The sequence below is a fragment of the Equus przewalskii genome, chromosome 20 (assembly GCF_037783145.1).
Source record: "Equus przewalskii isolate Varuska chromosome 20, EquPr2, whole genome shotgun sequence".
NCBI classification, from domain to species: Eukaryota; Metazoa; Chordata; class Mammalia; order Perissodactyla; family Equidae; genus Equus; species Equus przewalskii.
The window spans coordinates 5,581,341-5,725,519 of NC_091850.1; the positions used below are offsets into that span (position 1 = coordinate 5,581,341).

Below are 144,179 nucleotides of genomic sequence, written 5' to 3' on the forward strand. Positions count from 1 at the left end.
AGAAGCTGGACATCAGCTGCACAGCCAATTGGTGGATGTCAACACACAATTCATCTCCCAAAGTATCCTTAAATTTAAGATTTGGCCCCTTCCAACTGCCAGTGGTATGCTGAAGCCAACTCAAAAATCAACTTGCTCTATTTTCGGGTCTTTTGTGAGCTGGTTCTTAAACACAGCTATTATTAAAAATTAAGTGATACAAACAAAATCAAATAAATTATAATCACAGATATCAAAAATTAAATCATATAAACATAGGATCAAATAAATATTCAAAACATCACTCACTTCCTAATTGTTTTACTACATATTACTGAATGTGCTCTTGAGGGTATTTTTCACCTATTGTACCTGTATAGTGGCAACTGTATCTTCATCGGCTACTGTGCTCCTCTTCTCAACTCCATGTTCAGTGATAGGCTGAGAGCTGATGGTTGAAGATGTTCCCCCAGGCCCCTGCTGGCCCCCTTACCTCTAGCCTCAGTTATGTCGGAACTGGGGGAGGGAGGGTTTGCTGTGGAGTTCTGCTGAGGCTTATAGCCACTTACATCCCAAAGACACCTGCCCTTATAATGCCGTTAATCATAGGCTGGTCAGAACTTCCTTCCATCCTATCCTGTGCTCACAAATTTTTGCAGAAATTCCTCAAAAGTTCTATGTATTGATGACAACTCCTCCTCACGGGAAAAGGCCGGAAAAATTTGGACTTCCAAAGATTCATGGGTGTTATTTACATGAAACGTATCATTGAACTCTATCTTTGAGAGATGAAGTAAAAAAAAAAAGAACAGTAAAAACAAATTGGAACTAGTACATCCCGTGGGAGAATGATGAACAAAACATAGTGCCAGGTGAAATTGGGCTCCAGACCAGACCAAGCTGACATCAGCTGGAGAGAGCACAGTGTCTGGTTCCCCACAGCTTTGAGATTTGGCACTGCCAGAGATGTCACAAGGACATCTTGAAAAGTTGCATGAACTTTTATTTTGCATTAACTTTTATTATCCACGTGGCAAAACTAACGTTAAGTGGCAAGAGAGATTTACCATGGAGCTTCTGGCCTGGAACCGTCTAGCATATAAGCTGTGATCCACGATTTTGTTGGCCTTTCCTGCTGAAGAACTTGCAGATAAGTTTTACCAGACACGTTGAAGTGAGTGCAGTCCAAACAGTGCTAGGAAATCGACAAATCGCACCATGAACCAGGTTTTAGAACCAAGCCACAGAACCTTTTATCTAGAACAATATTCGACTTCTGCCACAGGTTGAATAAGAAAGCGCTATATGGGGAATATCTCTGAAACAGATTTTTAAAATCAGAAACGTTGTGAAAAAGGCACTGTCGTTTACAAAGACCCCTTTGACAAATTCCTCGCAAGTTTCAGGGTGCGGGAAATGTTTATCTCACAATGAACTAACATGTTCCTCCTATTGGAGGAATAGAACTATGAAACCATTGTGTGGTCCTTTTTTTGCCTGGTTGGTAGGAAGCTCCATTTCCTCCAATTATTGGAACTTTCCTTAGACACGATTTGTTTGTATTTTAAATAACTCCTCTCTTTCACGACTTGTTTTGTGTCTATTTTATGTTGGTCTTTTTTTTTTTTATCTTGTCATACTTGTGTTTCATAAAATGTTGTACAATATTTTTTTCAGAATAATGACATAAAAAGAACAGCCAATCATGCATGGATCAGTGATTTTAGTGTTGGGTTATGAGTAATCCACTGTTGTGTACCTAAGTTCCAACAAAGTAAAATAAAAAAAGTATTTTCTGGAAGTCAGTGAAGGTATAAAAAACTATTTTTAAAGTTAAGTGAATACATTTCGAGTGATCTACCATATGTCCAGCCCTATGGTAAGATCTACAGTAAATCAAAAGTTGTAAATAGTTTCTTGAGAACTTAATCTTATTGGCTAGGGAAGCCTTACCAGCAACTATAATTATTGGCTTCTGTCTATTAGATGCCGGCCATGTTCCACATGCATTCTATATCTTATTTAATCCTCACCCCTGAGACTTCAACTCAATAGATCAGGTCTCCTATTAAATTGCCACCCAAGTGATTCTCATGTGCAGGCAGGGTGGAAGATTTCTAATCCGGAATAAAAGGGATAGATGCAGCTGCATGCCGTTCACATCCGACACCACGGCAAAGCCAAGTGAAGCCCTGCATCTGTCCATGCACTGCAGGCGGGGGTGGGGGGTGGAGATGACGCATCGGAGGCCTGTCCATGCCTAGGGAGGACAGCAGCCTGCCTGGAGCAGAGAGTGTGATGTCAGGTGTTGGAACCATCTGCCACATAGGAACCACACATGAGGACATTCAATTCTGGAGGAGCATTTGTAACAGAGATAATGCTTATGACAGTACTTAAAAAAATAAAACAAAATGAACTTTACCTGAAAAATGATTGTTTTAAAGAGGTGCAGTGGCCTAGCTTCAACAGTACTAGCTCTCATGAAGGCAGGGGAGGAGTGTCGTGGGCTAAATGTTTGTTTCTGCCCAAATTCACAAGCCGGCTGAAGCCCTTACCCCCAACATGATGGTATCTGGAGATGGGGCCTTTGGGAGAGAACCAGGGTTGGATGAAGTAAGGAGCGTGGGGCTCCTGATGGGATTAGAGCCCTTATGAGAAGAGACGCCTGAGTGCTCCCCCACCCCACTCCTGCACCTAGGCATAGGAAGAGGGCACGTGAGCACACAGCAGACAGCAGCTGCCTACAAGCCGAGAGAAGAAGCCTCGGGATGAAGCTACCTTGCCAGCATCTTGATCTTGGACTTCCCAGCCTCCAGAATGGTGAGAAATATGTTTCTGTTCTTCTGTTGTTTGTAAGCTGCTTAGTCTGTGTATTTTGTGATGGCAGCTTGAGCTGACTACGCCAAGGGGCCATCAGCAGTAGATAGCCCCTTTTGTTGAACTAGATAATGTTTGAAGATGTCATCTCCTCTCTGAAGCTTTGCCTAACTCCTTCTCCTGCTGACCTCTTGAAGCTTCCTGTTCATTCCTCTTTACTATATCTCTTATCATGGAGAATGACAGTTGTTTAAGAGTTTGCTTTCACCAGCGGACTGAAGTCTTTGAAAGCTGCCACCTCTCATCTTTATCTCTGGACCTCCAGAGGGAGGCACAGTGTCCCACACTAACAGGTGCAGAATGAAGCCGTTGTCGGACATCTCACCCTCATGGGTCCAAGGAAACAAGTCATCATCGCTGTCCACAAAACCGTTTAAAGTCCCAAGCCACGTAGCACAAGGCCTTTCTTAAGATGACGATAAATATAAAATAAAGTGACCAGCACATTCTCTCCACTGTGATGAAGTTATCCATAGTTTTTGGTTTGCAGGGGCTTGTACTATAAATCACTGAGCTCTGAAATGAGAGCTCCATAAATAGATTGATTCCAGTAGGTTAGTCATAAAATGTAAGGTATATTTTCCAATCAAAACCTGAATTCTAAAGAGCAGTGTCGGTGATGGATGGAGCCATCCTGTAACTGCTTGTGGTGTGCCGAGTGGTGGTAGTGGAGCTTGGCTTTCCTGTTCTTGTATCATACGCCAGAGCTTTACATGTGTCAAGCCGGGTATAGCTCCAGAATTTTTTACTTAACAAGTTAAGCCCGAGGTCATTCTTCAGACAGTTGTGATTGAGTGCTGCAGAGAGCGGGGAATTTGTAAATTTCCTTCTGGAAAGCAAAATGCAGATAAGCATGTTGCTGGTTACTCATTTCTCCTTTTTCTTTTTTTCAACAGCATCTCAGTGGTTTTCTGTTGAGCTGATTTATGACATCCATTCCAAGCTGGAGATAACAAAGTGCTATCTTTTCAGAAGATTATCTGAAGTTTGGTGAACAATCATCTCTGTTTACACTTAGGCTATCACAACAGGATTCTTTGATTTTTTTCTCAGTTTTATTGAAATATAATTGACATGGCACTGTATGAGTTGAAAGTGTACAGCATAATGATTTGACTTGCATATATTGTGAAATAATTACCCAGGGAGTTTAGTTAACATACATCATCTCATATAGCTACCAAAAAAAAAGGTTTGCTCCTTATGACGAGAACTCTTAGGATTTACTCTTTTAACAACTTTCATATCTACTGTAACAGTGTTAACTATAGACACCATGTTGTAGATCACATTTCTACTACTTACTTATCTTATATCTGGAAGTTTGTACTTTTTAAACACCTTCCTCCAATCCCCACACCCACTGCTAGTAACCACAATTCTGATCTCTTTTTCTGAGTTTGGTGTTTTTTGTTTGTTTAGATCCCACATATAATTGAGATCATACAGGATTTGTCTTTCTGTGTCTGACTTATTTTACTTAGCATAATGCTCTCAAGGTTCAACCATATTGTCACAAATGGCAGGATTTCCTTCTTTGTTTATGGCTGAATAACATTCCATTGTTTCTATTTTCTTTATCCATTCATCTGTCAATGGACACAGGTTGTTTCCATGTCTTGGCTATTGTGGATAATGCTGCTGTGAACGTGAGGATGAGGATATCTCTTTGACATAGTGTTTTCATTTCCTTCTGATATATTCCCAGAAGTGGAATTGCTGGATCATATGGTAGTTCTATTTTTAATTTTTTGAGGAACCGCCATACTGTTTTCCATAGTGACTGCACTAATTCAAAAATCTCGCAAACAGTACACCAGGGTTCTCTTTTCTCTACATCCTCACCAGCATTGTTATCTCTTGTCTTTTTAATGATGGCCGTTTTAACAGTTGTGAGGTGACATCTCATTGTGGCTTTGATTTGCACATCCCTAATGACTAGCGATGTTAGACATCTTTTCATGTACCTGTTAGCCATTCATATAACTTTTTAGGAAAAATTTTCTTCAGGTCTTTTGCCCACTTTTAAATTGGATTATTTCTTTTTTTGCTATTGAGTTGTATAAGTTCTTTATATATTTTGACTATTAACCCATAATCAGATATGTGGTTAGCAGATACTTTGTTTTTCATTCTGTAGGTTGTCTCACTTTACCAATTGTTTCTTATGTTCCGCAGAAACTTTTTGTTCGATGTAGTCCCACTTGTTTATTTTTGATTTTGTTGCTTGTGCTTTAGGTGTCATATCCAAAAAAACATTGCCAAGACCCATGTCAAGGAGACTTTTTTTCTTATGTTTTCTTCTAGGAGTTTCATGGTTTCAGGTCATACATTTAAGTCTCTAATCCATTTTCAGCTGATTTTTCTGAGTGTGCACGACGGGTTTAGTTTCATTTTTTTTTTATACTTGTGAATATTCAGTATTCCCAGCACCATATATCAAAGAAATTGTCTTTTCTCCATTGAGTATTCTTGGCTCCCTTGTCAAATTTTAGTTAACCATACATGCATGGGTTTATTTCTGAGGTCTTGATTCTGTTACATTGATCTATTCGTCTGTTTTTACGCCAGTACCATACTGTTTTGATTAGTATAGCTTTATAGTACAGCTTGAAATCAGGAAGCATAATGCCTCCCACTTTGTTCTTCTTTCTCAGGATTGCTTTGGCTATTTGGGGTCTTTTGTGGTTCCATATAAATTTTAGGATTGTTTTTCGACTCCTAAAAAAATGTCCTTGGGATCTTGATGGGGATTGCATTGAATCTACAGATGGCTTTTGGTAGTATTGACATTTTAACAATGCTAATTCTTCCAATTCATGAACATGGGATACCTTTCCATTTATCTGTGTCTTCTTCAGCTTCTTTCATCAATGTCTTATAATTTTCAGCATAGAAATTTTTCACCTCCTTGGTTAAGTTTATTCCTAAGTATTTTATTCTTTTTGATGCTATTGTAAATGGGGTAGTTTTCTTTACCTTTCAGATGATTTGTCGTTAGTGTATAGAAAAGTTACTGAGTTTTGTATGTTAATTTTGTATCCTGCAACTTTACAGAATTCATCAATTAGATCTAAATTATTTTGGTGGAATCTTTAAGATTTTCTATATATAAAATCATGGCATCTGCAAGGAGAGACAATTTTGCTGCTTCTTTTCCAATTGATGCCTTTTGTTTCTTTTTCTTGCCTAATTGCTTTGTCAAGGACTTCCAGTACTATACTGAATATGAGTAGTAAGAGTGGGCACCCTTATCTTGTTCCTGATCTTAGGAGAAAAGCTTTCAACGTTTCATCATGGAGTATGATATAAGCTGTGGGCTTATCATATATGTCCTTTATTATGTTGAGATACATTTCTTCTAGAGCTAATTTGTTAAGAGTTTTTATCATGAAGGAATGCTGAGTTTTGTCAATACTTTTTCTGTGTCTATTTATATGATCATATGACTTTTTTCTTTCATTCTATTAACATGAGGTATCACATTGATTTGCATATGTTGAACCATCCTTGCATCCTAGGTATACATCCTGCTTGATTATGATGAATGATCCTTTTAATGTGCCGCTGAATTCTGTTTGTTAGTGTTTTATTGAGAATTTTGTATCTATATGCATCAAGGATATTGGTCTGTAGGTTTCTTTTCTCATAGTGTCCTTTTCTGGCTTTCGTATCAGAGTAATGCTGGCCTTATAAGCTTGGTAGTGTTCCCTCTTCTTTGGTTTTTTTGGAAGAGTTTGAGAAGGATTGGTGTTAATTCTTTAAATGTTTTGTAAAATTCAACAGTGAAGCCATCTGGTCCTAGGCTTCTCTTCATTGGAAGATTTTTCTTTTTTTCCTTTTTCTCCCCAAAGCCCCCCAGTACATAGTTGTATATTCTTCGTTGTGGGTCCTTCTAGTTGTGGCATGTGGGACGCTGCCTCAGCGTGGTTTGGTGAGCAGTGCCATGTCCGTGCCCAGGTTTCGAACCAACGAAACACTGGGCCGCCTGCAGTGGAGCGCGCAAACTTAACCACTCGGCCACGGGGCCAGCCCCTCATTGGAAGATTTTTGATTGCTGATTCAATCTCCTTACTAGTAATTGGTCTATTCAGGCTTTCTATTTCAGTCATGGTAGTTTATATGTTTATAAGAATTTTTCCATTTCTTCTAGATTGTCCAGTTTGTTGGCATGTAGTTGTTCATAGTAGCCTCTTATGACCCTTTGTATTTCTGTTATATCAGTAGTAATGTCTCCTTTTCATTTATAATTTTGTTGATTTAGGTCCTCTTTTTTCCTTGGTTAATCTAACTAGATGTTTGTTAATTTCGTTTATCTTTTCAAAGAACCAACTCTTAGTTTGGTTAATCTTTTCTATTGTTTTCCTGTTCTCTATTTCATTTATTTCCACTCTAATCTGTATTATTTCCTTCCTTCTGTTAACTTTGGGCTCACTTTGTTTTTCTTTTTCTAGTTCCTTATGGCACAGAGTTAGGTTTATTTGGCATATTTCTTGCATTTTCATTTGTCTCAAGATACTTTTTTCCCTCTTTAATTTCTCCTGTGATCCATTGATTGTTCAGGAGAGTTTTGTTTAATTTCAATGTATTTGTGAATTTTCCAGTTTTCTTTTATTGACTTCTAGTTTCACACCATTGTGGGCAGAGAAGATACTTGGTATTTCAATCTTCCTGAATTTGGTAAGACTTGTTTGGTGGCCTTACATGGTCTATCCTAGAAAATGTTCCGTGTGCAATTGAGAAAAATGTGTGTTCTGCTGTTGTCAGATAGAATGTTCTGTGTCTGTTGGTCCATTTCATCTATAGTGTTGTTCAAATTCACTATTTTCTTATTGATTCTCTGTGTGGATGGTCTATCCATTATTGAGAGTGGGCTATTAAAGTCCAAACTATTGTGGTCTTACTGTTGATTTCTCCTTTTAGCTCTATTAGTTTTTGCTTTGTGTATTTAGGTACTCTGATGTTGGGCGCATAAATACTCACAATTGTTATGCCTTCTTGATGTATTAACCCTTTATCATTTTATAATGACCTTCTTTGTTTTTAACATCTTCAGTTTAAAGTCTATTTTGTCTGATTGTCTGATGTAAGTATAGCTACACCTGCTTTTTTTTTTTGGTTACCATTTTCTTGAAATATCTTTTTCCATCTCTGACCCTCAGTCTATGTGTGTCTTTAAGGCTAAAGTGAGTCTTTTATAAGCAGCAGATTGTTGAATCTTCTTTTTTAATCTATTCAGCCATTTTGTATCTCTTGATTCAAGAATTTAATCCATTTACATTTAAAGTAATTATTGATAAATAAGGACTTACTAATGCCATTTTATTCATTGTTTTTTGGTTGTTTTGTAGAGCCATTGTTCCTTGTCTCTTATCTTGTTGTCTTTTTTGGTGTTTTGATGTCTTGTGGTAGCAGTGTGCTTTGACTTCTTTATGTTCTTTTTATGTAATTACTAGTTTTTTCCTTTGTGGTTAACCATGAGGCTTGCATAAAATATCTTAAAATTATAACACCCTATTTTAAACTAATAACTTAACTTCAATAGAATTTCTAAGTTTTATACTTCTACTTCTCCTCCCCCTCACATTTTAGGTTATTGATGTTACAATTCACATATTTTTTTATATTGTGTAGCTAATAGATTATTGTGGTTATGGTTATTTTTACTACATTTATCTTTTAACTTTTAAACTAGAGTTGTAAGTGAATTATTCACCACTATTTCCACATTACAGGATCCAACTTTGGCTATGTATTTACCACTACTAGTGAGTTTTACACTGCCTTCTTTTGTTTATATGATGTTAATAACATCCTTTTATTTCCACTCAAAGAACTCTCTTTAGCATTTCTTGTAAACAGGTCTAGTAGTGATGAATTCCCTCAGCTTTTGTTTGTTCAGAAAAGTCTTTATCCCTCCTTCATTTCTGAAAGATGGCTCCACTGGGTATAGCATTCTTGGTTGACAGTTTTTTTTCTTTCAATATTTTGAATATGTCGTCTCATTCTCTCCTGACCTGAAAATTTTCTGTTGAGAAATTTGCTTATAGTCTTATGGGAGTTTCCTTATATGTAACTTTTTTCTTTTCTCTTGCTGCTTTTAAAATTCTTTCTTTGTCTTTGACTTTTGACAATTTAATTATAGTGTGTCTTGGTGTAGCCTTGTTTGGTTTCAACCTATTTGGGATCCTTTGGGCCTCTTGGATCTGGGTGTCTATTTCTCTTCCCAGGTTTGGGAAATTACCAGCCATTATTGCTTTAAATATACTTTGTGTTCCTTTCTCTTTTTCTTCTTTTGGAACTCCCATAATGCAAATATTGTTTCTTTTCATTGTGTCCCTTAAGTCCCATAGGCTTTCTTCACTCTTTTCCATTCTTTTTTCTTTTTACTCCTCTGACTGGCTAATTTCAAATGTCTTATCTTCCAGGTTGCTGAGTCTTTCTTTTACATGATTGAGTCTGATTTTGAAGCACTGTATTGAATTCTTCAGTGATTGCATTTTTCAGCTCCTGGATTTCTGTTTGTTTGTTTTGATGGTTTCTATTTCTTTGTTGAAGTTCTCATTTTGTTCATGCATTGTTCTCCTAATTTCATTTAGTTGTCTGTGTATTCTTATAGCCACTAAACTTCTTTAAGAGGGTTATTCTGAATTTTTTGTCTGACAGTTCATAGATTTCCATTTCTTTAAGATCAGTTATCAGAGCTTTATTAGTTTCCTGTGGTGCTGTTACCTCACTTTTCAAGATCCTCGATTCCTTACATTAGTATCTGTGCATTTGAGTAAGTGATCTTCTCTTCCGGACTTTGCAGGTTTGCTTTGGCAGAGGCAGTTCTTCACCACTCAGCTCAGTTTAGATTTCTGGATACGTCTGCTAGTAATGTCCTTGGGCAGATGGGGCCTGCTATTAGGGTCTGTTTTTGGGTGAGGCAACTGTTTGATCTCTGAGGTCAGGGGTGAGGGCATGTGCCACTGGCTGAGAACAGCAGGATAGAACTGCTGGCTTGGTTCTCTGCCCAAGTGAGGCTGTAGGATGAGCTTTGCAGTTGCCTAGTGTCTCTTGTCAGGCTTACTAGATGGTCACTACTGGGTATTATAGTCAGCAGTAGGTGGGGCTATGAATTAGCTTCCCTGCCTTGGTGGGGCAGCAGGGCATGACCCAGGGCCTTCATGGCTCATTGTTTGGGGACCCAAATCAGGCAAGAGTGTACACTGAATATCCTGGTCAGGCGAAGCCACTGGTTTTGCTCTGCACATAGGGAAAGCCATGGGCTGTGCTCTCTGCTTAAGTGCCACTGTAAGCAGGGCTGTTGAATGGGATACACAGCTTCGTGTGTGCTCTGGTAGGATTCCCTGGTCAGGCAGGCTAAAGGTTGTATTCAGCAATAACAGGGGATATGAATTAGTCTTCCTGACTGGGTGCAATGGGAGAAGAGCTCCAAGGCCACTAAGGCTCTTTGTTTGTGGTCTTGACTCAAGCTGACCCTTGCCCCAAGGTCCCTGGCCAAACAGGGCCACTGGCTTTGCTCTGAGGATATCAGCCCTGCCTGCTCGCCTCTCAGCTTGAGCACTCCTGGATTATGCAGCTTTCAGGTGTTCTTGCCAGACTTTCTTGTCAGATGGGGCTGGGGGCCACATTTGCAGTGGCTGGGGATATGACTCAGCTCTTCTACCTGGGCTTGGGCAGACCAGGCTGCAGGGCCAGCGAAACTCCTCACTTGAGGACTAGAATTAGGCAGACCTGCACCCTGCTGAGATCCCTGGTCAGATTGCCCCCATCGACTTGATTCTGCAGATGAGCAAAGCCGCTGGTTAGGCCTTCTACTTGGGCTCTGCAGGTAAGAACTTGGTCTCCCAAGATTCCATTGCTGCTTGTTGGAAGCTCCTCCCTCTTCCCCATCACAATCACATTCCCAGTGGTTAAGCCCCACAGATTCCCCTGTGATCTTTGTGGGGTGAAACAAGACTAGGGGCTCCCAGTAAGGAGCCTACAATGCTGGGGGAGGGGGCCCTGGATGTCACCCTAGGGCTCTCTTTTCCCACTGGAGGAACCAAAGGCTCAGGAGAGACCCCTTGGCTTGGTGCTGCACCGGCCTGAGGGGAGGGGCAGTGCAGTCAGTGTATAGACGTTCCTCTTACTTTTCTAATGAGGTCTGTCGTGGTCTTTGTGGTACAGGGGGTGCTTCACTCTCACTCTGACATTCTAGGATTCTCTCAGCAGTGTCTTGTCCATGAATAGTTGTTAATCGTTCTTCTTGTGAGGGGACTTATAAAGCCATCTTGGTGATGTCACTCTCTGATAATAGCCATTCTAACAGGTATGAGGTGATATCTTATTGTGGGTTTGTTTTTGTTTTTTGCTGAAGAAGAGTCACCTTGAGCTAACACCTCTTGCCAATCTTCCTCTTTTTGTATGTGAGCTGCCATCATAGTATGGCCACAGACAAGTGGTGTAGGTCTGTGCCCAGGAACTGAACCTTGACCACCTAAGCAGAGTACACCAAACTTAACCACTGGGCCTCTGGGGCTGGCCCTCATTGCAGTTTAGATTTGCATTTCCCTGAGGATTAGTGATGTTGAGCACCTTCTCACGTACCTGTTGGCCATTCATTTCTCCTCTTTGGAGAAATGTCTATTCAGATCCTTTGCCCATTTTTAAATTGGATTATTTGTATTTCTGCCATTGAGTTATACGAGTTCTTTATATATTTTGGATATTAACCCCTTATCAGATAGATGTTTTGCAAATATTTTTTTCATTACGTGGGTTGTCTTTTCATTTTGTTGATTATTTCTTTTGCTATGCAGAAGTTTTTAGTTTGATGTAGTCCCACTTGTTTATTTTTAATTTTGTTGCTCGTGCTTTAGGTGTCATATTCAAAAAAAATCACTGCCAAGGCCCATGCCAAGGAGCATTTTTCTTATGTTTTCTTCTAGAAGTTTATGGTTTCCAGTCTTACCTTTAAATCTCTACAGGTTTCTTATTTTTAGACAGACTTTTTAAGGGACAAGTTCAGAAAAAAAGTTTTCAATGAGTTGACACAGTATCAGTTCTTAACACTTTGTAACTTACCCACTTCCTGTGATACTCCAGAAGACTTGGTAGGCCAAGTTCTCTGACTTAGTGCCTCATGCTTTCGATAGATGGTCAAAGTGTCACTTCCAAGCAGACTCCCCTCCACATTATCAAGAACGTGGCTGCCCATTTTGATTCAGCTGAAGCGTAGCTTTAAGATATCAGCAAGATAAGTGGACCCTAATATTGCTAATGCTTTCTTGGCCATGGTCAGTGACAACACAAAGGGCCAGCACTCAATCAACTACAGAGGTCTGCAGTCGCCAGCCATGCTGTGGGTTATAATTGTGGCCAAACTGTGAGTAGAGACCTGGGGAACTGAGTAGTCTCATTCAGTACACCAAATCACAGCATATGTTCTAGAAGGAGTCCAGGAGACCATCAATAGTCATAACCTTATTTGACAGATACTGAGTTGGAGCCCTAGACAGGTGAACCGAGTTGGTCAAGTTCTCACAGCTGGTTAAATACAGACCAGGCTGGACCTCCTAAGCCGTAAAACAGTCTATTATCTTTCCTGTATACAGCCTACACTATGAGGATAAATTATAAAGTGAAATATATTTATATCACTCATTACTGGTAGCAGCTTTTAATTAAAATACTTGGAAATACTCTTTCAACAATTGGGTGATCTTAAGTAGTGATTCCCAAACTTTAGCATGCCTTAAAATCACCTGGAGAGCCTGTTGAAACAGATTGCTGGGTCCTATTCTGAGGTAGGTGTGTGTGTGTTGGGGGAGGGATGGGGGCGGAAGGCTGGAAGTTGCAATTCTAACAGATTTCCAAGTGGTGCTGATGCTAATAGTGTCAGTCTGGGGACCACACTTCAGCAACCCCTCGTCCAAAGCAAACCCATGCCATTCCCTGCTGTTCAACATCGGCCACTTGTACACTGTCCCCCAATTGAGAGCCACCTGATTAGATCCCCAGCAGGGAAAGTGACTGGTGAACTTTTCTTTGAACTTCCAGTGCATTTTCCATTAGAAGGCTGTGAGGAGCTCTGGCTTGAGTCGGACCACCTAGGTGCTCTACTCTATGCTCTCAAGGCTGCATAATCTTAAATTATTTAACGTCCTGCATCAGTTTTCTCATCTGTAGAATGGGGATATTATCTTCTAACTCAATTGTAGAAAGATTAAATCAGATAACGTGTATGACGTGTTAATGGGTAAAAATCACTTGGTTTATCAACCGGAGACCAGTCAGGAGAAAAGAAAGGACTCTAGCTTTTATAAAGAGGGTTGACTAAATATAATTGGTTACTCAGGTGATGGAAGGGCTCAAAAACCAAACGGGGTGGCGAGAGAAACGAGAGGTTTAGCAATAGCAGACAGCTGCTATCTCCCTTAGGCTAGAGTACAAATGGGAGGAGGCAATGCTGCCGGAGCTCAGAAGCCAGAGGCTTCTTCTGACAGAGATGGCACAGTGGGGCTGCTCGACCCCCAGAAAGGGTCGGTCTGGCAGGAGCTGCAGCCACAGGAGAAACTCACTATCCAGAAGCCAGAGGGCAAAAGACCCCAAGAAAATGGTTCTCTGTGGTACAGAACGGAGCAGGGGAGAAGCAGGAAATGAATCTCAGAATTATTGCCAAACTCAACTCATTGTTGCCATGACTGTAATGATTTATGTGCCCCTCTCGCCTCCATGACCAGACCACGTCTTTGTGTCTTCATGTCCAGGACGCTCACCGTGCCTACACGTAAAGTAAGCGCCATATACATGTGAAGTGGCATTGTCGAAAATTCATTCAGCAATAAAAATAAAATGGGAAAGCTATTTCAGGTTAAGAATGGTTTTTATATATTGACTAGATGCTACAGGGTGAAACCTGAACCTGGAGTGTAGCTTAGCTCCCTGTCCACAACCCCATGTCACACTCTGCACACTGCACAATGCCTCATATTGTCCCAATTCCTTAACAAACCAGAGTTTGTGGAGAACAATTCTGCAGGTTCGGGGCTGGATGGTGGAGGAGCAGAGGGAATGAGGGGACAGTGGGCATTCTTATGCTTCCTTATAGCAAGAACATGCCTTGAAATGACATCTCCTAGAGGTATTCCTTTTCACTGAGATACAGTGAAATTATGTGAACACTGAACTATCAGTAATGTGATCGCTCTTAATGTCCTTCTCACTTTCTAAAAATGAAATAATGTGATAATAGAATGAACGGGGGTGGGTGCGAGACTCTAGAAACAGAAGCCACTTTTATTAACCAAAAGAGCAAGAGAACGGTTTTAGAAGGATTGCTTAGGCGATAATCGAAATTTCAAACCATACCTTAAGTTTCAAAACAACCTTTATTCTGTTTGAAGACCTAATACAATGCATTGAAGCAACTTAAAACAACAAGACATAGCTCCGCTCAATCTATAGCTTGAACAAAATGTCAAGGAGGTCCACCTTCCCCCCGCCCCCACCCCAGTTGCCTTGTAAAGGCAAAATTACAAGTGACCGTGACATCCTCCCTCTCGTCAAAAGACCAACGTTACTCTAACAATGTCATAGAAACAAGATTTGTAAAAACATTGAACAGATCCTAGCTTTAAAAAATACACACATATAAATGAGATTTTTTTTCTTTTTTCTTTTAATAGCAGCATCCCGGGCAGCTAATGCTATCTCATGGTGACAAGTTTAATGTTAAGTTGGATAGTGTTTCCAATGAACCCAATTCTCTTCCCTCCCTATTCATAAGACTAGTATTTTATATCACTAGATCTTTAAAAAATAAGAATTTGGCATTTTGGAACTTTGTCCCATGTGAGGCATTGTGTTTTAAACTGCCCCTTTCTTAAATGACCCTGAACTCAAACTTTAGGGTCTGCTTTCCAACTGACTTGGATACCATGCATAGCAAAAGCACAGTTGTTAAAACCAGCAGAATTTTTCTCCCAATAAGGAACATCAGTAGGACTTCCCAAACACGTAACTAGCTATAGGACAAAGCAATTGGTTCCCCACAGTGACAGCTCACATAAACACATTTTGACTCGACACACTGAAAACAAAGATTTCCAAGTTAAGCGAGTCATCCAGACCAGCTCCCCAAAAGGAGTAACTTTGAAAAACAGAAAAAAGCCAAAGAATTATGAACTTCTCACTTCACTTGCAAACAATTTTCACCTTTATAAGACAAAACAAAGCAACTTCAAAAGAAAAAAACAACCCCTAAACATATACAAGAATTCTACTAGACATTTGTATGATATGTACTTGAACTCAACAACTGTGGATCTGTTTTGGCTGAAAGGTATCCTGGAAACACAGTCCATGCACATATACATATATACATATATCAAGGGCTGTGAAGTTGTCAAATGTTGCAAACACATGCTTTTTGCCTTTTCACGTGGTTATGATTTTTCTCTCGTGTGTATTATCAGGTCCCAGTGCTCCCACTTCTACAGCCCTATCACAGCCTCTCTGCAGCTGAGCTTCTGGCTTTTATGTTCAGGATGCTACATTGTGGCGGGGGAATCAACGCATGGATAAAAGCACGTATCAGGAGTGCCTCTGCTGGATCCATTCACACTTGTGAGCCACTCAATGCAGTTAGGAGATGACTTGTCTGATTGAATCCAAAGAGCCCTGCTGGTCAAACATCTAGAAGGACAAATGTGGGCATGCTACGCACAATCAAAAAGGCATTCAGCAGAGGTGTAAAATCATGGGTAAGCTGTAATTCGCTGTGATGCGGAACGATGAATCCTGCCTTTGCTGTTGAAAGAAAAGTCTATTGCATTTATGCCTGTGAGATGCAAAAATGAGGCCAGTACCTAAACGCCATGGCATCTTGCAGAGAGCGTTGAAGCAAAAACATTAACAAAACTGTAGCTTTTAATGAAACATTCCACCTCAGATCTTATATTTTAGAAATAAAATGAAAATTATACTTAACAGCATACATGGATGTGCTACCAAAAAAAAGAACCACCTCTAATTTATAAAGTACTGTTAGCTAACTGTTAGACTTCTGTGTGACGTGGGAGGAGAATCTTAAAGCAGACACTCACGGACTAAAACCAGGGAGATCATCAATTGTCTGGAGATGAGAGGGAGATGGTCAGATCAGTAGAGTCAAGTTTGAGGGCCGACAGTCTGGTTGTAAGACTGACTATTGCTCTTGATATGAGTAGCTTCATGTAAAGGAAAAAAAAAATACATTCTACAGTTAACTCAGCTGCTAGATGGATTCTTTCCAAAGAATTTTTAAAGGAACAACATTAAAAAACAAAACAAAAACCCCTCACCCCACTAGTTGAAGGGAAGAGAAATAAAGCTGTGGAGGAACTTAATATAAAGGAAACTGCAATTGTAAGATTCCATTTTAATCTACCGGAGTAGTGACCATGATTTTCATCGTCCTTTATTCCTCCCAACATACATACGTTTCCACTGCACTGAAAGGCTTTTGCTTAAGTCAGTCAGGGAGAGAGACCTCTCCCTTTGGCCCTAAACTGGAAAGATTAACCACCCCTGCCTTTGACCACAGTGAAGTATAGCACATACAATTACGTGAACGAGAAGGACTGTTGTTACAATTCCTGCAATGGCCTTGACGTTAACGAGCTCCTCACAGCCCAGGGCAGTAACAGTTATGATCACGTATATTTGCTTTATGATCTTAATTGAAAGGAAAGGTAGGAAAATGACAAATATCCAGATGACATTTTTTTTTAGATCATGCTTTTTCTAAAATGAACGCTTGCTGTTTGTAATGGGTAGTCTAACGTGAAAGAGACACATTATCTAAATGCACAGATTATTCTTTGAAATCAGTGTTCCCAACAAAGGTGACCACTGTTCTGGAGCCTAACCTCCTCCCTAAGAACTGAAATATCTGGCCAGCTGCACTGCGTCAGAGTTCCAGGAAGTCCGTAATTGTCACTCATTGATAATAACTAGCAGATCAAAGTGGGAAAAGACTGAGCATAGCAACTTCACTCTGCAGTTATTCACTTCTTTATAATCATGAGAAAGAGAAAGTGCATCCACCGCGCTGCCCCTCCCTCCACCCACCTGTACATCTCTCGCCTACCTTCCCCCTCCGGAGATTCAAGAAGTTCACAATTCTTGACGAAACAAACATTGCCAGGTACCGTATGTTAAGAGTTTTGAAATAATATTGTTGAACTCAGCGATATTTCATCATATTCATATACCTTTCTCTCTTTTTTTATTGAATAAAGCAGCTTTGAAGCTTATCAGGCACTGCCCAACACAACATTTAGTCCAAAAAATCTGTTATGAACTTTTTAACCTTGGGCTAACAGCCAAGTGCTCTGTACAAGAAAAACTGTAAAATATTTCATAGTTTTAATTCTGAAGCCATTTTTTTTTTTACTGGCATCCTGTACATTTCTTTTTTTTTAAAAAAAGGAAAAGAATAACAAATGAATTTTAACACAAACAACAAGGACAACAATATTTTCAAGCAACAAAAATTGGGGTGAGGGAAGCTTATTCTGAAAGTACATTTAAAACTGAGATAACAACTTAATGGAAATTAAGAATTGCATAGCGCTGTGAATTTAGCCTTCAGCAAAACAAAACAGAAGCTATTTGGTATTGATACAAATCCATCTATTTGATAGTTAGTCATCAAATATTATGTACATATTTTATATACTGAATGTCATTTTAAGTCCTGTTTTCCAAGCTCCATTTTTCTGGTGGTGGGTGGTTTTTTTTTTCTGAAAAGTTCAAACAGAACACTTTCTGGCACTTTGCTACAACAGAATTTCCTCTGAACGTATGCGAGCTGACGTTCTCCCAAAGTGTCCCTTACGAGCGGAAGTGCCTTTCTGCTACATATCTTTCATTTGTTAGAAAATATAATCCACAGTGCGACGTGTCTGGGTCCACCGTGCACAGCAACACCCAGGCTAAACCAGGCTGGACCGAGCGTCCTCAGGCCAGGGCTCTCCAGCCCTGGCCACCCTCCGGTCTACAAGGTCCCAACTTTGAGCTGGTAAAGCTTCAGAAAGCATTAACAAGCACCATGGTTAAAGGCCTCTTTGTCCTTGCACGCAGAGATTTTTGCTTTTCTTTTTCTCTTTGTGTCGTGTGTTGTTGTGGCTTTAAGTGAAACCAAAAACAAAAGGAAAGAAAGGAAGGATAAGTACTCCAGGTTAGAATCGTACGGTCATCGCACAGCGCTAGGCTGCACGACTTCCCCTACTACTTTTTTGTCGAAAGCTCTGAGTCCCATCTGAAGACGGACGGCTTGGCTTCCACGGCTCAATTCACAGGGCAGGCTGGAGAGGAGCCCTGTGCTTTCCAGAGGCCTCAGGGTGGTTGAACTTCAGGAGAAGGATCAGAGGGCAAGCACTTCATCGCCTCTGCTGTGCATATACCGGGTAGGCTAGTGTGACGTTGAGGGAGTCGTTGTGCTGCACGAGGGACGTGTGTTGGTAATGTAGCACCAGTTCTTTCAGAGAGCTGTACAAGTTGTAGGGCTCCGCAAAGCCGTAGCCAGTCGCTGTTTTGTTTATGACACAATGCTTCACTTCGCCGTCCACCCTAGAGAAGAGAGAGAACAAATAAATGCCTTTCGAGCTTGTCCGGGACAATGCGTGACTCCACGAGGTGTTTTTATTAAAATCATCAGTGTGAAAAAGTACACTCTATGCAGGCCAGTCTCCGCAAGGGGAACAGTCCTGGGTTGGCTGTAGACTCGAGGCTCTGTCACTTGCTGGCTGAGTGGCTCGGGTAGGTAACCCAGCTTCACTGAGCTAGGTATTTTCATCTTTAAAATGGTTTAAAAGGAAGATGATAGCAATATATATGTAACAGAGTGGCTTTGAGATATGACCTAATGTATGTAACATGCTGGACAGAATGCCTAGAATGCAGTACGCATGCAATAGCCGTCGCCATCAAGGCCACTGTACGACCAAGTAGTACTATCATGACAATTCTTAACGGGTTCCTTAAGATGTCTACACACCTCTCTGTTTTTGCATTTACGCTATGTTCTCCTACTCTCTTGTCCTAACTCCAAGTTCTTCTCACTCCTTTTCTGTAGGAATAATTCTCTGCTTAGAAGGAGATCACGGAGTGTAAGGTACTTTTAGAAACTCTTCCTCCTAGAGGACACTCACTCCTCTGAAAGGTTAGTGATCCGGAACTCACTTTTCAAAATACTTCCCAAACTACTAAGAAATAAAAAGAAAATATGCCGTATGATGGAATTGTCTTCTCTTGTGTGTACATATCTCAAGGACAGTGACCAGGGTCCTTTCTCTTGTTATTTTGACCCGTTTCTGATGGGGACTTTTTACCTGTGGGTGGGGCTCTCATGTGAATTACCTCAGATTCTAACTATATTAGCCTTGGGAGGCAAAAAAACTAATAATAAACAAAAAAATCCCCAAGCATTGCTATTTCCACCTTAAAGATGAAAAAAAAAAAGACAAAGATGTCTCATGATTAAGTAGTTGCTGAATTGGGACCCAAACCCCAGTCTTCCAACTAAACAGCAGGTTTCTTCCTACTAGACTCTATTAGCAGACAAACTTTAAAATATCATGTCTATTTCCTCTTCTACATTATTATAACGTAAGATTCTCCAAAATTAGAACTTTTTCAAATCCTCGCCCCCAAGGTTGGCTGGCTGGCCGGCTGAAACACCCTCTCAAGAGAAGTTTAACAAGAAAGAGAGTTTGCTGGGGATACGTACACCACGGAGCAGGCGTAGCAGCCCTGTTTACTGCTTTCCCGGACAAGAAAAGTGCCATCTCGCTTCCCTCGCAAGAGGTTTTCAGCTTTGTTGCGGTTGCTGCTGCCGACATTCCACGTCTTCTCATCATGGTGGGGCAAATCCTCATCATCTTCCACCAGCGAATATTGGCTAAGTGGGCGGGAAAGAAGGTTTCTAAATGAAGGGCATGGGGGCCACCAGCCTGCGCCACTGTCCCTCTCATCACTTCTACCTCGTTCCTGCCCCTCCTACAAGCAAGTCAGGCCAGTGATCGTGGGTTGGACTCGACCAGCTTTCCTGGCCTGAGTTTTCCTCTCATCAAGTTTAGCCTTCAATGTAACCTTCCTGGACAAACAGTTAGCCACAAAAGTTATACCCTTCCTGTTTTCAAGTCAGCAACTAGGCTCAGGTACCTGGGCAGAGAGGAAGGTATTAAACAATCCTGTTTGTCCAGTTTAGATCAGGACATTGATTGACTAGGAGGATTGCCAGTTTGCAAATAATTCAAACAAAACATAAGCTTCAAAAATATACTAAATATAATTGTGTCCTTTTTTTTTCTCTGATTTTTCCAAAAATCGGTTGGGATCTTTCAGATGTTCAGGGACATCATCATGGACACAATGTCACTTTACAGCATTATAGGAAAAAATAAATCTGTATCCACCTTCGCTAAACCTTCCTTTATGAGACTGAGCGTATACATTTTCTCCGACAAGACGTTCCAAATTCAGTAACATTCCTCACTTGTTCTGCAAACAAAGCAAGTCATGCATTTTCCTCAAATGAGAAAAGTCTTTTGCTAACGCCCATCCGTCGTAAGGACTTACTCTTCAGTGTTTTCATTGCCCAACCACTCGTTCAACTTCTTTTGCCGAACACCTTTTTGAGTCAACCACCTGAAAGACAGTTTTAAAAAGAAAATGCATTAATAACTCATCCTTATTTTAGCAATTACCAGTCTTTCAACTATAGGGTTCCACTTCTAACACTTACATCAAGTACTGGTCTCTTGTCTTTCTCAGCTGAATGAGGTCTGGCTTAATGCTGTTCATGCGTTTGTCAATCTCGCGATACTCGGCTGCCTGCTTCTTCAAGTCCTCCTCCAGCCTTCTTCTGCTGTCAACAATCTCACTGATTCGAGACTTTAACTTTTCATAATTATGCATAATTCTGCAGACAAGAGAAAGGCCCTTGTAAATACCTGGGTGCATTATGAGGGTTCCCCAAAGTTTACGAAAAGTTTCAATATGGATGCCCAGCAGTTTCCTTCAGGTAAAGAATGCTTTCTCTTCTTGTCATTTTTTAATTATTCAAAGCACAGAGAGGAGGATCACCTATAAAGAGTTTTAGAGGATTTTGGTTACCACTAGCACAAGCACAATGGAAGCACTCATGGTTCACCAACCTTTGTATTTCTTTCTCGTTGCCTTCGCGTTTAAACTTTTCTATGTATTCTTTGCTGTACCGCTCCTGGGTTTGGCACTGTTCTTCGAATATTTTTATAGTTTCATTAAATGCTTCAATAGCTGTTCTTTTCATTTGGATTTCCTGCAACATAATTTTAATAAGACACTGTCATTCCTTTCATAGAATAGACAATTTCTTATTGCAAGACACTACCAGGACATTTGATGTGTATTACCACTTGGGGTGTAAATACTCTGTGAACAAGGCGGGACTCTAATTCACAAAACCCATTAAACTAAGACCACAGGAACGCATACTTCCTCTGGAGAATTCTCCCCAATCTAGGGAAGATGATTGCTAGACAATTTCCTATAGTTTTCATCTTTTTTAAAGCCATTCCACTTTATCAGCAATTTATGGCATCTTGTGTTGCCTCCTACTCCCTCTGGCGGTCCCAGATACATGACGGCCTAGAGAAGATTAAAGTCTCTAGGAAAACACTGCAGTAACTGAAGCTTCTACTTTTCACAGCAGGGTCTATGGTGGTGAAGTCTCCATTTCAGAGATTAGACAAGTTTGTGGAACTTCCAGTTCTTGTTAGCTTCCAATCCGAAAAGAATTCTTCAATTAGGAGTTGTTTCAAATCAACTTAAAACTCTGCATTTCTCCAGTCAACCTAATTTATGATTCTGCTACTTTTATAGGCTTCATTTAAAAAGTTTAGAGATACAGTGAATAACTATTAGAATAATCAACAGTGATTCACAAATGATCTCTCCCCCGACTTCATGTGCAAAAGCTCAACCTTTCTTCTCTTCTTTTTTTGAAGCTGAATATAACACATGTTAGGTTCTAATAACTAAGAATTCTAAAGCTCTAATTTTCACAGAAAACTCACCTGGGAAGTGCGAGTATAATCTTCATATAATCTATCATATTCTCGACTTTTTTCTTGAAATTGAGTGTTATATTCATGTAATTTTTTCCCTACAGCTTCAATATTATCTTCTTTGACAACCTGATCCTAGAAGGATGACGGATTGAAAGAAAAAGAAAAATTCAGTTGATAAAGTATTTAATCAAATAATTTGTTTAACAAAATAGCTGACGTGGAAAAATCCTTAAAGCAAAATTTCATTTAGCCACTCTAAAATTCTAATTTTGTGATCACGAGTGTAAAGTTTTTCAAACTTCATTACCAAGCACTGAAAGTATCTTATTTGTTTATTTATTTTTTTAATTTTTATTTATTTATTTTTTTTTTCTGCTTTATCTTCCCAAACCCCCCCCGTACATGGTTGTATATCTTAGTTGCAGGTCCTTCTAGTTGTGGGATGAAAGTATCTTATTTAAATACTATTAACAACATGAGTATTTGATTACCTGTTGGTATTTGGATACTGGATAAAGTAATTTCACATCCAGCTTGGGGTTATACTGAGCTAGAGATTCATTCCGGTAGTGGTTTATTAGTTCAACCACAGAGTTGAAGGTTAATGGGTCAGAGAAACCATATTTCCCATCTCGGTGAAATATTTTGATTAATTTGTTATTTCCTCCTTTCCTGTGAATACAGTATAAAGACAATGGCATTACAATTTTCTTTAAAGAAAGGTCTTTTCATGTCCACCTGAACACCCCAACTGGAGCTCCATTCTGACTCACCTTAGTGTCAGAGTGTAATCGCCATGCATTTTAGTAGATGCGTCTCGTACCAAAAAGGTCCCATCGGCTGTATCTCGGAGTTTTTCATTCACTTCTTCCCTGGAGTGAAGAGAACACAGGATAACACTCACGTCGAGGATTCAGTGACTCTAGGTTCACACTGTTTTTAACGGACTTTATTTTTTTAAGAGCAGTTTTAGGTTCACAGCAAAACTGAACAGAAAGTCCACAGGGCGCCCATGGACCCGCTGCCCCTCCAGATTTACGTTACTGATTACGTTGTCAGAGCTTAATAACTTATTCTTTATTTCCACAGAGATGTTATACATTTCATCGCATTACAAACAGGTGCATGGGAGTTAAAGAAAAAAACACCCGCTTTCACTACTGGTCCATCTGTGGTACAAAGTTTTAATTTATTTTTTAACCAAGCACTCCAATTACTCTAACAAATCAGCACAGACAGCTGTGATCTCAAGAAGGTTTTCCCCAACTCCTCACTCTGCTTTATTAAAGAAAGCTAAGAATAAAAATGCCATTTCACTTTATGATGTTTGAGCTGACCATCATATTAATTCTTAGAGCTTTGCTTAATCAAGAGTGACTTTACATTCTGCCCTTAGGCAGTGCCCCTTCACTCTGGCGCTGCCCTGACATCTCTGTCAATAATGAAACTTCTTGGGGCTTTAATTTCCTGTGGCATCCCGCACCCACAGTTCTCCAGTGCTCAGTGACTTCTCTGGTCTTCTTTGGAAGAAAACCAACTATGCTTCATGCTTATGTTGGATGGGAGCCCAAAAACAGAACTTAGCAAGCTGGTGCTTTTCTTTCTCTTAACCTAAAACTCTCTATCTCCAGTAGAAAGTCCGATTTCTGCAGCCTTACCTCGAGATATCTCCCCAGTACCATTCAGCATCTTGTAAGGACATATTGTTATTCATACCGTTGTTGGCTACAGTAGTGGGTTTTGGTGGTTTGGGAGGCAGTGCTGTAGATTAAGGAGGAAAAAAAAAAAGTTGTTTGCAATCCTGACGACAATCGAACATTTTAAATTAGACCTAAATTTCTTTAGCTAAATAACATTTCTATGTAGAAAAAATTAGAGCAACTGTGAGATATGGCAATAATTCCTGATTCATGAAACATGGAAGACAGTGTTCTTAGGAAAAAAAAAAAATCAGAAATCTTTCAGAGTATGGCTCAAAGAGAAAAGAAACAGCTTAGAGACTAACAAATAAATTGGGTTGGCCCTGTGAATGAATTTCAAAGGCAATCCAGAGTCACGACATTTTCTACTTCTAGGTTCTAGCTGTATTAAAGTTTCATGCCTGGTCAAATCCATCCAAAGGAAGAAACTACGAACAGATGAGCAGAAGGAATCACATGGCTTGGCTTCAATTTCCTCCTCTTATTTAATTATAAAAGACAAATTTAGTTTGTGTCCTCACAAATGCTGCTGCAGTAAGAAAACACATTGCTGCAGCTGAGTTTTAAAAGGAGGAATTGGGTTTCTCTAATCTTAGTGTTTCAGTCACTGCTCTGCCAAAAGCCACTTTAAGAAACTCATCTGTGACCTAAATCTCTTTAGTATTCATGTTAAGATTCCATTGGATAAATTGTGCTCTATATGCCAAGACTGATTAAAAACCATATCCCTCTTCTTCAAAGTCAAATCGGTATTCATATGCCCATTGGTGACAAATAAAAGACTGCAGTGTTTCTGAATTTCTTAATGGGGACGAAGGTTAACATTGGAATAAAATAATTTAGAAAGCAAAATCAGTCTAGGATCTTTAGCTAAATTCTAAGTTGTAAGATTTAAAGCATTGCTACTATTTTAATTTATGCAAAAAGTATTTCAGGAGTCTGTCAAGAATATTTTATAAAGACTTAGACTAAATAATGGACAGCCAACCTTTCTTCTCATTACAGTATCTTGATACAAGAGAGAGCAGGCAAAGTCTCAACATTTGATCTAGAAGTTTCAGGTCACCTAGAACTCAGTTGCAATCACTGCTCCATTTGACAAGCTTTCTGAAGTACCGAGTGTGACCACTGCAAAGGATCACACTGTGCCGCTCCGCTGTCAGCAGAGACAGGCAGCAGAAAGGATGCAGCTTTTTAATTAAAGGAACGATATACAGCAATGTAACTCCAAAAGCAAAGGACCTCGATCAACAAAAGACACCAGTGAAAGACTGGAATTGAATTCATATTCAGTCAAATTAGAATAAGCATTTACCACACACAGCCTGATCTGCCTGTCTGCACAGGCAGGCAAACAATTTGCTTCATTTTCAAGCTATGATTAAACGGATTCTTATTAAATTAAAACAAATTAATAAAAATAGAAATCTAAAGAGGATCTGTTACAGTAGTTGTCAAAAAGAATTAAATGCCACAAAATTAACTAGCTTTCTACAAGAATACTGCAGTATTACCTGGCGGATCCATTTCTATATAAAACATCAAGTCAGTGCCACAATTTATATCTGGCTTAGCATATTCTAAATCCAGGTCTTCCATATTCCAAACAGTGTTGTACATTTGTGCAAGAGTTCCCTTGGCTGAGCTCAGTAATAAGGAAAGAGTCCGGCTTTCTTTGTAATGGTGTCTTGGAATTCATTTTAAAACCTATAAGGGGCTGCGCTGTAACCTATTACATCACACAGCCCAGCCAATCAAGTCAGACGAATGTCACCAGACCACTCCTGCTTCATCACTTCTCCTCTATACCGGCCCTAACACGATCCCAGCCTCACTAAGAACCTACCTTTAATAGAACTGCAAAGGAGACATGCTCATTGTTTCAAAAAGGTGTTTAATCTGACTGTTCTTCTCCAGCAGTGAGTTTTCTAATTCCTTTTTTATTACTCCCTGCAGCATGGTACGCTCCGCTGTTGGCAGGTTGACAAAAGCTGATATGCTGCAGCACGGAGCTTTTTTTTTTTTTCCTCCCTTAGTGCATCTGGGTTTATAGATAGCCCGGTCATTCCTTGGTTTAAAAATCTTACAAAGGCATCAAAATGGTATATTTGAGATCTATTTTACATTCCTCCCATATGTATTAAATACCTCCCATATATATTAAAAGCAGAAAGGGTCAAGAACTCTGGATATTTAATTTCAGTCCTATATAATTCTGAAAACTCAGAACTGAAACTCTGTCACAAATGTACAACATTAGAAAGCACAATTAAAAAAAATGTATAGGCAATCTCCTTCTCTATCAAATGCTGCAAAGTTAAAGTTAGACTTTCTGGAATAACAATGAAAATTCTTAACAGAATGAAGATGCCCATTAAGCAGAAATAATAAACATAATTGTCAACATTACTATGGTCAAGGTAAGTTGCATCTTCCAAAAGGAAAGAGGCCATATATCAGAACGCAGAGCAGAGGTGAAGTTATCTCTGCAGAGTATTTCTCCCTGATGAACCCGTCCTAGGATTTATTGTGCTAATGCTGCCTGAGGGGGAAAGGCACCACTTTGGGGGGCTTTTTTTTTCCCCCTCTACCTGAAATGGCTTACTCTAGGGACAGAGATTATCATTCCTTCTTAGCAGTTTTTAATGCACAGAAATTAATTCCTCTATAAATTTACTTATTCATTTTAGTTCTTTAAAGCCATTCTGCATATAATCCTGCCACCCACGCTGGAGCCTAACGTACATTCCCAGAGTGAACCAGTCTCCCTACACTTTCCATAGGATGCTGAGAGGGGAGGAAGTAGGGAAAAGCTCCCCACCCTCATGGAAATGTAGCTGACTTACAAAACTATAGTGGGCTTTGTGGTCTACATACATATGTATGTCACATATTTGTGTGACAATTTAAAGATCACAGAAGCCCTTAAATTTTATTCTTAGACTTTCTATCAAATTTGGAATCATTAAATATATAAAATAGCAGAGCAAAGGCAAGACATCCTGAGCACTGTTCACTCGTGTCCCCTCTCCGGTGCAATTCATTTTTCCACTGAGGAGGAAGGCAGACTCCCCCTCCACCCTCCCACCCTCTCCCACTCACACTTTTCTATTTGCCTAAGAGCTTAAGTAAACCTAAACTCAAATTCAAATAAAAATGGCAAAAGTGGTGGTGGTGGGGGGAGGTATGCTTTCGGATACGATTCAGGAAAAAATTCTTTCTTAGTTTAATAAAAAGTTGACCCTCCCCCAAAAGGAAGGGCAGCAAGTCCTGCCAGCAGCTGTGTGGCCGGTCTCACAGCCAGAGGGCCGCCTCATGCTCTGCGAGCACTTGGTGCAAACCAGTCCTGCTGCTGGATCCCATGTGGCAATCTGACCCAAGGAGGAGGGGAGGAAGACAGGTGATTTTCCACGTCTCTCGGACGCCTGGCCGGCCACCAACTTCCAGCCAAGCTCTTTGTAGTTACCTCCTTCCTCATTTCCAGCCTAAACCCTATCTTTCCCTCACACTGTGCCCCTTGAGGAAAGGGGGGAGTGTCTCCCCTAATCTCTCATCTGCCCTCCCAGACAGCATTTAATCTCCCCCCCACCCCGCCCCCGACACACACACACACACACACACACACACACACACGAAGACAGACTACAGAAAGGACCCTTTCACAGTACAAAAAAACAGTGAAATAGCGAAGGGGCCGAGAAGTGCACAAATTAAAGGCAACTTACTTTGCAGGTTATGCATTTTAACGGTTTCCCTTTGAAATGCCTGTATCCGACAACGAGAAAAAAATCCCAGCAACTATTCTTCCAGCACGGGCTGGCAGCCCCCGCGGCTTGGGCTGCAGTGCTTGCGCCCCGGGCGCGCGGCCGAGGGGCCCGGCGGCGGCAGCGGGCTCAGCAGCGGGCTCAGCGCCGGCGCCGCCCGCACCCGGGGCCTGGAGGTCGGCGCTGCGCCGGCGAGGGAAAGAGCCCAGGCGCTCGCTCGGCGCTCGGAGATAAAGATCGCGGCTTCATGATTAACTCGGGCCGGTTCAAATATTTGCTGAGCTCGGGATTTGCGGTGGGGGAGGGGAGCCCAAGTCAAAGTCAAAGTTGTCATCGGCTAACAAGTGGCCAATGCCAGCCCAACTCGCTCATTTTCACCGAGGAAATGAGAAGGCCATTGTGAGGGGACCTAAAATAGTCTCGCTAACTGGCTGCGGCGGCGCGCTCGCTGGCTCGCGGGGCTCAAGTGGCCACAGAGAAGCGAGGCACTATGCGCTGCCAAACACAGGAAGTGGCTGAGCTAGTTCAGCAAAAAATAGAATCAAAGCCTTGCTTGTAAAGGCCTGAACCTCTCGAAAGGCCCAGAACACCGTGCCTAGCTCTGTCCACCTCCCACACAATAGCACAGACAGCCCCGCAGGTCTAACAGGAAAGCCCTACGGAGCAAGACGGCAGGAACAGGTTTAAAAAATGTTTAATAGTCTTAGGAGAGGAGCCTGGGTTAGATCATTGTAACTGTGCGTGGATACTATACTCCACGACCACGTGAAGATTAACAAAGAAAAAAATCCACTCTGCGGCTATTTTTATGAGGTCGATTTCAACTCACGTTCAAACAGCCGTATGACTTTCTAATAATTCAAAGGTGTGTCTGCATGAGGTTCATGTGACCATAACATAGAGCAAAGGAGAGGAGGGCAAGGAGAATGGCATACCTTTCTACAGGATTTTTGGTCCTTTATTTGAAGAAGCTGAAATGAACCAGTCTTAGGACTGTTGGCTATTATTTAAAGCATTAAAATTTGACCTAAGAAAATCTTCACTTGCATCAGCATACGTGGCTTTACTATTATCCCAAGGACCATAAACACAATGTAAAATCACAGAATTACTGGCTTTAAAACCAGAAAGTAATGTGGCGATCGCTTCAAGCAACTCCCTCACGCTACACACACACACACAATCCTGACCCAGAGGGGCGAGGTGGTTTGCACAAGATTCCAGCACTAGGACCAGAATCCAGCCTTTTCCTGAACTCCTTTTGCTCCACCCACTGGCCCTGCTCTTCACTTCCCTCTGCCAGAGAAAGTAAAAATTAACAAGTGAAACTAACATTAATTTCTTTTATGCCACATGCAAAAAACTTCACACCTACAACAAACTGTTTTCTATTTTTAGCTTATTTAAATTAAAAAAAAAAAAAGCCACCTTCTAATTCTCTTTGAAGAAACACAGGTTCTGTCTATAGAGCCCCTCAGACTCTGTATGGGAAAGTGACCCAGTGGTCACATGCAGTGATAAAGGAAGATCTAGGTGCTTATGTGAAGTCCACACAGGCAGGAACCAGCTTCAGGATTACTTGCAGTGTCTGGGAAGTGGTGCTCAACTGACAATGAAAGCGATTTTACAAACTTTCCTTTGGTGCAATGGGTATAATACAAAAACCCTACTTTTCCAATGGAAAAAAAAATAGTCTATATAAGTGAATCTTCTAGGTCCTGCCAGCTGATCACAGGGCCACATGGTTAGTTCAGAGAATACCGTTGCACCCTGAGCTGCATAATCTCGCCCTACTTTTAAAAATAGTTTCTCTGAAGCTAGAAACCTTGGAAACATCAGTCTCTTAAGCATACCTGTCTGGATCCACATGATGTTTCATGTCAAAACCTCCTAAGATTAAAACGCTCTCTAGTCCAACAAGGTATTTTCTGTTTCAGAAGAAAATTATCCACTGGAGAGCAGTACACCCTCTACTTACAGAAAAAAAGCTTAAAAGAGATTTGAAGAATTTGCTTCAAATTTCTCACAATATGTACAATCATCTACCATGGAGGTTCCATTATATTAGTGTGAGTGGAGTCTTTTCATTCAATTTTAGTCTTTGAAAAGAGATCTGCAAGACGCATGCTCTTCATTAGTTTAAAAAGGGAGCCCTCTGCTGGTAGAACGGAATCAGAACCTTCTAGGGAGAAAACAACGTTCTATCTCATTCATCCCACAGTGTCAAAAATGCCACACAAAATAAACATCACTTAATCTATACAATTCACTAACAAGTAACTCAACTAATAAATGCACAGATGTCATAACAACTTAGGAAATATTTTCCATGTGGTTGCGAAGCTCTTTTCAGAAAACGTATTTTAATTTCAGCGTTTATCTGAGGCCCAAAGACTCAGCCACACTGGAAAACTTACATAATCGAAACTAACTTTACCTTCTAGATTCTTCAAAACCATACATCTTATTACTTTCCCTTTCCTCAAAGTTTTGTAAAACTCATTTCAGAGGCAAAAATAGGCCAAATTTCACTTCTCAGCAGGTGTGACCTAGTCTATTCCCAGAATCACTGAAATATGTTTGAAAGTTACAGACTGAACACTGTGTCTCATAACGTGCAAGTCACCACCAAATAGCGAAGGGGCCACAACGGCTTTCATTCTGCACAACTGCTTAAATATTTTTGTGGGCCATCATTTATAAACAAAAGACCACTTAAAAAAAAAGGCGGTGAGAAAAAAAAATGAACCAAAATCTTCGTTTAAGGGTTAAATGAATGCCTCCCTTCATAATTTTAACTTAAGACAACTTGGGACAGAGGGGCCTTTCACGATGATGCACATTCTTTACCCCACATCCAGTGCTCTTCATGACCCGGCAGCTAAGGAAAATGTCCATTTGAGTTTATACGCAAACTCAGGTTTACACATGCACAAAACTGACACATTCTACCAAGTACCTAAAAAGGTGTGCCCATTGCGTAGTGGAATAAAGAACTCCTTCCCTGCCATTTCCCTCACAGATGCTGTCCCTTGAGGCTTGAAAGAGAAGGCGGCACCATGAAAACAAAAGTAAAACCGAGCCATACCCCACCAACACACGCGCCCTGAAATCTCTCTCTCTTTCAAAGCACAGATAAAACTTCCTAGTTTTCAATATAAGCTAGTATGGCTTGCCTCTGTTTATTTCTACCCATCTAAATACATGCATTTTTTTCAAGGTTTCATTTCTCACCTTTGAAATAAACCTCTAATGTCAGACCACATTTTAAACCCAATAAAAAATAAATCAGAGAAAAGTAAAACTCTTTGAAAGTCATTTCCCTCCATCTTAGTGCTGGCTTTAGTTTTGGTTGAAAACCAAGCCCAGAACATTTAAAACAAGATTTATGAATCAGGCTCTTCAGGATGAATGTTTTGCAATGTGCCAGTGGTTAAAAATTAACTCTGACAGGTGTAGAAGGGCAGAGAGGGAGAAAGAGTCATTTATTTTCCACTCTGAGCTTGAGGATGCAATGCTAGACGTCAGTTATGCTACATGAATATTTCTGAATATATCCATGAAATCTGAAATATGTAAATACATTTATAATGGGTTTCATTCAAAGGCACCCCGTTTTAAATGGTCCCATTTTTACCTGAGTTGCCCTATAGAAATCTACTTTAGCTACCTAAGTATTAATAGGGTCAACATAACACATAATGATTCCAGGGAACCTGCTGTTCGGCTTTAAATATTTTTAAGACTTTTAGTAACAAAGGGAACAGCAGACTATCAACAAAGTTCTGGGAACTTACTCTGTGCTTAACCTTTCAAACCTTAGTTTCTCTCCATCTAGGGAGAATCCGTGCTTCACAGGTTTGCTGGATGCACTAAATGAGTTGGTTTGCAAAAGTTCTTTGAAAGTTGGGGAGTTTATCAAAGAACTTTAAAAACTTTACATGGATGATTATTAAGCTGTGCCTAGTCTATGCTAGGAAGAGCTCAAAAGGAGAAGCAGCCTTTGTCCTTGAGAAATGTAGCTGAGCAGCTGAAACTAATAGGAAGAACCAGAGAACACTTAACTTTAACAGGACAAGGGGGTTAAGGGCATAAACACATCAAATGGGCCGATGACCTGCACATAAAGCAGGGAGAGGACCTACCTGGGTGCAGATGAAGTGGATGGCACTGTTGGGGGCTGCTGTGTACGGTTGTACACTTTGTGCACTGTGTAAAGGCACCTGGGCAAGGTGGCAGAGGGAGCTGGTACTGAAATCAGGGCCCCTCCACTCACTAAGCCACACACAGAAGAAGGGCATCATACTAAGGCACCTTCCTCTCTCCAGGCAATGCACCTACGGGGCAGCAACTGCCCAGTGAGCGTCCCTTTCAGATTTCCATTAAAACCCTTCACAGGCTCCCAGAGGCCTGGCTCTGCTGGCTGGGTCAGTCAGGAGAAGGGCCTGACAGGATTCAGACAGTACTAACTAGGAAGGATGGACTGGGGGGTTGGAGCTGTAGAATGAGGCCGGCTCTGGCGGGGCTGTGAAATCTAAGGTTGATGCAACAGACAGCAGAGACAGACTACAGGGCCATGGGCTTCAGTTCTCACTACCTCATTTAATTCTCACAACCACCCCAGGAGAGAGGCATTATTCCTGCTTCACAGACTGGACAGCAGTTTGGAGAGGCACAGTTACCTCGGCAAGTAAGTAGCAAGAGTTGAGATTCGAACCCAGATCTATTTGACTCACGCTGTTCTTTCCACTGCACGACGGATGGAGTGATTCTGAACCTTACCTACCCCAAAAGCTATAAAAATTGCCCTGAGGCTCTTTACTATATGTGACCCACAGGAGCAAACGTTACATTATTTTTAGTTTACTACTTGTGGAAACTTCAGAAGACTTTTTTTTTCTTTTTTTTTGAGAGAGATTAGCCCTGAGCTAACTGCTGCCGCCAATCCTCCTCTTTTTGCTGAGGAAGACTGGCCCTTAGCTAACATCCATGCCCATCTTCCTCTACTTTATACGTGGGACACCTACCACAGCATGGCTTGCCAAGCGGTGCCATGTCCACACCCGAGATCCAAACCGGCGAACCTCGGGCTGCTGAAGCAGAAGATGCGAACTTAACTGCTGCACCACCGGGCCGGCCCCCAGAAGACTTTTTGACTAGACACTAAAAGCAGCCTCATTGTTCAGGAAGATTCCAAAAACCCAGGCAGCAGGTGCAGCAGACAGAGCAGCAAGTTGGGGTCCAGGGTTCTCCCGCAGACCCAGGCTGGGTGGCTCCAGGAAACTCTCAGCCTCTGTGGGCTTCAGTTCCTTCATGTGCAAACAAAGAGCTGGACAACGCTTTCAGCTCTAAAGTGATGCTGTTCATGATACTGTCACTTCAAAAAAATGTTTACTGGTTTTTAAAATCTGGCAAAAGTATCAAGCCATTATTTTTGTGCTTTGCAACTTATTTTGAATACATCTTTGAGACTCCTTGACTCCAAATGCTATTTCTCCTTTCCCTATTCAAACTTACCTATTCTTCAAAGCCCATTTCAAATCCTATTTTTTTCTATGAGCTTCTTCTGTCTACTCACCCTAAAAAGTCACCAATCACATCTCTAAAATTCTTTTTATACTTATAGCTCATGCCCTCCCACCTAATATTTAATTAGATACTATGTGCTAATGGGTCTTATAGTCATGCGCCACACAACAATGTTTTGGTTAACGAAGGACCACATATACTTAAGATTAGTACCATATAGCCTAGGTGTGTAGTAGGCTGTGCCATCCAGGTTTGTGTAAGCACCCTCTATGATGTTCGCACAACAAAATCGCCTAACAATGCACTTCATAGAATGCATCCCCATCATTAAGTGACACATGATTCTATTTAAATTGACATATTCCCTCAAACATCATCAGTTTTGCTGATCATTTCAAGCTCTATCTAGTAAAAACTAGAAAAGATGTCTATCTATCCCATAATGGTCTTGTTCCCTTCCCCGTCAAATATCATTGAAGTATTCATTTCTTTTTTTTTTTTTTTGAGGAAGATTAGCTCTGAGCTAAGATCTGCAGCCAATCCTCCTCTTTTTTTGCTGAGGAAGACTGGCCCTGGGCTAACATCCATGCCCATCTTCCTCTGCTTTATACGTGGGATGCCTGGCACAACATGGCTTCACAAGCGGTCCATAGGTCTGCACCCGGGATCTCAACTGGCGAACCCCGGGCCACTGAAGTGGAACGTGTGAACTTAACTGCTGTGCCACCCAGCCGGCCCCTCAAGTACTCATTTCTATTCACAACAATAAAGTTACTGCAAATAAATGATTTATGACCGTTCACTGAAAATGTGCTGGTGTTGTGCCTCTGGTACTAGCACATGCTGGGGCAATGATGAAGGACTATGAAAATGTCGCATTCTGACCAGGACTAAGAAATCACTTCTCTAATGCAGGGTGCCCTGCCAATCATTTGCACTGGAGCCATTCCTGAACGCAAAGGTGTTGAGGATTTGGATGTTCTTCCTGGGGTTGGTGGTATATTTTCACAAGGGAGAGACACTGAAGCATCCATTTAATTCCAAAGGGCCTATATGAGTTCCAGAATGGCTAAAAGATATCACCCAAAGGGAAAAAGGGCTCAAACTAGGGTTTAAAAATTACTTGGATTCTTTTTGAAGAGGGTGCATGAATTCTGGGCTGGTCTAGCAAACGTTCAAGGCTTTATCCTTCTTCAACAAAGCTGATGGAACTAATCCGCCCTTAACACCGGCACACAATTTCTCAGAAGAATGTAGGTAGAGTCTATGACCACATCAAGCAGTTTCAAGTGTGCATTACGAAAATGGCTGCAGATCAATTTTTCCTTTGGTGGAATTAGGCTGAAACTGCTAGACATTTAACCAGTTTACACCAGACTAATTAAACTCCACCACCGACCCTACATCTACTGTACCCCATGTAGTAGAACTTCTCAAAAACTCCATCTGACAAATTCGTTCGTGGTATCTGTCAATCCCTGTCGGGATTTCTTCCAGAGGGGTAGCCACTGAGAAGACCAGGACTATCCCCTGGCCCTTCACTGCAAGCAGGGCCCAGCTCTCCCCCTAGTCTCTGAGAGATGCCTCCGTGCGAGTCAGGAGGAAGTGAAAGATAAAGATCATGGCTCAGCCCTTTGGCCCAGGGTCCTGCTTTGTTCTTGCTAGTCCACTTCCTCCCCACCCATGTGATTAGTCAATAAATAATTCAAGTGCCATTTTCTACCCCTGCCCCCACCCCCTCATCACAGGGTACTTCTAACCTACATTGCATTCTCTCCTACTGAGCCCACAGGGAGCCTCTGAACTCCAAGACAGAGCTCCAAATCCATTAACAAAGGACCCCAGCAGTCACATGAGAAGAAACCTTCTGGCCAACCCCTGGACTAGACGATACATGTTGACAGACCTCCCGATGCAGTTTATCTACAGTTTGGGGTATCCGTGTTGAACATGCCGCTTGCCGTGATTTGGAACATCTGGAACATGCCACGACTGCCATATGTACTATTTCTGCTGCCTCTCTCACCTTTGGATACCATATTTTGGGCCTGTCCACAGATGCCCTTCCCAACGCCTGCACTGTAAGTAGTTCCCTATCCCTACAGGTCTGGCCTAGGCCCTCGCCTCTCTCGGGCTGCCCCATCCAGATGCAGAAAAGCCCAAGCCTGGCTATGTAACACTAAAAAGAGTACAACTGAATTCTCCATTGCGTGACACTGATAACTGGCTCTCCATGCTTGCTCATACAGAGATAAATTTGGTCATTTGCATGAGTTACCTACAATAAACAATCAATTCATGATGTTTTACTTAAATTCTAGGCATAAATTAGGACTACAAGCAACACCTTCTACTGGTCCTGAAACTTCACTTCTAGGACCCAAATCATTATTCTAAATGGCCAGCCTCTATTAGCTAACTCTTAACCAGTATATGGCAAAGTAAGGTTGTTCAGACTTTCCACAGTAGAAGAAAAATACATCAATTTAAATTAAATCCACTTCTAACATGTCTACATTTCCTGCTTTGTTAAATGGCTAACTGAATGCCAGCCTGCTTTCAAAGAAGTGTCTGGCTTGCTCTAACATGCTACAGTGAACACCCTGGGTTCATACTGCTTGCATTATTGAACGTGTTTATTTTGACAGACATTTCTCAGCCTACCTGCCTCCAAAAACACATTCCAAAATAGTTTAAATTATATAGTAATTATAAATCCCCTACTTTGTAAGTAATAGAAAGAAAAACAAAACTGTCAACAATTAAAATGAACTCCATAATTTATGCAACAACTGGAAGCATAAAAGTTGAGGGGAACGGAGAGCTCTCCCAACAACGCTCATCCGAAACTAAAATCATTCAAAATCCACAAATATTGAAATCTGAATATACACTACCACTCAGCTGTTTTGTCTTTAAATCACAAGGGAACATGTTATTATGGATCTCAATTCTACAAGAAACGTATGTTCCTTAGGAGGATGCCCAAAGCCACCATTTTTCAGGCTCTAAAAAATGAGCAATGAGAGATTTTTAAATGTTCTAAAGGCATTACCTGGTGCAGGCTGTCGTTCATTCCATTCGGTGGAGATTAAAATTTCTATAACTTTTATGAGGTGTTCAGAATTCTCAGAGCTACGAAAAAGAGAGTTTTATTAGAAACCTTTTCCCTAAACAACCAACTCACTTGCATTTATGCACATTCAAGTGAATGTGTCTGGTGCAAATATGTACGTGCACCTGCGAACTGGTATCTTTAGACTAAGCTTAATGACCAATCAACTCGATTACCCACATCACCCGAAAATACAGATTTCTCTGCTTTCACTCACCTGGCTGCTGGGAATCTGAAAAGCAGAGGGCTGAAAAGTTCAGAGAGGACTCTTGCATTCAAAAGATTTTTGCTGGAGGTTTGAGTGAGTTTGAAGAAATGTTTTAGCAAATACTGAAGTGTAAGCCAATACTGATGAGGTATGTTAGGCGACCTAATGAGCTTCTTCAACAGCTGGATATATTCCTCGGAGCTTTGTACTTCTACGAGTTAAAAAAAAAAAAAGAAAGAAAGAAAAAAAAGAATAAGAGAGTTTCTAGGTACCACTGAATAAACACCTAGAAAATTTCTGTTCTTCTAGCTACAAAAGAAGGAGTCGTTTAAAATAAAGTCAACAGAAGAAGCAGACAGGACATGCGTTCTTCTCATTAGAAAAGGCATTATGAGAAAGTAGAAGTCTCAAGTCAAATGGAAATGCGAGAAACTCTGGGTGTAGAAAACCACAAGAGGTGCAGGGTGTACTGGCAGAGGTCTGCCCTCCATGGAGCAGCTTCAAGCGTGATTGGCTCATGTGGAGGAGCATCTGATAAGTATCACAGGTTTTAACTTTGAAGGTTACGAACCACAGTTTCCTGTCCCCAAAGCACTTCAACTGAGCATTAGCTCCGAAAACTAATTTAGGCCTCTTCCCTCAACACATTTTGTAATGGCCACTCAGAGAAGAGGGCAAGAACAGCTCCAGCCACTGGGTCCTCGTCCCGGTTCCCTGAATCCAGTGATGGCTCTGGGAACTCTGTGGCCTTCGCTGACACAGTGAACTTCGTGAAGTTGATAAAAGGTTGACAATTAGCCATTTCAACTTGCAGGCAGTCTTCTTAAGCAAATGAGGATCCGGGACTCCTACTGGATGCCATGGTGTGGGAATTTGTGCCGACGGAGGGTAGAGGAAGAGGAGGGCAGATCCCTACCAATATTTTCTAAAAGTTCTCTCTTTCTATGCAGCACTTAAGAAAGTTGACAAGCACACCCACATCTCAATACATGTTCAATGAGGTTCTCAGAAGAGAAAACAAACCTGGGGCTAAAGAAATCATTTCACTGTAAACGGCTACTGGAATGACGGGATTTGGTAAGTCGAGGAGATAGCGTTTGAAAGCATCTGCTAAAACTTGCACATCAATCATTTCCAAGTCCAGGGAGGCAGCATCTATGATAGAAACATTAAAAAAATACTTCAGACATTTTAGACATTTAGTTGGTTGGGGCAATTTGCTGAATGTTTGACTTAAACACGACACATGAAAGGAAGCAGTATGAGGACAAACGTAAGCTACTTTCGTATTTATTAACAGTGTTACTCACAGGGATTGCTGCTGGCATTTCAAAGAGAATCATTTTTCTTTGTGAAGGTCTGTCCCCCATGCTTAAAGCAGCTGGCGTGACAGCCCCTGCCTATGATGCTAGGAGCACATTTCCAGACTTTGGGGCAACACAAAATAATGCCCCTGCTATGGGCTGACTTGTGACGCCCCCCCCCCCCCCACCATTCATATGTTGACGTCCTAACACCCAGTGTCTCAGAACGTGAATGTATTTGGAGACAGGGCCTTTAACGAGGTGGTTAAGTTAAAATGAGGCCATTAGGGTGGCCCTGATCCAATGTGACTGGTGTCCTTATAGGAAGAGGAAGTTTGGACTTGGAGACACCTGTAGCGTACACACAGGGAAAAGACCACGTGAGGACACAGCGAGAGGACGGCCATCTGTCAGCCAAGGAGAGAGGCCTCAGGAGGAACCCAACCTACCCTGACCTGGGACTTCCAGCCTCAAAAACTGTGAGAAAACAGGTTTCTGCCTCTTAAGCCACCCAGTCTGTGGCATTTTATTATGGCAGCCCTAGCAAACTAACATAGCCCCTAAAACATTGCCAAAGACCTTCTGGAGGCTGCTTCTGCCCTGATTGAGGCAGGTTCTCCCTGGGGATGGTGAATCATATGGAAATGTTTCCTTAAACCTCAGCAGGAATCATTGAAACGTGAAATGCAAATCCATAGATTTCTTAAAATTTGAGTTGCTAAATAGTGCATCCCAGAATTAATATAAATTTAATCCAACAGAGTGACTGACTAAACAGTAAGATATTACAGGATTTTAGCAGTCAATGTCAGGAATAGCCATAAAAAATAATTTGAACATCTTTAGAACGTTTCACCCTAATTCTGACACGGTGTTACTAATCTACCCTGTGGACCCCGAACTATCTCAGAAGAAAGAAAAGATGGGTCTATCTGTCCAGTACATCTTCCAGCTAGAAAAGAAGGCAGGCAATTCAATAACGGGCTGATTCCAATCAAAACCCCCCTCTGAGTACTTGGGGTAGAAAAGGCACAGTGCCTGGCAGAAAGGAGGGATCCTGGGGGCAAGAATGACCACGGGCATCTAGAAACGAGGAAAGGCATTTGGTTGCTGCTCAAGGATGTGCACTGGTTACGGGAAGGATGACCTGGGGGGAAATTACCTGGAGACGTGTGTGCTCAACAGAGAAAAGGTGGGTTGATGAGCAAAATGCTACATTTTTAAACAGGTTTATTAATTGTGGTGTTAAAAATAAGTTGTAAAGGGGGCCGGCCTAGTGGCACAGGGGTTAAGTTCACGTATTCTGCCTCGGCAGCCCGGGGTTCACCGGTTCGGATCCTGGGTGCAGACATGGCACCGCTTGGCATGCCATACTGTGGCAGGCATCCCACATATAAAGTAGAGGAAGATGGGCACGGATGTTAGCTCAGGGCCAATCTTCCTCAGCAAAAAGAGGAAGATGGGTGGCAGATGTTAGCTCAGGGCTAATCTTCCTCAAAAGAAAAGAAAGTTGGAAAGCGGTCTGCTGGAAGTGAAGATACTACTTTTGGTAGTCTGAATTTTAATGCAGTTAGAAATGCGTGAGGCATTATCAAGAACTAACATAACTTGGCAATTGACTGGATTGGGTTGTGGCCTGGGAGAGAATGAGAAAGAACTGAAATTTACTCCAAGGTTTTTGAGCACAAGTAGGAGAAGGTGGTATGCTGGATGCCCAGGAACTAGCTGTGATATAAATCACTCCCGGCTGAGCCTGAAGCCACAAGAGTTCCTTGGACACACTGTTACCATAAACCACATTTGCTGCACGACCTAGGCAGATCTTATGAAAGATAATCACACACCACCACAAAGCTCTGAGAAATGTTGATCTGGTAGAAAACGTGGATTGGCCAGTTTGAGGAAAAGAATTATTAACCTTAAAAGGTGGAGAGGAAAAGGGTTAAATCACTTAAATGTCCTACAAAAAACTAAGGAGAGACATATCACATCTCTAACAAGTGTGGGAAGGGCGAGACTAGGTCTTTGCCTAAAGGATCCATACTGGAAGTAACGCAACTACTAGTGCGGCCGTCAGACACAACTGTGTGTGCATCACCATAGGAACATCCCATTCCCACTGACTATCTGGCAAGCTGCTGGCCCCCCATAGACTTCGCCCCCTGTATGCTTCATTTAATATGTCTCTTTGCCCAGCAAATTAATATTACTTAATTTGCTCATCCTAAAAATGGTGACAAATCATTCGGCGATGAGGTATAAACATTAAGATGCTACATATTCCACATGTCCCTCCTTCAGGCAGGGTTTCTGCTGCCTTCTCCGTGCAAGAGCAGCGCTGATGAGCCGTCTGTCTATCCTGACACTCCCCAGACAGAATGGTAATTACGTGTCTCTTGACTGGACTGCGAGACCTCCAGGGCACGGATTGGGGGCACTCACCTGCTTTCCTTGCCTCTCTCAGTGCTCAGCACATAGAATGTGCTTATCAAATGTTTGTGGATTGAACTATAAGAAGTCCTTAAAGTAATGTTAATTCACCGACGCCCTTCTCTAACACATGAGGTATATTCCAAGGAGCCTTTATAGCCTTTGAATGAAATAACCTTATTTCAAGTCTTTGGATAAGCTCACCTTATGTCAAATTCCACAGGAGTTGGTGACAGTCTGTTCTATTTATTTTTTTAATGTAGCTCCTAAAGCTCGCTGGAGCTTCTGACTTCTGTTCTAGAAGCCTCCTTTTCTGAATTAAAGCTATCCTAACATGCTCTTCCAACGGCCACACACATCTGTCACATGATGACTTTTGAAATTAACTAGGTGAGAGCCGCACAATCTTTAGGTCTGGGTTGGGGGAATTTACTTCCTCTTCCATCCCACTTTTAACTGAGTCTACTCACGATGGTAACCAGTAAACTCTCTAGCACTCCACCCCTCCTCCCACTGGCTTAGTAGTTTTCAATTGGCTCTCCATTTTGGTGCCCCATTCCCATCCCTACCCCAGGAGACATGTGGCAATGTCTGGAGACATTTTTGATTGTCACAACAAGGGGATAATGCTATTGGCATCTACTGGGTAGAGGCCAGGGATGCTGCTAAACATCCTATAATGCACATCCCCATTCCTCCACAAAAGGAGGTTAACATGTGGATGAAATAAAATAACTGATATAAGTAGGCTGTTGTCCCTCACGTCTGTCCTTTTCAGACACCGGTAATTCACAGGGTTGGTTAAAAGCCCTGATTTTTTAGTGTAAGTGACTTATCTCTGAGCTTTCGCCAGGGTATTCTAATATTTTTATGGACTGAAAAATCCTCAAGCTGGAAACAGTCCTACCTAAATTTAGACAATGCTTCTTCTTCTTCTTTTTTTCTGCCACAAAATTCACTTTTACTGCACAGAATTCAAGTGAAACTACTTTTCTATGTGTGTGTTTTGATCTCAAATGGGGAAGGAAAGATGTCTGTCAAGATACATTGTTGACGTGAATTTTGGTTATTTATTCCATCTCACAGGTGGTGTGAAGGTTTTTTTAAAGCTAAACTGCATCATTTGTTTTTGGTCACATTTAAAAACTTAACCACTATTTCTCGAATACCTCCCATCTCATCAGTCTCTGGTATCGAAACATTTCCTGTGACTTTTAACATGTTCAATTTGACCAGCTTTTCTGACCAAAACACGTATCTCTATTTCCATTGGCTAGGACAAAATTCAGCGTTTCCTAAGCAAAGCTGTCAGAAAGAAAGAAAAACAAGTCTCTTCACCTTGAGTTTTCTGCCAGTCGACTTCTAATGACCTACTCTGTGGGGAGGGCAGGAGATGCAGCAGCAAAGACGACATGCCCTGCACATGTGTCAGACTGATTTCCATGCACAAAGGAAAAATGAAAGTTAAAAAAAAATTTTCTTAAAGCTTCAACCATTTGGGCGGTGCATTTCAAGTGAAACTATTTACTGATAAAGATCTGATCAATCTCCTTCTTTTCTGCCCAGAAATACCTCTTCTAGAAATTTTCATAAGCTGCTTCACATTTCAAATTTTCATTTATTAAACATCATATGGGCATTCTTTGCACAATTATACATCTGAAAGAGCTTCCTCCAAAACTGGGTTTTACTCTCTGTGGTTCAAACATTCGAATTCAGCTAAAATAATGTGAAGCAGAAAATTATTTTTCTAACACCAAAAAAGTATGGGGAGGGAATGAAGAATCTGAGAGATTCTAGAAATTGACATAGAAGATCACCAGCTGGAATGATGGCAAGTGAATTTATTCTCATTTGTACAGTTTTATTCTGTACGGCCAAGGGGTGAGGGGACAAACAATAAAGCCACCAGTTGGTTGAATTAATTGATGTCATTTAACCAGTGGTGTGCTGGAGCCGGCTTGTACCAGCCCACAAGGGCCAACTATGCTCAATTCTTCCCAAGTTGGAGTGCAGCGATAACATGCCGGTAGCTTGAAATTAGCCATGGTGGGAATGTTTATACTGCAGAAATGGGCAAATGCTACAAACCATGGCTTTTTTTTTCCCCCAGAGAGTTGGTTTACCAGCACACCACTGAATATAACAATACTGTGATGTTACTTAATGTAAATATGGCACAGAAAAGCAAGCAAGCAAAGAAGGAAGAAAGCAAGACAGAGAGAATGGCAAGGGCAAAGGGCAAAGGTCAGAAGAGACTTGCTAAATGACATTGACTTATAACTATTTTTTAAACTGATCCAGATGAATTAGATGTAGCCCACTGCAGGGGAAGAGAAAGACGGTAGAGATGCAGAGCCAGAGACATCCCAAGAGGTTGTTTCTCTCCTTTGCATTCCTGCAAGACCCAGAGGCTCTTGGCTGTGATGACAGCCAGTGTGCCTGCAGGCAGGCGTGCACACAAGCTGACTGAGGAGACGAGCATCAAAGGTCGGCATGGTTACCATCACAGGGCAGAGGGAACTGTGTGTGGTTTCTGAGCTCCCTTCAAACTCAGAACGGTGAATGGTTAAGTTCAAGTTTTTTGTGCTTTACCTGAAACAGAAAAGTAAGAACTGTCTTTCCCGTCTGTATTTCGAGCTCCGTGACACTCACCACAATCAAGAAGCTGTCGTAATTCTGCTAGGTTGCTGGAGCTCTGTGTTCTGTAGAGAGTTGGACATTCCAGACCTAGGACACAAAACAGACTGAGTATGCGAAACACAGCTCTCTGGAGAACCTGTGAGCCTGCTGCCAGAAAGATGTTCCAGTCTCCATCCAGTGTCTATTCTAGATGTGTACCAAACATTCTTGGAAGTCAACTCCTACTATTAATCTTATCTGGCATGTCAATAATTTTGGCAAAATCTTCTGGCCACTGAACAGTGAGTTAATTATATTTATTAAATGATGGACAATGTAATAGTTTCCATACAATAACTACATGTTAATATAGAGTTTTATCCATGTTAGACCAAGATGATTTCCCCAGGACACAGCTCCAAATAGCTTGTGCGTCTAGCACAGGTAGCAAGAATTGTATTTAATGAATGCCCAAAGGACAGATATAAATTCCAACACCCATGAAACAAGGTCACTGGGTCCCTCTTCCAGCTGATTACCTTTCTTTTCAATGGCTTCCACTAGCTTGATAAGAAGAGGCGGAGCGATGTCAGGAGGGGCAAACTGCTCTGCAAGGTCCGGAAGCGTCAAAGCTGCAAACAATGAAAGTCCTACGATTATGTTTCATTTGGTGCAATCAAATGCACTGAATAACGATGAAGAAACTTTAAACACAAAATCATTCAGTTCTATCAAACAGAAGCAATCTCAGGCCCTAGGAACAGAGAGCCCTGTGCTGGGCCCTGCCCTTCAGAAGGCTCCTCGCTGGCCCTGCCCCAGCTGTGCCTCTTCTCACAGTGTGATGAGTTTTGGGGCCAAGGGGACATGCCTACCTCTTCTCTGCTAGGACACCCTCAAGATTCTTACCCAGAATCCCAGAATTCCTCTCCCCATTGGCTTCTCAAAGCCTCTTCCCCAAGTCTGCCCTCCCCAGGGGGCGGGAGGGCTCAGGACAGAATAGAGTTTAGATGTGCCAGGCCCTGGCAGCGCAGGGCAAAGCCAGGGCTGGGCTGGGGGGCCACTCCCACCATATCACTACGCTCTGGGGCAGAACTCAGAACCCAAGAAATCTGAATTCAAATCCGGCTTCCTGGTTGTTATGAAGGAGTAATTGTCCAGACAGGAGGAGAGAACAGATTTCACTGAACAGTTTGTCAACGTGATTTATAACTTCAAAATACTGAAACATGGGATACCTGGCCCTCCTTTTGTACTCTGGCTATAGGCCCCATAAATGTCAGGGGCAGGCCTCATGTCAGACATGGAAGCCAGTACAAACGCTCATTGGCCACTAGACACTCAGGTTAAGTCCCCCTGTACCTGCTGTCGAGGCCTTTATTTGTTTACATATATTTTGGTCAGTAAATATCTTAAGAAGTCTGATGCTTTCATAAACTGTTTATCCATACTTTATTTACATGTTTTGTCAATTGTAATGATACAAAAGTAAAAAAACAACTTGGATGACACTCACAAACAATGTCCTTCAACATTAAATTGATAACTATATTCTCACTCCAAAAATATATGAAACCATTTTAAGTAAAAATATCTTTCTCATAATATACCAGAAGAGGGAGCTAAATATATTCACCTCAAATTTCTCAAACTGCAAAATATAAATAAACGGTAGTCTTTATGAAAATATCTCCCCGTGTAACCTGTTTCTTAGCCATCAATAAATAACTTTTTAGACACTTAAGGTTCATCACTGTGTACTCTTATCAGGGAATACATAGTTTATACAATCTAAGAAAGACTAAATATTTACAATTTTCTTTCAATGAGATTTTAGTGGTGTGATTCTTTATTACAAGCCATATGTCATGTTAAGCAAACTCCTAATGAAGCCGACCTTTCTAATACTGAGTCGGCACAGAGCAACAACAGATTCATGATATAAAGTAAAATTATGTTATTAAAATGTTGACCTCAGAGAATTAAGTATGATTTACGTCATTTTGCAAATCCTAGACCCTGTGGTCTAAGACCCTTCCAGATTGGAAAATCCCTGAGATAGACACACACATGTGACCTTGCCACCTAACTCTGTTAGCCCTTGCACCTACCCAGGATAAAAGGAGAAGAGCTAAATAACGAAAGGAACTCCTACAGCAGCACTGTCCAGCAGAACTTCTGTGATAATGCAAATGTTCTACGAGCTGTGCTATCCGATAGAGCAGTGACCAGCCACAAGTGGCTCCTAAGCACTTAAAATTCAGCTACCGCGACTGAGGAACTGAATTTTTAATTTTTATTGATTTAAATTGAAATAGCTAAATGTGGCTAGTGACCACAGTATTGGAGGGTACATTCCTATGGCCTGAGTAAGGGCAAATTTTGTCACTAGCAGATGAAAGATTCCTGAGCTGGCTGTGTGCCACAAAGACCCCACTATAAATAAAGCCATCCCTGAGGACAGGACAATCAGGACACAGGGCTAAGCGACATTGGAACTCAGGGCATGCAGAGTTTTCCGTGCACTCAGTTTCCTGGGTGACTGTCCTACGGCAACATCACTGACCACATCTGGGACTTCATAGAGGCAGGACAGATATGCCATCGACTTTCTAGACAGTCACTCTGCAGAGCTGAATGGGAACTTCAGCTCTCCTGCGTTTCCCACGCCCGCCTGAACTTATGGATCACCCAGAGAACTTCCTAGAAGACAGACTCCCGGGTACAACCACAAATCCCTGACATCAGAATGTCCAGGAATGGAGCTGGCAATCTGTTTTGGGTTAGTAACAATATGACATTAAGATAAGCAAATTATGCGGGTGACCCCTTCAAAAGAATCCAGCAATGACGTCCCCCAAACCTCTAAATGTTAAAATATGAGTACATTTGAAAAGCAATTAAAATACAAATGTCTCGAAAGTTTCACATAGTCTTTTTAATTAAAAGCATTGTAAAATAAAAAAAATTCTATAAAATGAAATAGTGTATCATTTCCTCTTAGAAACTACTTCCCTTTGCCTTAGAAGATTATCAGTTCCCAAAAACATCCTCCCCCATAAATGCCTTCTACACTGAGCAAAATGCAACATCATCCTATCAGCACATGTAACAGGAGGAAAACATAAGGGTAGAAATGGAGTAGAGAGATGGTACTAATTAGGATTCACTATGGTGTCTCTCTCCAGCCCTCTCCAACTTACAGGTCTTAGCACAGGCCAAGATGAAAACGCTAAAGATTAAAGAGTAAACACACGACCCCACATCAACATGTCTGACCAACATGCCCAGTTCCTCTTTCCTTTCCCTCAAATTACACAGCATTTTTTTTTCCAAATAAAAAAATTCTTAAAGTTGGCAACAGAAAATGGAATTACTTAACACAGGTTTATCTCCTTCCAGAATCTTATCAACACGATCATTTCTGCAGGCAAATAGGAAAGTTAAATTAAGTGATAATTAAAGATTTCACCTAACTGTGATTGAACTATGCACCCAGCAGTTATATTACTAGATTGGCAAATATTACATATAAAAGGGTTTCCATCTCTCTTTTCTTCGCTTCAGATTGAAGAAGGGAAAAAAAAAAAGCAAAACTTTCTTCCCTTAGTCCTTTCAATGTTTTTTTGGCAAAAAATACAGTCCACCTGCAGTACCCTGAGCTACAGAAATACCCTCTGTTTCATTCACGCAAGTGTTACACGAAGTTCTAAAAAGCGCTGTGGTGGCTGCCAGGCATCTGCGACAGCATCGGAGCTTCTCTTGAAGTGCACGCCAGAGTATTTAAAAAGACAAAAACTAGACATGGATAGTAGGAAGTACAGGTCCTGCTTTTGTAATATATCAAGTGAATTTCCCACTGAATTTTTAAGATTGAAAAAAAGCTTTCTTACCGTGTGGATCATCACAACTGATCAAGGTTTTGCAATGGGAGTTTTAAAAGGTAAATTTTACAAGGAGAGATGATTTTTTAAAATAACAATTCAAGGATTTCCTATTCTCTAGCACAATATCTGTGATTCAACCCATTTCCCCTCTAAAATTTTTAAACACAGGGACTGTGGAAGCCCTACCCAAGACACCTTTAAAGTTCACATTGTCTACTTTGGGCAACAGGATCAATTAATATCAAAAATCTAAAACGCATTCTAAAGCGAAATATTAACTATTTCAACAATCCTAAAATCAACCGTATCTTTAAATGTATTAAATACACAGGGTCAATATTTACTTTTCCATTAGATTCCATTTTAAGAAATTCCAACAGGAAATGACAATAGCTAGGAATTACCAAATTTGGCTAGTTCTTCTCTAAAAAGTCCATAACAAAGCACCACATCATACAGGTCAATAAACCAAAACACAATGTAACTAAAAATAAATATATATATATATATATATATCACAGATGGTGGGTATCAAACAAAACACAAATCAACACAGCATGATTCTCACAAAGTTTACATATAAATTCTCATTAGATTTCATTTTCCAGACAGGTTTTTTTGGGTTTCTTTGTGTGTATGAGGAAGATTGGCCCTGAGCTAACATCTGCTGCCAATCTTCCTCTTTTTGCTTGAGGAAGATTGTCGCTGAGCTCACATTTGTGCCAATCTTCCTCTATCTTGTATGTGGGATGCTGCCACAGCATGGCTTGATGAGTGGTGTGTAGGTGCGAGACGGGATCCAAAGCCGCAAACCCCAGGCCACCAAAGCAGAGCGCACGAACTTAACCTCTACACCACCAGGCCAGCCCCTCCAGACAGATTTTATACTCGAATGAGGAATGCTTTTTGGTTTTGAATCCTGCTGTAGCCAGTGTCTGAGTCTGGAGAACCTACTCTACTCTTAAGAATTGGGGCGGATTTGTAGATTCCCTACTCCAATCCAACACCAGTTTTTCACTTAGCTCAATAATTTTTCATCAAAAGAAATCAGTATTACTTAAGGAGAAAGACAACAAGAAAGAAGAGTAGAAAGGTCTAAAAGTGGTGAAGCCAAGACACACATTGTTTCAGAAAAAAGGAGGAACCAGGCCTCAACATTGACAAGAGCACCAGCGAACGAGGTGTCCCAGGTTGTACAAAGAAGTTTTGATAGCACACCAGATGCTGCATTTTCCACTAGTTCTATTTTCCCCCCTTTGCCCTGGTGACAACCCATCACACAGAATAGAAGACAGCCTTCTCTCCAGACTCGGGCCCTTCCTTCCCAAACCACTAACAGGGACAGGCCTGAACAGTCCCTGGGCACCAGCGGTGTGTGGGAGACAGTGGCATTCCTCCCCTTGAACGGTGCCAACAGCGCTACAAAATGCAAGATGAAACCGGCACACAGCTGCACCTTTTGGAGGCGTTCTCCATCAAAAAAGATATTTTAGAGTTAGTGCCTGGCAGGGACGAATGGAAAGTTTAAGCTGAAATTCTGGGACTCCAGAGACTGCCCAAGCCAAGTATTTCATTACTGATGGAAGCAGCTAGGAAGTATATGAAAAACTGACACTTACCTTTTAAAATGTAATTCCATACACAGGAAAGAAAGAGTATATGCAAAGTGAGGATCAATATTAAATCAAGATGTTTGTCTATTAACTGTGGCTGAATCAAAACTTTATTTCTGTCTGAAACAACCTCTCATTACTTCAAATGAACAACGTACATTCTGCTCGGTAAAAATCTAACAAACCCCAATACTTTTCTTAAATAAACCCTATAAGCACGTTCCTACTTTATGCCTAAAATGGTTAATACCCTGAACGTTTAAACTCCTTCAGTTCTATGGGCAAAGTCATAACAAATGCTGGCTTAGATAATACCGGTAAGAAACTAAAAGCAAAAAACCAATTATGGGTTCCTTAAAGTTAACTGGAACACACCTGTTTAATTAGCAGTAGAGAAATTATTAAGCACAGGTTTAAACTAGAGAGCCCTGGGTTTTAGTCCTGGTTTTGCCACTTACTGAGCGTACTCTTGGGCTTGTTAATGAACTTGAACACCAGTATCTTCATCTATAAAATGGAACAACTATGAATATAACAGGATTAAATGATAATATAAATAAACATGGTAAGCATAGTGCTCTGCATGTAGAAAGCACAAATTAATGGGTAGCTATTATTCAGAATAATTCATGTAATCTTTTTCATTATTATCGTTAATAGATTTTTTTAAATACCCAATTGCAACGGCAAACTTTAAGACCAGAAACTATTATAACTAAGATAGACAGAATTCTCCATACTTTTTTAAGGTGGCAAACTGGAAGCATATTTGATGGGGTAGACATCTGCATTTTGCCTTTCTTTCCATACATAAACACACTCAATATCTTTTCAAAAGTCCTATCTAAAACATCACATTATTTTCAATATATTGCTCTTTTCCCCTATAAGGACTATCATACTGAGTTATTATACTTCACTTTTCTGAATGTAAAGGAAAAATGAAGTTGGAATGATACTGAACTTTGTGGAGACAAGGACTTTTTTGTAGAGGAAGAAGCAGGAAAAAAAAGTATAACCAACTGAAAAGGGGAGGAAAAAGAGTAGACATGAAAATAAATCTTCAGTCCTAACTACACCGTTTTCAGAGATAACTAGTTGGAGGGAATTAAAAGACTTGTCAGCAGATTTAAACAAGAAGTCTGCAAATCTTTTTGGAGACCCTAATTAGTCTTTAATACCATTAAGGTTATCTTTTCCCACTTATCTCTTCTGTTCCACAGCTTAAAAACAAAGGAAAGGGATCTGAGATCCACGGCTCACTTAGTTTTATTCTAGACAACAGACTAGTACAGGAAACTAACATCAGCAAAGACTGTCAAACGTGAGCAGATACTCCGGCTTGGCTTCTGACGGCCTTAGCTAAAGCCTGGAGTTAAGAGATAACTGAAACGCAAGATTATACCTAATCTTTGACAGGCTAGCCTAATTCACTGTGATTCTCATCACTTAAACTGGAGTCCGATTTAAAGATTACAATTGACAGTGTATAGCAAATTAAAATGCTGAGCAGGAGGTAAACGGGGAAGAAAGGGACTCCTCTCACCCCACCAGGAAAATAACTTAGAGTTGAGTTTCTGGGATTTTGGAGGATAGTGATTTATAAGGGGAGTTGGTCTGTCGGCTCAGAAAGATTTCATACGAAGTGTGACCAAAAAGGAAGGAAAGAAGGGAAAATCACATGAGAGACACATACACACAACAGGTGCTTGACCGTTCGCTGAATGAGTAAGTGAACGAATGACTATTACTGAATATCAATTAGAAGCCACACTGCTCACAGGAAGCATTTTACAGACATGGTTTCGCTTATTATTCACAGCAGTTCAAAGACCTACAGTCCTTATTTTCCCCAATTTAAAGGCAAGGAAACTGAGACTTGGGAAACTAAGTCATCTGGTCAAGGACACAAAGCTCATAAGCAGCGTTCCTAAGTTCGGCTTGGACGTGTTTCTTTCCACCAGGGTCTACAAGTCCCAGTCAAGAAAAGAAACTTGTGATAAGTTTCCCAAAATGTCCTGCCAAGTTCCCTAATTAAAAGGGTAACTGAGGTAAGTGTCACGTGACACACAGGTATCTGATGCTTGAGCCCACACGTGAGTGGCCACAGTACTTTCTGGTGTGTTCAGGTAAGGCTACCCCGATATAACCAGTTTTTGTACTTCCCCCCCAATAAGCAAGTGACTACATCCTCCTTCACTATAAACTATTTTGAAATGCAGATAATTAACATCATAAAGACAAAGCAGTGGAAGCGCCTTTAATAACCAGAGGGACCTGGGTGCTCCACCAGGTGAGCCATGCTATCTCCAAGGCTCAGGGTGAAACTGAGGAGAACACTCTCTTCTCCGCCTTTTATATCTGATAATAGATTTCAGTCAAACATATAAAATTTAACGATAGAAATGCTTAAGGATAACACAGCAGGGGCTTCCAATGCAACCTGAGAAGCTCATCTCTCACAAGAATTACAGGACCCTCTGAGCAGGAGAGGGCAGAGCCAAGAGACGAACTGGACAGAAAGATGTTACTGGTGAAACCAGAGACCAGAAGCAAGCGTTCTGATCGAGATTGGAACCTCAAGAGCTGCGTGAAAGCAGGACGTCAGCTGACTGAGGAAAGAGGCACAGAGAGGGAGGAATTGCCAAAGAGGCGTATTTGTCCGGCCAGGCGGAACAGGCAGTTTTAAAAAAGCCTGGATGGAAATCAGAGAAAAGAACCACCAGATTCCATTCTCATAACTAGAGAGAGCAGGATTTTTCTGTGACATTTTTAAACATACCAAAAAGTTGAAAGAACTGTATGGTGAATGCCCATATATCGTCACGCTAGATTCTACAAGTAACATTTTACTATATTTGCTTTATCGCACATACATCCCTTGATCCATCTTACTTTTTAGATGCATTTCAAAGTAAGTTGCAGAAATCAGTTGCTATGCACCAAGCTGAGTCCCCCAAATTCCTATGTTGAAGCTTCAACTCCCAACGTGATAGTATTTGGAGATGGGACCTTTGGGAGGTAACGAAGTTCACATGAGGTCATGAGCGTGGGGCCATCATGATGGGATCAGCGCCCTTGGAAGAAAAGACTCCAGAGGGCTTCCTCTTTCTCTCTCCGCCATGTAAGAACACAGAGGCGAGGGAACTGTCTGCAGGCCAGGATGGGGCCCTCACCAGAACCCAACCCTGCTGGCCCCTGATCTCAGACTTCAGCCACCTGAACTGTGAGAAACAAATTTCTGTTGTTTAAGCCACTGAGTCTGTGGTATTTTGATACAGCAGCCCAAGCTGCCTAACACGTCAATACACTTCCTCTAAAGAGAGAAAAGAAACAAGTCTAGAAAAAAAATTAATATCAAATACCGATTCCATAGGTATCTAGGAGACATCTTCTGTGTATTGGAATATTCCCAAGGGCAGTGCTTCCTAAACTTTGACGTGCATATTAATAACATCATTCAGCAGATCGACGTGGGGTTCCGGATTCTGCATTTCCAACAAGCTCCCAGGTGATGCCCATGCTGCTGGTCCTCAGACCACACTCTGAGTGGTAGGATTTAAGGTTAGGCCACTAGTCACAGAGAGAAAATCCAGATCTCGGTGGGAGACAGAAACCCAACGATTAACCTTCCTACCTGTTCCTTCATACTTCTTACCTAAATGCCCTGGGCTTCATGGGCTCGTCTTACACCAGATCCCAGCAGCCCAACATCTAAACATGTGCCAGGTAGAGGATGCTGACAGACTCAGAGGGCCCAGCTATCAAATCTAAGTATATTTGATATCACATCTAATTAGATATCAAAAGAGAGAGATCAGTGGTCGGGGCTGTGCTGCTGCGTGCGTCTGTGTCCTGTTGTGTGGAGAGGGATCACATGGGACACAACTCGTCGAGGCCCCACAGTAAGTTCAGGCTGAGGACTAGCTCCCAGTTCTCCTGACATTCACACCAGTGCTTTTCCCACTGGACCACATTCGAGAGGACTCAGGCGTTTCAATTCTGGTGGGGAGGGGGGAGGAGACGAATAGGAAATATCAGAAAGGCTGATCTGTCAAATTACTACCACTACTACTTCTGCTAGAACCTGCTACAATAGACGGTTCTCACGTACTGAACTTAGTCCTGGAAACTGTGGCCAGGGCTGCGTGTGCTTGATCTCACTTAATCTGTGCAAGCTTAGGAGGTATTGTAATTGTCCCCATTTTACAGATGAGGAAACTGAGGCGAAGAAAAATTAAGCAAGTTGGCCAAAGTCACGCCAGCAGGAAGTGGTAAAGGTAGGATTTTAAAGAGCAGATCGACTTCAAGGCGAGCAGTAACCACATCACGAATCTTAGTTGCCTGCTTTGGCAGACGCTTTGCATGATGCCATTCTGGAGGTTGCAAAGCCATGAGAAGACACTGAAACATCTGCAGAATACGGGTGGAAAAGCACTTGGCAACAGGAGACACCCACAGTTACAACCCTTAGTGACAAGAGGTGCGTTTGTTCAACCTGAGCTGGACGGGAAGGCCAGCTTCTCACCATCACCTCTGCTTTATCAGGATTGAACCCTCGCCAGTCCTCTCAGCCAGGCTAAATATTTTCAGGACAGCATTTATTAAATATTTTCTCATAAGGCTAAACTAAGCACATTCTTCCCCAAGGATGTAATGGGTTTTATTCAGCTAAATATAGCTGGCTAACATTACTTTCAGTAAGGCACAAATGGACTATTCTGGTTAATCGTCAGGTAGAGAAAGGGCCGGGCAAATAATTTACAAATACATATATTGTGTAACATAGTTCAAAGGATTCCAAAATGAAATCTTACTAAGAAATGCTCAATAAGTATTTGAAGGGAGTTAAAGAGCTCATGATCAGAGAGAGAGAAAAAAGGCAAGAAAGGAACTGTCTGTGGGATCAGGAAGAAAAAGAAAATAAAGGCAAAAAAGACAAGGGGCTAGAAAATATGGAATAGAAAATTCCCTATTAGTTAATGCAGAAATACTACATAAGCAAATAAGACACTATTCAGTCAGATTTTTTTCAATCAAAAGCTTTTAAAAATCACTGAAATAAAACTAAGCCATCCATATGTAATTACGGGTAGCAGTTTTGAGGTAAACGTAAACACAACCCTTAACAATTTTATGAGGAATCAGTTTTTAAAAAAAATGAAGCAATATACTTTCACAACTTCAGACAGATGTGATGAATTCTGGTGGGCTAATAAATTCTCCTGTCTCACAATATACTACGATCATTAGTGAAATGAACAAGAGGCGATTCACCTCTCAGCTAAAGAAATTCATGGACTTATTCTGCTTATGAATTTCTGTCTAAGGATAACAATTTTAGATGGGTCCATCAAAGGCAGCACTTGGATCACTTCACTAAATTCTCACACACACAAAAAAGGATAATAAATAGCACTATGCTACAGAGATTTATTTGTCCCAGATCAATCCACCTTTTTTTTTAACTGTGATAATCAGGAGGCCCTACAGATAGAAGTGAAATCTAAAATATATATTAATTACAGAAAGAATTCCGACCATATTCCCAAAAAATTGTCGGAAATAAGCTAAAAAATATAGATAGGTGGTGTTTGAGGAGTGGGTGTATTTTTATAATTGTTTAAAAGTCAGCAGGGAAAAAGTGGCTATGTGAAATAAACTAAAGCTAACTGGTGAAAGAAAAAGAGTCAAGTCAAAAATTTAGCTGGACCCAGATAGACAACTATTCAATCAGCAATTTTAATCAGCACTTGAGATTCTTGATAGAAAATACGTTGGTAACAATTTGTACATAGCACACTGCTCAAACTTCCCAGCGAAAAGCGGGAGGGTAAGGAAAATGCTGGCTTCCTATAAGGCAATACCTGTGACGCTGTTAATGAAAAAGTACGCAGTGACTCCGGCTGGGGGACGGCAGAGGTGAAAGCAATCACTGATCACGGCGGGGTATTCCTTTCCCCCATTCTAGCCTCACAGTTGCCTCTTTCTTAACAATGTAACAATCTGTGCTCCACTTCTCCCTGCGCCACCTCTGTCTTCAGTTGAAAGGGAAGTGATAGGGCCTGAGCCACGAGGGGGAGTTTTGTACATTTTGTTCTATCAGATTAGGCCTCAGAAACTTTATGAATGATGAGCTGTCAACTTCTTCTTCATCTGCTACAGAATATGTTTCGTAGAAATTGTGGCTATAAATAAAACAACAGATGTTTTTTGCTGGCTTCATTAGGAGCTTGGGTAATTTTTTAAAGTGAATTGAATTAATCCAAAAGGCTGTATTAGGCTGCCCCCTGTTGGTCACTTTTTGCATTACCCTTTTGAAGGCAGAGAGATGTTTTAGTCCATAAACTAGAAAGGAGTTTATCACACACTGCATCCTTTCTGTGACTTCTGTTTAAAAAAAAAGTACAAATGCCTTACCTATGCACGACTGTTACTGTATCATATGGAAAACAACTGCAAAGCCACTGTGCAGTAGAAGAAAAATTAGACGATTGAGGAGGACATGAGTTCTAGATCTCTTTATCAATAACAGGCTGGGGAACTTTGGGGAAAACATTTACTATCTCTGGGACTTCACTTCCTCCTCAGTGAAGTGGTAAGGTTTAGCTAAGAAGTCCGAAAATAATTTCTAGGTCTTAAATTCTATGATTGGAAGATACAAGTCAAGAAGATCACATGGCCAATATTAAACTACTAAATTACATTTAATTATGAATTACTTTAAAAATAACTGTATTCTCTTTAGCCACAATGTTGCAAATCTGGTAAAAATCACAGAAAGGTACCTGGGAGATGGCTATAGTTGACATCAAGTAATATATTACTTTAGATATGGGGGGTATAAACTAAATGGAAAAATGGGAACATTTAATTATATTTCATTGGGCTACTTTAACCTATAATTTCTAACAGGGGGGAGGGGAAACTTTTTTGAAGTGGTGTTTTCAAGTGAGATATAAACTTTCACTTTTGTCGGAGTGAATAAATTCAAAAGGACTAAAACAATTCTCCAATTTCTGTATGTGGCTCTAACAGAAGATAACTAACTCCATGTTCTTAAACGTATTCCCAAGTCACGACTGCTACAAAGCAGAGGATGTAACTTTCACTGGCGTTCTGTATACTCTCATGATGTGAGAGGAAGGGAGTGGAGATTATGAAACTGAGAGCAACACGCAAGTCAGGCCAAGCGAGGAAAGGATGGACAGCCACTGGCCCGGATACAGCTCCAGTCACTTAGGTTATCTCCGTGAGTCATGAACACAGCCTTGTGAAGGACATCGGTCGCATTCTATGTGGGAAAGCCTGAGAGGTTAGGCGACTCCCACAAGATCGCTTGACCAGCGTCAGGCAGAGCAGATACCACAGCCCACGTCTGCCTGAATCCAAGGACCTGCTCTTTCCACTTCACCTGTGATCTCTCCCACGGGTAGTTTTTCCTCCCGTTCTCCCTCTTCTGACTTTCTGATTGAAGTTGCCTGGAAATGCAGTCCCTTTTAACATTTTGAGATTTCTGACCAATGCACACAGGGCTTTAAGAGATAGGAGGGAGGGTCAGTGCCAAATCAGCTTATGAAGTACACAGTCAGTGAGTACAAACGCCCGTGATAAAGCAGCTCTAAGAGTTAGAGGTCATGATACACAGAGGAAACTGCTCTGTTCCCCAAACCCTAGATCATTCTAAGTGTATCCATTCCCCTCTGAGGGGACTTGGCATTCATTCATTCGGAAAATAATGCATTCTCAAAAATGTGGTGGTAGGAAATAATCCCAAATCACACAGGATTGCAAATAACATACCAAAGGTTGCCTTTAGCATTTGAGGTTAGCATCATTACCAAGATGCTAACAATAACAGCTAACATTTATGATGCACTTACTATGTGCAAAGTACATAATAAGTACAGCATAAGTTGCTTTACTGAAATTATCTCATTATGAGGAAGGTTCGATCATCATCATCACCATTTTACAGAGGGGAAAACTGAGGCTCAGAGAGCTTAAGTGATTTGTCCAGGTTCACACAGCTGTACCAGCTAGAATCTACCTAACAGGGGTTATCTGGTCTCAAGGACATAAAGGCAGCTCCCTTCCAAGGGATCCCTACATACTAACTGAGTGTCATCTCTGAGTGCCTTTAGGGCATATGGTTTCCTTAAAGACTGTACATTTTCTTGGTACAGCCCAGTGCACTACTCTGAGAAGTGGGAATGCCCAGAGCCTGATAACAAAGTCAGAAAAAGAAGAGCTCTCTAGTTCAAGAACAGACCTGAAGAGTAGAGAGCTCGAGTACAGCCACTCCTGGATTGGCCTACTTCCCTCTTTACTGTATTTTTTGAACTCTCTGTGATATTCTACAGGATGTTGAGCACATCTGATCTATGCCCACTGAATGAGAGCAGAACTTCCCAGTCAGGGTGACAACCAACCCTCTCCATCCCTGAAAATCAGTATAAGACCAACCGTTTCCATGGTCCTGCCTTCTACCAGCTGATCATTCATTTTGGAAGAAAAGACAGAGATACGCATGAAAAGAAATCCAACAGGATATACAAAACAGTCACTGAGTAGAGTTTATACCAGAAATTCAGAAGAAGAATGACTTTCAGTATTCTGTAATGATGAGATCCAAATGTAAGCCACACACATAATTTAAAATTTTCTAGTAGTCACATTACCACAAAAAAAGGTGAAAATTTAATCTTTTATTTAACCCTATATATCCACAATATTATCATTTGAACATATAATCAATATAGAAGTTATTAATAAGATATTTTACATTCTTCAATTTCTTCTTTTACACTCGCAGCACATCTCAATTCAGACCAGCCACATTTCAGTGGCTCAATGTGACTGTGACATTGAGCTGGTGACTGTGGCCGGTGGACCCTGTACTGGGCCGCACAGCTCTAGAAGACGCAGTCTTCAGTTTTTCTTAGTGTGAATTTGGTTATACGGGAATGAGTTAGCTTTAAAATCAAAATGGAAAAGATATACAAAAAAGAATCACACTCATATCCCAAGAGGGTCAAATAAGAGTCGTGTGTTCTTTACTCTTAGCGTGTAATGAGGAAAATCAGCTAACCCTCCTGTGAAGGCCTTCAGGCCGGGTGGACTGGGAGCGTCGTGCACTGCAGTACACGTGACACACTGAGAACACCAGGAGGCAGGGATCCCGGTGTCTGCCACGGTGCCCAGCGCGGGGTGAGGACATTAGGAAGACCTGTAAGTTGGTTCTTCAGAAACGCCGTGATTAGTCAAACTGTTTCATCTGATGGCTCTCCATCTGCCACTGGCTACCCTCAACATGAGCACTGAATGTGTCTGTGTACCTCCTGCTAGAGACAGTGTGCTGACCACAGCGGACAGAGGTCCCATTATCAAGGAAAGGCTGCCACAGTCCAGCCATTAAGTCAGACAATCTGAGGTCTGCTTAGGTTCACATCTTGACAGTAGGAGCTGCAATAATTTCATTTCTAAAATTACTGATCGTTAACATGTCCGATATTGGCTATGAGACAAATGAACAGAAGTTGAAACAAAATGGATAGAGAAGGAACGTCTCCTCGTACTGGAGGCAGAGACAGGCACCTTAGGAAGCTGTCATTCTTTCTGATAAGACGGTCTGATGGTATACATCTTCATAGCCCAGCATCTTCAGATTCAAAGTCTCTCAATACATCCCTATTTCCAGAACATGCCATTTAATGAATCCATTCTTATAAAAACTTGGAAACGATTTCTCAACTGTGTTGGTAACAATATTAAGCGCATTCTGGGCTTCAAACTCCTGCTAAAAGGCACATGACATGAGGCTGTGGACAAGGGTGGAGCCGCTGAAGTGACACTTGTGCTGTCTTCCTTGCAGCAGGTGCCCATGCTGCTTGCTCCCAGTCCTGAAACCTGACTCTGTCCACGTACAGGGGATTCGAAGTTCAAACCCAGCTCCTAACCGACACTTCTAAGAAAAAAATGAGTTTCACAGCTCAAAGATCTGCCTTCAGTTTGGACCCAGAAGAGAAATTCTTTCCTTTAAAAAGTCAAGCTGCTATTGTTTTGTCCAAATGTAGAATGTTTTATGGGTGGCAGAAACTGGAAGTGACAGGCAGTTCCCAACTCAGATTATACAATAACATTATAAATAGCTAAAAGGTACTAGTCAAAAATTATTATTCAGGAAAGGCAACAAAAGCAGCGAGACTTGCAGTGAGTGTGTTCCCCCGGTTCTGGGCTTTGTCTAAGGGAAGCCTTCTCAGTCTGAAGGCAGTGGGGGTCACCGTGCCTGAATTTCTAAGAAGAGGTCTGAAAGAGTATGCCCCTTGTGAGACTGTTGATACAGAGTTGATCAAGTTAATACGCTTCAAGGTGTCAGTTTTAATGGTTTTAGGGCTTGACTATGCAGGTCAAACCTTGGTATAATGTGCTATTTTGAATAAACAGATATTTGGTTTTAAAGATTTCTGTGAATATGCCCTTAGGACTTCAGTGTCCCAGTACGTGCAACCAGGTGCTTCAGAAAAAATAAAACCACAGCACAAAGGCACTCAGCAAGCAAGCCTGCAAAGCCCACCTCTCTGTGGTTTTTGAAGATGTTATCAGCATTTTAATGTGAGATGTCTCGCAGACTGAAGTTCCCAATAATCGCCACTACTTGGGAATTTTGCAAAGCATACATGATGTTCTAGACGACATAAGAACTTCTATGAATGTGCATATTATAATCTCTCCATTCCAAGGGCGATTAATGACAACAGACACCGATACTAGAGAGGGAGTAGCCGTTTCCCACTGACAGCCAGTATGTTTCCCCTTTGCCCTCTGATTCGCTACCAAGTTATAAGAAGAACAGTGGGGATGAGTCAGGCTGGGATCCTAAAAGAATACTATGAAAGGAGTAAGGCTGAGGATCAAAACGAAGAGACAGCTCATTACAAGCAAGCTTAAGTGTTTCCCCAACCCCCACTATCTTTATAAAATCACTAACCCATTTGCCCCAAGGATGATTTCACAAAGCATGGCTTCAAATTAATGCTGGGTCCATAAGGGTCATGAAGAAGTAGCTAACAAGTGACATTTGTTTACCCCATTGCTGAAGCAGATGAAGAGGCTGAATCACAGGCTGACCCAGATAAAGATGCTATTCGAGTCTAGCTTGATCAAGAAATGAATACCTCCAAAGACTCTGGAAAAGCCCTGAATTCACCATTTGTTCCCGTACAACACTAAATTCCCTTTATCAGCAAGAAAGGGTTATTCCTTCCACATCTGTGGCATGGAAAAATCTTTTATCTGACAAAAATTTCCAGAGGACTCAAAAGCGAGTACTTTGCAAATCAAGGAAGGGCTGAAACAATTCTCCTTTGGTAATTTTAGAAAATCAGATGCTGTTAAATTTCACCACCCATTTGGAAACCTCAGACTTAAGCTCTAAAAAGCTTCTGGAGCAACCCAGTGACTAACGTTCTGGGCCATTCCAGATTTATTTCCCTTGAAGGATTTCTCTCCCCAGCAAGCACAGCCTCAGAGCAGCACTGTATCCATTTGCAGAACAAATCATGGCCTGACTCGTGTCAACCAGGGACAAAGGCAAGAGAAGGACTTGGAGGTGACCCAGTGGAAAAGTTAGGAATAAGATTCCAGAACCTCAGGAAATCCTGATTTAAGATACTGCTTCATTTGCTTCATTGAGGAAAAAAAATAGACTGCACTTATGCAGTCGACTCCTCTGCATCGTGTAAAGTTTTAAGAACTAACAGAAAAATGATTATGGGTATGAACCATAGCTAAGCACTTCCAAGGGTATCTTCCTTTAAATCACATTAAAACTGTAAAAAGTAAGTTACAAATAGTGACTAACTCAAACACTTCTCAGTCCATTTGGGCTAGCTCCAAGGTAAGAACGATTTAAATATCGAACAATGTTCCTGAAACATACCATAAACCCTGTCCTCAGAATTCCTCACACAGGGTCATTTTTTTAATTGAAGACCTCACTAAAACAAAGCCTTTGTAAATATACCCTTTTGGATAGAAATCTAAGATGAAAATGTATTAAGATAATTTCTGCTTTATGTAGAGATTCCAATGTGCCAACACCACATCATTCATCCTCTTGGGATTTTCTTTTTTTTTTTTTGCAAGTTAGACTGGATGATCCTATGGTCCTTTCAAATCTAAAACCCCACTCCAAATTCTCTTCAGTAAACTTACAATTTTCCATCCTAACTGAAGAGGGGAGAAGATAAGAGAAGGGAATTGCCCGCACAAAACAATGAAACATCTAAACAGTTCACATTTAAATTTAGGATGCAGAATTATTCCTTGTCAGGAACAAATCTATCCTGGTCTAGCTTTCTATTTGCTGACAGTGCCAGAAGAATAGAGTGTTCACAGAGCAATCACCAGAAGTTCGCTCCAACACTGACTGGTCAACTGATTTATATAAGATTCAAGTGTGCAGGCTTACATTTACTTGCCACGTTTATGACCAAATGGCAAATATTTAAAAATCACTCGAGACTCTGGAAAGGTTATTAAAATACAAAAACAAAAAATGGGATCCATGGGAAAAGAAAAGAAGAGACATTTAATAGCTTTTTCTTGGAATGGATAGAGATGAGTTTATTCATTGTTTTCAGTCACTCCTCTGACTAAACAAACTTTCCACCTGCTTAGTCAAGTGCTGAGAGAATATGACTACACCAAAGCATGTATGAAGCATGCATTTCACTTACCATAAAGAACTCTAACACGGCAAATGTGTGCAGCTGGAACGAACTTGTACATTTTGCCAATGTCCAGCTCACGGCAGACATTTGCAAACACCTCTATAAGTCCCAGCTGTTTTTAGTTAATAGCTGATGTTGGGAGCGTCTTGTCTAACTTACTGAATTATCACTTTATTTAAAATAGGATTCTGAACTTTTTTTTATACGGATTAGATCCATTTATTTTCAAGTCAAATAAATGACCCAAAGATAAATTTAAGTTTAGCTCTTCTAAAAACAGTAATATTTCACATTGAATGTGCTCCTGAGGCCAGAGGAAATGTTCTTTCCTTTCCTAAAATTTCTAGCCAAGTACTAACAAACCCAGTTTCTTCCCAAGAATATTTGTTTTCTATTTTTCTGAGTTTAGTTTAAAAGGGCTGGAACCTTTCACAAGACAGAATAATTCCATTTGCTAGTTGGCTCTTCCTCCAAGTCCAGCTTGAATCCTATGGGACACACAAATCCTTGCCTGAAATGCAGGATAAGTGTCATGAAACCTACTTGGAAACGGAGAAACCACAGTTCAAAGCATAAAGACAAAGATATAAGTGGAGATCCATTTTAGGTTAAAACTATCACAAGCAGAAATATCACCAACCATTAATTCTTCAGCCAAGGAAACAAAAACATTTAAGGAAAAGTATGTATATTATTACTAATTTGGGGAGAAAAAACAATAATGCAAATAATAATCAGTATTGCTAGGAGGAAGGGATGAAGTAAATAAATTTACATTCACCCTGAATTACTTAAGCCAGACATACAGTCAATTTTTGCCATCAAATACTGTGTAGGTATTACCTGGAAAAAGAAAACAAAATTAAGGGCAGCAGAAAGGTGGACGCTCAGGAAGAGAAGACAGAACAAGGTAGAGTTTACAGCTACAGTGCGGTGTAGGCAGCTGCCACTGGATGGCAGCAGGATGTCACACGGGGAAGTTGCTAAGTGTTAGGAAGGGTCTTGACACGCTCCGCCCCAATAACTCAAGCCTTCAGGAAATAAAAAGGAGCTCCCCTCCTCAAACAAGGGAACCTTTGGCCTAGGAACTGCAAACCTTTGTTCTGATCACCAAGTCCCTTGAAAAATAGTATTTACTATCAGATTATGGAATTGGGGACTGAAATCGAAACTTCTGAATAACTTCTGGGATTCTGAAATTCAGAGAACACACATACACATACACATACACACACACACACACACACACACACACGCACACGCACACTCCTTACAGTTTACTGTTGAAACATTATCATCCCAAGCTCAGTATAAGAAATTGCAACCACATTTTATTCTACTTTTTCTTGTTAACTTGATGGCTTCACCACACTTTTAAATGCTACACATACCCCTCCCTCTCCCTTGGCATTTGATTCTTTTTTTTTTTGGGGGGGGGGGTGAAATCTGTAATCTCACCAGTGACAAGCTTTGCTTTCAGTAAGGATATCTGCCAATTGAAACAGCATCTCCTAAGGCAACAGAATAATGAAAGACACATGTAGGTACTTGCTGGTCCTCAGACACAAACTTCTCAAGTTCGCCTAAAATTGGGCCTGTAATGTTGCTGATCCTTGGGCCGCGGACAGTGTGCCAAGGGTGGTCTAGGGCAGTCAAGGTCTTAGTCTAAACAGCAATGAGAGATGCAAGGGGCCGACCTTTTTCATCTCTGCTGGACTCGCTGTGGGCCAAGTCACAGCTCTTCAGCTCAATGGGGAGATGGGAGGGATTGCTCAAAAACTTGGCAAACGTAAAGGTCTTAAGACACCAAACCATGAATTCTGCCTCATTCCTGCTGGTGAACTTGAGGCAGTGTTTTCCGAGCCCAAACTCTAGATCCAACCAGAACATCTCCAAGGTCAGCCATTCCTTCTGCACATGGCCAAGGCTCCAAGGGCCCCCAGCCAGGGCGGGCCCTGCAGAACTCTGATCCAGGCACCTCCTTGGATGATACACAGTTTGCTCCTTTCTCTCTCTCACAATGCTGTCCACTGTGTGCTTTCCTCTGTGGATAGAGAAAGACTATTCCAAAACTTGTCAAGTCTGAAGAAAAGACTAGTGAAAAGGCTGAAAGATTTGAAAGAAAGAATAGGAGTTGTGGTTCTAGCCCATAAGAAAAGTTTCTTACTTTTTGCAGCTGGGTCTAACCATCAGAAATCACTGGCTGATTAATCCAGGTTTACAGGAACCCCACTTTCCGCACACCCCAACCCCAACCTGGACACTGACTTAAGCACCCTGTTACGCACTTCCTGTCAATGTTGGTCAATGGCTCACAATGTCCAGCCCCCTTAGTTCTGCCAAACAAGCAAAAACCTCGATCACTAGATCTCATAGGAGATACTCATTATAAAAATTATTACACATTTTTTTTAACATAACAAGTTACAGTGAAAAACTAACTCAGACACACTATTTACACCTTTCATCTTCTGAACCAAGAACCCCCAAGTCATCTCATGCACAGCAAGGCTACGAGAGATGTTTTGCAAAGGTTTTATCAGGAGTACATTCCCACTATACATTATTAAATAGCTATTTTAAAATCAAATCTAGAACCCGGGAATTTTAATTTCCACAATGACAAAGGCAAAGTTAGCCAACAGAACCACTATATCCTACCTTAAAGGACCTCCCAGGCAAAAAAAAATCCTAGGATAGTTTAAATGGGACCCTTATCTGATAGCAATAGCAGTAACCCATTGTATGCTGATAGGTTTTTGAAGATAAATCTTTAATACCTAAGAGTTGATTATTGTCAGGAAATTAAGCATTTCCCTCACTTCTCTTCTCCCTTGGGGAATCACAAAGCAACCAGTTGTTGGAGGACAAGGTTAATTTTAGTATGTGCATAAAAGGTAAACAGACACACTCTTTTTTTTTTTTAAAAGATTTTATTTTTTTCCTTTTTCTCCCCAACTCCCCCGGTACATAGTTGTATATTCTTTGTTGTGGGTCCTTCTAGTTGTGGCATGTGGGACGCTACCTCAGCGTGGTTTGATAAGCAGTGCCATGTCTACGCCCAGGATTCGAACCAACGAAACACTGTGCCGCCTGCAGTGGAGCGCGCGAACCTAACCCCTCGGCCACGGGGCCAGCCCCAGACACACTCTTGATTTAAAAAAGGACCTTTCTGGATATGAATTAGGTTTCCTTTAGCTCAGTGCCGCTGGTAAGCAGGTTTTGAAACTGTGTATCTAACCTCAAAAACTCTAAGAAAGTCAGTTCAAAATCCCCAAGGAGCAGCCTGCTTTTAGGAACAAAAGGCTGGGCACACAGAAGCCCTAACAAGCCAGGGCTCTACAAGGCCAGCGGAATACCAATACAGGAAGTCTCCAGCTCACACAGGGATTGTGTTTCCAAGGCTCATTTGTAAGTTGGTTGTGCAAAAGTCAGAACACATTTTGCCCCGGTAATGTTATAAAAGATAGTTAGGTTCATAGATGAGACCACCAAAGTCTATTTCACTCAAGTCATTTTGAATGACTACATTGGTGATGACTGCAAATGGGTATATTTCAGTGACATTATGGGTAATATATATCTTAGTAAATAAATATGGAAACCTAACTTACCTAGGATCATTTCTATATTTAACTATGTCGAGACCAATGGGAACAGTCCAATCCTTCTCTCTTCGCACAAAGGATGTCAGAAGTCAGGGTGCTGACAGACAGGGGGAATTACAAGGGGTGGGAGGCAGGGGACAGAGAAGGTCCGGCAGTACCAGAGAGCAACACACGGGTTTACACTGCCTTCCCTTCCCGTGCTGGGGCCTGTCACTGAGATTCAGACCCTGTGGGAGGTACCCACTCCCTCTTCCTGCTCTGACAATCTGAGGAAGGGGCACTGCCGCCCCAGCAACCTAGACTCCAGAGAGAAGAAAGGACAGTGATGCCGAAGAGCACTGGGAGTCTCCTTGCCCGTTTCCAAGGGACGCTGCTCACATAGCTGGGGTGGCACAGCTCATGCTCTCTGCCTCCTTCCACTAGGTTTTGAGCTTCACTGAAGGCAGTGAAGATGCCTTCTTCGTTATGGCGACCCCAGCATCCAGCCCAGGACTTGACATACAGTAAGCACCTAATAAATGCCTGTGAACAGGGGTGCCCGGGAATCACCTCCAGTTCTTTAGGGAAACAACTGAAGGTCACTGGCATGAGATGCGTGTTCATCCATTTATTCATTTACTCACCAAATCGTCTATCAACTGCCTTCTATCTGGAATGTTCAAATGGTGGCCTGATTGAGAAAGTATCTGTGTTAACTTTTTCTCCCAGCAGTTTCCATTTAAAGAGTATCTGAAATGCTTGGTAAGTGATGCCTATAAACACCTATTAAAATGCAGCTTTCTGACAGGTTGTCATTATCGCAGCAGCAGTCTCAGGAGCTATGGCGGCAGAATTCCTAGAATGGCCCGTTGGACCAACCTATGTCATTTGGAGAAAAACTGTTTAGTTACTAAGTCCAACTGCCCAATATAATATTCTTTAAAAATGAATTTGAATTTCAATAGTTCAACCATGTATGTTTAAGCACTGGATTTTGTGACAGGACCACTTAGTGCCAGTGTAGATAATTTGTCTGGGCAGCATTTAAAAAGCCTGGTACATCTGCTTTTATGGAAATACACCAAAAAAAGAAGAAGAGATAGTGCTATTCAGACTTGATGCTTAAAAGAGTAGAATTTAAAAAGGGATACGAGTTGGATAGTTGGAAAAAAGCAGAAATTAAAGAGGAATAAAGTTTCATGTGTACGTAACTCGACTCTTCTTTAATGGTAGGAACAAAACCAACTGGAACAGGAAAATGACTCTGAATTTTAAATAATGAGTAAGCATATATTCCTTTTCCTAAAGGAAGGGACAAAAATAGAAAGAAGGTATCATTACTGGTAAATGGGCAGGCCTTAACAGAAGGAAATTACACAGACTGATTAGAACAATGCATTTCAACTTTCCTACCAAAATGCTCATGTCTTGAATTCCTTGACCACGCTCACAAAGCCACCTTTGCTCCTCTATCTCAGCTTTTCAAACTATACAGCAACACCAGGTACAAGCCAAGCCTACTGCTGTCATCCAGAGGAATCTGCTGGAAGATATAAATATGTTTACTTCCTTCAGAAAACATTCCTTAATTTATCATGGCCTCACTCCAACCACTCTTGTGTTTGGTTCTTGCTTTTATTACGTCTACTCATTTAAATTCATCAGCATGTTGCTTTATGACAGTTTGTATATATTTTTCACACATATATAGGTATACTACGTTAAAATTAAAGCAAATAACATATGGTTCTCCTAATTTCCCTTGTACCACCTCTTTCTTCAGCTGTTAGAGTACTTGGTTTCCAACATGGGGGGGAGGGGTGGTAAATAAACTTTGCCAAATTAATTAATTGAATGTGTAATGCCAACAAAGGGTATCAAACGATTATTTGGGAAGTCCCTAACATAAAGAAAGCTTAAAATTTCAAATATGAACAGACATGTGAGCAAAAAATAAGTAGATAATATAGGAATGGTGGTGGCTTTGTTCCTAAATTTGTTAGGATACATATCAACACATGCCTGCATACACACACAATCACAGATAAAACACTGATCTATGGAAATTTGAACATTCTCAGCATTTGAAGGATGTTTAGATATTGCGGACAGAGGGCAAGTAGATTTAAGAGAATATAGTATTAACAATAAAACAATTGCTACATCTGGTGTTTTATATTTACACACAACTATTCTTAATTATTGAATTTACGTATCCACCCAAATATTGTGGGAAGAATTATTAAAAAGAACATTTTCCCAGTTTGTAGCCACTTGAGACTTTTCAACAAAAACAATGAACTTTTTTTTTTTTCATGGGGAAGGTTGGCACTGAGCTAACATCTATGCCAATCTTCCTCTATTTTATATGTGGGATGCCGCCGCAGCATGGCTTGATGAGTGGTGTGTAGGTCCATGCCCGGGATCCGAACCCATGAACCCTGGTCTGCCAAAGTGGAGTGTGCAAACTTAACCACCAGGCCATTGGGCTGGTCCCAGGAGCGTTTTTTTGATTATCAAATGTACTTTAAGGATGTTCAGTTACCCTGGGGAGATCAGAGTCAGGTCAGTGCTCTCTGTATAGTGCTCCTGATCTGGAAAAAACAGATCCTGGCAACAAAAGACACAAAAGGCCAATGTCACCAAGCCCATCCCATTTCAGTTAGACAGGAAATGCTGAATTTCAAAGCTTGGACTGAAGGAAAGGCCAAATTAACAACAGAGTTAGATAAATGTTTTCAAAATCAAGCCTCCAACATTTGTCCAATTAAAAATGCATTTATCTACTCCATATTGCATTAAAATGTAATTCTGACAGTCTGAAAAATATGCTTTTAAAAGGGACCATGAAAGCAGTGCGTCTCCCCTCTTGGAATGACTGCTATGATCTCATGAGACTGGCTCTGAGAAATTCAATGCACAGAATAAAGTGTATGACCATCAAATCATATACTCCCAAATACCTCAAACAAGAGCACCCTCCAAACAACTCTGTTCGCCACAGCCACGACTTCTAAGACTGGCAAACATCTTCTAGTTTTATTTCTTTTTTATAACCAATAGGTGGCAATCCTTATTGCTAAGACTATTTAGGCAAAAGATTTAGTTGAGAAAGATTATTTTTCTTCCCTCCTGTCAGGCCTCAGATTTTTTTGTCTTTTACTAATGAGCTATTTGATAAACGATTAGTAATCATAAAAGTAAAATAGTTGTAATTCATTAAGTTACTGTAATTTTGGCTTTGTAAGAGAAAAAGATGACCTGAAAATCTCAAAAAGAAACACACCAAATGGACAAAAGCCAAAAGAGACTCTTTTTGGTCCAGCACAGTTTTGAGAGTATTATTACCTCTAAGTAAGGCATAGAGTAAGTATAGAATATATCCAAATGGCATATTAAAGACTCTGCAATGGCTCTCAACCAAATGGTACAGGTAACAGAGACATACAATGAAAAAAGAATATAGTCATGTGCTGCATAACGACATTTCGGTTGACAGCGGACTGACATATGACGGCGGTCCCATAAGCTTTGTACCATACAGCCTAGGTGTACAGTAGGCTATACCATCTAGGTTTGTGCAAGTGCACTTTACGATGTTCGCACAATAACAAAATCGCCTAACGATGCATTTCTGAGAACATATCCTTGTTGTTAAGCAACACATGAGTGTATGGGAGTTGACTAGAAAATGTCTTCCAAGGGATAAGACTTAATATATGCAAATGAAAATACTGTCTCAAGAAACAAAGCATTGTTCCAGTAGTTCTTCTGAGGCAACACGTACACAGCTGTTTGGCAAATTCACTGCCCCTTTCCTTGAAACTGAAGAGAATATTCAAGTATGTGTCTTCGAAAGAATTGGTCAGCATCCCCACTGTGGCTGTCTAACTTATGTAATTCTGCTGTAATTAACCTCATTTCTTCTTCAGAGAGCCTCAGAGAAGCTGAGAAACAGTTCGTTACTGCTCTCCATAAAGCGCTGCTTCAGATAATTTTCAACTGTTTAAATCAGCCTGAGGTCTTTATTTCCTGTGGCTAAACAATTTCAATTCCTTTCATTTCCTTCAGGTCTAAACATATCACTTAAGCCTAAGCAACTATTTGTGTGTGTGTGTGTGTGTGTGTGTGTGTGTGTGTGTGTACGCGTGTGCGTGCGCGTGCCCGCCAAACGTGTATTTTAAATTTTTGAATGGTATCAACAAGTATTTGGTTTTCACCAAATATTTGGTTTTTAACACTCTAATTAGGGTTTTAGGGGCTTGGTTGTGATCACGATGCCTCACTGGAATCCTTGGCTTGGTTAAGTGTCATTAATTCTATTTTACATCTGAGAAAACGAAAGCTAAGTATGTTACCGTCTTTAGGTCACACAGCAAATTAGTCACAGCAATTAGGATGAACGGTTGGCCAAGGGCATTGTTCCAAGCCCTGAGACTCGCAGCCTGTGCACAAGGGCTCCACGTGAGCAAGAACAATGAAAGAGGACATGCAAGAAAAGTCCAGTGGTTGCTCTGGCGCTCTGCAACATCAGTAACAAACTCATTCTCCTACATGTCTTCCATATACCCCCAAGGACCCAGACTTAGCTTATTCAAAACTCACCGAGCTAAAATTTAAAAAGAAACAAAAAAAGCCTATTCATGAAAATTCCTAAATTTTCCAAGAGGTACAACCACTGTTAAATATATTCACTTACAGTGCAATAAATAATTATGAAATATAATAAGGATTTGCTGATGTACTAAAGTAATTCAAAATTTTCCTCCGACCAGGAGACTCTCTGGATTAGAAAGCAAGAGCGAGTTACTCAGACTCATCACATACTGCACAGTGTGTCCTTTTCGGACGCTGAAACGCATCTCTTCCTTCTGAAGAGACCAGCTGAGTCTCAGAGGGACCTGGATGCCTGATTTAATCTGGTAATTAACTGTGTGTCACTTCAGCCCTGTTTTGCCCCCTCGATAACAAAAATAATTTCTTGTGCACAACCTTGTGCAGTGAGGTTGATAAAACCGCACACTAATTTGGATCTCTTAGAAATTAGTGACAAAACCCATGGGATGTGCTATGCAATAGAATATTACAGAATTTTTGATGATGTTCTCTTAAATCTATTCTTTCTTACCTCCAGTCCCAATGATTGCCACCTTCGATCTGAGAAGTTGAAAGAAGTACGTTTTTCTAAAACATACATTGTCTTATAACTATGATTCCAAAACAAAGGAAAAGAACTTAAAATTAACAATGGATCTGACCAGTCAGCTATTCAGTGAACGGCATTAACATATTCAGCATAAGCTACGATTATGGTTATTGCAAACTCTTCATTGAAATAGAAACTTAACTTATCCCTCAATATAAAATATGCAGCTAGAAGAAAAGTTTTCACGAGGACCACTGAGTAGGCTTAACATTTTAAATTAAAAAGAAAAATCGTAAAGTTTTTAATGACAACCCACTTAGGTAAGAAACTTTCAACACAGGCTTTCTGCTAAGTCCTACTGAATGAAGGAACCATCACTCAGTCCTGCACGCGGGAAAATACACCCCTCACAACTGTGCTCTATGCTGATTCTTTTACCTTCCACCTAACTAGAATTAGTGCAATTTTAAAAGGTTTTCACGTATAAGTAAAAGATCACCAAGAATCAGTGGCTACCAGAATTTTGGTTTGCCCTGGATAAGCCACACTGTTGCTTATATGCACCTGTCAAATCCATAGGAATGCAATCTTAGTAAAGACAGAATTCACGCAGCCACAAAAACTCTCCAAATTAATGCTTTAATTTCAACTACAGCTGTTTGCTCATTGTGAGAGACCAGAATGCCTAATGCCGGATCCTAGAGGAGTAGGAAGTAAACGAGTGAAGAGAGGAAACTGCAGTTACTCAATTGGGGTCCATGAAACTTAAGGAACCATTTTACGCAGTTTCAATTAGCCTCTCGTCACTCTCGTCCATGCGACTGTTCAACGGCAGACTATTCAGAATCTGGATCCCAAAGCTAACTTGTTTCCGCCGCTGAGTCACCAGAGTTAAATGGGCACTTGCTTTATGCTAAAACCCCCGGGCTGGGAGCTTGTTGCGAAATCGCATCTTTTTGGTTAGGAAAGTGAACTGCCTTCAGAGCAAAAGGCTGCGCCAGAGGGATGTGTGTGTTTACCACAGCTGGTTTACACTTATTTTCTCTAGGGAACATTCTGAGGAGGGAAAAAAGGTACAACTATTAGGGGGGCCCCAGGCCACCTCCCCCTCCACTGTGAACTGACATCAGTGACTCCTGTAGACGTGTTTGCTGCAAATCATGGGGCTGCCCAGGCTCCAGAAAGGCAATGGTTTATTCAGCCACAGCTGCGGTAGAACAGAACTTTCAGCTTCCTAACCCGGCCTTCTTTTAATTCACTGAAACTTCCCCTCAAAAATGTTCTAGGTTATGACCTCCACGGATGGTTCTTCCCAGAGCTGAGTTTTCTCTGAGGAAAATCCTCTCATCTAGTCAGAGTTCATAAGAGAGGACACATTTTTTTAAACAGGAAACAGAACATCAAAACCTCTCAAAGTTTTATGTGTCTAGTCAGAGCAGCGGAACAAATCTTTTCCTAATCAAAATTATACTTTAACAGTTAAAGAGCCTAGAAGATTTTACAGGCCTGTCAGAGAGGTTCAAAAATAACAATTCTTCGGATACCAAAAACAGAAATACAAGTTACGTTGCACATAACACAGAGGCAAAGGCCTCAAAATGGGCCTTCCTCTTTCATCTTGGTCTTTTGTAAAAATTGCGACAGTGGACCAGTGGGAATTCTGGCAGGAAAAAAGTCCCATCAGAGACTGGATTTTGTTTTTTTTTTTTAAAAAAAAAAAAAAAAAAAAGCCTTGCTTATGCAAAAAATTCTGGCTTTTTCCATTATGTGGTGTCTGGGGGAGGGTGGGAAGAAGGCTTCTTTCTATATCTGTAGAGCACTGTAATTTAAAATGAGTCATGTAAAACATAAATGAAAATGTTAACCTCTGGGATGGGGGTCAGCAAATTTTATTCCTGCTTAGATCCAGTTTTCTCTGGCAAACTTGACTAAACCCAACCCAGGGGCTTTCCCTATAGATATACTCCAACTTCCTCAGAAACTGAGGGTTAAGTCTGAAAGCAGGCAAGCTCAGGAAGAAGACCTCAACTCGAAAAATCCTTGACTATAGCTCAGTCTGGCACTGTCCTTGGGCCATCCGCTCAAGTCAGCGTACCTCCCATTTCACAGGAGTGAATATTCCCCAGTCACAGCTACAGAGGATACCCTGACTCCCGAGAGGGGTGGAATTATCTGTCTTATGGTTAAGCCACACTGCAGTAGTTGACACTGGGAAAGCATTTGAGAGCCTATCTACCCATGGAAGACCTCTCTTTCCGGGTCCCCTGCCTTGGTTCACTGGAAGTAGTGCTTCAAATAAAATCGTTAAATCCATCTTGATCTAATGGAACCACCTAGCACCTAGGACTTTTCTTTTGGCTTCAAACATCATGACAGCAATATGAACTCAACTTTCACTGCTGTGCTCCCCCAGCAAGACTCAACCTGAGGCTGCATGGAAAAGTTCAGACTCCTGATTCATGTTCTGGCCTCAACTGCTCTCTGCTCTCTTCTCTTAGACTCAACTTTGATTTAACTGAACAATTAAAACACAAATATTCTTTGAGACTGGAATTGCTATAAAGGAGTCCAACTCCGGGTTCAAACATTGATAATGTTCTAAGAGCACGATACTTTAGCCTGAAAGGAAGGGGGTCATTGCTTCTACTTATAACGTTTCATATTTTTCCCTCTTTATTGCAAGAAAACTTTTTAAAAAGTTGATGATTTCACACAAATGTATAAATTGTCTCATATAAGTCTCTGGTTTGATATATGGTTCAACTGCATGATCTTGACAGAAACAAAATATTGGCCAATCAAGCATTTTTAACAGTGCTAAGATTTTTAAATCTTAAAAATCTTTAGATTTTAAGATCTTTTAGTTTGAGGATAACTGGAACATGGGCAAAGATTACAGAGATGTGAGACTGTATTTAAAAGTCTACAATGTATAGGTCATTACTTCCTAAAATTTAATCTAATGTTTGCTTTCAGAATCCGTGATTGCTTTAACATGACATGACCTCTGGAGAAGTCAGTCCTGCTGGCGGCGCCTCTCCTCCCCCACTTCACTTCCAGGCGGGTGTAGTGTGGTGCTGGAGAGCACGCATCCCTGAAGTCAGAGAGTCTGCATGCAAGCCGCAGATGTCCAGCCTCTCCCAGCGTTTGCCTCTGGGCAGCTGCCTTCTTCTAAGCCTCGACCTGCAAACAGCACTAAGTGAGATAATGCAGGTTGAGAACACAGCACCGTGCCTGGTACAAGGCGAACGCTCAGCGCACACCAGCAGCCACATTAATAGAGAATCCTGTTGGACAAAGTTCAAGCTTCTCATCTCAGAGGTAAAACATTTCATCTGACATGCATTTAAGAAAAGAAAAAGAAGCATCCAGAAGCAATGAACTAAAAACACTAATACAAAAAAATGGCAAATACCACCTCTTTTCAGGATATCGAAAATTCCTGTCATCATTCAGCTACCTGCCCATAAATGAAAGGTCCAGAGTAAAGCAACAAAATTAATCAGAGCCTACACCATCTTTGCCTAAAACATTAAATATCAACTCCATGAGGTGATTTCTGGGAAAAGGCTTAAAACCAATCAATAATGGTCTCTTCTTTTCAACTCCTATAAACAAAAGATTTTTTTCCTTTCATTTTAAGAAGCTTTAATTACTGTAACCCCATCCTCTCCATTTCCTTATCTTAGGAAATTATACACTAAATGTGAGACAACAGAATTTGAAGATTACCAACTACATTTTCTAGGATATAAAATTTAAAACATTTCAATATGAGAATTAAATATAGCATCAGACACTGGCAAAAGATGGTCCCTTGGGGATCCATTGCATCAAGGGACTGTTAAGCAAAAGCCTCAGCTATTTTTCACATGTTCTAGAAGTGGATTGAGCGGGGGTTGCCCGAGAGGTGGGAGGGACAGTGGTTTTGTATTTTGGAAAAAGATCATTGTGAAACTGACCCCATCCTTTTCTTCTAGAGTATATGAAAAGTAACTAGTTTCACAGCTAGACTCTAACTAACCCTCCCTCCAGAAAAAAAAAAGACAAATATTTTCTCTCTTCTAGTTAGAGAATATAAATTACTTAAAATATTAAAGAGATGTAATAACTAGATTGGAATTCCCCAAAAGCAGTTAAGAGAATAAAAATAGTGAAGTGATAACAATTCACACTGCCATTAGACACGCAGAGGTCTGAGTCGCAGCACAGACACAGGAAGTTGGCAAAGAAAACAAAAGTAAACATTTTGGGCATCCTGTGAAAGATCTCCTTCATGTGGGCCAAAGTTTGATAATTCTAGTCACAGTAGAGCTGGATAGATGTGGTCTGACAAGAAAAAGAGTTTCAACCTAAACAATTGCGAATTTTTTGTTCCAAGAGGTTTAAACTTCCTCTAAATGTTAAAGCTGACCAGGTTTCTCAAGTTTCCCTTAAGGGGAAGATTAGACCACAAACGACAGTTACAATCTAACTGTATATGTAACTACAAACAATGATGCCTAGTAAAGGAGCAAGTCCAAGCTAGTTTTCAATCCTTTAAAGTTAATTTTAGTGAAATACCAAAGTCAACTATAAAGGTGTATTTGCATAATTAACCCAACAATGACCTTTCTGTATTGCCTTATATACTGTACTATGAGATATATGTTTATGTAGAAGATTATATATAAGTATATTTATATATAGCGTATATGTTTTCATATATAAATGTTACATACCATTTTATAAATTTATAATGTTTTACATATGCAACATTTTGAGAAGCACTCCCTCAGCGAGGGCTAACTTGAAGGTTAATATTTTAACCATTTAAGCCTCACCGGTTCTAATCCACCAAGGGAAGGAACTGATCTCTACAACTGATCGCATCTTCCCCGCCTGTTGCTCTGAGGAGGTTCTTTTGCTGAAAGGAAGAGTAACTCACACATCTGCTTCATTCTCTTCCGTTTTTCTTGGGTCGATTGCCTGATAGTGGAAAAATCGGACTGTTTAAACTTACTTTTTCATATCAGGCCGCATCCTGGGTCACTGGGAAGCCAGGAGATCATTTGCCCCGCTGGCCAATTGGCTGTGGCTGGGGACAAAGAAGTGTCACACAGCATGAACTTACCTCCAGGCAGTGTGGCACAGTTGCTTAAGGACACTGGGTTAACAGTCAGATGCTTTGGGGTCAAACCCCAACTCCTCCACTAGGTGTGTGACCGGGGGCCAACACTCAACTAAGCTTTAACTGCTTTATCTTCACAACGGGCGTGGTAATAAGCCAATGTCACGGACTTCTTACGAAAAGTAACAAGTTAATGTAATAAAACGCTAGAACAGCACCTGACACAAAACTAATATTTGTTCAACACACAAGTATAAGTAGGTATAAATTCAGTTTTATACTTATGTATGTATACATATATTTGTATATATATTTCTTTAATATTTCACACACGGTAAGCATCTTCCTCCAGTCAATATTTTTATAGTTTGTTGTGTATTTTTTGGAATGTGCATTTGTATTTCTAAGAATTTGGAAAATATATACTTCACAGTTTTATTCTTCTTGTAATTGCTTTTTTTTTTTTTTTTTTTAAGATTTTATTTTTCCCTTTTTCTCCCCAAAGCCCCCCGGTACATAGTTGTATATTCTTCGTTGTGGGTTCTTCTAGTTGTGGCATGTGGGACGCTGCCTCAGTGTGGTTTGATGAGCAGTGTCATGTCCGCACCCAGGATTCGAACCAACGAAACACTGGGCCGCCTGTAGCGGAGCGCGCGAACTTAACCACTCAGCCACGGGGCCAGCCCCTTCTTGTAATTGCTTTTTAAGTAAATCGAGTTCTTTTTTAACCTATGCCTTTCTAATTATAAAGCCTAAGGATGAAAAGGCAACTTTTATGCCCTCCCATGTGACATGAGAAATTTAATATATCTTCCTGAGCTCTTGCTTATCAGAGAATGCCTCTCAATTGCCTTTCCACATGTATAAGGAAGCAGCCCATTATGTTCTTGAGTCACCATCTTTTCTCCTCAAAACTCTACGGAAAGCAATCTATTATCTTTGGGCATTTACTGCTACAAGGGGGAGGAAGCCTGAATTTTGTTCCTTAGTAGTTAACGAGACATTTTGGCAAGATGTTTTAATAGTATTCTTATAATAATAATAAAAAAAAATTGCCAAAACATACCTAGAGGTGGCCTTTTGCGGATTTCATATGAAGAAAGTGGCGAACACTTGGATCTGCACACATGCATGCAAGCTAATTTTTATGATGATCTTTTTCACTTGCTATGATTTCCTGTTTATCGCTTAAAATTCTCACGTTAGATCTTCTCTCTAAATATCTACAACCTTTTCCTTCATTTTTATATTTTTCTTTGGATTCGGGAAGAACCCTGAGTTTCTCCTTCACAACATTAATTTTATTTTCAGCTGTGTTAATTCTACTCTGTACTGCCTCTCATATGAATTTTAATGTGCACATTTTAAATTTCTTTATAATCATTCTTTTTTATGGTTTCACTCCCATTTCATCCCATCCTATTGTTTTTTTAGCTTGTCATCAGTGAACTGCTTTCTGTCCCTCTTTCATTAGGGCCACGCTTCTTGAAGTAATAAGTCATTGTTAGAGGTCTGCCCTTCCTTCAAATCTTTAATATGATCTCCCCCTTCCGTTATGCAACAACATCTCTCAGTAGGCTCAGCTATATTTCTCCTGCTTATTGATCACTAAATAAGGGAGATCTACCCAGATCTGGGGTTTGCTCTGAGCTACTCCTGATCCACTTGGGGGCTCGTTTCAGATCTGCAGCTGGTTGGCAGGTCGAAATGAACAGTTCCCAGGCCAAGACCCAATGTGGTTTTCATTTCTAGGCATTTTTGCTAGCCTGAAGGAAAAGCTTCTCCTGGCTTTGTGGGCGTCTGAACGAGGGGGGACTCAGACAATACCGGAGCCCTCAGGAAGGTCTCACAGGTCTTTCCACCTCCAGGCCACCTCCAGCACTTCACTTTTGTGGAGAGATTATCAGGAGGTAATAGTAACAGCCCCTGTCCTACCCACCCAGCTCTGCCTGGTTCTTTTCTGAGCTACGACCTTTCATGGAATAAAAAGACCTTGTTGGGAGAGATTAGAAAGAGGAAAGGAAGAGCATTCTGGAGACAGCTGCGGCAGCTCTCTAAATTTTGTGCAGAGAGTTGGGGAGGACATGGCTCTGCTCACCTCCTTTTAGGTGGTCCAAACTTATTCTGCCTATGTTTTCAAACCTGGTTCCAATAGTTTACAGTAGACATTTCTCCCACTAGTTCTAGTTTTTATAACTACTTAGAATGTAAGTGCTTTTCTCGATCTTCCTAGGGACTCTACTGAGAAGGCTCAGGAGGCTATGTCAGGACTACCAGGCAGTGACCTTTTTAAATCAGGAAACTTTTAAATAAATTTCTTTTTCACCTGAAAGAAACATAAGCCAAACTAAAAGCATCCAAGAAGTTTTGCTGGCACTCCTCGCCTCTGAGAGACTATCTCTGTGCAATGTCACATGTCCTTTTAAATAGCTAGAAATAAAATCCACCCGTGCCTCTCACTTGCCCTCATCCACCCTCCTGTCTTCGGAATTCAGGTAACAAAAACACAACATTTATGTTATAAACTTGGCAGTGATTGACTTTCCTGAGAAATAAAGTTTGACATTTAAAGAAATTTAGTCATTTAGCCAGTCTTTTAAAAGGGCATTTATTGCTAACTTAGAACTCAGGTAGAAGATTTCAGATTCATTTGAGGGAATGAGTCTGTACCTATGGATTTCAAGCAGCCGCTATCCACATGCCAAAATACATTAATTCTTATGATGGATACCCTCAGCTTTTTGGCTTCTAAGTAGGTAATAACCAGCCTGTGCTCCACTTGAACCAAAATGATATCATTGTGAGTCAGAAATAAGAAAATTTGAAACTCAGGGAAACATCTGAAGCAGATATTTAACTTCCTCAAAAAAATAGCAGCAATGGAAGGAAAATCATTTATCAATGGGGCACAAATTTGAGTATCTGATCAAGGTGAATTTCTTCCCGAGAAAAACTGAATATATACACATGTACCCAAAACTCTGTCTCAGTTTCATGGTCTTATCAGTCTCTTTCTAACTTAACCCTTTAATATATTTAAAAGACTTAAGAAAATGTTGTAAATCACATGTCAAGCAGAGGTAATTTGTTGCGTGGTTGTATGAATGTAACAGCCAATGAAACTGAACAGATAAAACAGACATAATTAAAGACCACCCAAAAAGCAGAAAATATCTGGTTTCTTCACTTACTGATAACTTCACCAAGAACTGCTGAATGATCCACAGGAGTGCCTGCAGGAGCCGTTCTGGAATCCTCTGACTGTGCCTTCTGTGGCGCCCCCATCCCGTTAAATATTTACACAATCGTTTGAGCTTTAAGTTTACTAATCTGGAAAATGGTTACCATCGTGCCATCTACGCAGGGTGATTTAAGGATCAAATGAAAAATGTCTACAAAATGCCAAGCACAATGCTTGGCAAAGAGTAAATCTGCACATTTTTAAGGTAGATTTTGAGAAAGGCGTTTTCAACATTTAAACAGACCCATGGGGAAGAGAGGGGAAGTGACTATGATACACACTTTTTGATATGTTCTAACAAAATTCATTAAACCTCATTCCTTGGCACTCAGTAGATAATAACTATTTAGCAATAAAGTCATCTGGCTCTAATCTCTGAATCTCTCACCTTCTAAAATGGAAAGTTTATTTTGCTACCTAAAAAAAATAACATAATTAAGAACATTGTGAAATACTCTGAAATTATAAATCGATAATGATACAAACATTCAACTATGTTTCTATAGTCGGGACACAGGGATGGAAAGATATATTTCAAATGAACTGTTTACTGATAGAAAAAAAGCAACATTCTTAAACATTAAAAATTATTTTTAAAAATAGGATAAAAACAAGGCTAGCAGTGTTTAATGCAGATTCACAATAGATTATTTTAACAACCTTCTGTAATTTTGAAAACTGCATTTTCCAAAACTCAGCAGCAAGCTGGAATCAATGCTGACTTTTTCTCGCTATAGCAATGGTACCATGCATGTGCTGAGTCTGAGGGCGCCATGGCAGTTTTCCTCCTTAGGGTAAAGCTTGGAAGATGACAATGACCACCTGATGGTCTTGATACATTTACAATGCAGCCTTGCCTAATGTCTATGCTAATGTGTTACCTCTTGGGTACATATGTTAACACTTCTATCACATAAATTTGAAGAGGTCTGAAACAGACAAATGTTATAACCATCACGCTCTACCTGTCTTGGAAAATTTAACCAAAAAACCCCAAGACAAATCCCTAGGAACTCTAAGCGCATATTATGTCAACAAATTTAGTTATACTACACAAATGCAGAAGAAAGGAGGCATTCCAGGAATATCTTTTAATTCGCTCATGAATTGCAACATGTGAAACTGGAAGTCTCAAACCAATTTAGACATCACCAACTGGTGAGTGCCCACCAACAGAGGTAGAGTATAAATTCTCACACCGGCGAAAAGGATCTTAAAATCATATAGTATGTAGATTTGCAAAAACTTGGTACCAATTTGCACTTTCGTTACCAATAATCCCATATAATCCCTCAGACCAACCTTCAATGAGATCTTGCAATGAAGTCACGTGAGCGCATCTGCCTATCCATCCTAGCTTGTTTCTCAAGTCCCTTCACTACTTTCCCTTCTTCTGGCTTTTGGCTTGCAACACTGGGAAAGCACCACTAGTGAGAACTTAAATTTTCTGGGCTTTGTTTCTCCAACAGTTCTTAAGAGTAGGAAGGGAGAAACTTTTACTGAACAAGTGTCAGTAAGAGGTTAAGGCAAAAATATAGCTAAAACTCAGAAGAGACAGTATCTACTTTTTCCTCTACAATTAGAGAACATTAGTATTAGAACGGTTAAGGAATTTATAGGAAGCAAGGCAGAGAGAAATTTCTGACTCAAATAATGCATCACAGAGACTCATATTTCACTTACGTCTACATCTTTACTATCTCGGATATCAGATTTGATCAGCAAATTACAAACAGTCTCCTACAATACAGGGTAATAAATTCACAGTTGGAACTTCAATATGTATCAAACTGTGACAGGACAGAGGAATCTATAGGCATTGCATAATACATGCTACCAACTGAGAACAGATAAATAGATGAATACAACCACCTCCAGGCAAGAAACAGTCCAGAGAAGGTATTCCTGCAAAGGACAGCCATGCTTTAGATGGCATAAAGCCACTGGGATAAAGTTCTGCATACATAATTAAACAGAAAGATCTGCTGCTTGTTTGTTTTGTTTTTAATTGCAAAGTCATATTTTATGAGAACATTTTAACAACGGATATTGCATGGAATTATCATACAGAAACAAAATATTGTGGTCACTCGCATAAGTTAGGAAGTAGGAATAACACCTTTATAAAGTATTCTGACAATATTTCATTAAACTTGACACTTCAGCGAAACTGTACCCAGGTAATTCAAATAAGGCCAATTTCTAGTTCACTTTGATCTCTTCTATTTAGATTAGTTTCATTGAAAGCCTAAGAACTGTTTTGATATTGAGTGCTATAAACTCAATTAAGACCTCAAAACATTAAGATATAATCTATCATGCAATTCTGCTTCCCATTTCTAGCTATCACACCAAGTTATTTTCTCCTCTTTCAGCTTCAAACAATTTTATGTCCTTCCCCATGGAAATCTGTTAGCAACGAAGACACACATATATGCAACAGACAGCTGTGCTACTAACATCTGTTTGCTTTTACTAAGAAAAACATAGGTACATAAACGGCATGATATACTTAGTATTCTTATTTGCCAGAGGTACAAAATTATCCCCTTTTTGGATGCTACTTAGCAGATGTAAGGATAATAATCTTTTGTTGTTGAATTTCAGAATGTTTATTTTCTCAAACTCTGACTTACTGGAGAAGCGCTTACTAATCAGAATTTCTCCTATTTTAGACAAAGCAGCATTCACCTAGAAATCAAAAAAGACTGACATCAAAGTTATCAAAGAATCTATTGACAACTAAGCTAAAAGAGAAACAGCATATAGAGCTCTACTTTTACGACAAAGAAAATTTTATTAGAACATCTAAATGAACTTGGTTGCTAGTAACCAAAACAAGCTCAGTCTGCTTACACAGCTCCTGTTCCAATAAGAGGTGTGAAGGCTTTATTTAGGTTGTACAGATAAGGACATTCGACCCTTTACCCCTTTCAGAAAAAAGAGCACAGAATGAAGTGTCTAAAGCTAGGAGCCTTAACAAAAGCATCTGCACGTACATCTCACTTAAGAAAATATAAGTCGTGCACTACAGCCCTGTGGTGTTAAATGACACAGGTCCTGGTAACCTGGTGGAGGGGTTTTCCTCAAATAATATCTTATCTGTAATCCTGAACTTAACTTGTCACCACAGTGCCAGGAAAGAGAAAACCTAGTTCCTCCGGTCAAACAGACTGGAGGAAGGAGGGAGGATGTCTTCCTCTCCTCTCTGGGCATACCAGTGGGACTCCCTAACTCATGTCCCTCAGGGTCTGCCTGTGAATCCCTCACGTGGCCAGCTCAGGGCAGAAGCTTCCTGCTAAAAAGCAGCAAAGGTGAGAATCCTTTCTTTTCTTGTCAATTTCCTTTTCACATAACCATGGATATGCAAATTGTCAATTAGGGTTACTTTCCTTACTCTCACATTTCTGGGGAAACAAAATACTTAAATTTAAAATTACCGGGAAAAATGTCTTAAAAATCAAGAATTTAGTAAGAAGAAGAGAAATGCTGGTGCTTACGAGAGAACCGTTATAATATGTAACTTAGTACGTGAGTAACATTCTGTGATCATAAGAGAAGTGGTTAGGCTCATCTGATTTTATCAAAAATAATTATCACATTTGTTTTCTCCAGATCTACTCTTTAATGAGTCCTATTGATTACATCTTCAGAAATGTATTCCATTTTGTCCTAAATCACAAAGGGCAAACACGTAAATTTTTACACCTAGGTAAAAATCTCTAGCATTCTGATTAATTTTTCTGGCTGGTCAGAAGTTGGAGACAGAGCTCAAAAACTCTTATCTCGTCAAATATCCTGTCAGTAGCCCTGCTTTCTCACAGAAGCAGAGTGGTCAATGCAGAACGGGCAGTCAGCACCAAAAGTCGGACATCTTACCCCAGCATGCAGGGGAGTTTAACAAGACAATCCTCCAATTTCACAGCAAAGTCTCACATGAGTAGGAGAAAAGGTGACAGAGGTTATGACAAGGCAAAGTCTGAACTAAAACAGAATCCATAATGGCAGAAATTTGTGAAGCAAAACATATTACTTTCACAGGTACTATTTCTGTGAGTAACAGCGATACTCACCAAAGGTGTGTGATTTGGGATCAGGTCACTATCTTCTGTGACCTCCACGCAGTGTAGTCAACTGATGTGATTTAGGACAGCCCTGCTTTCTAGATAGGGAGCGACAACGGTGGAGGGACATTCAAATGCTGAGTGTGAAAAACGTAAAAATAACATGGCTGGGGAAACTACGAAAGCAAACTCACATTGCAGGCTTTTTTCTTTTTCTGTTTAAAAAGAACTTTCACCAAAATTTAAAATAGGCCACACCAAATGTGTGCTTCATGTTTTATTCGTGGAACCAGCTGGGACCTGGGACCCGCCCTTAGAGTTCAAAGTGGGAGTGTGTGGACGGGGGAATGGAGATGGATATGAACTCAGATCAATAGCGATCTCTCAAGTGAGCAGATCTCAACATTCTGTACAAACTAACAGGGTCACAGAATCTCACTTGTCTGAATATTGTGCATGAGCATGACTTTAATTAAGGCATCTCAAAATAGTGTCTTGAGAAATAGCCCCGCTGGGAAACTTACCTACGACAGAAAGGAATACAGTTTCATTCCCTGATCACTAAACCTCCCCCTCCATCAACTCATTTCCTTGTGTACAAGGGGAACATGGTGTCTACGGGCATGGAATGCCAGTGTGGGAACAGCCTGCGACAGACTGAGTATCGCCTTTCCACTCCTGTCCTGAGAGGAGCTCGCCTCTCCTAAGGAGCCTGTAACACCCATTCTGCACACCCATCACACCTTCACCCGCACAGCACATGGAGGAGGCACTCTCCAAAGAGGGTAAAACGGGGCTTTACTGGGTTGTGGGAAAATGAAGTGCGGCATTCATACTGGCAATTTTAGCCCCCATGCAAAGGGAAGGAGATAAAAGGAGGGGAGAGGGCATTAAACGTGCACGCAAGGACACGTGCTGATCTTGACACATCGGCTACTTGCTTTGCTTAAGTGGCTGACTGAATACACTATCAGCTTAACACACTTTCCCACCAGCAGAACTACCTGTCCTAAGCATTGGTGTAGAAAACAACAGTTTTGGAGACGTAGCATGCAACGGTCAAGGCCAAGGCTGCAAGATTCTTCAGATGTGAATGATGCGAATAACAAACCATGATTTCCAAAAACAGGAAGGGCTGTGATAGCCTTGTGTGCCTCCACTTGACATACAAAGCACGTGGCTACTTTCAAAAGTCACACAGGATGTGAAATAGCTAGATGATGAGCTTCAACGACAAGCACCCACCCACTTGCTGAGAACCTACTGCATTGTTCTAGAGGCTCAGGATAATTGGGGGACAACCAAGATCCCCGGCCTCACGGAGCTTACAATCGACCAGAGGGAACAGACCATAAACAATCAAGGTGGTGAGTAAATTCTGAAGTACCTTAGATAAAAAATGCTTTGCATAAACAGAAGGACCGGTTGCCACATGAAATAAAGTGAGCAGAGCGAGGCTCCATGAGAAGAAAGATCTGAGCAAAGAGGTGAGAGTGGGTCAGCCAAAGGGATGTCTGAGGAAGAGCTGTGGGAGGGAGGGGACGAAGGACAGCCATGAGGGGGGAGGGGTGGGAGAGGCCATCAGGAGGCATGCTCTCTCAAGCCTGGATTTCATCTTTCATCCCGGCTTCCTGGCAGAAAATAAGGATGCAGTTCATGTTTACTGAGTGACTTCAATTCCAATAAATACAAGATTGTCCAATAAACAAATCCAATTCAATCTATAGGCTAGGGCTTCCTAAGAAAACCCTGTGCAAAATGTATTGGCAGAAAGTACATTTTCGTGAGAGGAGCTGTGTATCAGATTTTCAAATGGGTTTTTGACTCTCTTTGCCCCTAAAAGTTAAACTTCACAGCTTTATTTCCAGGAACATACAAGGAAAGTAGAAAAGCAGGTTCTAATATATAAGGAAGATCCACATACAGAGTCCACTATGGGCCAGAGTCTAATGACAACTTTCTTTTAAACAGAGAGAAGATGGTGAGAGCAGGATCCAGGGAGCACAGGCTTAGACGTGCTCGGCCGGCAGGCAGTCTGAGCACCCTCTGTTCACCCCACGGCCGTTACAGGGATGAGCCAATGTCCACACGACACTGTCTCAACAAAAGAGACCTGCATTTGGGCCTCAGACCTCAGGGGTAACCTTCTAAATAAAATAAAGACAGTCAAGCACAAAAAACAGGCTAAGTCAGGTGGGAGGAGTAAAACAAACAAGGGGCTACAGAATTCAGTTACAGTAAGAAAAAAGAACCATCCTTTCTCAACTGCACACAATCTGTCACTGTAAAAGCTTTTCAAATAAATACACACTTAGGCAAAAGAAAGCAGAATCCCATGGGTTCCAACATATAAATTTATCCTTACAACTACTTTCCATATCAATCTGACATACAACCACTAGAAGCTACTGAATTCTCCTTCCATAGGAATCATTTAAACAATACAACACTAATGTTTCTAGAAAATCTCATGATGAGTGCTATATTCCCACCCAAGCCCTCACACTGCCTTTTCAACCTTTCAATTACCCTAATTTCTCATTTATATTCAGACCTGCTCTTTCTAATAGTTTCATGCACATTATCATGGGTCTCTTTCTTGAATTCTGTTAAAAATTTTCATTTTACTCTACCTTTCCATGTATTAAAAAGAAAAATGAAAAAGCTGGTAAAAATCTCAATTGTCACCACACTACATGAGGAAGAAAGCACTATAAAATAGTTTAGGACCTAAAGAGAGAAAACCATTTTTCTTATAAGGAAAGACTTGCTTTTCTGTATCCAAATGAAGTTACACTTGACAGCGGTTATCAAATGCAATTTTGTTTAGAAATTATTTTTACAAAATCTTTTTGTCACTAATGTTGACAAAGTACCCTCTTTTCACCTTTTAAACAATCTTCTTAATCAAATTCAGATATTTTTAGGATTCTTTAATCTTTTGTATTCTGGGACAAATTAAATCATTTTTCCTTTTGAATTAGCCTACTTAAGAAAGTGTTTCCAACTTAAAAAATAAAAAGTCAAATTAAAAATACGTAGTTTGTTGGGAAAAGAACAATTACATATATATATATACCTTCAATCTGCTAAGTGAAAATATGCAAGAAACGTAAGGGCTGACAAAATTAAATCTATATGTGCATAGTCAAGGTTTTCTGATTCACTTGCAAAGAAAAATTAACTTTCGCTTTTGAACTGCAGAGTAAAAGATATTATTCGGATATTATTTATAAAGTACAGTACAATGTTTATGAAACAAGTATCCGTTTTGGGTCAGATGGGGGAAGGAAAAGCCTTCCCCTCGGATATCCTTGGTAAATTCTTTGACTTTCACAAAATATTCCCAATCCTTTTATGACCCAATGCCAAAAGGCAGCTATTTCCCCTTGCATTCTGCTTCTCTATCTCATTCATTTGTGCTAGAATCAGCCAACGTTAAAGAAGGCATAATCACATGAGAACCTCTTCCAGAAGTACCTGGGGATGCTTCAGTCAGTGCTGCTCAACATGCAACCACTGCAGTCGGGTCCACTGACTTCAAACATAGCTTTCTCAGTGTTTGAGAAAAAAAGATTACACAAGGAAAAATATGCTTGTGATTTACTAGTGATGAAACGAATTGTTTGACAAAGTTGATAACAGCGAAGCTGAGCAAAAGGCTTGTCTCTGAAACTGCATAGAAGAAAAATGTCAAACGAATGGCTGTGCACAAAGCTTGAGTATGGACTATCTCCAACAAACAATGAGTGCTCTGTGAATCAAGGTGCTTTCCAATGAAGAAAAGTATTCAGAGATCTTGTTTTCTCCTGAAGGCCAAGCACACTACAGGCATTAATGCCACAAATGACATTGCTCATGAAGGACAACACCACCCTGTATATCTCTGCTAACTACAGGATTAACTTCAGCTTCAGCCCTAGTGTTCCTGGAGAGGAAGCCAGAGGTAGACACCAGGTTACAAAAACAAGGGCTTCTTCTCTGCCAAGTTCTGTCGTCATGCTATTACTTTCTATATGTCCCCATGCAAATCATATTACTGTTGAATATATTCATATTAGACTTACCTTCCACTCTCTCAAAATGATTCTTCAGATATTAATACCAATCACAACAATAAGAATGCAATAGACATTTAATTCAGTGGCAACTATGATAACAGTGTTTAAGGACATTCACTATACAGGTTCTCAGACACCATCTCCCTATTTTTCTAACAACTCCCCACTCTACAAACACAAATTTCTAGCCTTGTAATGACTAAGCTTTTATGCACCACATGTAAATTCAAGTAAAGTTTCCCAAATGACTTCTGCCCAAGCATTACAGCCCAACCTAAATCTAAGACTTTTCCTTTCAAAAAGAAAAGGAGTCATCAAGCAATCACTCGTCAATACTGACCTTGTTGCTCACTGTCTGCTTCAGTTTTTGAAGAACCTGGTGCGACGGGAAGGGGTCGAGGTGGCCGGGGCTTTGGTGTCGGGGGCGAGATTTTTTTCCTTCCAATATATTCTACGTAAGTTCCCGGAAAGTCCCCCCTCTCCCCCGTCGTTTCATTATAGCCGTTTAACCAGCCAATCTCTTCAGGCCTGGCTTCCTGTCCGTCACAGAATCCAAGAGCTACCAAGGACCCTTTATTCACAGTCAATATGTCACCCAAGTGCAAGTCAATATCTTCTTCTCGTTCCTTTTTATAATCATAGAGCGCTCTGTACTGGTACCCCTCTGCACTCATGTCTGCAAACCTGTGACCATGCAACAGACGAGTCTGGTCACACACTGCAGCCTAATTCTACGTTTCTATGGAAAGTGAAGTCAGAGAGTGTGTTAAGATTCCCAATATGTGTCCAGCAGAGGACAAAGGACAACTCTCCAAAGGTTTAAGAGGAGAGGTGATTGGCCATCCTGCTGTCCATCTGTCCTCCATCAATTGTGACTGAAGTCAGGGCTCCACTTCCTCTGTGGGCCACAGTCCTCCCACTAGCTTCCTCTTCAGCAACTTGCCAACACTTTGACTCCAGGCTGACTCTCACAGCGAGGCCCAATCCTCTCCGACACTCCTGTCACACTGTCCATCTGTCGCCTGATTTTGCTGTTGCACTCCACTGGCGAGCTGCACCTAGCAAAGGAAACACAAGACTTATGAATGAACATCACACTTCTCCATCTGTGTGAATCTGAATTTCTACTTCATTCAACAAGTACTTAATCGATTTTGCAGATATACACAGGGCAGAGCGCCACAGCCCTACAGGGTCTACACAACAAAGATTAGTAAGACAGACCTGGCCTTCTAAGAACACTAGGCACGGATCTAAGGGGTATGGGCATGTGGCACGTCTGGTAAACAATGACCCATTACACCAGGTAAATGCCATAAGAGGGGCAGAGACTAAATGCTAGGGGATTCAAAGGAGGGACAGACCACATCTAAATGCGGGAATCTGAAGATAGAATGGAATGTGTGGCATGATCTTAGGTACAGATGTAACAATGTCATAATATGGGGAGAGTTAGAACAGCAAGTCCAAACCATCTGGAGCCATAGAGGGAGCAGTAGACTGAGTTAGATAGACAGGGGTCATAGGACATCATGCATGCCTGTGCTGAGTTTGTGAGTAACGCAGTCTACAGTTGAAAAGTCTTGGAGAAAGGGGAGCAACAGGATCAGAGTTGCACTTGAGGGATCTCTGTCTAATCAGGGTGTGTAGGAGGGACTGGCGTAGGGACAGAAGAGGTGAGGAAAGCTATGTAAGGTGTATTGCATCGGTCTGGGCAAGCACCCATGAGGGCATGAGCCAAGGTGGCAGCAGAGGGTATGGAAAGGGGAGGAGTGAAGTAAGAGACACTGTAGAGGATGTGGCAATACTTGCATATGGGTCACGACAGAAAGGACCAAAGGTGCATGATCCTGAGTTAATGGGAAGAATTGAGCTCCAGCATCAGGCAAAGGGAAACCGGAGGCCTGATGGGCTGAAGGGGCTGCTGGGCATACAAATGCAAGTGTGCTGTTGGGTGGCTGAAAAGCTGAAAAGCTGGTCTGTGGTTCAAGAGAGGGACACACTGGAGATTCCATAATCAGCTGCAAATGAGGCAAGGATGAACACAGTGGAATGGAGGAAGTCACAGGGAAAAATATTAAAAGTTAAAAAATGATCCAAGGACCAAATGCTGAGGCTCAGTAAATGCGACTGAAAAGGGAACGTCGAGGTTTGGAGACAATGCAATGTTCCAGAAACAAGGGATAGGAGAGTTCAAGTATGAAAAGGGGATCCCTAAGACTAAATCCTGCAGAGGCCTCCAGAAGGGGGAAACTGAGGCAAGGCTAACATATTTTGGGCTCTGTGCATCGTGGAATCGTCACGGACTTTTGAGAAAGCAGACTATGGCTAGCAGTACTGAGGATGGTAATTAGAATGTAAGGAGTTAAGGAACTGAAGAGGAAGCAGAGATGGTTGTTGCAGGTTACTCTTTAAAGACAGTTTAGTGGAGGGGGAAATGGGAAACGAAAGTTTTTTCTTATTCTTTTTTTAACATAGTGGAGAGGCAGAGCTACAAAGTCAGAGCGTGGATGGCCAATAGAACAGCGTGCACACGTGCACACTCTGCACTGCCTTCATTCCTCAGCATTACCTTTATTGTAAAGGGTAAAAGCAACCTAAAGGTGAATTTCAGTTAAGCTGGCAGAACGATAAAGCAATAAAAACAATAGGCACACAATTTCAGTGTGCTATATCAAAGAGAGACTTTCTAAGTTTTCAAGAGCAGAACATTTAGAAGTTTAAAATTATAGGCACTCTTCAGTGTAGGCATTTTAAGAAGCAAAATCTAATCACAGATTAATTGTTATGCTGGCATTCAGAAGTGTAAAGTATTCCACCGTACCTGGGGAAAGCCTCTTAGCTGGAATACAATAACACTCTTAGGAGAGCTCCATATTAAAAGAAGCAAAAACAAACACTGGAAACCTTTGTGTAAGCAAGAATGTTAATTTGAGATAATATTCCACTTCGTATTTCAGTTGTCAGAAAAAAAATTAAAGCAACCAGCAGAATGTACGAGAAAAATAAACTATATTATGTTTGAAGACAGCCTCTCCTCTTGATGGCTCCAGAATGAAATTAAATAGTCACTGCATAAATTCACACAAAAATGTAGAAGCAGCAAATCTCACTTTTAGTACTAATGCACTCTGTACAAATGAGAGACAGAACTCTAAAGAACGTGAAAATTTACATATCCCTAAATGCCTGGAAACCAGGCAATATGCCTAAGAATAATTTACTTCCTCCAAATCTGCCTTGAAATGTTCGTTAGCTTTTCCTGGCAATGCATGCCTTTTTGGAAGAAAACTCCTGAACCAGCAGGCTGGGTAGACCTTTCTGCCAGCTGCTGCCTATGGTTTCCTCTATTTCCAGAGCCCAATGGGCCAGTTTGGTGAGATTCCTGACAGAATGGGGAATACAATGATTTCTCTCTCTCTCTCGCTTACACAGCCCTCAGCCACCACCAAGCCGCTGCTCACCGCACACCTATGCAGCTATGCGTGTTTCTCGCCAGGGGACACTGTAGTAAGAAAAGGCTCCACGTCTGGTCAAAGTCTTACAAACCTGAAAACGGGGCTTAGGTCAGCCTGAGGTTCAATCTGTGCAAAGAGAAAAAGAACCCCAAGGAACCTGATGATTAACAACCAGACTCCAGAGGAGCAATCTCTGCCACATGTGCCAGAGACCCGTATGGCTCCACAAACTCCCCCTCCACTGCCACTTCTAAGAACCTTCCTTTCTGTGTAAAAAGAATCCTGTGCAGGGCCCGGCCCCATGGCAGAGTGGTTAAGTTCAGTGTACTCCACTTTGGTGGCCAGGGTTCGCAGGTCTGGATCCCAGGCACGGCCCTACACCACTTGTCAGCCATGCTGTGGCTGCAATCCACATATAAAGTGGTGAAAGACTGGCACAGATGTTAACTCAGGGCTAATTTTCCTCAAGCAAAAAAAGTGCAAGATTGGCAACAGATGTTAGCTCAGGGCTGATCTTCCTCAGCAAAAAAAAAGAATCCTGTGCAGAACTCTGGGTCCTCGTTGGATAAAAAGAACCCCAGATCTTCTATGACTCTAGGATTGTAATTAGAACACATCATTCCTGTCTTCTGGGACTCCACAATCAAGGCCAGGAAGATGAATCAAAACAATTCAAAGTCAGTCATGACTCAGTGCCACTTAGGTGGTTGGAGAGCAATGTTGTAAGAGGGCAAGCTGACTAGTCATTTGGGTGGCGAGGTACAGACAAGCCTTGGCTAGGGAGAGGAGGCAGGCACCTCTACCCTACTGCAGCCTGCACACTTTCTCCTGACCGCCATGCTCATTTTAATGACTGTCATTGCCGTCATGGTCATCATGGTCATTATCTAACACTTACTGGAAGTTATACGTGTATTAACTCACTCAATCATCATCATCTAATATTTACTGGGAGCTATATGTGCATCAACACGTTCAATACTCAAGATAACCATGAGGCAGGTACCATCAATATTCTCACTTTACATAGGAGAAAACTGAAGTGCAGAGTTTAGTATCTTGAGCACAGTAACACAGCAATTGAGAGGTGGAACCAGAACTCAGATCCAGGTAGTCGGGCTCCAGAGCCTCCACTTTACCACCACTAGAACCTACTTCCCAAACGCAACTGGCTTCAATGCCCAGGGGATCAACGAGGCACACTCCTCGCCTGCACACTCTGACTTCTCAGATTAACCTTGAATGTCTGCTTTTTACTCTCTGCAACAGCAGCCTTACTGCTAGTGGTCATGGCTCTTTCACAAACACACCTGCACAAAAAGAAGCCACTGTAACTCAGCAGCAGTTCCGTCAAGTCCAAGACCCAGCAGCATCTTGGACCACGCAAATTTCCTTCCAAAGAGACTTCATTAAAATGCATCCTTGCTAAAGAAGTCCAGAAACTAGTGAATGAAAGAATACCGGGCACATCACTTCTGGAAGGTTGCCCACTTCTGGAATCCTGCCCATTTCTGCTCTCCGAGCTTTAGCTTCTGCCACCTGTATCCCTCTTGGCATCTATGGCCCCTGCTGCTATCCCAGGCCCCTCCCTGCCCAGCTTCTAACAGCTCAGCTCCTCCTTAGAGGGATACATGAAGCACAAGCCACAGGCACAAGGGCTGTCATCACTAAAGGACTGGCAAGTTCTCTTTTCTCTCACTTCAAATTCTCCCCAGGACTGCAGAAAGCTCAGCAGCCTGAGGCCCTGGTCGTGCTGTGTAACCCTCCTGACAGCAATCTGGAGCCCACACTATCTCAATCAACAGGATACATGTTGCCCAGATTCCCAAGATGGCACCTCCAATCTCTTGGGCTACACACACCTGTCACTGAACTACTTCCACCCAGCTCGAAAATAACTATTCACACAGTAAAGGTTTTACTTGAAAACAATAAATGTGCATAATTTCATGTTTTCAAATAACCAAGGCAGTTTTATGATATAGAACCAAGCTGGTGCATATATAAGTTACTGTAACAAAAGGTATAAAAGAGTCCTATGAACAAACAACAAATTAACTTACTCTTACATAAATGCAACAGTTCAACATTTCCTTAAGAATTATTTTGCTCCAGTCTTTCAATCCTTTTAAAGACGACCTGCAATACCATTAATTGCAGTATATTTTCTCTCTCTGCTAAGATACTGCAGAATTCTCCTTCTGTTCCTCAAAATAAAATTGCTTCTGATGCCAGACAAGTAGCAATCCATAACTTCTCAATGTACAACTGCTCAAAAGTAAATTTTCAATTTAACCCTCTAACCCACAGGCATTCTGGCAAAGAACCAAACAAAACTCTTTGAAAAGCCCTCTGACTTTGTTGACTTACTCATTCCCCTTTTACAAAGGACAAGGATTTACAAACTTAGTGTGGAGGCAGTAATGAAGGATATTTTTAAATCACTTTAAATAAATCAAGAATATATCCTAATCACATGATTTTATCCTGTGATGAAATCAGGAGTTTGGCACTGGGTCCCAGCACAAAATGGATCTTCAATCCAGCTGCAAAGGCTATGGAGGGTTCCTGGGCTCCCAGACACGCCTCCCTACATGCCAGCTCTCCATCCTCAGTGTGCCAGCTCTGAGTCTAGGGCATGCTCCCCACCTAAATTCATAAAGTCTTTAAAAACAAAAAACCATTATGTAAAGATCTTTTCACCTTCCAAATATGGTGTCCTGGAAATGATGAAAATCAAACTGAACAAATTTCCCAGTAAAATAATGGATTTCAATTTAAAATGATGAGCTCAGGGTAAATTTTATGGTATATGAATTTTATCACAATTAAAATAAAAATGATGGGCTCAGATTAAGCCCAAAGTCACAGACATTCAAATATCTCCCTTTTTTTTTCCTTTCTGAGGAAGATTAGCCCTGAGCTAACATCTGTGCCAATCTTCCTCCATTTCTGTACGTGGGCTGCTGCCACAGCATGGCTTGACAAGTGGTGTAGATCCATGCCCGGGATCCAAACTGGTAAACCTGGCCCACTGAAGTGGTGTGTGCGGAACTTTAACCACTCGGCCACAGGGCCAGCCCCTCTCCATTCATTTTTAAACTGACCAAGTAACCAGAATGCGCTGCCAGCTGCCACACTCACGGCTGGGTCAGGACTGCGGAGAAGCTGGGTGTCTAGGCCACAATTCCTGCCCATAGCCCTTTCAGGGCTATGGGGTACAGAGGAGACATGACAAGCCCAGGTGAAACAACAAGGAGGCAGGGCTCTCCAGAAAGCAGAGATGGGATGGCACCCCAGCTCTGCAGGAGGGGCAGAGGAGAGACAGACCCAGGCCCAGCTGGAGGCAGCTTGTGGCTCAGTGGTCATCACTGGGAGGCGGGAGAAAGGACGACGTGGGTCCTCATGCTGTGGCTTCCAGGGCCTAAGAAACAGATCCTATCACCCAGAAAAGGCCATGGGGTTGACCATTCCAGTTCTCTCCATCATCACAGCACAGGGGCCCTGAAGCAGATGATCTAAAGTCTCTGAAAAAAAACAATGCTATTGTGTAAAATTCTGAACAAGAAGGTTGGTAAAAGCACTGAGCTTCAGACTCAGGCGGCTGTCCCCATCAGTGTCTAGATTTTCAACCTTGGGCAAGTTGCCTAAACCTCTCTGTGGCACAATTCTACCATCTGTGACACAGCTACAACAAGCAAACCTATATCTCATAGGGTTATTATGAGAGCAAATGAAACTGCACATATAAAACACTTAGCTCCATGCTTGATAATTAGAGCTTAATATAATTAACACTGACACAGTGCTCACGATGAGCCAGGCACAGCTCTTAGAGTTTTACATATATCAACTGATTTAATCCTTACGGGTGCCCTAGGTACAATTATTATTGCCATTTTACTGATAAGAAAACAAGCACAGAGGAGTTAAATAATTTGCCTGAAGCTACATAGCTAGCAAACTGTAGCTATGGTATCATTATTATTGTTGTTAGTACTTTGATTACTATTAATATTGAATGCCACTTATACAATTTATATTTAAACAGGGACATTTGCCAGGAATTTTTCTTTTGCATTGCTTGCCTCTAAATGCTGCAAACTGCTCGAAATGCATCCTGAAGCTAGCCAAAAGAAAACTCTCTGCCGTCTCCTTGACTCCTTTCCAGAGTAAATAAATAGAGAGATAAAGGCTGCACTGCACGCGGACTTTGCCCATCAGGCTCTCTCCCTGTCTGAAGTAGAGCGTGGCTCTGCAGAGGTGAGAGTAAAGGAGACCTGGGAGGGACCAGGAGTGTGCGAGAGTGTGGTGTGAGGCAGGGGGTGGAGTTAGGGGACAAGACTCCTCCCCAACAGGGTTTGGTGGCTGCTCCCTACCTGCCCTCAAAGAGAAAAGATGACAGCACTAATGCAATCCTCCAAGGACTGAAGGCACCTGCGTCCTCATGTTACAGCCTTAGCTCCTGGGGCTGAGCCCTGGGTCCCGACCACTAGGGGTCCAGCGAGGAAGGCAAGAGGAAGGGACACCAGGCCAGGCACCTTGCTGATTAACACACTCCACCCGCTGGTGGAGTCTCCTCACACTTTGGCCAGACTCCTGTGACTTCAATATTCTCTGCTGGGGTGATCGTTCACCTGCAAGCTGTTTTGACTACAAGTGCCTGTGGGCACATATTTGATTTACTTTAAAGAAAACAATGCTGAGAGGATACAATCTCCAAAGATGCTTTTACAGTAGGATTTTCTTTTTAGTAAAGGTTATACTATACTCATTCTACCCTTTGAAAAAAAACACTAACACAAGCCAAACAGACAAGTTTATGAGTAATTACATAGTCTATTTTTCAGCTCATTTGGCATAATGTACATGAAATGGCCTTTAATCACCACTCTTTTAGGCAAGTAATTCCAATAAGAGTGTTGGCAGAATCATGGCAAGTAATCACATTAGGGTGTAGGTGGAGGAGACAGGAAAAAGAGCAATAAATAACATGAACATTTTAAAAATTACTTACGACCTAAGTTTTTGATTCAAGTCCGTTAAGTAATTTATATTATGCCTTCTTAGGTAAAAACTAAATTGATAATCCCTTCCTTCCACTGATAAGTAAGTTTCTCGTCTTCTGAGGGCTTCACTAAGATGCTCCATTCTCTTGCCATCACTGGCAAATCCGTGTCTGTCCAAAAGAGGGAGATCTGTGGAGAGCCTGTCTCAAACAGAGAATGTACCGAAAAAAGTACTTCCCATTTTCTTCCACACTGTGTGTGCCTCATTGTGTACGTGAGGAAATTAACAGCAAAACCCCAAATGCAAACATCACCTCAGCTTTCTATATTCTACCTGACCATAAAATCCTTTTTTGCAATCTGCTCATTCACCATCTCTTTATTCAATAAAACACCTTTTGCAAATCACAAAATGCAAACATAATAAAAGCTGCACTAGAATTGTTCCTGTTTTAATGAGCATGTACGTGAACAATCTTTCAGAGTGGGTGCCTTTTTAGAATACTCCTTTGAACTACCTAAGAAAAAAAGGAAGTTTCAACAAAAATACTAACCTAAAAATTACATGGCATTCATGGAGGAATTTAAAGGTCTGGCCAACAGTTTTAACAACATAAAATTTGGGTAAGTCGAATAGGTTCACATTTAAGCGACAAAACCCTTCAAAAAGCAGCTTAGGTGCAGTTAACATTTCCAGAAGATAAATGCATACTACCATTCCCCCTGTCAATAACCAAAATATATACTACCTATAACTTATTGTACCATTTGTTTCCCAAAACCAACTTTATGCTGCAGAATTTCCTGATCTTCATAAATTTAAATTTCAAGAAATAGCTAAAGAAAGGCAACATAATTAATCGATGGGAAGTGAAATGCTTTTTCACAGTGACTGTCAGCAGCATAGATATGAAAACACACAGTGATCTCATCATTTTACACAAGCAGATAAAACGGCAGATAGTCGTGTGTACACTGCAGAGAGTTCTGTTATGCAACTGACAAGAACAGGTCCCAAATCAAGATGAAAGTTAAAAAGCAAATGCACGTAAGACTTCGAAAGCCAAGATGAGATACATAAAACTTTCTTCCAATGAGAAAAATCTATACACTTCCATGGAGAAAGGGGAACTCTCTAGGAGCAATCTGCAACTGGCAAATAAACACTGAAGCAGCCAGCAGTGACATAACTCAACTCTCTGCAAGGCGGGGGCCTCCTCCACCAGCCTTCCCAGTTAAAACCTTGATTCTGAACCAAACCCACCTTCCCAAACTTTAGAGGGACCCCCCCCCCCCAAACACACATAAAATCACTCTTAGGGTGTTTTCTTTGTAATGACCGACACACTTGCTTCCCAAAGTTCAAGCAACTTCTGCTCCTAAGAAAACTATCATCTGTTGCTTTTAAACTGTTGATTTCAAGAACGTGATCTGTCAAAAAATTATAGCTGGGGGGCGCTTGTATCGCTTTCTTTTTCAATGATAAAAGATATCCATGGCCTTCTCTTGAGCAGAGGTGACCAAATTTCCAGTGATTTACACCTTGAAGATCCATTACTCTAATAGCCTGCCTCAGAAATGAACCTATCTACCTAACTCTGACCTTTTCTAATACCTAATCATCTTTAAAGTTGCCAAAACGCAACGCAAGCTGATGAAATATTAAAATACAATTCCACATAAAGCCTGGGTCACTAAGCTTTGTGAATGTCCCGCCTAACAACTAAAACCTGACCCTCATCACACAGAAATGACAATCCTATGCTGTATTCAAAACCCGGAACTGCTTTATCCATTCGTACTTCGCACTGACTGACAAAGAGGAAAAAAAAAAAATCCTATCGCGTCCAAAGTCATAAAACCCCCAATCAAGAGTAACCGCACACACAGACACCGACAGCGCTACAGCTCCGCCAGGGATTAACGGTAGAAGCGAGACCATTCCGACACTAACAGCGCCCGGAGAAGCATTAGAATTTCCCCAAACCCGGTTCACACATGTTCTGCATTCAACATGTAACAGCCATTCCGTTCACACCCTTACGTTTCATGCTCGAATTCTGGCTACCAAAGTGTATTTCTGTCCTGAAGAGGTTGGCCTGAGCGTTTCTGTTCTCTTTGTCTTGTGATCTGCGGGGCAGTTTCTGCCCTTGGGAAGTGAGTGTTGGAGCTGTGGTTTCCAGACAATTCCCCACGATATTTTAGCTTTGGCTTACAGGCTCTCTTGCTCTCCCCAGCCGGCTCCATATTGCTGGGCAGTCCCTCCAGCCTGGCCCCGCGTGACAAAAAGCTGGTTTTCCGGGCGGCTTCAAGACCCCATTAAGTATGTCTCCGACAACCTGCCCAGGCCCGGCCGACAACAGGCGCCGAGTGACGGCCCCAGCGACCTGCCGCCCCGAGGCACACTTCCCCCACCCCGGAAGAGGAGAGAGGCAAACTTGAGAGGGCGGGGGCTGGGGGTGAGCTCCGGGACCACCGCCGCCCCGCCCGCCCCGGGGAAGGGCCCGAGCGGCGACCCCGGTTGCAGCTGGACGGCGCGGGGGAAGGCACCGCTCCTTCCCGCTAACGCAAAGGCAGCGGTCAGGGTGAAGGGCCCCAGAAAACTGCAGCAAGAGGACAGTGGGGACCCTCAGAAGTGTGCGGTGACGAAGGGTTGGGGGAAGCCGGAGATCGCCTGCAACTCCGGCGGCGATTGCGCCCGGCGGCGTGCAGCACCCGCTCGGTAGACGACCGGGGAAACGGGAGCCGGGAGGTGGCCGGGAGCACGCAGGACGCTGGCGGGGAGCGAGGCCCGCGGCTGCCCGGCCGGCGGGAGACGCCGGCGGCCGGCCCGCTTTCCCCGGCTCGGCTTTGCAGAAGGAGAAGCGGCTGCTGGTGACAGGAAGAGAGCGGCGGCCGCCGCGCGCGCACGCACCGCCTCCCCCGCCCGAGCACACACACCCGGACCCGCTGCCGCCGCCTACCTCCCCCGCCAGCCGGCTTCCTTCCTCCGCGGGGCCCGGGCTGCAGCGGCGGCCTCCCGCGCGCACCGCTCCAACGCGCCTCTGAGCCAGCTCCCACCCGCCGGCTGTTCCCGCAGGGAGCTCGCCGTCTCCGAGCCGCTCGCCCGCCGCCCTCGCCGCGGCCGCTGCTTCCTCCAACTCCGCTCCAGCTGCTCGCGACTCCTCTCCGTGCGCCCGCAGCTCCGGCGCCCGGCGCCGGCCCCGCCTCCGGCCCGGCCCCGCGTCCCGCCCCCGGGCCCGCGCCAACCAGCGCCCGCGCCTCCGCCCCTCGGCGCTGGCGCCGCGCCCTCCGCCGCTGCCACTCACCGGGCCGGCCTCCGAGCCGGGCGGCCGGGGGGCGGAGCTCCGGCCCCGCCGACCCTTCCTGCCGCGGGGCTCGCCTTCCGCCCCCTGCCGCGGGGATGCCCGGAGAGGCCGTGCCGCGCGCCCCCTCCGCGGTGGAGCGCTCTGGGTCTGCGCCCGCCGGGCCGGCCAGGCTACTGGGCGTCTCCGGGACCAGAGGCGGAGGGGCTGGGGGAGGTCGAGGCCAAGTTCAGACTTAGAGGCTGCGTCTCTAATCCGAGTGTCTTGAAACAAACCCCAGCCTCTTTCGCGCCCCCAGCGCCCCAGCAGACTGGCTGGGGCGGGGAGGACTCGGATTCCAGAGGTCGACAAAGCGGAGAGGCCCTGCAATTCTCGGCCTCGCCAGCACAGCCTTGGGAGTGGGCGGAAAAAGCCAGCCACCCCGCGTGGCGCCCGGGGTGAAGGAGGGGTGAAAGGGTGAACCGGAGGGACGAGCGCCCGCAGCCCGCCGCCAACTCCGGGAGCCTGGCACCGCCGCCCCCAGAGCCAGGGGGTCCTGGAGAAGGGAAGAGAGGCTCATTAGAAGGGCGCACGCTGGCTGATCCCTTCCAGGGCTGACATGAGGGAGCACACGTAGGTTGCTCAGACAGACCGCGGCCCCCTTGTTGCTCACGGGGGCGGTGGGGGAAGCTCACGTGAATTATATTGTCCTGTCAATTTGTTAGTTTTCAAATGCAGATTCTTCAACTAATAATCATTAAGTTCCTCCCGGAAAATCTGATGTTGGTTCAGACCTTCCACTGACGGGGGAGATGGAATGCCAGCACCTTGCGTTCCGCTCTTTCCCATTAAAACATGTTAGAATCCGCTTCTTCAAAAGCTCTTCCCAGATTCCCCTCTCTGCAGACTTGAGATCTGCACCCGCCCAGCCTGCTTGCCCTAACGCCCTTTTTACCACTCTGCCAATCTCCCTGCAAGAATATTACTTTTTTTTTTTTAACGAGACGCTTAGACTTCTGTCAAACTTTGAATTTGGTGGTTTATTTCTGTGGGCGTTGAAAGTAGAGGAAAGAACATCATGAAATTTATTGAGTGTCCTTAGAAAACCACTTTTACAGGTGACACATTCTAACGGAAAAGTAAGTTCTACTTTAGGTTATTCAGGCCTTGGCGTTTCTTTTATTCCAATGTGTCTCTTGAAGTGGAGATACAGAAGCAGACACATACTTGCATGTTTAAGAATCCACTTTATATAAAAGTGAACATGAAGTGTACCAAACTACATCTTTCGCACCTGCTATGTGAAAGGAAGGGCCTCATATATTGTTTGTCTGAGTTTTGTAAATGAAAGGAGGTGTCCCACCCTGTGGTAGGATTACTTTGATCCAGTCCAGCACGCTGAGTTGTAACTGCTGTGATGTTCACAGTATTTCTTTTAGGCTTGGGTCTGAAGAAACCTTACCCGCTGCCTCCTCCTTTTGTACATGATGAGTTCCTGGAAAAGGACTTATATATTGCTACAATGAGGTTCTGTTCCCCCAAACCTAAAAATAGCATGAAATTCTTAACGGAGCTTCCTTTTTTAGATAGTCTTTAGCAACATATTTCCAGTATATGTTGTATTTCATTTAATTTTTTCCATCGTATTTCAACACATAGCATAAGTTCAAAGAGGGTCCCACAGAAGGACAATAGGACTCTTTTTTCATAAACTGAATAATTTCAGTCTCTGTTTCATCTGTATTGAATTGATACGTGCCCCTACATCACTAATATTAGCATTGTTATTTATTTTTATTTTCCATTAATTTCTATGAAGTAAAACAAAACACAACCAAACAGTGGTATTCAAACTGGGAAAAAAAAAAAAAAAAAAACACCTTTTTCTTTAATAAAATCTTATCTAGACTCCCAAAATGTAACCACGTGGTGAGGCCGAGAGAAGCTCTATGTCTTTGGGCCAGCCAAGTCATTATCTCCTGGGAATTTGTTGGAAATGCAAATTCTCTCTCCTCATTGAGTCAGAAATGCTGGAGGTAGAGCCCAGCAAGCTGTTTAAACCAGCCTTTCATGTGGTCAGATGCATGCTAGGGTTTGAGAACCCCTGCTCTAGGCCTAGGGCATCTGGGAACACAGACTGAAAACCACCACAATAAAACGCTCAAATAAGCGCACCACCACAGTTCAACCAGTGACAGCCAAACTGTTGCCGCCACCAAGGAGCTCAGAATGTCAGAGGATATATAATTTCCCAAAGGGAGACAGGGGTGTCATGTACAACTGGTGACAAGCAAGGTGGTTTGGAAGTCAGACCTGAGGGAGTCAAGGACCTTGAAAGGCTTTTAGTGGCCACAGCAAGCTGAGTGCCCTCCCCCAAGAAGACTGATAAGATACTCTCATTTGCCACCATCGCTCTCGAGCTACTTCAACAATGTGAATGCTAGAATATGCTTCCGGTAGACTTGAAACCTAAGCATGTAGTTTAGGATTCAAAACACAAAAGAAATACAAATGCCTTAGAGTCTTACTTCTCAAAGAGAGGTCCACAGATCTACAGCATGGGCACCACCTAGGAGCTTGTTACACATGCAGAATCCCAGGCCCATCCCAGACCCACTGAGTCACTCTGCATATTAACAAGATCCCCAGGTGACTGATATGCAAGTTGAACTTAGAGACGCTCTGACTGAGGCAGGGTTCCTCAGTTTGGGTTACACATTTGGAATTGCCTGGGGAGCTTATAAAAATCCCAATTCCCGGTCTGCACCCCAGAGGGATTAGATCAAAATCTCCAGGGCTGGAACACAGGCATCGGTAGCTTTTCAAGTTCCTCTGGTGATTCCAGTGTGAAGCCAGGTTGAAGAAACACTGTCTTGGAGGATCCAGGGGGAAAGGTGCCATCAAGAAAGTCAGCTGGGGAAAGACGGGAGCTCAAATGGCTGGGCTTGCAGGGAGCAGCTGGTGTTAGAGTGGAGCTGATTGTTCAGCCACCTAGGAATTGTGAGGCCAGATTTGCCAGACTTTTCAATTTTCAGAGACAAGCTGGAAATCCAGATTTTTATGGGAAATTTCCCAATTTTTAAATGCTGGCAATTAATTCAACATTTTTTGAAACCTGGGTTAAGCCAATAAGTGTGATGACCATCAGTTGATGGTTTTATGATGCTATACATCATAAAATTAAGTGGGCCTGAAAAAAAGAAAAAGGACACCCAGCAAGAGAACTAGCTTGTTGGAATGTCAAATTGTTGATCTTAAAGGCCCATGAATTTTTGAATCTTCTGTTCTCTACAGCGCTAAACACTGCAGGCATTCAATGACTGAGGGTTGGTAATGGCTGAGATACCAGTGCTGGCAACCCCTGGGCAAAACACTATGGAATTTTGCCCAATATTTTTCTTTTCCTTCTCTCCTGTCCTGACAACTGAAATGTTTGGAAAGGGGAAAAATCAATCTTTGTATTACTTAGCTTAAAATCTTTCACTTTTGTGAGTCAACCAGGTTAAACACATATTAAGAGGAACATGAAAAAAAAATTATTGGCTGGATTGTTTCCTAGCAGAGCGAGAATTCGGAAGGCCAACAGTACTATAATTCTCATTCTGTTGTCTCTGAGTTTGCAGACACCATTAACCATCTTGGAGTTTTAGGAGAGACAACTTTCTGACTATCCTGGAGGATGTGTGGGATCATGGTCATCTATTCTGATCACAGTCCTTGCTCTGGGCGTCCTTGTCTCTTTTAGCTCTTCAGTCCTCCTACTTTGTTTTGAAATAAGACTAAATAAATCAACCAGTATGAGACGGAAATCGAGGAGCCACCTTAGTGATAGCTACGGCTGAATTGTACTCAACATCTGCTCTCAAAATCTTCTGTAAGAAGAAGCTGGACTTTTTAAAAAAAGTTACAATACAGTAAACTCAATTGAGTTGATAAAATATGAAACATAGGAACAAATTTTTATGTAGTTATTTTCTTGAAAGCAAGGGCCACTTTTTATTTTTGTGTAACTTCAGCATCTAATAGACTTCCTGGTACCCAGTAGACACTCAATCCTAGAGAAAGCTCTGGAGGGTTGAAGGAAACTCAACACGAAATTCCTATATTCAGGACTATTAAAGCAACAGAATGCAAGTGCTGTTCAGATAGAACCTCTGAGGGTCTGAATAAGTCAGAGCCAGATCTGGGGACAGAGCAACAGGGCCACCCATGCTGTCAATCTACAAGTGATGCTAAAGCATCACCAAGCAGGGAGGAATTGGAAAGCCACGTGCAAGGAAAAATGGCCCTCGATGCTGATATCCCACCATATAAAAAGTGACTGGAAATGGACCATAGACCTACATTTAAGAGCTGAAACTAGAAAACTTATATATATTAAAAAAAAACAGATCTAGAAGGAAAAGAAAAGATTTCTTAAATAGTAGAACACAAAAAAGGAAAAAAAATAAATTGGACTTCATCAAAATTGAAAAGTTTTCTCCTCGATAGGCACTGTTATGAAAGTAAAAAGCCACACCTTGGAGAAATTATTTGCAAAATATACATCCAACAAAGGATTTGTATTTAGAATACATTAGGAATTCTCACAACACAATAATAAAAAAGCAAACAACACAGTTTTTAAAAATGAACAACATTTGAACACTTTACCAAAGAAGATGTGTGATGGCAAATAGAGTCCTGTATAGAAGCTCAGTATCTTTAGTTATTAGGGAAATGCAAATTAAAACCACCATGAGAAGGGAGTCAGATACTTGTTTGCCAATGTTCATAGCAGCATTATTCACAATAACCAAAAGCTGGAAAAAACCCAAGTGTTTATCAACAGATGGATGGATAAACAAAATATGGTACATACGTATAATGGAATATTATTTGGCCATGAAAAGGAATGGAGTTCTGATACAGGCTACACCATGGATGAACCTTGAAAACATCCAGAGTAAATGGTGGTAGAGAGGCTTGAGGGAGATTTCATCCTGGCTTTGGAAAACCTCGCTGGAGTATCTCAGGCACCCAATGGAGTACACTGCTCTAGTGAGCAGAATGCTTGTATCCCCCGTCTCAGGAACTTTCTCCCTGGTACTGTCTGATAAGCACGGACTCAGTCGTACTCTCTGACTTCTCTTTGGGTGGGCTCCATGAAGCTACCTCATTTTGATTAAAAATCTTTTACAAAGCTTCCAGTACACTTAGCTTTCAGCTTCCTGAGCTAACATCGCATTCCAGTTCTGCCTCTTAGAAACTAAAACTTCATCACCTCGTTTAGGCTTGGGTGATGCAAGATTTTCCCCATCACCATTTACAGACTCTCTCTCAGACTGATTCAATTATTATATTATATTGTTATATTGATTTCTTTCTCAGAGGGTCACCTTTTCCCAAAGTCCTAGAGCCATCTTACTCCAACAAAAGCAACCCTCTTAGATCCATAAGGATGTGTCATTTGAAGGAAAGAAGCAATTCTGAAACATTCTAATATTTTTTTTATTTGAAGATGATCTTGCATTTGAAAAGTGACAAGAACTGGAAATACAATGAAAAGTAAGCTAATAAATTATATTTCTTAGTGATTCAACTAATTGGAAATTTCGCCTGTAGTTGATTTATTCCACACCCCAGCTTGGAGCGCTGGCACAGATTGTTAGGGTGCTGTTACAGCTGTCTGGGGAAAGGATTTGCTTAAATATGCTCGTGTTGGCACTGCCAGCATAAAAATTAAGGGCAAAGTCACACCGATGGAGAATGAGCCCTTTATTAAGGAAACTGTGTCGGACAATCTCACCACTCTGAAAGAATTTTTCAAAAGAAACCCCAGCCTTTGTTCCCTCCACTGGAGGGGATCCAGAGCTGTCAGAGCTTCTGAGAATTTAGACAGCCTCACAGAATAAAGGAAGCACGTTACCATCAGCCTCCTCAATCTAGCTCTGATCACACAGCTTTTTCTCTGGGTCTTGCCAAGCTGTGTATGCATAGAAAACCCTTTGGATCAGGTGCGGCTGTATTCTGACAGTACCGATTTTTCTAAAACTGGTTAGAATCTTTTAATACTCAAAATCCTTGTTGGGTGGATGTATTAGATTGTTAACAGGATTTCCTTTCTTCAGTTATGAATAAAACACATTTTGAAGGGATGTCTACTCATGATTTAGGATGTTTTGTAGTTTATTAGCTTCTTTAACCACTAACAGATTTGAAAAATATATCTTACGTTTTCTGTTTTAAGAAGGAAGCTATGCTTATGATGGCTTTTGTATTACATTTTAATGTTTAAAGTGGGCTTTCACATGAATTATTTTATGTGATGCACTAGCTCTGGATTGTAGGCAGAGCATGCATCATGATCTCCACTTTACAGATGAAGAAACAGACTCAGGAAAGCTGTGTGATTTGCCCCGGGTCCATAGATGGGAAAGCAGCAGGACCACATCTCCAGTTGGGCCTTTAGACGCCAGGACTGCAGCCCACATTGCCTCCTCCCGCAGTCATGCCTCCCTTCAGGTTAACAGGCTCCTTATTCTGAATCTGTGATCGGCCACCTCTGGGCAACTTTCATTCTAACTACTGTAATTCTCAACTGATCTGTGATCACTATAAATCGAGAAACTTTGAGACAGCCCAAAAGGATTTGGGCTGCTCCACACAGAATTTCAGACCTCTGGGATCACCTCCTCTCTCTTCTTGGGGCATCTGGAATTGTAGAGTTGGCATGAGTCTTATGCATCTAGTTTAACTTTCTCGTTTTTCAGATGAGGAAACTGAGTCTCAGAAAAGTTAGATAACTTTCTCTATTTTACAAAGTTGTTTGATGCTCCAAGTCACATGGCTAGTTAATGACAGAATCATAATGAGAACCTAAGTCTCCTAATTCCAGGCTCAGACCTCACTGTTCTAGTCGTGGCCTCACTGGTACCATTCTGGTTTAGCTAGTGCCCAGTAAATACCTGCCAACTATAACAGGCACCGTTGACTTACTGAAGAAAAGATTTATGACACCTATACATGATTACAAGTCTGTCAACAATGCCCTTGGAAAAGATTAATAATCTTGTACATAATTTAGGCACTGTGCCACATAGAAAACAGGAGGAACTCTGCAGGCTGATGATGCAACCTAAGGCAAAACTTCTTTAGACCTGAAATGCTGTAAAATCCTCTACCAGACAATTCTGTGGCAAAAGAGTTGGCAATTCCTGATATTTTTTCTGTCACTGCATTGGAAGGGAGAAAAGGAATATGTGTCTCTTCTCAAGCCACCTACCTGATCATAAATGTCAGCACACACCCCCTATGCCCACCACCACCGTCTCCTTTCCACAGTCCATGTTGGACCCCATTAAATCTGGATCCTAATACGTCTCTCGTTCAGGGAGTATTCCCTTACTGATCCCTGTGTGACATGAAAAACCTAGTATTACTAAACACTGAAAACCTGCAATTCTCCCTGACATGAGGCTCAGTACTTTGACAGAGGTGGCTTTGCCAAGCTTTTCCTTATTCCTTCTTTCTTGGAAGGGGGTTCAGAAGCTTCCTGGCTCACCAACAGGCTGCCCTGCAGAAGGCTACAAGACCATCTGTCTTCAGATTCAAAGTGCTATCCTACCGTGAGCATTAGAGCTGTTAGTTTGAGGCGGGCGAAGTTGACGCGCTTGGACTCTAGTAAGAAGCTTTGACTACATCTATGACTCTTCACCAGGAGAAATTCCGTGAACACAGGAGTTTCCCTCAGGGATAAGGTCTTTCTTCACCTGCAGGCGAGCAGCTCTTGCCCTAGAACCACCTCCCTACCAAAGAGGTTGTTGGGCCAAGTTCATCAACAGAAAAATCGTGTGCAGAAACATAAAAGGAAGCTGCAAAGAGGGAGGATGATAACAGTGGCTGACAGCATTTATTCTGAATCGAGCGCTTGTCCAGGTGCTTCATGCACAGGAATTCATTTAGTCCCCACAGCCACCCCACGAAGTGGGCATAGTTCCATTTCTCCTATTTTACAGATAAGGAAACTGTGGCACAGAAAGGCTAGGTAGCTGTTCGAGCTGAGGTTTGAACTCAAGCAACTCGGCTCCAGACAGCATATTCTAAACCAGGGGTCTGCAGACCATCCCTGGCAGGCCCACTCCAGCCCATCACCCGTTTGTGTAAACAACTCCTGTTGTCCCCAGCTGCTTTCACACAACCATGCAGAGTAAGTAGTTGCAACAGGGACTGTGTGGCCCATAAAGCCTAAAATATTTACTCTCTGGCTCTTTACAGAAAAGTCTGCTGACCTGTGCTCTAAACCATACTGGGGTGGAAAAGGGACTGTCTTTCTCAGACCTTTAAAAAGAATGCAAACACATCTGAAGGCCGTTACAAAGACTAACAACTTAATATCTGGATGATGGTTTAGCATCCACCTAATTCTCTCCCATTTGTTTTAAAGATGAGGGAACTGAGGTCTGGGGACATGAAAAAATTGATCCTAGATGACACTGAGTGGTATCAACAGAGCCAGGTCTAGAATCCAAACCCCTGACCCCTAGTTCTGCTGTGTTAGAGACGACACCTCGATTTTCAGTTAGCACCTTAGCAGGGATTAACTGAGAATGAGTTGAGAGCAAGAGTAGAGCAAATCATAGGTACCATCCGGGAGATAGAGAAGGAAGTTAAGGGTAAGTACGGAGAAGCCAAAAGGGAGCATGGAGAGTCTGTGCTGACAAAGGGGTGCGAGGCAGGTGGGACAGACTCTACTGGCTGCACAGCTCTCAAGGGCCGGGCCTTGCACTGGACTCCCAGCCCTGACTTCTCTCTAAACTAGTGTAGACTGTCTACTGGACACTCAAGAGTAGATTATTATATAAATGTTCTTAACCATGGATTTGTTGAGTCCTACCTCTACTGTAAATTCCTTGAGGGAAATTCCAAAGGTCATGAACACCCGAGGTATAGAGTCTACAAAGAGGGCCACACCCTGGGAAGTCAGAATGGAAATATTGGCCTGATTATTTCTGAGTACGTTCAATGCCCATCCATTAGGAAGCTCATAAGAGATCTTTATTTATGATCATTTTCATCACCAGTCATTTGCAAAGCCATCATTTTATCTTAGAGCTTCAAAAGAATACACTGTCAAAAGCAGCTTCTTCATGACTCACCATCGCACGCATTCTCCTTTATTTCTAAGGGAACAAAGGATATATTTTCCCAAATGTAATTGAAATCTCAACTCCTGCTACTTCTTTTTAGGCTTTGGGGGGTCTTGAGTGTTAGTCAAATACTAATAAGAATCAAAACAGCTGGAATTGTTATAGAACTTTCCGTCTTACAGAAATGCAAATGATATTCAGTCAGTATAATTTCAGAACTAGTGCGTTGCTTTGTTGAATCATTTCGAAACTTCGTAGTCCCAATCATCTACAAATGCAAATCTATTGGCATACATCACTATCTAATATGAAATTTTAGAAATTTTGGAAACTTCAGATGCCTTATTAGCATCAGTCCAGAGAGATGAAATATTTTTTTAAATTGTCAACCTTTCTGGAATTGTCTTCAGTTTGATCTTGTGGTTCACATATGTTAACTTGCTTGATTGGGGTGTACTGGCTATCTTGCACTATTTGCCCAGCCCCTGCTTTTCCAGGACTTGCAACCCTAGTCCCAACACTATCCCCACAGACTATTCCGGGAGCATACATTTCAGCCCCAGTTCAATGGGGTATATGAATCCATGTGAGATGGTCATAACCTTTTCCTCAAGTTTTACTTCCTGGCTACAGCTGATTGGTCCAGAGGAAGACACCTGGCTCGACTGAGGCAATGAGTTCCTTCCTCAGGATTTTGGATTTTGCACTGAGCAAGTTAGGATTGCCTCCCTGATGTTGGAGCTCTAAGACTGAAACCACAGCAACTGTCAGTTGCCATGTTTTCTTTTCTCTTGACAAAAGTGATGGAAGCTGGTTTGTGAAAAGAGAGAAAGAACAAAGCAGATGTACGGAGAAGAAGAACTGAGGAGAGATACCATGAAGTCATGAGTTCATGACTTTGGTTGTTCCTGAAACCTGGCTGCAGATTCATCTTTGTATTCCATGAGATACCTTCATAACTTTACAATAAAATGTTCTTTTGGCTTAAGATTTCTGGAGTGGGGTTTCTGTCACTTGGCACTAAACATCTTAAGAAATATATAACATAAAAAATTTTATGGTGAAGATGAAACAGAAGCAGTTTTGCTAGGAAAATGTGTGTGTGTTTACTAAGGAAATTTATTTACTCATCAGTAAGCTGCTTCAAATTACAATCAAAGGCAGATTAATCAAGCCAATATCTTGAATTTAGTAAGTGCACAGTAGTTTGGTGGTTGTTGTTGCCATTATTTGTTTTAATGAATAATAAATAACAAGGATTGGTGAGTGACATATTGATGGTCTAGAGAAAAGAGAAGTAAAGCACATGATGAAATGAAAACATACTCCACATGCCAAAATTGAACCCCCACGCCCGCTCTATTCATGTCTGCTTCTAGCCCTTGTCCTTATCTCAACAACTAGGACACCTTTCCAGTCTGTTGTATGAGCAGAACCCTGGTAGTCATTCTTTTTCCCTCTGTGCTGTACAGTGGTCCCCCCTTATCTGTGGTTTCGCTTTCTGCGGTGTTGGTTACTCGCGGTCAACTGAGATCCAGAAGTAGCGCTATGTCACAATGCCTACATCATTCACCTCACTTCATGTCATCACGTAGACCTTTCATTATCTCACAGCATCACAAGAAGAGGAAGGGTGAGAACAGTACCACAAGATATCTTGAGAGAGAGAGATCACATTCACCTAACTTTTAGTACAGTATATTGTTATAATTGTTCTATCCTATTAGTAGTTATTATTGTTAATCTCTTACTGTGGCTAATTTATAAGTTAAACTTTATCATAGGTATGTCTGTACAGGAAAAACCATAGTGTATATAGGGTTAGGTACTATCTGCGTTTTCAGGCATCCACTGAGGGTCTTGGAAAGTATGCCCCGCAGGAAAGGGGGAACTCCTACTGAGTCCATCATTTCATCATTCCATCAGTCCCAGTGGTTTAACCAACCAGAAGTATCTCATATTTATTCGCTTATTTTCATCCCCACGGCTGCGACCCCAGTCCTTAGTTGCATCATTTAGTAGTCAAGTAATTAGTTTTCATCCCAGAACCTCTTAATTCCTAGCATTCTTAACTCCACAGTTCTGGCCAGAGGATGCTTTTTGAAATGCAAATCTCCCGATAGCATCATCTCCCCCTAAATGCATACGGTATATATATATTCTTTTAAACATTTATGGTTTGCCACTGCTGTAGGGCAATAATTCTCACCCCTGGCTTCACAATAACATCACCTGGAAGCTTTAAAAAAAAATACTTATGCCTGGGTCTCACTTCCAGAAATGTGGATTTGATTCTTCTGGAGCAGGATCTTCTTATCAGTATTTATTTTTTTTAAAGATTGGCAGCTGAGCTAACATCTGTTGCCGATCTTCTTTTTTTTCTCCTTCTCCCCAAAGCCCCTGAGGACTTAAGTATATATTCTGGTTGTAGGTCCTTCTGGTTGTGCTATGTGGGACGCCACCTCAGCATGGCTTAATGAGTGGTGCTAGGTCCACACCCGGGATCCAAACCAGCAAAACCCCGGGCCATTGAAACCCTGGGCCACCGGCCAAAGCAGAGTGCGAGAACTTATCGACTCAGCCTCAGGCGGCCCCTTCTTATCAGTATTTTTTAATTATTCCCAGGTGATTCTGATAAGTAGCCAGAACTGAAAGAATTGCTTTAGGTATATAGACCAACATCCTTACCATGGGCTGTACACAGTCTTGCCCCTACTTATTTCTCCTCCCTCGTCATATACCACATCCCCATCCTCTGTTCTCCAGCCACGCCTGCCTTCTCTCAGTTCCTCAAAATCACCACACTCCTTCCTGCCTGGGTACAGGGCTCTGAGCAGCTTCTTCCTGTGACACACTCTTCTCTGTCTCCAGATCTGCACTTTGTACCACTCCCTTAGGAAAGAGCTCCTTGACCTCCCTGAGTGGGACCATCCTTGCCTCACTCACCACTGCATCTCCAATCCCAACCTCATGTCTGGAAGGGGAGCCCTCTTTATAGATGAGGACCAAGCTGGGAGAAGGGCAGTATTTACTGAGGGGAGCCCTGCTGGCTGTGGAAGTTAAATTTTGCACCAAGATTTTTGTTACAAAAGTAAGAAAAACTTCAAAGGGAACATAAGTCTTGAGTGGAACGGACAGTACGAAACTCTAAGGGGCAGGTGGTTGATGGTGGGTTGTAGCACGAAGAGAGCTGGGTATAAAAAACTCATGACAGGTGAAGGGTCTGGAGGAGAGGGCTCTGACCCTACCAGGTCTGGTCTTCCATTTCACCCCCATAGACTTCTGCTAGTGGCATAGGTGGTATGACCTGAAAGCAGAAAAGGAGAACTTTTGCCCACTAATCCCAGAGGGACTTGGCAGTGCCAGGCAGAAGCCCTGTGGTGGTCACTGGGGCAGACTGTGGGTTTGTGTGGGTGGCACCCAACTAAAAGACATCTAGTTTGGTGGTTAGACGTGAAGCCAGACTCCCTAGTTTTAAATCTCTGCAGGTAGCTCTGCTCCATGCTGGCTGTGTGACCTTAGGACAAGTTACTCATGTCCTTTATGCTTTTCTTTCCAGATTGTAGCAGGAGGATGATAATGGTACCTACCTCACAGCATGTATATAAATTATTTAATCTCTTTAGCATAGTAATTACAAATGTCAGGAATTCTAGCTAACGTAAGCATAAATTCTAGCTAATACAAGCCTTCTTCAGCCATTGTTTTTATAATTTTATTCCTATGCCAACAATTGTACAAGGTTCCTCATTTTTGCTTCTGTGTTGGTGCATATGCAGTTGGAACCCTGATAGTTGCAGGCGCCTAACCAGGGCAACACAACCTCCACTGGGCAAGCCAAACTCTCTACCATTGAAGGAGAAAAGGCTACTGGTTTCTGAATATGACTAACATGCAGCACACAATCTCTGAATTTTGGATAAATCATAATTGTGCTGGTGATTTGCCTTCCAACTGCATGGACTAAAATGTCACTGCTGTCTGAGAATGTCTGTGATGCTGTGCTGTAATCTCCATGCCCTGTAATAGCTCTAAAGGCAAGTCTGTCACCTTCTGGAGTGAAGATGGAGAGCTTGCTTCAGCATCCCTTCCTAGGATGGTCACAGAGGCAAGCAGGCTACATAGAACATCCTCCTCCCTCCAGCTCCACATTGTCACTGTACATACATTTCCAGGGACAGGACGAGGGGGCATCCCATTTATTCACATGCCCTGGAATGAAATGTTCTGAGCTCACAGTAACACCTGAAAGCTCAGAGAACTGGACACATTATACATCCTTGGTAAAGCATCCTCTTTAACCAGATAGTCATTTCTGTTGCAACTATGCCAATTTCATCTGAAATTTCAATTTGACTACCCTTATCCAAAGAGGAAAGTGATGGTTCATTTTATGTGTCAACTAGACTAAGCCATGGGCTTCCCAGACATTTGGTCAAACATTATTCTGGATGCTTCTGTGAGGGTGGTTCTGGATGACATTAACACGTGCATCAGTAGACTGAGTAAAGCAGGTTGCTTTCCCTGATGTGGGTGGGCCCCATCCAATCAGTTGAAGACCTGAATAGAACAAAAAGGCTGACCCTCCCCCAGGTAAGAGAGAATTTCCTCCTGCCTGCCTTGGGGTGGGACATTGGTTTTCTTCCTGCCTTTGGGTTCAAACCAAAACACTGGCTCTTCCTGAGGCTCAGGCCTGCTGGCTTTCAGACTGAAACTACACCATTGGCCCTCCCTGGTCTCCAGTTTGTCAACTGCAGATCTTGGGACTTGTCAGCCACCATAATCACATGGTCCAATTCCTTATAATAAATCTCTGTCCATATATATATATGTTCTGTTAGTTCTCTGGAACTAACAAAGGAACTTAGAAGATTTTTCTGCCTTAGTAAATCCAGGAGGCCAAATGTTATTGAACTTTTCCTTGCTAACAAAGATTCAGAGGACTTTAGAGAAATGCTGAGCATTGCGAATGTGAGTCACTCACGGTACAGTGCCGTTGTGGGGAGAGGGGGAATTAACATGTCCTGAGAGCTCACTATAAGCTGGTCACTTTCACAAACATCAATTTAATGAATTGATGAAAACTTTCCTGACCTAAATTAGTTTAAGAACAAGTTCCAGACACTTGTTCTATCCTTTCCTTTCCCAATAAATATGGAATTTACTAAACTGAAAAAGCCTCGAATATGGCCCTGACACAGGCTTAGGCAAGGGCCTTCTCTTGCTGAGGGAAGTTGTGGACACTTCAGAGGAGAAGAGGTGATTGCTTTCCTTGTGCTAATTAACTGGGTGGTCACTGTAAAAACACTGTTCTTCTTGACAAACTGTATCATTGTGATTCAAAATAGGTGGCTTGACATTCTGCCTTCCTGACCCCAAACAGCTCAGATGATGTCTTACCATATCACAGTACAATGTGTGGTCACCACCTGGAAATAAAACAGGTCACTGTCACAGGTTTAGGCAGGCATCCCTGAGGGGACATCTCCATTTCCTCACAGGCTTTTTGTAAATCACAGGAAGCCTTCCAGACTTAGCACTGCCCTAGATGTAGATACTACAAGATTTTACTGCAAGACAGGAGGAAAGGGTCAGGAAGTTAATTTTTCTGACCTATATCTGGAGAGAGCAAGTCGGAGTCCTGTGGCCTCCTGGTGAGATCTTTCTGGGATTTTTCTTTATCTGCTCCATGAAATGCATAGAGGAAAAGGACTCCTGTTGAGATGAAGAGGTTGGCAGAGGTCTCACCTCACTCACCCACATGTATAAAAAAGATGCAAATCTCAGTGACCCTGCAATTTTCGATAAACTCTGAGCCCCAAACAGTGACTGAGAAAACAATGGACTGGAAAAGAAGCGATGACTAAAATTTATGACTAGGGACTCTAACTCTGTCACTTAACTTTTCTGGGCCTCAGCTGTGAAACGGGGGTGGGGTGAGGACTGCAAAGGAGGAAGAGGAGGGTGCGACCCCGAGATTTCTGAGGCTCCTTTACCTTTAAAAACCCAAGGCTTTCTGTTATCTCTATACAGAGTGGTTTTATCAGCTTGATAAGGCTTCCAACTTATCAAAGGTAAAAGTGTAGCAGCCACAGAGTCCCTTCTCCTTCCTTTGGATGGCAGGTTTCTCGGCTTGTCAGCCCTCTGTTTAGTTTAAATAAACAAACATTTTGGAGTATTTGCTATAACATAGACCCCATGCTAGGTTCTGGAAATACAAAATGAACTCACAAACTTGTGGGGTCTTGAAGGGGATCCAGGTTGCCAGTTTAAGATAATACACACTAAGTTGTGATTGTTGAAGAAAAACACAAAAATACATATATGGCAGTTTAAAAATGTGTCTTTGATATTCCTCCCAATAAGAGGTGGCCAACCTTAGAGACATGCTGGGAACCACTTGAGTCTTGGGACAGTGATGCTGTGTGATGTGAGAGATTAGACTGGAAAAGTTTCTCTCGGGACACTTGCTGTGGAGGCAGCCATCCAGCATGTAGGAAGCCGACGACCCTAAGACAGCCAAGCTGGTGTGGGTGCTCTGTTAACCAGCTCCCCAACCCCAAGTTCCCAGGGGACTCCTCAATGGCACACCTGTGAGAGAGCACAGTGGAGCCTTTGATGACAGGATCCCCAGCCCACATCTGACTTCAACAGCATCAAAGATCCCAAGGGAGACCTGCGCAGGCTGAGCTCTTCCTGAATTCCCAACCCACGAAACTGTGAACAAAATAAAATGGTGGTTTAAAGCTCCTGGGTTTTGGAGTAATTTGTTATGCAGCAATAATAACCAGAAGAATATCTTCACCAAAATTATTCTTAAGATAATCCAGAATCAAAGTTACCATAGAAACATTCATATTACAATACATTTGTCTAATGGGTATCCAGTCCCTGCTCAAGGAGAGAAAGATAACAGTGGTATAAGTGACCTACAACCCTCAAAATGGAATAATGCAATGTTCTAAAATATCTTCTTTTTCTAAGTGTAGCCTTGAAAAATAGTTTGTTTCCTCAAACTAGAACCATATCCATGGAACATTATAATCTATCTGAAAAACAAAAATTTAAGAAAAATGAAACCAAGATGACCTTTAAATAACAGCCACAGTCGTCCTAGTTCACATTATCAGTGCTCTTCAGGACAACTGAAGTTTTTGTTTTTGTTTGAAAAAAAAAAAAAGTCATCCTGAGTCTTTATTTACTCTAACCACAGTGAAACACATTCTGGCCTGGTGATCAGAGGAAAAATACAGGAAGATAAGAATAGACTCCTGCCTCCCACCCCTTCAGCTAGATTTCATGGCACAGGATCCTCCTGTCATAAATACGTAGATATTTTCAGCACCATCACGATTCAAGGACCCTAATTCTACTGGAGAGAGGAGCATGATGCATCCATCTCCTAAGAATGACAGCTTCGGGACTTGATGGACCCAGAGTCTGTCTGAGGATGCAGCCTCTGGTCACTGCAGAAAATATCTCCATTTTCAGGTGACAATTTAAAGGTCTACCTGGGAAAGCAGCTAAGAGCTAACCTTGCCACTTCATTTTGGTTTCTCTATTTGTAGAGCTGTAATTATAGTCCTGACCTATCTTAACAGTCACTGTGTTGGTTTTGGGAGGCTGCAAACTGGTAAATAAAAAAAAAAAAAGAAAAAGAAAAGAAAAAAGTCTGAGAATTAAAGATACTAAATCTACAAATATGGTAGTTTTCAAAATCAACTAAACTTTTTTTAAAAAGGTTGATCTTTAAAAAAAAAAAAAAAGATTAATCTTTAAAATTTGCATTCACCCTGGCCACGTTTGCCTGTGCTGTTTTCTGCCTTTTGTCATCTGATTTTTAATATTCACTATATAAGGAAAGTGAGGGAATGTGTGTGTGTGGAGGGGGGAGGGTCAGCAAACGAATGTGAAACCCATCAAGGTCCTTTTAGGTTTGGAACTAATGAATGGCACAAGTGGAGAGACATCTATTGTATGATTGCACTAACTATAGGTGGTATGTGAAGCCCCATATGAAAAAAACAGACAAATAAGGGGTTATCTAGAAAAACAAATTCACAGTGGGGTTCCTTTAATGGCAAGTCCCTTTACTTGGAATATGCTTAAAAATATTAAAGTTTGTCTCATGTAAATCTTTTCAGGAATACTTCTACCACAGAAAAAAAGGGCAAGTCTGTATCAAATTACATTGGGTCCCAAGGCATGAGAAAAAGACGTTTTAAAATATAGTTGTTTTTCTTTGCTCACCCAATTGCAAAAATTTCCCCCATTATTTCTGCTTTCCCCCCATGTTTGTAAGATCTCATTCTTCTCAATGTGATTCCAAGGTATCTTCTTCTCTGGGGCCTTCTGACCTTCTTTTTTGAATCATCGTCTCTCTTCTGCTGGGCTCCCACTGGACTTCATTGGTTTCTTTGTAGACGCAATTCCAAAATTGAATTGAAGTGACTTGCTTATATCCTGTCTCCTCCATTAGACTGAGAGCTCCATGGGGCCGAGGATGTGGCTTGTCTTCACATCCAGTGTACAGCTCTATAGGCAGCAGGTGCTCAGTCAGTGCTGGAGGGCCTGTCCTTGCTTCTGTCTGCCATCATTATTTCCTCTGCATTTCTAATATCTAATATGTCTTTTTCTCTTAATCTTTGTGATTTTCGCTGGATCCTTTTCAGTTCTGATTCCACAGTTCTTAATCGAGAGACAGGGATCACACCAGCTGGTGCAAGGTCTGGAGAAGTTGGGGGGTGTGTGTGTGTGTTTGCATGAGCTGAGTCATCGTCTCCCATTTCTGGCTTTGCTCCCCACATCCACACCCCACCCTTATGCTCTATTTTCATTCCTTCTTCTCATTTCCCTTTGGGAGCACATCCGAAGGTGAGAAAACTTCATCTTACTACTATCTCTGTACTTGCCAAATACTATGCTGAATTCTGCTGCAATTCTTAAATTATTCTGAAGAAAGTAGTATATATCTTGCGCAAAATGAATTTCCTTGTAATCTCTAGTTATAAAAATTCTGTTCTATTTTTTTTAAGTATGGTATGGTGTAAGTAAAACTGTGTTCTGAACTTTTTCTGGCATTGAGAAACACAGGGTGAAAATATTCCAAAGTTGTTACAAGTCATTCTTTTAAGAATATCTAATGGTGTGAAAAATGGTCACCAGAAGTGAAAAAAAGCATGGGATAAAGCTAAATAGAACTGGATTCCATTTAGGTATGTTAAAAATTTCTTTTTTCTCTTTCTGTGTGTGTGCGTGTATAAAGATTGAAAGGAAATACATAAAAATATTAAGTGCTAATTCAAAGACATGGGACTTATATTTTCTTTGTTATACTTTTTTCCTGCATTTCTCAATTTACCATGATAATAATATACTTTTTTTATAACCAGAAAAGACAACACCCTGACGTTATTTGAAGGACAAAAACCTGAAAAAGTTGAAAACACAGGGTAGACTGGGACATTTTAAAGAAAATCAACGTTTTGCATTGTAGCCTGAGAAAAAAGGAGAGCAAAGGGACTTTTTTTATTGTAGTATTTTTTTTTAAGGAATAAAATTTTTAAATTCTCAAGAACAGAGAAGAGTTAAGGTCCCAGGCATCCGTCCCTCAGCTTAACCCACTACCCACACGCCATCGTTCTTTCGTCTAGCTTCCCACTCTCACTTTTTCATCAAAGCAGTTTATTAAAAGATCCCAGTTATCCTTTACTTTGTTTGGATACATTTTATTTTATATAGCTTGGGTTTTCTCTTTTGGGACGGCTTATAAAGCCTCAAAGCTTCTGAACGCCCACTCATGTGAGCAGCATCTTGATTCTGCAAGTACGTGCCCTTCCACCCCAGCCCGAGACTACCGTATTGAAGTCCCTGTGAGCGGACATCTATCAAAAGCAAAGCGATACGGTATTTACTCAACTCTGCTCCTGTTCGTGGGTCAGGGAACAGACTCCAGTGTCCAGGATAAAGCCGGGCCTTGCCGGCCTTGGCAGCTCTAGCCGCCCCATTGTGATTCAAGATTCGGGGTGTAAACACACGCAGTGTTTAACCATCGCCAGTTTGCTTTGAATGTTTGAAAGCCTTGACTAGGAAGAACACAGTAGTGACTTCTTCGCTGGAGCTGAAGCTGAGGCTTTATTTAGGATTTGGGCAAGCGGCACCGGCAGCTGCAAGCCGTCAATGGGCGCTTTCTAGTCGCAGAGTGGGCTGCTCTGAGTTGCTGGGAGCCGAGGGTCTGGAGCTGCCCGGAGATGAGTGGGGGGAGGAGGAAGCTGGGCTGCCCCGGCCTGAGCAGTCCCTGTCTCAGTGACAGGTGCTGAGGAACAAGGAGGAGGAGGAGCCCCTCCCCACCTGCTCCCAAGCCCGGGTTCAGTGTGTGACACTAACTGCTGTTTTTATCGCGTTTTTGTTTCAGGAATACAGGACCTTGGCAGGCAGAGATGTACCCTGTGGCTTGGTCTTTCTCTGCTTGGCCAGTGGTGATGAAAACAATAACAAAGACCCTGACTTTGCTTAATGACCAAGACTCGCTTAGATAACAAACCAGCGCAGTCGTTGGCAGAGAGCCTTCTAGATGCTTGATGCAGTGTGACCTACTGGAATAGGGTCAGAAGGAAGGAGGGCTAAGTTACATATTGGTTCAACCGAAGCAGATTATCTTCTCTAGATTTGGACTGATGACCTTGTTTATTATTAACTATCATTTACTGAGAACTTTTATGTGCCAGGTACCGAATTAGGTACTTTATGTTCATTTTCTTGCAAGGTTTTGTTGCTGTTTTTCTTTTTTTAACAAAGGAGAAAATTGAATTTCAGAACGGTTAAGTAATTTGTTCAACATTATTACACAGTTTATAAATGGTACAGCCAGAAATGCGATCTTGGTATGAGTATAAAATAACTTTTACTCTTTCTTTGGTAAACACATAGCTTACGCCTTACAAATTTCAAATTCAAGGTGCCAGAGGACTGCGGCTTAGAACGGGTGAGCTGGCCATGGCATAGCAAGTCAGTAATTTATATACACAACCATATTGACTCTTTTCATCACAGAGAATTCCAGGAAAATTCAGACAAGGTAGAATCATTGGGCAGAATTGCAGAAGGATTCCTTCTCAATACTTTAAGAATAAGAAAACCCCCCAGTCGGGGCTTCATGAGCCTGTAAAAAAAAATTTTTAATGCCATCAGGCTGTTGTTTTTAGTTTAATTGCTCATTAATTTTTTGATTTAAAAAATAGGTTTCATTCTTTTGTAAGAGTTTGAGATTTACGGAAAAGTTGAGAGGTTAGTATGGAGAATTCCCATATACCCTGCACCCAGTTTCCGCTATTAACATCTAATAATGCACATTTGTCATAATTAACGAACTCATACTGATTTGCTATTAACTAGAGTCCAGAGTTTATTCAGATTTCCTTGGTTTTTACCTAATGTCATTTTCCCATTCCGGGATCCCAACCAGGATACCACATTACATTTAGTTGTCATTTCTCCTTAGGCTCCTCTTGGCTGTGAGAGTTTCTCAGACTTTTGTTGGTTGTGATGACCTTGATAGTTCTGAGATTTACTCGTGATTTTGCAAGAAGCAAGAGGATGCCCATCTACTGGGATTTGTCTGATGTTTTTCTCATGATTAGACTAGGGTAATGGGTTTTTGGGTGGAGGACCTCAGCTGTAAAGTGCCATTTTCATCATATCATATCAAGGGTAAATGCTGTCAAGGTGATTTATGACTGATGTTGACTTCATCACCTGGCTGAGGTAGTGTTTGTTAGGGTTCTCACTGGAAAGTTACATTTTGTCCCCCTTTCCATACTGTGCTTTTTGGAAGTCACTAGGCATAGCTCAAACCTAAGTGGGGTGCGCATTAACTTTTAAAATAATCATTCATCTCTCCCTGCCTCTCAAAGTGATTTCTTCTTGTTCAACCTGATTTGATACCACTTGTGTTCATTAATTTCTTCACCTCTACTTCCACTCTCCAAATTATAACTATCAAATCACAGACTTTCAGAGCTTGGAGGAGCGTAAAGTTTACCTAGCCCTGTTGGGACTGGATTATCTGATAGCCAGATGAAGCAGAAATGCATACATGTATTGAAAGGATTTCATATTCAGTTTTTCTCGAAAGCAAGGAAGTAGTCACCATGGGAGAATCAGAAATTTGTTAGGTGTCCTGATATTTATTTTAAGGTCCAGTGTGTTTTTCATTTTGAATAATATCGAAAGGTGGCATAGTGTTTTCAGTATCAAAGTCCTAAGGACCCCTCATCTTTAACAGAGGAGTTGGAGAGGTGAAGTGAGTTGACCCAGGTCGCATAGGTGGGTGTCTCAATTCAAGGAAACAAAGTCTGTTTGCTGCAGATGGGGACAGACATCTGCTATGACACAGACTTCCCAACGAAACACAAAGGGCAGCTGCTACTTTGATGATGAGGATGAGGACAAAGAGGATAAAGGAGCACAGAAGTGTGAGATGGAGGGAGTAGCACTTCTTCAATGTTATATAAAAACAGTTTGCTTGGACATCTACAATATTTATAAGAAAAAATAAACAACCATAAAATAACCTCAGAGGTAAGCACAATTGTTATCTTCCTAAATACTTCAAATTTTAATCTTCTCTGTCTGTGGACTAATGAGGGTGCTTTTTCTTGTACACTTCTATCTTGTTTAAATGTTTTACAGTATATTTTTGTAAATTAAAACATTGAAATAATTAAAAATTATGTTGGACATATAACTGAAAATTGTCTGATCATTACCTTACTTTCGTGGAAAGGAAACTGAACCAAGTCAGCAGCATGCCTTTGACCCTGAACTATTCTTTGACTAGCAATCTGAGTAGCAAGCTTTTCAATGTGCTGTCAAGTTCCCAAATTGCTTAGGTATCTCTCGCCTGTAGGTCACATTTGCCTAAATTTTTTTTGTGAGTGGGATGATTCAGAAAGCAGAGTTCAATTTTCTCCAAAAGAATCTGCCCCCAAATCTATATAAGGAGCTAGTAGACAAGATGGATTAGGGGAAATTCACTTCAGGGAACAACATAAAAGATACACCTCAATGGAAAAACACTGAAGGGTATTTTAAAGGAAGTTTTTAACAGACACATTTGATTTATTTTATTGCTGTTCAGAAGAGGACATAGAAAGATATCCTCTGGTGGTGAAGGTGGTGGGCAAAGGTATCTTATTCATCCACCTGTGATGGAAGCATCCAACAGTGGTAAGGAGAAGCAATGGCAAAGCAATAATGTGGCCCAACGTTTCGAACCTTCCCAAGAATGAGAATCTCTTGAAAGTCAAAACAAGTTCATGGGTCCCCATATGAGAAAAGTTTTATTTTCCTATCAGTTCATTGACAAAATACAGAATTATAAATTAGGGATGATAGTAATCGCATAACCCCACTACAACTTCCATATGCATTTGAGAAACCAGTGGTGTGTATGTGCGAAGACTTGTTATCTATTAAGTCTGCAGATAGTACTTGCTGCATAAAGCCTTGTAATAACCCCTGGGGCACCTAATCAGGAAGGTATGCACTTCTTCTTCTGCTCCCCCTGCCCTGCCCCCCCTCCTATGCCCATCCCTAGGTTCCTCCCTAGGTTTTCTCTTTTAGTGGAGGAGCTGTTCCACTTGGACTTCCGGTTTCTGTGGAGCCACTTGCTTCTCACATCTCCAGAGACTCTGTGAGAAGGAAGTGCAGAGGGAATTCCGTGTGGGCTGATGGGTTTGACCTGGCTGAAGTTCTGGTGCTCTTCTAGAGTCCAAGCAACTCATGGTCACTTTGGTCAATGTCTCTCCCCATCCCTACCCCCAACTGTCTGGAAGGTGTACCAACCCTGAGAGTACCAAGAATAGGTAGTAAGTAGTGTCCATGTCTTGTTGCCTTGAAATTGTCTTCACACCACAGCACAGAGCCAGCTCAAGTGAAAGAAAAGTGTGAGCTCTGGGTTCAGACTCATTCCTGAGGTCACCTATGGGTCACTGTATCCTATTTTGGCTTCTTGGATCTGATGCATGCTTTTTTGTCCTCAGCAAAGACCTTGTTCTTGGTGGATCTGCTCTCCACCCCCACACCTTGATTCCCCTGGAGGCAATTCTGATTTTCTACCCTGGCTGGCCTGCCTCAGGAAGTCCTGGGGAAAACTTAACACTTCCCCTTCTCCACCTGCCCACCAGATTAGCTCACTCCCAGCCTGGAGGGTAGAACCTAGAGTCATAGGAAAGACACGTGTTTCTTCCCTTTCTTTCTCCTCTACCCTACATCCACAAAACAAAATCAAAATGCAAACTTCTCCCAGTCTTGACTGATACGAAAGGCTTAACATTAGAAAGCCTTTGGTTTAGGCTTTAACCTATGGTAAAACTGCGAAGTGCCCCTAAAAGCAAAGGTCACTGGTTAAGTCTTAGTAAGTTACCACTGAATGAGCTTACAAGATTCTTTCCTGGTGGCAAATTTCAATAGTGGGTGAAAAGAGAACACTGAAACTTCCTCCCCTTACTTCCACCAACAGTCAGGAAAACCAAAAAGGGAAAACCAAAGGTTAGACAGATTAAGATTAAAATTAGGGTTCTTGCTCTATTGTCTCCCTTACCATCTAGCGCAGTAAATTAAAGTTCTTTTCTAGAACAGACATAAGCAGATGACTGACAGATTGTAATGTAGATCACACTGGAGGTAACCAGAATGTAATAAGATCGCTGAGAGGTGTTGAAGATGGGGCCAGGATGGGAAAAGAATCAGTGCGATTGAAGTGGTGAGTGGTAAGCTGGTCAACAGTAGGAAATACATATTACTATGTTCCCAATGCTGTTTTATATGATTTATAACCAAAACCTAAGCACTGTTATTATGCACCAGTTATCAAATGAGGAAATTGAGGCTCAAAAAGATTAAATATCTTGCCCAATGCACTCAGTAAATGGCAGGACCGAGTGATGAAGGCAGGCAGTGTGGCTCCAAAATCAAACTGTCAAACTGCACTGTGCAATGGACCAGAGAGGTACAGCCAAAAGTGCATTCTGGTCTAGTTCAAGCACTGCCTCTAGCTGTATGACTTTACGGCAGGCCGTGTCAGTCCTTGGCCTCAGTTCCATAAACTATAAAGGGAGAAGGTCAGATAGATGGCACATGGTTCCCTCACTGCTCTGACATTCAGTAATCCTACATGGAATACATATGGCCATGAGACTTGACAGTGTGTGCAACTGAGTGAAGTTGAGGGTAAATCTTGTCCTCCCACTCTTACTCCCAGAGATTTATGTGCCCAGAGTTGCTTTTATGACTTCCTTTCCTTATCCTCATCAGTTAATCACAATTGATGGTGATGATAACAGAACTGACATGAGAAGGTGCTTCTGGGATCTGTCAAAATTGAGAAGGAGGAAAGGAGCATTGCAGCCGGAAGGAAAACTTGCTTGACACTTAGCAACATGATCTTGGCCAAGTTAGTTATCTTCTCTGAGTCTCAGCTTCTACATCTGCAAGGGTAAGAATAGCTACTCCAAGGGTTTTTGTATGAGATTCGGTAAGATATGTAAATAACCAAGGCTAGTACCTGGCACATGGTAGCTGCTAAGTTTTAGTTTTAGTTCTTTTTTCTATCATTCTTCCTTTCTAACAGGTGATATGCAGAATCCAGAGTTGCAATGGCAATGGGGACATCATGTGACCTCATATCCTCTTCTATTGCCTGAGTCTTCTGGGCTTCCAAAATAGCTCTTGATCTAGGTGAAAAGGACTTATACCCCTTTTTGTAGACACTTCCTGAGGTATCTGTCTAGCTTATAACAATTCTCTCTTCTTTGGGAATGACCCTGATACATGGATGCTTTCACATGCAAATAACAGAAAATACAAAAGTTTAAGTAATAACATAAATTTATTGTCTCATAGAGCAGAAATGTCCAACAAAATATAAACTTAAGGTGAGGCTTGCTCCAGCAGCTCAGTGATAGTACTGAGTACATGAGGGCTTGGGGATCCCCAGATGAAAATTCCTTCCTAAGGTTTAGGACCCAAACTGTTACAACATCCCATCAGCTGCATTCTGTTAATTAAAATAGTCACAGAAAAAAGAGTCTACAAAAAAAGTCATCAAATCACAAAGGAAGAGAGCAAGAGAAAAAGAAGTAATAAAGGCATTACAAAACAGCCAGAAAACAATTAACAAAATGACAATAAGTCCACACTTATTAATAATTTTTTAAATGTAAATGGAATAAATTCACCAATCAAAAGACATAGAGTGGCTGAATGGACTAAAAACAAGACCCATCTTTATGCACGCGGCCTACAAGAGACCCACTTCCAATGTAAGGGCATAGACAGACTGAAAGTGAAGAGATGGAAAAAGATACTCCAACAAAATTGGAACCTACAGAAAGCTGGGGTAGCTATACCTATGTAAGGAAAATATGCCTTTAAGACAAAGATTGCACTAAGAGACAAAGAAGGTCATTATATAACGATAAAGTGGTCAATCCAATAATAAGATATAATATTTGTAAATATTTATGCACCTGACATAGGAGCACCAAACTATATAAAGCAAATGTTAACAGATCCAAAGGGAGAAATAGACGGCAATACAATAATAGTAGGGGACTGTAATATTCCACTTTCTTCAACCAATAGATCATCCAGAGAGAAAATCAATAAGGAAACACTGGCCTTAAATAATATGTTAGACCAGATGGAGTTAGCAGACATATACAGAACGATACATCCAAAACCAATAGAATATACATTCTTCTCAAGCACACATGAAACATTCTCTGGGATAGATCATATGTTAGGTCACAAAAGACATCTTAATAAATTTAAGAAGACTGAAATCACATCAAGCAACTTCTCTGACCACAATGATATGAAACTAGAAATTATTTAAAAGAGAAAAACTGTAAAATCACAAGTATGTGGAGATTAAACAACATGCTACTGAGCAACCAATGGGCCAAAGGAGAAATTGAAAGATACATCAAAAAATACCTGGAGACAAATGAAAATGGAAATACAACATACCGAAACTTACGGGATGTAGCGAAAGCATTTCTAAGAGGGAAGTTCACAGTGGCAAGTGCCTACAGCAGGAAATGAGAAAGATCTCAAATGAACAACCTAACTTTATACCTCAAAGGACTAGAGAAAGAAGAACAAATGAAGCCTAAAGTTAGTAGAAAGAAGGAAATAGCAAAGATCAGAGTGGAAATAAATAAAATAGAGACTAACCAAACAATAGAAAAGCTTGATAAAACTAAAAGTTGGTTTTTTGAAAAGATAAACAAAATAAACCTTTAGCTAGACTTGCCAAGAAAAAAAAGAGAGAGGACTCAAAATCAGAAATGAAAAAGATGTTACAACTGATACCAAAGAAATACAAATGGTCATAAGAGACTACTATGAACAATTAAGCGCAACAAAATTGGACAACCTGGAAGAAATGGATAAATTCCTAGAAACATACAACCTACCAAGACTGAATCATGAAGCAATAGAAAACCTGAACAGACTGGTTACTAGTAAGGAGATTGAATCAGTAATCAAAAACCTCCCAATAAATAAAAGTTCAGGACCAGAAGACTTCAAAGGTGAATTCTATGAAACATTTAAAGAACCAACAACAATCCTTTTCAAACTTTGTCAAAAAAATAAAAAAGAAGGGAACTCTTCCAAACTCATTTTACAAGACCAACATTAGTCCGATACCAAAACCAGAAAAGGACACAACAAGAAAATTATTGTCATCCTTTGCTTAATGACAGAATATGTTCTGAGGAATGCGTTGTTAGGCAATTACATCATTATGCAAACCTCACCTAGATGGTATAGCCTACTACACACTTAAGCTATATGGTACTGATTTTATGGGACCACTGTTGTATATGTGGTCCATGATTGACCAAAATGTCATTAAGCAGTGCATGACTGTATGGGCCAATGTCCCTGATGAACATAGATGCAAAAATACTAAGTAAAATGTTAGCAAAACGAATTCCACAATACATTAAAAGATCATATGCCATGATCAAGAGGGATTTACTCCAAGGATGCAAGGATGCTTCAACATCTGCAAATCGATCTATGTGATACACCATGTTAACAAAATGAAGGATAAAAATCATATGATCATCTCAATAAATGCAGGAAAAGCATTTGACAAAATTCAACAGCCATTCATAATAAAAACTCTCAACAAAGTGGGTATACAGGAAGCAACCTCAACACCTTAAACCACAGCTAACATCATACTCAATGGTGGAAAGCTGAAAGCTTTTCCTCTAAGATCAGGAACAGGACAAGGATGCTGATTCTCACCGCTTTTAAACAATGTAGTGTTAGAAGTCCTAGCCAAAGCAATTAGGTAGAAAAAGAAATGAAAGTTATCCAAATTGGAAAGGAAGAAGTAAAATTTGATTTAAAGATGACATGATATTATGTACAGAATGCCCTAAAGGCTCCTCCCAACAACTGTTAGAACTACTAAACAAATTCAATAAAGTTGCAAGATATGAACTCAATATACAAAACCCAGTTACATTTCTATAGATGGATAATGAACATTCTGAGAGAGAAACAAAGAAAACAATCCCACTTACAATTGCATCAAAAAGAATAAAATACCTAGGAATAAATTTAGCCGAGGAGGTGAAATACCTGTACACTAAAAACTATAAGACACTGATGAAAGAAATTAAAGAAGGCACAAAAAAAAAAAAAGGAAAAATATCCTTTGCTCATGTATTGGAAGAACTAATATTGTTAAAATGTCCATACTACCCAAAGCAACCTGCAGATTCAACATAATCGCTATCAAAATTCCAATGGCATTTTTCACAGAAGTAGGACAAATAATTCTAAAATTTGTATGGAACCACAAAAGACCCCAAATAGTTAAATCAATCTTGAGCAACCTTGAGAACAAAGCTGGAGGCATCACGCTTCCTGAGTTCCAACTGTATTAAAAGCTGTAGTAATGAAAACAGTATCATATTGACATAAAGACAACATATAGATACATGGAACAGAATAGAGAGCCAGAAATAAATCCATGCATATATGGTCAATTAATGTATGACAAAGAGCCAAGAATATACAATGGGGAAAGAACAGTCTAGTCAACAAATGGTGTAAGGAAACTGGACAGCCACATGCAGAAGAGTGAAACTGGACCCCTATCTTACACCGTACACAAAAATCAACTCAAAATGGATTAAGACTTGAATGTAAGACCTGGAACCATAAAACTCCGAGAAGAAAACATAGGAAGTAAGCTCCTTGACAATGGTCTTAGCAATAATTGTTTGTATTTGACACCCAAAGCAAAGGCAACAAACGCAAAAATAAACAAGTGAGACTATATCAAACTGAAAAGCTTCTGCACAGCAAAGGAAACCGTCAACAAAAGGAAAAGGCGACCTACCAAACTAGAGAAAATATTTGCAAATTGTATATACAATAAGGGGTTACTATCCAAAACATATAAAGAACTCATACGACTCAAGAGGAAAAAACAATCCAATTAAAAAATGGGCAGAGAACCTGAAAAGACATTTTTCCACAGAAGACATACAGATCGCCAATAGGTACATGAAAAAATGTTCCACATCTCTAATTATGAAGGAGATGCAAATCAAAACCACAATGAGATATCACTTCACACCTGTTACTATGATTATTATTAAAAAAGCAAGAAATAACAAGTGTTGGCAAGGATGTGGAGAAAAGGAACCCTTGTGTACTGTTGGTGGGAATGTAAATTGGTGCAGCCACTATGCAAAACAGTATGGAGGTTCCCCAAAATTTTAAAAACAGAACTACTGTATGATCCAACAATTCTATGTCTGGGTATTTATCTGAAGGAAATGAAAACACTAACTCAAAAAGATATCTGCACCCATGTTCATTGCAGCCTTATTTACAATAGCCAAGATGTGGGAACAACCGGTACTCATTAAAAGATGAATGGGTCAAAATCAAAAAAATGTGGGGTATATATACACCATGGAATATTTATTCAGCTATAAAAAAAAGGAAATCCTGCCATTTGTGACAACATGGATGACATTAATGGCAGTATGCTAAGTGAAATATGTCAGGCAGAGATAAGTCAGACAGAGAAAGACAAATACTGTATGATCTTACTTGTATGTGAAATCTAAAAATACCTGAACTCGTAGAAACAGAGAACAGACTGCTGGTTGCCAGAGGTGGGGTTGGGGGGTGAGGAAATCAGGTGAAGGTGAAGCAAAGGTATAAACTTCCAGTTATAAATAAGTTAGGAGGATGTAATGTACAACATGGTGACTATAGTTAACAATACTGTATAGTATATTTGAAAGTTTCTAACAAAGTTTTCATCACAAGATAAAAAAGATTTGTAACTACGTGAGGTGACGGATGTTAACTAAACTTATTGTGGTGCTCATTTTGCAATTTATACGTATATCAAATCATTATGCCATACCCCTTAAACTTATACAATGTTATTTGTCAATTATATCTCAATAAAACTGGAAAAAACAAAACAAACAAACAAGAGTTGCAAAGGCCAGCACAGATTCAATGTGGGCCTATATAAGGTCATGAAACTAGGAGGTGTGGCTCCTTGTGGGCCATTTTCGGAGACCAGCTGCCGAAATTGGACAACCAGTATCCTTCAAATAATTTCCCTTTTTATTCCCTAGCATTAAACAGAATCAGATTTTGTTGCTTAAACCCAAAATATCTTTAACTAACGTGTCACTGAACATTCCGAATATAATAGAATAGCGAAAGAAAAAAATATGGGAGAGGTTAATAGAAGTCAGTCACCAAAAATCAATTATGTATTTCTTTGTGTACAAACACACACATACGTATCTCAAAAATTTACAAGATCAAATTTTACTATTTTTATTTTTTCAAGATATCATCATTTATAAATACATCCATCTGTATTTCTAAGAGATGAAGACTCCTTTTAAAATCCACAATACCATTATCACACTTAAAAATTAATTCCTTAATATCAGATCAGTATTAAGACTTCCCCAACTGTCTAATAAGTGACTTTTAATTTTATATTTTTAAAACCTTTGAAGGGTAAGAATAAGGGAGGTGAGAGGTTTGAGATCATATAATATGATGCTCGTAAATTAGATAATCAATCAAAATCTTTCTTAAACATTGTCTGTGAATCCATGACTAGGCTTGGGATGTTGTGGGTGAGGGGAGGGAGTCCCCAGGGGTGGCGTGCTCCATGAACTCAAGGGAGAAAGAAAACAGACATCTAAGAGCCTTCTCTTTCTCTAATTGCCGCTCTCCTGCTCATTCTTCCCGATCAGCTCCAACTTTACCCCTTCTCGTACTCTAACTCTATCCATTCCACTAGGTAGAGTTATTTGTCCCCTTCTCTGGGTTCTCACAGCTCTTTGTAGCCATCTTCAATATATCACTTACTCTGGTGTGTGGTTAACTTTTTGTTATGTGCAGTAGGCAGAATTCTAAGATGACCAACGCGTCCCTTTGTATAATTCCCTCCTATTGCATGTAAGCAAAACCTATGAATATGAGGAGATATTACTCCTGTGATTACGTAACATTATATGGCAAAAGGGATTTTACGGATGTGATTAAGTTGCAAATCAATTGACCTTAAGATCGTAAGATTACCCTTGGCAGGACTGACCTACCTGATCAGGTCAGTTTTGAAAAAAGATGAGGCTCTTCAAAAGAGACTTGAAGTGTGAGAGGGATCTGATGCAAGGGAGAAAATCCATTGCTTCCCTGGAGATGCAAGGGGCCACATGGCAAAGAGCGCTGGCAGCCTTTGGGATCTGAGAGTAGCTCTTGGCTGACAGCCAGCAAGGAACTTTAGTCCTATAACCTCAAGGAAATGAATTCTGTCCCAAGCACATGAGCTCAGAGTAGGATGCCAGCTTCAGACAAGAATGCAGCCCACCTAACAACTTGATTTCACCCATGTGGGACCCAGAGCAGAGAACCCACTTGCGCTATACCCAGGCTTCTGACCGACAGAACTGTAAGTTAATAAATGAGTATTGTTTTAAGTTGCTAAGTTTGTGATTTGTCACACAGTAACAGAATAATACATTATGCATCTGTCTTCTCCACTGAATTGTGATCTCTTGGAAGGCAGGGTTCATGTCTCAATTATCAACACAGGCCCCTCTGAGCAAAGTGCCTGACTTGGAGCAGTGGTTTAATATGCGTTTGTGGAATAAATTAATAGTAACTGCTGTATTTTACAGTAGTGTGTAGGCAATTAGAGGCTAGGATTCAACGTACTCAGTTTATTTCAGTACGTGTTCTTCAAATGCCCACTAGGTGCTAAGCACCACACCAATGTCAACTTCCTCCAAGGTGACATCTCTGATTGCCTTGGTCTCCCGGTGCACCTTATTAGAAAATATTGGGTTTTCAAACTTCACTGATGCAGACATAGTTAATTATGGTTATCACAGTATTAGAGATAAGAGCTAATGGGGAAATGAAAATAAGAAATAAAAGTTCCAAAACTTATTTTGAGAAATAGCTTTCTTATGCTGCCCTTACAGAACTTCTGATTAATGCCACTCATGCTTATAATCTTGGGCAATTCATTTAATGTCTCCGAGTGTTAGTTTTCTCACTAATAAAGAGGTAGAACACATTATGCCACTCTTAGGCAGAAGGGTCTATGTAATCTATGAGTTTCACGTGTTCCATCCCTACTCTCTGTCTAACGAGATGGCTGCGTTGTGACTTGCAGGCCCAGGAAATGCAAAGGCCACAATAATCCACACATTGAACACAGTGGCTGCATTGGTTTCTCCTCATAGGTCAAAAGGAGCATCTTGGACTCTTCAAGAAACAAGAAGAAAACATGCTCATATTTTCAAAAATCATCTCCCAATATCTTAGCCTAAATGTTTATTCCTTCTTTAAACAACTTTTTTTTGTTTACTCTGAGAAGGCTCAGACTCTGTAGCATAACTGGAAGAATCCCAGCCTAAAAGGTTTGACATTTAACTCTCTGGGCAGCGACAGAGCATGCGCTGAAAATGAAAAGAAAATGATATGATGCTTAAACTGTGCTTTAAAGTCCCCCCGAAAACCCCCCACTACCCATTTTGGCGGGAGGAGCTTGGATGACGTAAGAATGAGTATCTCGAGGGTGGGTGAAGACACTAAAAGTGAGCAATATCCAGCAGCTTCCAGCTGGCCAGCCTGTTCTAACCAAGGAAAATGAGAGGCATTGGTAACTAATTTTGCTCCCCTCTACAAATGAAAAAAATACACAGAATGAGACTTCTCATCTATTTAGCACATATTTATTGAACTCCAACCGTGTGCGAAGTACTGTTCTAAATGATGAAGATACAGCCATGAACCTGCCTGTGGAGCCTACAATTTTAAGTATATTAAGTAGCAGTCACATTGGCCAGGGAATTCAGTTCTAGTTTCAGTTCCACAAATGTCCACTACATGCTGAGCACGGAGTGCAGAGGCAGATTCTCAGGAAAGCCAATGAGCTTTAAGCTTCATGGCTGCTTGCATTCATGGGCCCCTTCTAAGGTTCTCTGTGTCTTCCTCAGGGACTCGAAGTTCATCTGGATGCATGGAGCACTGCCCCAGCCAGGGAGTCGCCATTTATATCCTGGGTCTGTGGCTGAGATCAGCTGGCTGCCAGTACCGTCTCTATTTTTGCTGGTCCCCAGTGATACCCCGAACCATGTAGGGCCTCCTCAAGTATCCACAACCCAATTTTGGTACCAAGGAGAAGGTTCTGAATGAGATGCCACACTACTCTTTGCTCAGAACCCTCCAGATTAAGGTTCCACCATGAGCACCTTGTGCCCTGCAATCTCCCTTCCCCTGCCCAGGACCACTAGCAGACTGCTGGACCAGCCACTGAGGCAATGGCCAAATGGCCAGCTCGAGCCCTGTCCAGTGACATCAAAGGTCTAGAGCTTCTGAGGGCTTTTCCTAGGACATGAGGGACCTCCAGAGCAAGAAACTGTTTCAGCTGTGGCACGACCAACAAGTCTACAGCTGAGAGGACCTTTTCTAAACCATCAATAACAAAACCGTATTTCTACTCACTATGCCAGAAGACAGACAAAATTATTTTCTATTCTCTCTACACAAAATGATGTAAAATTTTTATCATGTGAAGAAGGATTAAAGAGTATAAAGCCAAAAAAGTAGGGAAAAGATGTATTAGGTAGGTGGATCGAGCAACTAAGTCATAATAGTAACAAGAATTGTTAATTAATACTAACGATAATGATGCTATTTTTCTGGATGCTTTTTAAAATTTGTAATTTGTTATGGTTTCTCTTTTTCTTTTGAAATACATACTTTTTTTTTATTGTGGTCATAATAGCTTATAACATAGTGAGGTTTCACTTGTACATTATTGTTTGTCATACAAGTGCGCCCCTTCACCCCTTGTGCCCGCCCTCCACCCCTCTTCCCCTGGTAACCACTAATTTATTCTCTTTGTAAGTTTGTTTATATTTCACATATGAGTGAAATCATGTAGTGTTTGTCTTTCTCTATCTGGCTTATTTCACTTAACATAATGCCCTCAAGGTCCATCCATGTTGTTGTGAATGGGACAATTTTGTCTTTTTTATGGCTGAGTAGTATTCCATTTTGTGTGTGTGTGTGTGTGTGTGTGTGTGTGTGTGTGTGTGTGTACCACATCTTCTTTATCCACTCATCAGTCGATGGGCACTTGGGTTGCTTCCATGTCTTGGCTATTGTGAATAATGTTGCAATGAACATAGGGGTGCAAAAGTCTCTTTGAATTGTTGATTTCCAGTTCTTTGGATAAATACCCAGTAGTGGGATAGCTGGGTCATATGGCATTTCTATATTGAATTTTTTGAAAAATTTCCATACTGCTTTCCACAGTGGCTGCACCAGTTTGCACTCCCACCAGCAGTGTATGAGGGTTTCCTTCTCTCCACAACCTCTCCAACATTTGCTGTTTTTCGTCTTGGTGATTATAGCCATTCTAATGGGTGTAAGATGGCATCTAAGTGTAGTTTTGATTTGCATTTCCCTGATGATTAGTGATGTTGAGCATCTTTTCATGTGCCTATTGGCCATCTGTATATCTTCTTTGGAAAAATGTCTGTTCATATCTTCTGCCCACTTTTTGATTGAGTTTTATTTTTTGGTAGTTCATTTGTGTGAGCACTTTATATATTATGGAGATTAGCCTCTTGTTGGACACATGACTTGCAAATATTTTCTCCCAGTTGGTGGGTTGTTTTTTCATTTTGATCTTGGTTTCCTTTGCCTTCCAGAAGCCCTTTAGTCTTATGAAGTCCCACTTATTTATTTTTTCCTTTGTTTCCCTTGTCTGAGTAGACATGGTATTCAAAAAGATCCTTTTAAGTCTTTTGTCAAAGAGTGTACTGCCTATATTCTTTTCCAGAAGCTTTATGGTTTCAGGTTTACCTTCAAGTCTTTGGTCCATTTTGAGTCTATTTTTGTGGATGGGGAACGATAATGGTCTACTTTCATTCTTTTGCATGTGGCTGTCCAGTTTTCCCAGCACTGTTTATTGAAGAGGCTTTCCTTTCTCCATTGTATGTTCTTGGCTCCAGTGTCGAAGATTAGCTGTCCATAGATATGTGGTTTTATTTCTGGGCTTTCAATTCTGTTCTATTGACCTCTGTGTCTGTTCTTGTACCAGTACCCTGCTGTTTTGACTACTATAGTTTTGTAATATATTTTGAAGTCAGGGATTGCAATGTCACCAGCTTTGTTCTTGTTTTTCATTCTTGGCTATTTGGGGTCTTTTGTTGCCCCAGATGAATTTTAAGATTCTTTGTTCTATTTCTGTGAAGAATATCATTGGGATTTTGATTGGGATTGCATTGAATCTGTAGATTGCTTTAGGTAGTATGGACATTTTAACTATGTTTATTCTTCCAATCCATGTGCATGGAATGTCTTTCCATTTCTTTATGTCATTATCAATTTCTTTCAGTAGTGTCTTATAGTTTTCTTTGTACAGGTCTTCCACCTCCTTGGTCAAATTTATTCCTAGATGTTTTATTCTTTTTGCAATGATTATAAATGGAATTGTATTCTTGAGTTCTTGTTCTGTTAGTTTATTATTTGAGTATAGAAATGCTATTGATTTTTCTAAGTTGACTTAGTACCCTGCAAATTTGCTGTAGTTGTTGATTATTTCCAATAGTTTTCTAATGGATTCTTTAGGGTTTTCTATATATAAAGTCATGTCATCTGCAAACAGCAAGAGTTTCACTTCTTCACTGCCTATTTGGATTCGTTTTATTTCTTTTTCTTGCCTAATTGCTCTGGCCAAAACCTCTAGTATTATGCTGAGTAAGAGTAGTGAGAGTGGGCATCCTTGTCTTGTTCCTGTTCTCAGAGAGATGGCTTTCAGTGTTTCCCCATTGAGTATGATGTTGGCTGTGGGTTGGTCATATATGGCCTTTATCATGTTGAGGTGCTTTCCTTCTATACCCATTTTATTGAGAGTTTTTATCATGAATGGATGTTGGATCTTGTCAAATGCTTTCTCTGCATGAGATAGGTACATACTTTTGAACTTAATCTCATTTTCTCTCTCATAAAGAAGCCTTCATATTTGAAAAGCTTCAGACTTTGTAAAAATGTGGATCTACCCTGACAGAGCTCTTTCTTGAAGTAGGCAGGAGAAAGAACATAAGAAATCACAAGAAACCAATTTCCACAGCTTTTCTTTACTCCATTAAATCCTCACCGTCTCATACTTGGTCTTGGATCTATTTAAAAAGCTTAGAGGATTCAATAAGCAGTGTCTAAAATATCCAAATACAAAAGACCTGCCTGACCCAACCTCTCTGAAAAGACAAGGAACCGACTCCATCTTCCTAATTTGGAAGAAAACAAATTTGCCAGGATTGGTTTTTGGAAGGGAAGTACTTTGGAAGTGTAGAGTTCCAAAAATTGAAGGGCATGTCATTTCCTTAGTACATTTCTTTTAAAATTGGTCATGAATACAGAGGCAGCCGCTATCAAATGTGTTTGTACAACACATCCACTGCTGTTTTCCATCTATTCTGGAGGGAATGGCAAGGCTGAAAGCCAACGAAGGGAAAAGAAATGACTGTCATTTTGTTGCAGCAAAACCAAAGGACTCTTGATTTATCAGTACATTTGGCACACTCTTTTTCAGAGAGGGGTGGGGGATGGGGCGCTGGAAATAAAGGGTTGTAAATTTTATAAATGTGAGCCCACTAAAGTAGGCCAATTGGTCAGCTGCAAACTTGGCAGCAATGTGAAGCATGTGTGCTGGGGCAGCTTCAGAACACGATGTTCTGGTTCACCCTGAGAGCAAAGGAAAGGGGAATGAGGCCTCAGCCCAGGACAGAGAGCGAGCTCAGCACAGCCATGCCAGAGGGCTGAAAGGCAAAGGGAGCCCTGAGGAAGACAGGCAGCATCCTTAGACTGCTCACCACAAAGTTCAGAGAGAGAAAGGGAAGGAAAAAAAGAAAATCACCAAAGCCCCGAGAGAGGGGCTATAGTTCTGATGTTACCAAAACTAAATTCTGGAAAATTCAGAGCTATTGTGTGATTGATGATTAAAAGTAATAACTGAATGGTCTATGTAAGAGTAATGATGAAATTTTGCAAAAGCGATTGGAACTAATGCTGAGTCTATACAATCCAAGCCATAAAGATATATGGTATGAAGAGAAAAAGAACATTCAAAAAACCCCCAAAATAATAGATTGAAACAGACTCTTTTAGCTCCAAATTTAATAAGGACCTGCTAGAGCTTTGTCAAACCTAAATTTTACATTTCATCTTGTTTCAATAATTACTGGGCTACTGAAATATTTGGCATGTTTGAGTATCCAACCTTCTCAGATATTTTCAAATGGTTTATAAGAAAATAAACCAAATACTTAAAGTGCAAAAAATATGAAATAGTGTTAACAGTTCAAGAAAAACATGGAGCCAATAGTAAATTACACTTTAATTCATACGACATTTTGTGGAATGGTATTGACTGCCCACAATCTTGAGGGTTTTTTATTCAAGTGATTTTGAATTATGCTATGGTAATACTCCATTAAACAATCATTTATAACTCATAGCATGCAATGAATAAGTTTACATGTGTTTTTCTTCAAATATCCAGTATTGTCATAAGCTTGAAAGGACAGAGATCAAGCTAATGCTAATTGGCTTAATTCCAAATGCACACTATCATTTAAAAATTTTAAGTTGAAAATAAGTTCTTAAAGAAGGTCTCTATACTTGATTTATTGCACAGAAGAAGTTCAAGTCTAAATGCAAAATGGTTTTTACTTAGCATCTCTTCCTCCTCCTTGTAGAAAAAATGCCACCTTATTTATCAGCGTAAAAAACCAGAGCCCATAGTGGCCAAAAGACTCAGCTGGTCTTTGTAAAGGAGTTTATAGCTTTCAGCTGAACTCTAAGTGAGAATTCTCATTCTCAGCTGCTGGCTCCTGTGAGCTCCCTGTGGCCTCTGACCCTATTTCCATGGAAACAGAGGTGGGAAGGGTAAAAATAAATTAAAGGGGAAACTTTTTTTTAAGGCACTATTTCCACATCCCCACTCCTCCAATACTAATGAGTGCCTGAATTAAAACCGGCCACACATCAGTAACTGAAACCTACTTTCTGTTCTTCAGGGTTAAATGGCTGAAAACAAGGTATTTGATTGTAAAGGTACATTTATATAAATAAAAGAAAATACCCACTCTATTTGGTGCTGTTGAATTGAAACTCAAAATTGAAGCTCAAAATGAAGGCAAACTGGCTGAGGACATTTAACAATGGAGAGAGAAGTCTATCATTTTTCAGGGTCTGGTTTTTGGCTGAGAGCTATGAATGCTGTGTCAGAATGCTGCACACTTCTGTAACGGGGGTGGGAGGTTGTTGGTGTTTCCCCAATTATCAGAAAACTGGCATATTCATCAGGAGAACTTAAAAAAAAAAGTGATCGTTTTCCTCAAATATATCTGTTAATCCGTTCCCTTGCTGTAGGCTTTTGTTCTTGACCATTTGACTGAGGCTTATACAAATAAATAGGATGCTACCACTACTGCTATAACCACTATTGCTATAACCAGTTCCACAGCTGGCTACCAGCAGCCATTTACTGAGTGATTATTGCATACTGGCTACTGTAACATGTATTTTCTCACTTAATCTCTTGGGAAAAACCTTTTATTAGGGCAAAATTCACACATACACAAAAGAGGAGAGACCAGTCTCATGAGCTCCATGTGCCCATCACTCCATTATGGCACTCCTCAACTCATGGTCACTCATCTTTCATTCACACCTCCACCCTCTATTGTTTTGAAGCAAATATCAGATATTTTTATCCATGAATATCTTAGTGTCTATTTATAAAATATAAGGACTCATAAAAAATAAACACAATACCATTATTACACCTTAAAAAATAACTATAGTTTCCTAAGATCAACAAATATTAAGGCAGTGAGATGCTTTTGGAGTTAATTATTGTTGTGACATTATGATTATAGTCATGTTACAATTACAGAAAGTGAGGGCAAGAGAAGTTTGAAAGCCTGCACAATGTCTCCCAGAAGATGAGCAGGAGAACCTCCTTACAGGTTCATGCACAGCTCAGAGCCCATGTTGAGTTAGGTAAGGAACTTTCCCAAGGTCACAAGGCTTAGAGTAATGAAACAGTGATAGTTAATATTTTTTCTATACTTACTATGTCCCAAACTTTGTTCTAACTCTTTGTCTTAACTCATTTAATTCTCACAACAACCCAGTGAGGTAGGTGGTATTATCCCCATTTTACAGATGAGGAAGTGAACACACAGGGGAGTTGGGTAATAGCTAGTAAGTGGTACATCCAGTTAGGGGATACATTCACTCACTCTCTCATTCAGTTACTCACTGACTTTTCTTTTTGTCTATCTTTATATCTATCAACCCGTGCATCTATATATATATACATTTATTTGAAGAGACAATATATTTTCATGACTCAAAACTCAAAAGGTTTGAAATGATATACATGGAAAAAATCTGTGTATCACCTCTGTCCTCTACTGTCCAGTTCCCATGTCCAGAGACAACCAAAATTTCCAGTTTTCCAGGTATTCTTCCATAGATATTTTATGCACACACAAGCAAATGCGTATCCTTATCCTCCTATTTTTGTTTTTTATTTTGCTGAGGAAGATTCACCATGAGCTAACATCGGTGCCAATCTTGCTCTAGGCAATGCCCTGAAACTTACTTGAAAAACAAAACACATTGGATTGTGTTCCCTGAGATCCTAGCAAAGTTTTGTTTAAAAATAATCCAATGTTATAATTAACCAGCCTTTAGATGTTCTTCAAATATTCCTTTTATTTTTAGTCACAATTTTAAAATGTTCTCAAAGAGGATATAAGATGGCTTGCAGTAAAAGACACTATCAACTAACATAGCAAAATACAAATAAAAAATAAAGATGAAAAAGATTTTTAAACGTCTCCTTAGAGAAATTCTAACCATATGAGATGAGGCCATAATTGCCAATATCTGCAGAGTGTTTAAAAAGATCCCAAACTGGTATCACCCCCAGATGCCTGGCAGAAGTAAAAACAAATCATCTTTAAACTCAGGCCTCAAATGGATTCCTATATGTAAAGTCCCAAGGAACATCAGCCATCATCATTCTCTCCCACCACCCCTGCCCCCAAACACAATAATAACAACATGGAGGAACAAGCCACTGTGAGCGAGGGTCAGCAAAACAACAAACTACAGATACAGACCACAAAGATGGGGGACATTGAAATTATCACATATAAAGTTAAAGAAAAACAGAAGAATTTGAAAAGGAATGAACATATAAAAGAGAGGTCTAGAGATATTGAGCATAAGGCGAGATGATTCCGTGTAATCAGACTGCTAGAAAAAATAATAGGAAAATTTAAGAGATTTTAAGTTACATGGAAATTGTAGAATTGATCCTGCCCCCCAGTCCTGTACCACCTGCATGTGACGCTGACAGATGTGGTGGGCAAGCAGGCATGCCCCCTGGGCCTGTGGCAGGCAAACAGCCCTGCCTCCACACGCTGCTTGTGTGACCATGCCAAAGCCATTGGGTGCATGCAGCCAATGTTCCTGGAGCACCTAGCTCTGGTGGTCGGGGGGACTGTGCTTCTGGGCCCCAGTGACATCTCCTACACAAGGCCACTCCTTCAAGACTGGGAGAGTGAGTTGATTTGCCTAATACATATAAACAAATGCAGAGAGTCTGGCAAAATAAGGAGATAGAGGAATATGTTCTAAACAAACAAACGAAAAAATAAGACAAAAACATTAGAAAAGACATTAATGAAATGGAGATAAACAATCTACCTGATAGAATTCAAAGTAATGGTCGTAAAGATACCAAACTTAAGAGAAGAATGAATGCTGTGAGATCTTCAACAAAGAGATAGAAACTATAAGGAAGTTCCAAACATAAGTTACAGAGTTGAAGAATACAATTACTGAACTGAAAAAACCCTAGAGGAATTCAACAGAAGACTGCATGAAGGTGAAGAGCAGATCAGTGAGCTGGAAGACAAAGCAATAGAACTCACCTGCAAAGAGCAGCAAGAAGCAAAAAGAACTAAAAATATTAAGATAACTTAAGGGACCTTTTGGACAACATCAAGTGGAATAACATTTGCATTATAGGGGTCCCAGAAGGAGAAAAGAGAGAGAAAGGGTCAGAAAACTTATTTGAAAAAATAATAGCTGAAAATTTTCCTAATCTGGGGAAGGCAACAGACATACAGGTCCAGGAAGCCCAGAGACTTCCAAATAAGACGAACTCAAAGAAACCTAAAATAAGACACATTATAATTAAAATGGTGAAAGTTTGAAAACAAGGAGAAAATATTAAAAATAACGAGAAAAACAACTTATTACAACAAGAGAAACTCCATAAAGCTATCTGATTTTTCAGCAGAAACGGTGTAAGCCAGAAGAGAGAGCCACAACATATTTAAAGTGCTGAAATGAAAAAAACTTCCAACCAAGAATTCTCTACTCAGCAAGTTTATCATTCAGAACTGAAGGAGAGCTTAAGAGTTTTCCCGACAAGCAAAAGCTAAAGTGGTAAAAATTTAGTGGTAAAAATCACCACTGAATCAGCCTCACAAGAAATGTTAAAAAGACTTTTCTAATCTGAAAAGAAATGGCACTAATTAATAATAAGAAAACATACAAAAGTAAAAAAAAAATCTCAGTAGAAAAGGCAAATATATAGTAAAGGTAGTGGATAAATCACCTATAAAACAAGTATGAAGATTAAAAGATAAAGTAGTAAAACCAAAACTACAATAATTAGTTAAGGGATGCATAAAATAAAAAGATGTAAATGTGACATCTAATATAAAAATATATATGAAAATTTGATATGGAAAAATATTATATAAAATATAATTTTACAATATAAAAATATAATACAGGGGGGACAGGGCTGGGCCTATGGCCTGGTGATCAATTTTGGTACACTCCAATTTGGTGGCCTGGGTTCATGTGTTCAGATCCTGGGTGTGGACCTACACCAATCATCAGCCATTCTGTGGTGGGGACCCACATATAAAATAGAAGAAGACTGGCACCAATGTTAGCTGAGGGCTAATCTTCCTCAGCAAAAATAAAATAAAATAAAATAAAATATATGTATGTATATATATATATATATATATATATATATATATATATATATATAAAGTGGGGGGGGGAGAAAAAATGTAAAGTTTTGGAATCTGTTCAAATTTAAGTTGCTATCAACTTAAAACAGACTGTTATATACATGGGAAGTTATATATGAACCTCAATGTAACCATAAAGCAAAAACTCATAGTAAATACACAAAAGAAAATGAGAAAAAAATCTAAGCATAACACTAAAGAAAGTCATCAAACCACAAGGGAAGAGAGGAAGAGAAGAAGAACAGAGAGGAACTACGAAAACAGACAGAAAATTAAAATGGCCATAAATATAGACCTATCAGTAACTATTTTAAATGTAAATAGACTAAACTCTCCAATCAAAAGATATAGAGTGGCTGAATAGATTAAAAAAAAGCAAGACCCATTTATATGCCATCTATAAGAAACTCACTTCAGATGTAGGGACAAAGACTGAAAATGAAAGGATGAGAAAGATATTCCATGCAAACGGAAGTGAAAAGAAAGCTGGTGCAGCTCTACTCATAACATACAAAATTGACTTTAAAACATAGATTCTAATAAAAGACAAAGAAGGGCATTACATAATGATAAAGGGGTTAATCCAACAAGAAGACATAGCATTTATAAATATATGTGCAGCCAACATAGGAGCACCAAGATATATAAAGCAAATATTAACAAACCTAAAAGGAGAAATTTGACGTAAATACAATGATAGTAGGAGGCTTTAATGCCCCACTTACGTCAATGGGTAGATCATCTGGAGAGAAAATTAATAAGGAAATATCAGCATTAAATGACACCTTAGACCAAATGGACTTGATATATACAGAACATTCCATCCAAAAGCAACAGAATACACATTATTCTTCAATGCACATGGAACATCTCCAGGATGGGTCACATGTTAGGTCACAAAATGTCTCTGAAATTATATCAAGCATCTTCTATGTTCACAATGGTATGCAACTAAAAATCAATAGCAAGAAGAAAACTGGAAAAAACACAAGAATGTAGAGATTAAACAACATGCTATCAAAAAACAAATAGGTTGTCACAGAAATCAAAGAAGAAATCAAAAATTACCTAGAGACAAATGAAAACAGAAATACAAAATACCAAAATCTTTGGGATGCAGCAATAGTAGTTCTAAGAGGGAAGTTCATAGCAGTACAGGCTTACCTCAAGAAACAAGAAAAATTTCAAATAAACAATCTAACTTTACACCTAAAGGAGATAGAAAAAGAACAAAAAGCCCAAAGTCAATAGAAAGAAGGAAATAATAAAGATCAGAGTTAAAATAAATGAAATAGAGACTAAAAAGACAACAGAAAAGACCAATGAAACTAAGAGCTGGTTCTTGGAAAAGATAAACAAAATTGATAAACTTTTAGCTAGAATAACCAAGAAAAAAGACAGGACTCTAATAAACAAAATCAGAAATGAAAAAGAAGTTAAAACTGATACCACAGAAGCATAAAGGATCGTAATAGACTAATGTGAACAATTATATGCCAACAAACTGGACAATGTAAAAGAAATGGATAAATTCCTAGAAACATACAATCTTCCAAGAATGAACCAAGAAGCAACAGAAAATTTGAATAGACTGATTACTAGTAAGGAGATTGCCTCAGTAATCAAAAACCTCTCAATGAACAAAAGTCCAGGACTAGATGGATTCATTGGTGAATTCTGTGAAACATTCAAAGATTTAGTACCTATCCTTCTCAAACTCTTCCCAAAAATTGAAGAGAAGGATTGCTTCTCAAATCATTTTATGAGGCCAGCATTACCCTGATACCAAAACCAGACAAGGACACCACAATAAAAGAAAATTAGAGGCCAATATCATTGATAAACACAGATGCAAAAATCCTCAACAAAATACTTGCAAAACAAATTCAGCAATGTATTAAAAGGATCATACATCATGATGAAATAAGATATATTCCAAGGATGCAAGGATGGTTCAACATCCACAAATCAATCAATGAGATACACCATGTTAACAAAATGAAGGATAAAAATCATATGAACATCTCAATAGATGCAGAAAAAGCACTTGACAAAATTCATAACCCATTTATGATTAAAAACTGTCAACAAAGTGGATATAGCGGGAACTTAAACATAATAAAGACCACAACAAACCCACAGGTAACACCATACTCAATGGTGAAAAGCTGAAAGCTTCTCCTCTAAGATCAAGACAAGGATTCCCACTCTTGCAACTTTTATGCAACATTGTATTGGAAGTCCTAGCCACAGCAATTAGGCAAGAAAAGTCATCCAAGTCAGAAAGGAAGAAGTAAAACTGTCACTATTTGCAGATGACATGATGCTATATATAGAAAACTCTAAAGCCTCCACTTAAAAACTGTTAGAACTGGTAAATGAATTCAGTAAAACAGTAGGATACAAAAATCAATATACAAAAATCTGTGGCATTTCTATACACTAATAAGAAATATCAGAAAGAGAAATGAAGAAAACAATCCCACTTACAATTGCATCAAAAAGAATAAAATACCTTGGAATAAATTTAACCAAGGAGGTGAAAAATTTGTACACTCAAAACTATAAGACACTGATGAAAGAAACTGAAGAAGACACAAATAAATGGAAAGATATTCTGTGCTCACGGATTGGAAGAATTAATATTGTTAAAATGTCCATATTACCCAAAGCAATCTGCAGATTCAATGCAATCTCAATCAAAATTCTGATGCCATTTTTCACAGAACTAGAACACACAATTCTAAAATTGGTATGGAACCATAAAAGGTTCCAAATAGCCAACACAATCTTGAGAAAGAAGGACAAAGTTGGAGGTAGTACACTCACTTATTTCAAACTATACTGCAAAGCTATAGTAATCAAAACAGTATGATACTGGCATAATAACAGGCACACATAATCAATCAATGGGACAGAATTGGGAACCAAGAACTCAACCCACACATATATGGACAATTAATTTGCCACAAAGGAACCAAGAACATACAATCAAGAAATGACACTCTCTTCTATAAATGTTGTTGGGAAAACTGGAAAGTCACTTGAGAAACAATAAAACTGGGCCACTGTATTACACCATACACAAAAATTAACTCAAAATGGATTAAAGACTTTTTTGTAGGACCTTAAGCCGTAAAATTCCTAGAAGAAAACATAGGAGGTAAGCTCCTTGAATCGCTCTTAGTGATATCTTTGTGGCTCTCACTCCAAAGGCAAGGGAAGCAAAAGCAAAAGAAACAAATGGGACCACACCAAACTGGAAAGCTCCTGCACAGTGAAGGAAACCATCACAGAAATGAAAAGGCAACCTCCAGAATGGGAGAAGATATTCGCAAATAATATACTTGACAAGGAGTCAGTATCTAAAATATATAAAGAACTCACACAACTCAATAAAAAAAAATAAGCAACCTGATTTAAAAATTGGGCAGAGGACCTGAATAGACGTTTTTCTAAAGAAGACATAAAGATGGCCAACAGGCTCATGAAGAGATGTTCAACATCACTAATTATTAGGGAAATGTAAATCAAAACCACAATGAGATATCACCGCATACCTGTTAGAATGGCTATTATGAAGAAGATAAGAAATAATAAGTGCTGGAAATGATGTAGAGATAAGGGAACCCTTCTGCATTCTTGGTGGGAATGAAAATTGATGCAGCCGTCATGCAAAAGATTATGGAGATTCCTCAAAAAATTAAAAACAGAAACACCATATGATTCACCTTTTCCACTTCTGGGTATTTATCCAAAGAACATGAAAACACTAATTTGAAAAGATATATGCACCTCTATGTTCATTGCAGCATTATGTACCATAGCCAAGACATGAAGACAACCTAAGTGTCCATCCGTGGATGCACGGATAAAGATGTGATCTATATATACAATGGGATACTACTCAGCCATAAAAAAGGATGAAATCTTGCCATCTGCAACAACACGGATGGACCAGGAGGGTATTATGCTAAGTCAAGTAAGTCTGATGGATAAAGAAAAATACCGTGTGATTTTACCCATAAGTGAAATCTGAACAAACAAAACAAGAAAACAAAACAAAAACCTCGTAGATACAGAGAAGTGATTATGGTTACCAGACAGGAAGGAGATTGGGGGTGGGCTAAATGGGTGAAGGGAGTCAATCGTACGGTGATGGATGGTAACTAGTCTTTTGGTGATCATTTTGCAGTGTACACAGATGTTGAATTCTAATGTTGTAGATCCAAAACTTAAGTCATATTATATACTGATTTTGCTTCAAAAGAAATTTGCGGAATTGAACTGGTGTCGCTATGAAAAGACTGATTTTTAAATTCAGGCATCCCAAAAAAGTCCAGGTAAGTTAAATAGACATCTACATTTAGACACATACTAGAGAAACTGTAGAAATAAAACAAAAAAGGGGAAAAAAGAATATTAGTTCAAGAGAAAGACAGATTTACTACAAAAAAGAACAATTAATTTGACAATTGACTTCTCAACAGCAACATGAAAATGAGAAGA

General features: G+C 40.9%; 1 protein-coding gene and 2 long non-coding RNA genes across 7 annotated transcripts; 2 read left to right on the plus strand and 1 right to left on the minus strand.

Moving 5' to 3' along the window:
• Positions 1-14,218: 14,218 nt before the first annotated feature.
• PIK3R1 (phosphoinositide-3-kinase regulatory subunit 1) lies at positions 14,219-97,745 on the minus strand. 5 transcript variants are annotated; one of them, XM_070586841.1, is made up of 16 exons: positions 97,487-97,745; positions 86,397-87,114; positions 43,156-43,248; positions 42,650-42,724; positions 37,284-37,415; positions 36,270-36,471; positions 35,993-36,072; positions 23,603-23,705; positions 22,718-22,816; positions 22,436-22,616; positions 21,951-22,076; positions 21,051-21,193; positions 20,639-20,815; positions 20,473-20,541; positions 19,622-19,792; positions 14,219-18,462 (listed from the first exon to the last, which is right to left on the minus strand). In XM_070586841.1, exons 2-16 carry the CDS (start codon positions 86,728-86,730, stop codon positions 18,273-18,275), a joined length of 2,175 nt encoding a protein of 724 aa, XP_070442942.1. In that variant the 5' UTR covers positions 86,731-87,114; positions 97,487-97,745; the 3' UTR covers positions 14,219-18,272. The 5 variants fall into 5 exon arrangements, with proteins under 5 accessions (XP_070442942.1, XP_070442944.1, XP_070442943.1 ...); XM_070586843.1 differs by lacking the exon at positions 97,487-97,745 and adding an exon at positions 96,568-97,471; XM_070586842.1 differs by lacking the exon at positions 97,487-97,745 and adding an exon at positions 96,740-97,461.
• LOC139077795 (uncharacterized) lies at positions 34,722-37,412 on the plus strand. Its single transcript, XR_011530309.1, has 2 exons — positions 34,722-35,018; positions 37,211-37,412. It is a non-coding gene; the product is annotated as an uncharacterized lncRNA (long non-coding RNA).
• Positions 37,889-44,300, plus strand: LOC139077796 (uncharacterized). The gene is made up of 2 exons (XR_011530310.1): positions 37,889-38,043; positions 41,272-44,300. It is a non-coding gene; the product is annotated as an uncharacterized lncRNA (long non-coding RNA).
• Positions 97,746-144,179: the final 46,434 nt, after the last annotated feature.

Coding starts and splice junctions, on each gene's coding strand:
- PIK3R1 (XM_070586841.1), bottom strand. CDS start 86,730: ATGAGTGCAGAGGGGTACCAGTACAGAGCGCTCTATGATTATAAAAAG. Junction 42,725..43,155: donor GGAAGCCATTGAAAAGAAAG/GTAATCAGCTGG, acceptor TTTGTGTCCTAG/GTCTGGAATGTCCAACTCTC. Junction 20,542..20,638: donor ACAAGAGACCAGTACTTGAT/GTAAGTGTTAGA, acceptor ACTGTCTTTCAG/GTGGTTGACTCAAAAAGGTG.